The sequence below is a fragment of the Hydra viridissima genome, unplaced genomic scaffold, assembly GCF_058129835.1.
Source record: "Hydra viridissima isolate aposymbiotic clone 2 unplaced genomic scaffold, HvirCarnegie_v1 scaffold_5, whole genome shotgun sequence".
NCBI lineage: Eukaryota > Metazoa > Cnidaria > Hydrozoa > Anthoathecata > Hydridae > Hydra > Hydra viridissima.
Window position 1 is genome coordinate 18,796,496 of NW_028324304.1, and position 144,179 is coordinate 18,940,674.

Below are 144,179 nucleotides of genomic sequence, written 5' to 3' on the forward strand. Positions count from 1 at the left end.
TTATTTTGATATATAACATTATTGATTTACGATTTATGTCAAATTTTATTTAATTTTTACCGTTTTTTGATCGTTCTGAGTCACTGTGCGTCGGTATGAAACTTTAAGTACCCACAAAGTTGTCATCCTTCGCTGTATCTTCTATATATATATATATATATATATATATATATATATATATATATATATATATATATATATATATATATATATATATATATATATATATATATATACATATATAATGAAGAAACAACCACTATGTATGGAATAATATACCTTAAGGTATAAGACCCCTCAAAAATTTTTAAATTAAAATAACTCTTTTAACAAAAAACCAACTATATTCTGAGAAAGAACTAGGTGACAACATTTAAAAAAATAAAAAATAACTTTATTAGCTGTGATGGCTACCAATTAAAATAGTCAACATTCAAAAATGTTTGTGCCACCCCTGCCATACTATCTCAGTAACTGAAAGCATTTAGGGTATGAAATTTTGGCAAAAGGTTGATAACATGTTGATCTACAAACTGAACTAAAACTATTTTAAAAAAATAAATATTTGAGTTACACTGAATTTTTTAAAATGGTGCATTAAAAAAAACAAAATTTTTCAAGTTCAAGCTAGTATAAATAAAGAAGTTTTTAAAATATTGCAAAACTTTTAGTTCCAATTGTAAAACTAGATGCAATAAACATTTGCTGAAAGTTTCATGCAAATTGAACATACCGTTAATGAAATAGGATGGCCGGGAGGTCAAAAATTTACATATTGAGAAAAACGCATTCAAATGTAATATTCATAATTGTACCAAAAATTTTCAATGAAAATGCCAGTTTAAAAACAGTTACTTATAAGAAGATGAACCAGGATCATAAAGTCTACTTTCTTGGTCATTATCTGCATCTTCCTTTTTTTTTTTTTGCATCCACGAATTACTTTTCGTTGCTTTTTTGATGTTGTCCGATTTTGATACTCTGTAAAAATTAGACGCTTTTTGTTCATGATTGAACAACCTTGAAGAGTATATATTCCTGGAATCATATTCAACTTTTCAAATAAAAGAACACTTGCTTTTCTTCCAATATTAAAATTTGAAACAGCGTCGTAAACTCCAAACTCCAACTGTGTTAAAGAAACATACTTTGTTTTGGGTATGCGCTGCCATATCATCCCATTAAAACTTTCATTTTGGTTTTTGGTCTTACCATGAAGGCATTTTTTTAAAAGTTCTTCTTGAGGATAGATCGATATAAATAAGTTTTAAATGGCTGACAACTAAGAGTGGAAGGCCTGTGCCTGGTTTGTAGGTAGAGGTTTTAATCGCTTTGTCCTGTTTATAATGACACCAGCTATTGATACCATCAGGGCAATGATCATGCCAATTATTTTCAGCTGATGAAGATACATGAAACAATGTTGCAAGGATGGCTTTTTTTATACCTTCTATATCATTTACATTTTGCCTAACAGCAATTCCATAGTAATTTTGTAGACGGTTAATTGTAGCATTTGTTAATTTTCCTTCCCACTCCAAGTCCTTAAATAGTTTTTTTCAACTTTCTCAATCTACTACCAACACATTTTTGTACATGTCCAACACACTCCAACTTACACACTGTAATACAAGGATAAGTATTCTTAACGTAAGAATAGCTTTTACAATCACTATCCCCATAATACTCTACATATCTTATTCTATTTTGTGAGGTCAAACAACTAAACATTCTTTGTGTACCAATCACTTCCATACCAGGAGCAGAGCCACAATAATTTAATTTACATACATGTGATGATTTCCATGTTTCAAATGCAGTAGGATTACTTTCTTTTAGTTTAAATTTTAGGCTACATGCTTTGCATGATCAACTCATTGGTTCGCAATCAAGAATTTTACCTGTTTTCATTGATATTGCTGTAATAACTCCATTTAATGAAGAGAATCCACATCGTTGCCAGCTACCATCAACTGATACTGCAGTATCAACAATATTTAAAAAAGACTGAGAGATATCTTAGGCAGCATCAATCATTGTTTCTTTTGCAAAAACTTTAGCACATTTAGAGACACTTTATATTGTTTTGTTGTTATTGTTTTTAGTCATTGGTTTAGGGATGTTCATTAAAGATGTAAATTTTTCTAATCCTGAAAAACCTTGACCACATGCACGCATTGAATAAATTATTCTATTATTTACATCAAAAGTTTTTCTTCCAGAGCATGTCTTTGAAGTATAGAATTCAATTTTTTAATTGCAGTTAGAGCACTAAATGTAAAACATTGACCTCAATCCCTTTTTCTTAGAAAAACATTCTGAAAGATTTAAACCAGATTGTAGACATTTTTTACAACATAATTGATAAATCACACTAGATAAAATTTCCATGTCAACAATACGATAACCAACAGAACTGTTTTAATTTAGCGTGGTGTCTCAATTTTTAAAATTTTTTTTGAAGATACAGATAAATTCAACAAAGTGCTAGAAGAAAGATTGTCTTTTTCAGTACTAATAAAGGAAGCTACTGGCAAAGTTGAATCATTTAGCAAATTTATGGTACATCTATTTCCATGAAATCTTCTTGATTTTTTACTTTTAGTACTTTGTTTTACTCTACATGACTTACCCATTGTTTAGAAAGTTTATTAGATAAAAAGAAATATAATGAAAAAGCTCGCAATTCTCTTTAAAAACTCGATGCTATGCGTGTTGTTATGCAGACCAAATTTACCCAGTCAAAGGAAACATTGGATATCTCGAGAACTAAATCAAATCTTTAAAAATGCTTTTCAAATTAGTGTTCAGCAATAAATTTCGTGCCAAAACTTCATAAAAAAAAACAAACTTTTTTTAAGATTTTTAAGCAATGAAATACCGGGTATTTCACGGCTGATGATTGCCGTTAGGCATGAAACCTTCAAGTACCATACATAGTTGTTGTTTCTTTATTACATATATATATATATATATATATATATATATATATATATATATATATATATATATATATATATATATATATGTAATAAAGATATATATATATATATAAATATATATATAATATATATATATATATAAATATATATATATATATATATATATATATATATATATATATATGTAATAAAGAAACAACAACTATGTATGGTACTTGAAGGTTTCATGCCTAACGGCAATCATCAGCCGTGAAATACCCGGTATTTTATTGCTTAAAAATCTTAAAAAAAGTATATGTATATATATATATATTGCTCTATTTATACAAAATATTGAGCACTCTTATACGAACACGAGATATTATATTTGAAAATAATACAACTGGAAATAGCTATATATATATATATATATATATATATATATATATATATATATATATATATATATATATATATATATATATATATATATATATATATATATACAGCTGCGGACAAAACTACGTGAACGATTGCAAATAGTTTTTTTTAATGAAATTTTCAATGTCTTAAAATAAGTTTATAGTTTAATACTATATATGGTTGGATAGAGCGTTTTTTGCTCTATAAGACTGTGTAAAGTGTATTCTCTAATAATTTGTTTAAAATTAAACATATCTAAATGTTCAAAAAGCATCAAATATTTTGCGCGACAAAACCACGTGAACGATTTATAAAAGCGTCATTTTTGATGCAAATTATATTATATTCACATCGAAATCAGTGCTTTTAAAAATCTTTCATGTGGTTTTGGTATTCTAAGAACTTAAAATCATTTAAATTTCTCAAGATTATTCTGTTTAACATCAAAAAATTAAAAAAATTAAACTATAATGGTTCGTCAAACTGATTCAAAAATTGAAAGCTTGGTTTTGCGTTTGCGCAAAGAAGAAAAATGGTCCATTGGGCAAATTGCAGCTCATGTGAAGATGTCAAAAGGTGGAATACATAAAATTATACACCGAGAAAAGAGCAAAAAGATCGTTAAGAAAGGTGGTCGTCCACGTATTACGGATAAGCGGTAATATTCCTTTAATTTTATTTTTTTTAATATTTAATCTTAATAATATTAATGTTAATGTTAATTTTAATGTTTAACATTTTATTTTTTAGTACTGATCGAAAAATTGTGCGAAAATTTCTTGAGAATCCACATTTGACAGCCCCTGAAATTCGTCTGCAAACAGGCATGGAAAACGTAAGCACACGAACGATTCAAAGGCGTTTAAACGAAGGAGGTCTTTATGGGCGCAGACCTGCAAAGAAACCATTCCTTAAGCCCAGGCACGTCAAAGATCGCCTACAGTTCGCTAAAGATCACTTAAACTGGACGGTTGAAAATTGGAAAACAGTTTTGTGGTCGGATGAAAGTAAATTTAACATTTGCAGCGACGGTCGAGGTTATGTTAGGCGTCCAGTAGGTAAAAGATTTGCAAAAGAGTATACAATAGGAACTGTAAAATTTGGGGGTGGCAATATAATGGTTTGGGGGTGTTTCTCCTGGGCTGAAATTGGTCCGTTGTACCGTGTAAACGGTATAATGGACCAACTACAGTACAGGGAAATATTATCTAATCAAATGTTGCCACACGCTTTAGAAAAAATACCTCACAATTGGGTTTATCAACATGATAATGACCCTAAACATACAGCTTTGACTGTAAAAAATTGGCTCATAAATAATAGCATAACGGTTTTGAAGTGGCCTGCCCAATCTCCCGACTTAAATCCAATCGAAAATTTATGGATTGAAGTTGAGCGACGCTTCGGAGGTCGCAAATTTCAAAAACTGGATGAACTTTTTCGAGCCGTACAGTATGAATGGGAGGCATTACCAAAACAGTTACTAGAAACTCTTGTAGAATCTATGCCAAGACGGTGCAAGGCCGTTATCGATTCTAAAGGCTATGCAACTAAATATTAATGTTTGTTTTTTTTTAAAATCTCTTATTTGTTGATGTTAGTAAAATTATTCTTTTACGTTTGTATAATCGTTCATGTGGTTTTGTCGCGCAAAATATTTGATGCTTTTTGAACATTTAGATATGTTTAATTTTAAACAAATTATTAGAGAATACACTTTACACAGTCTTATAGAGCAAAAAACGCTCTATCCAACCATATATAGTATTAAACTATAAACTTATTTTAAGACATTGAAAATTTCATTAAAAAAAACTATTTGCAATCGTTCACGTAGTTTTGTCCGCAGCTGTATATATATATATATATATAGCACTAGATGCACCTTAAGGTGACAGTATATATTTTACTACTTTAAGGTGACTCTTCGAAAATTTTTAAAATTATGTCAAGTGAACAATCTCTAGAACTTCGCCAGGCATTACACAAGCATTATTTTAAATTGGTTTCGTACTTTTCCTTTTCTCGGAAAATATAATTGAAATATATAATTTTGCCGTCGCCTTAACGTTTTTTGTATATCTTTTAGTTGCCTTAAGGAAAAAATATTCCTGGATCGACCATATGGTGACAATAATTAGTCACCTTAAGTAACATTTCTAGAGCACATGTATTTCAATTCAATTGATTCAAATTACGATTAGGCCGAGTTTTTTAAGGATCTATACTTAATACCTATCACCCATCTGACATCGTTTCAAACAGGTTACTTAAAATTCAAATGAACAAGTAAATATTTCAGATTATTAGTTCACTTAAAAATAAATTTAACTAAAGATAAACACGATAATAAAACACTTAAAAAGTTAAAAAACGGCGAACTGTAGAAAACTTTCGGAAACGTCTTTATAGAAAAGTGAGAAGAATTTTTAATAAATAAAGGTACGAAGGATAGTAAATTATTAAAGTTAAATAAGCTGTTAAATGTACGAAAATAGTAAAAAAAAAAACTGTCTTTATGAACAGTTGTCAATTCCAAGCTCTGAAAATACTTTCTTCTGACTTATCTGTCTCAACCGACGAGTGTTCACGATTCGGGTTCTAACTTGCATGGGCTCCAAATGAAATTTCTCCGCAAATTTCTCCATTTCCTTTCGCCCTAAAATAAATGGGAGAATATTATGGCCCACATTTTCAGCCGATAAAACTAAATACTGGATGTTAAATTTTAGCATTATACTTATCAAAAAAAGGTTAGGAACTATTTAAAAAGGTTACATTTACAAAAGCGTTAAATACTTTGTTATACACTATATACTGTTTTTAGAGCACTAAAGTATATGCTTGCAAAATGCTTTGATTATTTTAACTTTTAGAAATAAATGTAAGGAACTATTTAAATGTTTACTATGTTTAACAAATAAAGTAAAATCAAATCATAAGATAGCAGGAGAAAACAGCCAAAATTAAAATTAGCTCAATTACCTGGGTACCCATGATTCTTTTCAAGGTGTATAGCAAATTCTCTTTCAAATGCAATCTTGCTAGTCTCATCCCATAATTTATATTTACATTTCTTTTCAACCGATTTTTCTAGATAGAATATGCTGTAAGTATTAAGATAAAACGTTTGGAAAATCCAATTTTTCTCACCTATACTGTTCCTGTTTAGAAGTTTGCACTTTGGTTTGAACATTGAACTCTATTTTATAAGATTATCATATATCTAATATCTTAAGAAGATGACACTTGCCTTTATTTCAATGTTTCATTCTGCCTGCGGCCATGCAATAATCAACTCAGTTTCTTGAAACTAATGATTTTTGGGTGAGTCATCTACAATAATCATTTACAATAATAAAAGCTCAAACTATCCAGGATTGAATTGATTGCCCATAGGTAAACCATGTGTTTTTTTTAAACAAATTAAAAAGTTTAGTATAAAGCAACATTTATGGATTTAGTTGTCTGTTAAGTAAGCTTTGACATCTATTTGACTTTTGCAAATCTGAAGCATATTATGGTTTGAAGAAAAGATCTAAAAACCTCCTAAGAAAGTTAGGCTAGTCAATGATGTTTTGAATTTAGAAAAACATACTCATACTGGGTGCACTTAAACCTTCATTTTTGATGGCCTTGCAAATTGAATGTAACAAAGAGGCTCATAAACATGACTTGCATCACTGTCTAACTTACCTTGGACTCAAATAAACACTGACAGTTAATAAATTCTTTCTAGTTTGAGTTAGTTACATTTAATATTTCAAATGCAAGTACAAAATATTAAACCTTTTAATAACAAAGGCAACAGACCTTTGGCTAACTGACATGATTGTTTTTGTGATCCTAATTCACCAGGTTCATCACTGTTCTCAGATATTTGATTATTTTCAACTAATAAATAGAAAACTTAATATATAATAGGAAAACGACAAAAAAAACAAAAAAAAAACAAAAAAACAATTAATACTTTTTTCAGGTTTATATGACTTATCATTAACATCATCCATAGATTCTTCATATTGATTTGCTACAAGATAAAAATAACATCATGTTTTAGAATTACTAAACTGCTTTTAAATTATTTTAAATTAAAAACCCCTTAAGTGCAGCATGTTTTTTCCTAAAATTGGCTTCAAGTGCTTAGATTAGAAAATAAAAATATTTCTGGAAGTATACATAATTTTAAAAAATTCAATAAAGCATAATAAACAACTTACAGTGTTTGTGAAAACTTTCACTATTAGTTTTACATTTTCCTAATAAATAAATTTAAAAAATGCTATTTTCAATGAAACACAACACTTTTTTTAAACTAATTTTAAAACCAAGTAACATAATCATTTTAAAGATGAAACTGTGGGAAGATAAGGTTGACCCTCAAACAAGCTAGGCTCAATGAGCAATAACTTCTTGTTGGCTTGTAAAACCTTCTAAGTATACTTTTAATGAGAAATTTTGAATGTAAATTTATGGACTTTGAATGAAATTTTATGAAAAAATTAAAACATGATGCAAAACTTCTGAAAATTGACTAATCAGAATGCATCTTTTGCATCAAAAAGAAAGTTTTTTTCACTCAAATTAGTTTATTTGCTCTATGAAAAATTTGTGATCTAGACATGGAAGGTTTTCTAAGTAAGTTGATTTTTTATCAAAATCAGAAAAATAGTAAAAAACAGTAAAAGTAGTCATGTTTTCTTACCTTTAAGTGTTCTTTTTGGATACACTTTTCTCTCTGTCACAACTGCTATAAAATAAATGGAAACAAAACTTTTTAAAGGCTGTTTAGAGCAGTTAAAGTAAGGGAGCAAGCAAATACAAACAAATAGCAGGCTGAATTTTCAGGAATTTCTTTTCTTAATGTTAAAACTTTTTCAAGAGAACTGGTGAGATTACTCTTTCTTAACTATGGTAAAAATAATTTCTATGTTTTATGGCAATCATTTTTTTCTCTCTTCATATTGTCTATTATAAAGAAGATTATTCAAGCAAATTAACATCTGAGCTAATTCTGTTACAATCTAAGAAACTGCAATAATCTTTAATTAGATGCACATAATATATATAGTATGCTTTTGATATTGATTACAAACAAAGGAAAATGCTGACCTTTCACTGGTATTAAAAGTTCTTCCACAATACATTTATTCTTTATTTCTCCTAAAGTAGAGGAGCTAGGGCTTGATGATTTAATATGGTCAACTTTGCCTGCTTCATGAATATTCATTAACATTTGGCCTGTTGTTTTTATTTGTAATGAACCAGGAGCAGCCTGGTAAACATTCTGATTAATTCTCTCTGAATGCCCAAAGTGGTTAAAGATTAAGGTTTTTTCCTTTTCAGATAATTCCAATTTTGCCAAAATTGTTGCAATACGATGGCGATTCTGAGTGGCATTGATGGCACCTTTTTTATCTAAGCGTATTAGTATCTCATTAATACAATGCCAGCCACTTGCATGGCTCAAGCTGTTTTGGGTACTTGCAAAAATGTATTGATTTTTATCAGGAATTCCAGCATTTCTTCTTACCTCTTTATTTGTTAGGTAGTGCATTGCTTTGATGCATTCTGGTGGAAAAAGAACAGGAACAAGGTGATCACCACCTTTCCCTGTTTGATATGTAATAAACATTTGCTCTGAATTGAATTCAACTGGTAGGTCTTGTTTATCAACCCATTCTCCTTTCATTGCCTCATTCCACTGATATAACTGGAGTCGAACTGGTTCACCACCACGCCTAGCACTAAATATAGTCAGACATGTGGCAGTAGCTGACCTGATGGTAGTAAATGAATTCAATGGATGTTCATAATCGTCAATTGAATTCATAATTTTATTACATTCCTCAATTAGTAACTGAACATCTCCCTCATTTGGCAGATTTATTGGCTTACGCAGGTTAGTATTTTTACGATAATTCAGATTGTAGTAGGCATCACCAAACAAATCATCTTCATACAACTTTAATACCTTTAAGAAATCAACCACTCTTTGAGATCTCAAATCCTCATTTTTTACCAAAAAATAACCAATTAAAAATTTTGCTGTTAATTTTAGTAAATTTAGTATGCTGATCTTTAAGCCATTTTTTTGTGATTTTTCTGAAAAATGGTCTGAATCTTCATTTGGTTTTTCTGATATAGAATTGATTGCTTCTCCTACTAGTGTGATTACTTCTCTACAATACATATCACCTGCATTATTTAAAATATCAGTTAATTTAACCTCTGTCTGTTTGTTAAAGATACTTCTAAAAGAAATGTATAATCTTGCTGTTAGTCGCATACGTGCACGCACTAATCTTCTGGTCTCTGATACTTTATCTTTCTTCCTTTTAAGTGCACTAAAAGATCTAGCACCAATCATTAAAATTATTTCATCAGATTTAATGTAATTCCCAATATCATCTAGCTGCAATGTACTGAGAAGATTTATGAAATCACTTGGATACTTCTCGATATGTTTGCTTAAAGATATAGAAACCATTGGCAGCATAAGATTTGATGCTTGACACACAAGTTGGTGCCGAGCTTTATATTTTCTTGAATAGAAACCCTTGCAGCCAGAACACATGAGAGGTAGTTCGTTATCTTGAGTGGTTGACTTTCTTTCTCTGATAAAGCATGTTTTACCTGATTTTACAAGTGACATATTATGATTTCTATTAGCCTCTTTTCTGAACAGCTCTATTTTCCAATTCTGATCTTTGACATTCATACTTAGCAGAGGTGTTACAGAAGCTTCAGTAGAATGCTTTGAAAGTATGTGACGCTTCAATCGAGTCTGAGGAACTTTGCAGAACAAGCAAAGCCGTGAAGGCTTTTTGTATTTTTGTTTACTTTCATTAATGACTATATTTTCATGTGACACTGAACCGCCAATTCTAAAATCAACTGATCTAGAAATGTCTATGTCAATTTCATCATCTGTTTCAATGATGTCTAAATGCCTTTCTGTCATAATGCCAGAATCATTAAGTGGAGTAATCAGATTTTCTATTGCGGCATCATTAAAACCATCATCAGACAATTCTTCATTCTGAGGTTTTTGTGGCACAGAAGCTATATTTACTACATATGAAGAATGAGCACCAGTCATGTTTGAATTAATAACTAGAGGATTAGGATTTTCTATTGAGTCAGATCCCAAGCTTCCAATGGTAGGAAAGGACAATTCCATTAAGCCTGGTAAGAAAGCCATATTTTTTGTGTTTGCAATAGGTGATGAGCTTAGATATACATTTTCACCTTCAAGCTTGTCATCTTTTAAACCATCTTTAACATTAGAGGACTTGAGAATGGCATTGACAGTTGAATGATAATAATATTCTATCTCTGAGTCTGAGTCATTGAAGACAGGAGCTTCACATAAAGTTTCTGTACTATTCTTAACTTCTGCACAATTTCTAAACATTTTTTTTATACTTCTGTACTATTTCTTTTATTATACTTCTGTACTATTTCTTTTATTATACTTCTATACTATTTCTAAACAAAAATAAAATTTGATAGAAAAATTTTAAGAAAGCCTGCTAATGCAATCCAGGCAACTCAAGCTATAGTTTTGTGTTTCTTTTGTATATACCATGTAAAACACAACAATTTTCTTAAGAAACTTAAGAGAATTTTGGCCTACCTTTAACAGGTAAGCTAAGAAAACTTATCCTTAACAATATGAATATATAAGTATATGAAAAACACATATTATTGTTTGATAAAGTGCTTTTCTCAATGAACTATTAAATAACTAAACCAAAAAAAAAAAAAAAACTGGAATATTTGTTACTAGATTGCTAAGTGCACTTATTCTGCAAAACTTTAAGTTATATCTTAATTGCATACAGTCTAATTTTCATCAAAAATGACTAAAAATTAGCCAAGAGGAAATGTTGTATTATAGTTCTAAGATAACCCATTTAATAAAGCCATTCAGCAGATTTCTGAACTAACTTACTGTACTGACTTTATAACTTAGTTTTCATTGAGTAGACTTTAAACTTAAACACAAAAAGATAATTCAGGAAACTTTACCAAAAGTTGATGAAGGATGATTTAACATGAAAGATATTACAATTATGGAACTTGTAAAAAGTTAAATAAAAACAAACTATGTTTTGCCAAGGCATTTCTTTTGTTGAATCACCATAGTCATATCTGAAAACACATTTTTTAAATTTATGTCTTTACTAAACTTTTGCTCACTTTTAAATTTAACAAAAAGGAATTAAAACATATACCTGATCTCAGTCTCTATGCTAATAATATTTGTAGCAAAAAGACAAAGGTGGGTTTCATTAGAAACTGTCTTTTCATGTTTCGCATTAGCATGGATAGATGGTGAGTCATTTACTATACACCCCAGATATTTTGTGTGTGGCATCAATTCTAAAAGTCATACACACACAAAAAAGAAAGTATTATCTTTAAGGCCTAGCAAAATTCTTATTTCCATAAACAAGAAACACAAAAACTGTGTAAAAAGATTTTAAAAGTGTAAAATGGTGCACAAATATGAATTTCAGATACATGCATACATTCAATAATACTAAGTTATATCAGTTATAAAGAAGTTATAGAACATGTAAAAAAATAAAACGGTTTTCATTTAATGCCTACCAAATGGATTTGCCATAAATTTTTTTTATCCCATCATAGATAAAACAACCCAATTCATCTTTTTCATACTGTTGGTATCTTAATTCTGCTTCAAAATTAGAAATAGTTTCATCTATTCAACAAAAGGAATATACATTGATGAAATCTTTAACAAAAATAAGTCAAGATTTGTAAATAATGTGATAATTGTGAATAACAATATAACATAGATACAAACAATTAAATCTTTTTTTTGAATTAGATGTGTATAAACCCCTTTAAGCATTATTTTACTAGACTAGCAAAATAGAAATCTAATTACCTCTGTATTCTAAAATAAAGTCACCTTTCTGAAACTCAGCTGATGCAAATATTCCAAATCCTATCCTATTTAAATCCTAAAGAATTTAAAAGAACACATAATTTTAAATAATAAATTTTAAATATAACCTTTTTGTGAGAAAATGTAGTTAGGTGTTTCTCAAACAAACTTTTTTAATGAAAAAATCTCACCTTAAGGAAATCACATTTTATACCCTAAATACTGCATATTAAAAATCCAGGGTTCAGAAATAAGTACCTCTAGGTGACACATTGTTTTGTTTAGAGGTAAAAGGGAATATACTCAAATGTCATTTCAATGATTTACAAAGATATCTAACAATGAATAATAATATTTTATATCTTTTCTATTGCATATTATGACTGTTTGCAAAGAGTATATGTCTTATCATTTTGACTAAAGATATTTCAGGGAACATGTGGGAATATCAGTTTGAAGATTTATGAAAGTATATAATTATAAATATCAATTTTCTCCTTAAGGCAACATCAATTTAGATCTTATCTATTGGATATTATCACAACATAGTAAAAGTTGTAGAAAAAAGTGCCTTATGGGGACACATCATTTTAACTAGATATTCAGAAAACATTGTTGGATATTATTTTAAATTTAAAAACAATATAAAAAATAGTTTTTTTATTCTTGAGGCAACATCATTTATATCTTATCTACTGCATGTTAAGACAACTTGGCTCAAGTTTAAAAAATAAATGCCTTAAGGTGACAAATCGTTGTCACCTTAAAGCACTTGTTTTTTGTAAGTGCCTAGAGATGACAAAATGATTTGTCACCTTAAGGCACTTATAGAATATACACAAATACCATAATTCTTAACTTCTGCACTTAAGGTGACACCTAATTAGACAACATTGGAATTAAATGGTACAAACTTTGACAAGAAACATTTATCTTAAAAAATCATAAGAAATCTTAAGATCTTACTTTGATCATATATATTGATCTTTAATTTTTAAAATCCTTCTTGATCTTTCTTTTAGACAATAAAATGCTTTGCTTGTTCTTTAGGCTGACATCTATTTCATTTTTATGAAATCAAAACAATATTAGTTTTTTTAGGTGACAGAAAGATTTTAAAAAATAAGTTTTTATAAAAGTAGCTGTTTGAATTTTAAATTGAAAAGAATAAAAATAAAATAAAACTCACTTAACATGTTTACTTGCTTTCTTCTTGGTGAGTTGAATTAGATTTTGTATTTATATACGGCGGAACAAGCTTTGCAAAATCTCGCGGTCGCTTAAAGAAATTTGCGTGTTTTTAAATTTGTATATCTTTTTCTAAGACAACCTGCTTTTCAGACTTTGATCAAAAATTATTAGTATAAAACTTTTCCAGAAAATTGAGTACCAAGTGAATTAAAGAAACCATAAAAGGTTAGATATATTCGCAGCAAAACCCTGAAAAGAGCTTCAGAAATAAAATGACTACCTAACGTAGCTTTTATTTGCATCGAAAAAAAATGGAATATATACGTCCTCGTTTTTACTTTTCTCATAACTTGTAAAAAATACAGTGATTTAGCGTGAAACTTTATACAAAGGTTCTCAATATCCATACCTTTAAGAATAGGAAAATGTTTCTGTGTTGTTTAACAAATTAAACTCACAAACTGGTAAAGAAACGTTAAGGCGACTGAAAATTGTCACCTTAAGACAATTGTCGCCGCAAGGTGGACATTTTTAGCATAAAATGTCACCATAAGGTAGATCCAGGAATATATATATATATATATATATATATATATATATATATATATATATATATATATATATATATATATATATATATATATATATATATATATCATGGCCTTCTTTATAGAAGGCCTCGACACCGTGCGCGATTTTTTTTGACTGAAGGCCGGTTTTTAAAAACTTCTTAAAAACGCAAATTTTGTTTGGATAAAGGTGTAAAATATTGATTGCTATTTTTCAGAAATATTTAAAGTTATTCTTCAAGTGAATTTAAATTAAATAATTTAGAATGCCTTTAAAATGCTGTGTTCCAAAATGTTCCTCAAATTATAAGTCTTCAGGTTGTAATGTATCTGTATATAAATTCCCTCGTGAAGAATCTGAAAAAAATAAATGGTTTATTAGTATCCCTCGTTTAAATTGGACCGTTACAAAATTCACTGCTGTTTGTAAATTGCATTGGCCAGATGAAGCGGAGTTTACATTATGTCGTGGTAAATTGAGACCGATTCATGCTCCATCAGTGTTTCCAAATATCTCTAAAAGTTGTCTCTCCTCTCCACCACCAAAAATGAGAAAGACTTTATCTTCTTCTTCAAAAAGAGGTATCAAAAAAGATGAATTAGAAGAATATAAAATAATTGATAATTTAAACTTTGGAGAAATCGAAAAATACTTATCTAATGATAATGATTTGATTACATACAAGCAAAACAATTCAATTTTCATCCAATCTAAAGTATTCAATTGTGGAGTTCCACTATTTTTGCTGATAATTAATCAAAGTTTGTTGTTCGAAGCGTTTCATTTTGGTTCAAAATGTACTATTAAACCTCTGTCAAATAACAAAATCACTTCTCTTTGTACAAAGTCATCTTTAAACGAAGCCCTTAGATATCTGAAAATTAAGGATAAGGATCATAAAATTCAAATAATTCTTGAGCATCTAAATGTAATGGGAGATCATTCTGTGGGTTGTGCTGTCTATTCTGCTGATATAATAACGAGAGCTTTTGAATATTTTGCAACAAGTCGTTCCACCTACCATCGATTATGTTATGATTATCAGTTGCCAAGTATTCGAACTTTGACGCGCATAACTTCAAAAATAAACTCTCAGGATGATTTAACTTTTTTAAGTTCTGTGTTATCGAACTTAGATGAAAAAAAAAGAAATTGTGTTTTATTGATAGATGAAGTTTATGTAAAAACAGCATTATTATATCAAAGTGGAAATATTTTTGGAAATGCTGTTAATGATCCAGAGAAATTAGCTACTACTGTACTTTCATTTATGGTCAAAAGTCTTTATGGTGGACCTGAATTTTTAGCAAGAGTTTTACCAGTTAGTAATCTGACTTCAGATTTCCAACTAGAACAATGCAAATTAATTGTAGACACCATAGAAACCTCTACGTGTAATGGTAAAGTAATTGCAATTATTACAGATGGAAATAAAGTTAACCAAAGCTTCTTTTCTAAATTCAAAACAGTAGAGGGAAAACCTTGGTTATGTCAAAATGGTTCTTATATTTTATATGACTATGTTCATCTTTTGAAGTGCATAAGAAACAATTGGCTAACAGAAAAACTAGGTCAGTTGCAGTTTATTCATAATGAAATAACTCACATTGCAAATTGGAGAGATTTAATTAACTTATATACACTTGAAAAAAACCAGTTAATAAAGTTATCCAAATTGACTGAAACATCAATAAATCCTAAACCAATAGAACGACAAAAAGTAAGCACTTGTTTACAAATATTTAGTGAAGAGACAGTTGCAGCTCTAAAAACTCATCCTAAAATAGAACAAGAAAGTGTCAAGGGTACTGTTATTTTTTTGGAGTTAATTATAGAATTTTGGAAAATAGTGAATGTTAAATGTCCAGGTGCCAATGCTAGATTTAGGGATGAGTCGCGTAATGTAATCAGATCTTCAGATGACATTAATTTAAAAAAGTTGCTCGCTATTGCAACAATGGCTGAAAATATGAAACCAACATCTGGTAAACGTGTTCGCCAGCTTACGAGAGATACAAGCAATGCTCTTTCACATACTTGTCGTGGCCTAGTTGATTTGTCTTGTCATCTTTTATCAAGTGGAAATGAATATGTTATTTTAGGTTGGTTTTCTAGTGATCCAATTGAAAAATGTTTTTGAAAACTAAGGCAAGGCTCTGGTGGTACTTACTTTATAACAGCTAAATCAGTTATTGAAAAAGTACGTATTCAACATGCTAAGCTGGTGCTACAACTGAATATTGATGTAGAAGGAAATGATGGCCATGACTGTCTTTTATGTCTTGAAGATTTAAATGATAGGGAAATTGATATAATTTACAATTTAGCAGATCTAGAAGATACTATAAATATAGACATTTTATATGCTATTGTCTTTATTGCTGGTTATGTTCAAAAGTGTTCTACTGAAGAAAATGATGAAGATACAACTACATATTATGAAAAATATGGAACTTATTTGAATACTTTAAATAGAGGAGGATTAACTATTCCATCAGATACTCTATCTCAGTGGTCCTTATTTTGCTACATATTTTTTACTTTATTAGATAAAAGAGTTTGCAGAACATTTCTTATACGACAGTTTGCATTTATTGCAGAGTTGTACCGTTTTTCTATTGCAAAGAAACAATGCCAAACATTAGCAAACATTTTTTTAAAGAACTTTGCATTACTTCACACTCCCAAAAGTAATAAAGAAACCAAACTAAAAGAAATCAAGCTTATGTAAAAAATTTTTTTCATGTTTAGTAAAAAAATAATTTGGTTTTTTATTGGTGTATTTTTCTCATTACTTATTATTTCTTATATATTATATATATAAAATTTTGATTTAAAATGTTTTTATTCATTTTAATAAATAATTTAAGCTTATAAAAAAGTTGTTAATTTAACGTCAAAAAAATAATTTTATAATAATGCATCAAAAAAATGCAAGTAGAATGTTCACTAATTATATATTTAGTCTTAGCAAAGCTATACAACATTTTTCTATTTTACTAAACCGCGATATTTTTTTTTAAATCGGCCTTCAGTCAAAAAAAATCGCGCACGGTGTCGAGGCCTTCTATAAAGAAGGCCATGATAGCCTTCTATAAAGAAGGCCATATATATATATATATATATATATATATATATATATATATATATATATATATATATATATATATATATATATATCAATGCATTGTAATATATATTTCAACAATTTATAAATCGTTGAACTTTGCGACAAATAATCAACTTATTTCTTACAGAAAGACCTCGTGCAACAACTAAACAATTTTCATAGAATCTTTTAATTCGCGCTTTTTTTTTACAAATAATTTTATGATGTCATATTATTATGTGATGACATTTCCAACCAACATAACGGAAAACATAACGGTTAAACATAACACCTTACATTTATATACAAATATACAAATAACTGTGGCCAACTTAACGCTTTAGACATATTTATTACTTATATAACGGTAAACATAGCGCCAAACTTTTCATTTACCGTTATGTAACCGTCATGTTAGCGTTTTATTTTTTGCTGTGTATTAATGAATTGTTAATGAAATTCAAAGGTCGATTTATTCAATTATTAGCCTCCAAAAGAGCTCGTTTTGGCATAGAACTTTATAAACTTTGCGAATCTACACCAGGTTAGGGGACGTCCATAAAGTACGAACGCAGTAAAACCAATGCTTTTGGACCCCCCTCCCCCTTGTACGCACTTGTACGCTTTTAACACCCCCTCCTCCTCTGCGTACGTACGCGTTATTTATTAAAAAGTATGACCTCCCCCCCCCCCCCCCCCAAAAAAAAAAAAGTTTTCAAATCATTAAATACAAAAAAGATCAATTTAGCTATTTATATTTCCATAAATGGTGACTTAAATAAATTGAAAATGTTATGGAAAACAGGCATGAACTCTGCTTCTAATCTTTCATTAGTAACCTCCTTACTGACTTCTTCACTTTCACTTAAATCACTCTGCATATCAATCTTTATTTTTTGTTTTTTATGTGCTTTCTTGTGCCGTTTAATTGCTGCCTCGCTCGGCCAGTATTTATTGCATTTGTCGCAAATTCCGTTTAAAAGCTTTTTTTCCAATGAAGGACAATACAGATCAAATGGTATAATTTCGTACTTTAAGCCTTCTGTAGGTATATCTTGTAGCAAAAGCCTATGCGTCAGAGGTGCAAAGTTTGAATGGTTTGATATGTTTTTAAAATATCGAGACGGTTCCATCGCTTTGTAACCATTCTCGCAGTACTCCTAGATGGCCGGAAATGGAATGAAACGTTGGGGGATGGTATTCAGCCAATTTGTTTCAAACGATGAACAACATAACTTGTCCTGGCATTTCACAGTTTGTAGACAGTATCGCAATTGCTGGCAATGTTTCTCTGCACAAACAGGATCAGGATTCGGCGGTTTATATGCTTTTCCAACTGGTACTGCCCGGCAGTTAACAAGGTAACCGTCGATGAAGGTTTTCTCCCAAACTTGGGATAAAACGTCAGCCGCTTTTTGGAAATTTTCTACCTCCAGTTCTTGGTTGATTGTCTTCCCAGAAGAATCAAGGTGATCGCCAAAATAATCATGGGGAAGAACTATTCCAGCCAAATCACGAGAAAGAGGTGCCATTCTTCTTTCAATGGGGTTGAAGGCTGAAAGCCCAGCTGCATTCACACCGTGAAGCAAGACATCTAAATCCAGCAAGCGGAAGAGATCAACAGCAGCTGCTAACGTTTTAGGGAAGCGTGGTGCCTCATCTTGAGCTCCATCAGTCTCCATTAACATAATTGGTTTACGTCTAACCATCTTGGTTTCAAAAAGCTCCCTAACATCAAAAGCATGTGTAAAAGCATTCGATGTATCGTGTTTCCCACTTCTTATGCGTATGAAAGTGTCTCCACTGTAGGATACAACTCCATTATTGTTAACTTCGCATATGCCATACACCGATGGGATTAACTTGTGCTGTGGGCCAACGACAAAGTCATGATCCATAAGTTTGACCTTGTATTCCATATGCATCAGCAACAGCACTTGAAGTCTTGCAGCAGTAAGACCCAACGGTACCCTGGCTTTATCATCATTGGACATGAAAAGCACAGCTTTTGGTCCAAACAATTTGCAAACTTCAAACATGTCATCAATAAAAGATTTGGCAAACATTCTACCATCATTTCCTTTTCGCAGTGAATTTTCTGGACTTAGTAGCTTCACAGGAACTGTTTTTACATGCTTTTTTCCTTCATGAGTGTTTTCACGTCGTGGTAAAAGATGAAGGTACAAACCACTTCTACTCAAGTTGAAGCCTATTTTCGTCAGCTCTTTCTGAAGATCATTCAAAGTGGAGACACTACGAAGACATTCTGTTCTTCGACGCTCATCTGCTGCTGATGAATTTTGCACAATTTTTATGATTGTTGATAAAAGTTCTGGTTGATCAATTTCGAGCCGTGGTCGTCCGGGATGGTTTCGCATAAACTGTTTCAAAGCACTTGATACTTCAGGGTTGTTTTGACAAACTGTTTCGATGCCCTTTTTAAGTTTTTGCCTCCGTTTTCTTTGTCGTGCCGATTCACGAATCAATCTGAAAACAAAATATTACATAAATCTTTGATTCCGTTATAAAACCTTCTATACTTAAGGTTTCCTGGATTCTGCAAACTTTGTAAATCCTCAATTAGAAGTTCCTATTGACAATTTGAAAAACAAAATTTTGAAAGTTACTGCCTGCTTAGAAGTTTGGTTTTTATGGCCAAGACGTCTGTCTATACTTCTTAGCTCTATTCGATATATCTCTTAACATTTACCTGTCCAAGTTTGTTTTTTCTTTTCTTATGCTTTCTTTCACATTGTCTAATTGTTTCCTCGTTACAGTAGACAAACCAGAATCGCGTAAGATTATCAAGGATGAAAGCTGTGATTCAAGATCTGAGATTTTCTTCCGACTTTTAACTTGCGCCGGATTTGCTCTTTCCTTCTCGTTTGATGTTAAATCTAAATTAGGAAATACCCAAAAATAAACTATTATAAATTCTTGACAGTTATAGAGATGGGATGTAGAGAAAATGGTCAAGTTGTCCAATTATGATGAATAAAACTATGCAATTGCAATATAGTCGTACAATGTAGTTTAATTACCAATTCGGTTGAATTCAATATATAGAAAATCACGAGAGAAAAAGTTTATAAACTATTACAAAAAATGGCTTACTAAGTTCAATCCTTTCAGGTTCTGCCGTAGTTGCGTTCGGAAAACTTTGTATTTTATTTGACAAAGACGGCACTGGATGGATATCTTTTTTCTTTTTGCTAGGCGGTGATAAAGCATTTCCTCAGAATGACATGATTGATCCTTTTGACTTTTTTGCTTTCACTTTTAATTCGTTTACTTTTTTTTCATACAAAGACTGATCATATTTTACTATTTTCCACAACTCCTGTGCGTGGTGATCCTGCTTTTGTTTTTCAAGTGTTGAATATGCTTTCTTATATAACTCAAGGAGTTGAAGATACTTTTTCTCGTTCCCAACAAATTCGTTCGACATCTTGGGAGTAAGCAGTTTTTTTTTTGTTGCAATGTTTTCAATTATTCGATTAGAAAGATAAAAGTTTTTGTTTATTTGGAAATAAACGATTTCATCATAAGATTCAGTGTCGTTAAAGCGAAGATTGTAAAAAAATAACCTGACTCAAATTAATTGCAGTTACATTTCGCAATGAAAGGTGTTGGTCTCTATTAGCATTAAAATTGTTGTTTTTAAAAATATTTGTTTTTTATAATAAGAAAAAATACATTTAAACTTTAATAATAATTTGAAGTAGTACATTGTTAATAAAAAGTTAATAATAAAATATTAATTTAAAATAATAAAAAATTAACTTGTTGTAACGCTTTAATTGAAAAGATAAAAACCAGGTTGCGTAATTTAAAAAAAAGATTTTTTACATTCGAAAAGTTCGTTGCTTTTTATGCAGATCAAGTTTTAAAAATAATTCCTGAGAAAGATAGTCAAACCGCGTACGTACTCGCTGTCTTGAACACTCCCCCTCCCCTTGTACGCATTTGTACGTTTTTTGGTAACCCCCTCCCCCCATACCTGCGTACGTACTTTATGGATGCCCCCTTATTGCATTTGTTTCAAAATTTATGTTGGCAAGGATAAAATCCAGGAAAGTGTTATACCAGCTACTGAGGGTGTAGTCGTGGAAGTGGCACAGCCTATTTTAAAAAAAGGTTACACGTTGTATAATGATAACTTTCATTCATCACCACATTTATTTCTTACCTTACTAAAAAATGATACGAATGCTGTTGGAGCTGTTCGGAAAAACAGGAAGAATATGCCAAAGGTGTTTTCAATGAAGTTAAAAAAAGGAGAAATCAAAACTTTATCCAGTCACGGTTTATTGGTTTTGAAATGGAGAGATAAAAAAGACATAAAACCGGCATCTGTGCTCGAGTATGATAAAGGCATGGGAGGCGTTGATAAACAAGACCAGTTGCCACCGTGCTTCCCATCTATGAGAAAATATTTTTTTTATCTAATAGATATGACCTTTTATAACGCTCATGTTTTATATTATAAAATCAACTGTACAACCAAGAATGAAGAATTGCTGGAGCAATTGCAATTGCCAAATTATAAACGTCGTAGACATTCTTCAAGTAGCGATACACCATTTCGTTTGGCAGCGAAAAATTGGGCACACTTTCCTGAGAACATTCCGTCAACTAAGTTCAAGCAACACCCTGAAAAAAGGTGCCGTGTTTGTTGTAAGCATAATATTAGGAAAAAGACTACGTTGCAGTACAAATAATGCAAATTAGCACTGCGTTTACCTACTTGCTTTGAAAAAAAATCACACTCTGCATAATTACTAGTAATTGGTTTATTTGTTATAGCTTGAGTTTATTTCATTTAGTTTTATTTTGTAGTTATTAATTTTGTTTTATTTTGTAGTTAGTAATTTACTTTTGTTTTGCAATTCTAATTACTTGAAGACATCTTAATACTATATATGTCATCAACATTTTAAAAATAAAAACATTCTTATGTAAAATGTACTGCTATTAAATACTACCCCAAGCAACAAAAAAATATATCGTTTCAAATATTTTCTCAACTAAAGTCCGTAGCCAAGGGGTTCAGCTCTAAATAGTCAAAACTTTTTCAAAACTTCAATCAGCTCTTGAAAAAAAACGTAGTTGTATTGAATTATATAAAAAAAGTTGTATAGAATTATATACGAAGTTGTTGGAATTAAAAAATTGGATTTGGATTTAATAAATACTTTCTTCTTGCCATCAATAGAAAAAAACAACAAAAGTTTATTATTACAAATACCGAAGCAAATACCTCCACGTAATCAAACATAAATACAGCACTTGAAAAAGCAAGCAACGATCCAGCACAACGCATTGAGATACGAATACCGTCAACAAAAGCTTGCTCCTTTGAACTAACAAATTTGGCCAATGTACTTGTGAGAAAGACATCGGGTATAATACCTGCGCCGGCAAAACACATCATGGAGATAATGCCAAAAAATATAACCAAAGCTTTAGAATGGTTATAGGTTAAAACGATGAAACTTATATTAACGATGCCAAGTCCTAATAATCCAATCAATACCGCTATAAAAAGTTTTTCATCAGATACGGGTTTACACAAATATAATAACAATATAAGAACGCTAGCCGTCCCTGCGCCGAAAACGCAAATGTTTAGCTCTAGTATAGACAAATGTAATGTCTCGATAACCAGTAACGGTAGCCACATATCGAAAACGACCATAAAAAATTCAATGAAAAAGTTGCTAATCAAAATTAAAGAGGAATCCAATGATGTAAACAACAGTTTTAGTATTTTGAAGATACTGATGCGAGTTGATGGTTGATTGACCAAGTTTATTTGAAGCTCATTTTGTTTTGAATAACTAACCAACGGCAACTTTTCATTAGATTCTTCGTAAAACTTGATTTCATCCTTTGAAAATGAAGGTAAATTACCAGAGTGTTTTGCCTCTTTCTCATTTGATGTTTCTCCTTCAGAAACTTCAGCATCATTTTCTTCGTTTTGTTTTAAGTCGAATTCTTTCGATAAATCATAAACCATAGTTAAACTCAATATTTCCATGATGATGCAAACGATGGCCATGAAAACCCCGATAAAATTGACATTCTTTATGTGCCAATGTCCGAGGTAGAAATCTATGTTTGAAAAAAAAAAGTTAATTCCAGGGCCTAATATAAATCCAGAGTTAAATGTTATGGACAAGATTGATAATTGATAAGTTGTTTCACTGGACGGGTAACTTCGAACTAATTCGCCGCACATGACCGATTCTAAACCAGCACAACCTGACAAGAACCTTCCTGCCACCAACAGCCAGGGTGAAAAATACAGACTGTACAATACATTTCCAACAATTAAGAAGCAATTACAAATTAGAAAAGTGACTCTGACCATACGGGTTCGATCAACCAATCTTCCAATAACCGGAGTTATAAAAGTCAAGGAAAGCAAATAAGCTATCGATACAGCTGCGTAAAAGAACTTTGGAGATGTTGTGTTTACCATTTCTTTAATGTATAACCAGAGAGTCAAAAGAGTGAGACTGTATTCTATTCCTAGAATTAGGCTTTGAATAGAAAAGGCAATTGTGGTGTGTTTTCTTCTGAGCAGCCATTTTTGATGCTGGGGAGAAGTTAACATTTTTGGCGCTGGGGAGAAGTTAGCGAAGAACTCTAAAAAACAGTTCCATTAGTTTAAATAAAATATTTTTTCATATAAAAACTTTGCATCTAAGTTTAAACAAATTTTAAACAAAAAACCAATAAGGGCTTTGAGACACCCGCAGTGCAGCTTTTTAAACTTGTATTCGGTTTCACGCCAAAACTTTCTTATATTTTTGCCTTATAACAATCTGCATTTTCATTTAAAAAGTAAATTTATGGCAAAGTATGCAAACGAAACTCAAGGGGTTAATGATATTAATTTAAAACTTAAATTATATGAGCTTTCTGCATTGTAAAGTTTTGTAAAATATCCAATAAAAAAAACTTTAATAAGAGCTATTTCATAACCAACTTCTTTATCAGTTTTTTTAAAATAAATTGAATTTTCTGACAAATTTCATAACCAACTTCTTTTTATCAGCTTTTTTAAAATAAATTGAATTTTCTGACAAATTTGGTAATAAAACTTTTTATGCGTTTAAAACAGCAAACGCATTTATATTCATTAGTAATTTCTTTTTTCTGAGAAAATGAGTTAGACGGTTCCAATTGAATAGCCATTATGCGCAATGTCTCGAATGGTTGAAACAAAATAGTAAAAAGGGGAAGGAATTACAAATTTCTTTCTGGGATCGTATGAATTCATGTCTAAATATAAATTATATATAAATATATATAAATTTTTTGTATATATATAAAACTTAAAATCGATTTTTTTTCAAATGAATGATTAAGAAGTGCTTATTCGTTGGAAACGGAAAAACAAAATTCCAATGCTTACTATCAATCAAAGGAAACGATTGAAAAAGAAACGTTATGTAACCCTTAAAATCAAGTAATTATAAAGGTGAGCTTCCACTCATCCGTTTTAGCTGCGGGAAAGGAAAAGGAATGGGAAACTTAACCACGTGAGCATGCGCAGTGATTAACTTTCAAACTTAATTTACATATTGCACATGCTCACGTGATTAATTTTCCCGTCCCTTTCCCGTGGCCAGTTTGTAATTTTAGTTTGATAACTAATCACTGCGCATGCTCACGTGTTTAATTTTTCTCATCCCTTTCCGTAGTTAAAACGGATGAGTGGAAACTCACCTTAAAATGTTGTTAATTTCAAATAGTCTGTATTACAATGAAATTTCAATCATCTTTATGTTTTCAAAAAAAATGTTTTTTTCTTCAATTTATTTTTATCTACTAATTGAACTAGTTTTAAGATTAAGTTTAAATTATTTTTATTGCTTCATTCTAAAATATCATCCCTTATTTTTAACTAATGACTATTAGAACTGTCCATGTGAAACCAAATAGAACTTTTTAAAGTTAAACACCACTGCCATGTTTAGTTGACTTCTTTAAAAGTAAAGACAAAACAAAAATAGTTAAAATTATTCATAAAAATGGAGAATCAGTTAAAATCAATAGCATAATGAAGAAAAAAAGTTGCGACAGAGTTCCTGAACAAAAAGCACATTTCCATCTGGGCTGCAATTATGTTAATTATGTTAATTAATTCTTTTTTTCGCAGGAAAGTAATCCAAAACATATCTCCAAACAACCCAAAGGTTAATTAGAACGAAAAACAGATGGTTTTGAAGGACATGGTATGACTTTCTCAAATCTTTGTCCTATTGAGCTCCTATAGGACTAAGACGACAGTGTACTACTTCTTACGGCTGGTTTTATAGCTATCAGTTAGTTGTCAGTTACTTAAAAAAATAGTTAGTAGAAACTACCCCACCCACCCACCTATTCCCTTTCCCACAAAAGATTTTTGTGCTGCAGCTTGAGCTTGACTAAAAACCGGATTTTAAATGTTGTTGAAAAAGATCCGAAAGGCAACGTAATTTAATTTTGTTATAAAACCTAAAAATTACAAATATAATAATAGGAGCATTAAAAAAGACACATGGTATGCGTCTCCTTAAATGCTCTTCTCATTGATATAAACTTTTATTTATTTGTAATAAATAATGGTTTTATAAAAATGCGAACTACCCGCATCTAATCTGTACCATTAACTGAAAGCTCAAAACGCAAACATTTTTAAGGAGTCTTGTTAACTAAATTGTTATTGCAAAATGTATATTTCAGAATGAAATCCAATTTGTTTAGAGGAAAATTGCTCGCCGAACTGGCAAGAAGAAAAAACGAAAATCGATTAAAATCTTCTGATTTCTCTGGGGAATAAAATGAACCATTTTCAGGATCAGGTAATGATGATAAGCAATTGGAAAAAAAAGCAACATCTCTTACAACATTATTTATAAACCAAAATGGTTAGAGTAGTGAAAATGAACATTACTCTGAGAGAGCAGAGAACCGTCCTAAACGAGAAGAGAAAATTTCCTAACAAAACCGTGTGCTGAGAAAAACAGTTTTTTAATAAAAAGAAACCTCGTGCAACAGTTAGAAGAAAACAAATCTAACCAAAAAGCTTTAACGCCGTATTTAAAAATTGATGTCCAAAAGAAATGCTGTCAGTTTGTAAGTAGAGAAGTTTGAGATCAACTTTTTACATAATTTTGAACCCTTCGGTCATTTTCTGGCAAATACGCTTTTCACAACGCCAATCAACGTGAAACAATACAAAAAAAAAAACTTATTCAAAGAAAGAACTTTCAAAGCGAAATAAAACAAGAAGGTATGAAAAAGATCGAAAAATTTTTCTAAATTAACTTTTTTAAAACTTTTGAAAGTGATGCACAGAAGAGAAGACATTACTTTAAAAAAGATGAATTTAAAAAGAGATAAATTACAGACAATCAGGAAATAAAAGCGAAGGAAAGAGCAAATGCTTCACAAAGTTCAGAACGTAATTGACCAAATCAACTTTATTCCAAGAAATATTCTGGTATCGCATTATTGTCGAAACCAAACTAAATCCTGAAGCTTGATTTTCAAAAAGTTTGATCTTTTTAAGAAAGATTCAAAAGAAACCAGTTGCCTTGGCTACATACAATCCTAACTTTAATAAAAATTTACACCTCTGAAAAGGTACACTTGTGCAGCGTGCGATGTTTACAAAAAAAAAAAAATAATAATATTGCTTATAGAAGCAAATTATAAAAAGCTAAAAAAATAACGAGTATCAAAAAGTACCTGGTAGAAGCTAGGAATTATTGCTGAGGTGCTTGAAAAATTAAGTAATTCTGAGTAAATTTTTACTAATAGAAATAATTTAAATGAGGGTTCACTTGTTGTTGTAAAAAATTTATCCGATATAAACAAGGGATCGCCGGTTACAGTATACGGTATACTCACTTTACGATATACTAACTTTACAGTATACTAACTTTACGATATACTTTACCGTACACTTGGTATAGTTAAAGTTAGAATACAGATTAGTATATCTGCTTACTTTTATTTGTGAAATATTTTTGGATTGACTTGATCATCTCATAACTATATTATCTTAATGAAAAAAATTAATGGACCTTGTCTTTTATTTGACTTATCATGATAAAGTGTTTATTTTTTTAGTTCAATTTTTTTTTCTTAGATTTACTTAGTAAAAACTATAATTTGTTAAGTTGTTATATTTTTAAACCACGCTGATTGTGCTGCTCTTCACCGTTTTAAGATAGTGTTTGGGATTTTTTTTTTAATTGTTTTTTGTTTATTCTATGAATTTCTCTGATCTGAAATAAATTTATAATAATAGGAATAAAAAAAATCAATAAATAAAAAGTTTTGTTTACATTATACTTTACAGTATACTTTACGGTAAACTGTACGCTAAATTTTTAGTATACCGTATACTAGCAATCCCTAGTATAAACACGCACGTTTGGCGATTACTGTTATTCATCCCGAATTGGAGATATGAAAACCAATAATAAATATTCTATTGTGAAATGTTTCGTTTGATATTTCATTCGATGATTTTTTCGTTCAACGATTATTTCATGCAGTTTAAACTGAGCATCCTTCCTTATTTTTATCTTGCTATAACGATTATGTTCCCCGTTCTTCTTTATTAGGCTTGTCAAAACTTCAGTTCTTTTGAACTGTGTTTTTTACGCTACTTCACTTTGAAAAATGGCTGGTAGACGAAGAGCAAATATCACAATTGTTTATAAGGTTTTTTACCTGAAACAGAAATTCTTTTTGAGAATTTTCTTCAATATCATTTTTATTTGCAGAATTCAATGATAATTACTCTGTTTTGCAATAATGCTGCTAGGCACCGATTAATGGCAAACAATGTAATGCAGACAATTTCAGTCAAGCTCTGCGCTACCATTCATTTTTTGAAAGAAGTCATCTGCCTCTGAAAACTCCTATATAGCTGCAATACATGTGGTGCTTTGATTTTACATAGGTATAAATCATTCGAGAGCTACGCCTCTCCAGAAAAACTTTTATAAACTATTTATAAACTTTTATTGGTGCAATTTTATGAGAGAAACTTGTAAGCAATATTTAGAAAAAAAATTCGCAACTTGGAGGCTTATAAAATTGATGAGTTTGAATGTTTTCACCAGAAACATCATCGTGGTCAATCGTGGCAGGGTCATTGGGTTTTAGGAACCGTATAGCGACATTCGGGACGCTGCTGTCTAGTAGAGATGCCTGATAAACGGCGAGAAACACTGCTACTTATAAATCAACAATGGATTTTACCTAGAATTCGAATAATCTGTGATGGTGGATGAAGTTGATGAAGTTGTTGGACATCTAATGCTGATATTCCTCAAATTTCGAATAGCATCTCGGCATACATGATATAATTGTTCACCAAAGAAACTTTGTCGGCCTCAATGTTGCGTGGTTAACTCGGGATCAGTAGACCGCTTTTTCATAAGAAACGCATAGTCATAAGAAATACATAGTCTGGAAGCACGGGCCGTTCCTATTGTTTTGCCGTTTTAACTTGAACTTTGAAATTCGACCCGTTCACCCTGCACAAGTTTAAAAAATGAGCAGTGAACTTCACACAGAAACACAGCTTGATGATCTGTATATGGCTATTACTGATGGATTTTTCGACGATAACATGGAAATTGAACAAGATCTAGATCTTTTATTATCTGAAGGTTGTTTGGTATCCAATTTTTTGTGCGACTTGTGTTGTAAAGTTTACAAAACGAAATGTGGCCTGAAAAGACATAAAACTTCCAAACACGAACAAATCAACATAATTAGCGAAGAAAAAAACTCCATAAAATATAGTCATCTTGATCTTAAGAAAATTGTTGAAGAATGTGGGCATAAATTGTCAAATGATTTATGCTTGCCTGAAGAAATTCGAGTTAAATTTTCAAAGCAGAGTTTTTGTTTTAGTTCTGAAGATTCTATTTCTCTTTTGGAAAAATTTCAGGTTTTTATTTCAAAATACAATGGTAATGCAGAAAAATTTTATTCTCAATTTTATGGTCTTCTTTATGAAAATTTATTGCCATCAAAGTTTGAAGATGTTTTATTGACCAATACTTTGCTTACTGAAGTTGCCAATCACATACTTAAAGAACTTTCAGGAAGTAAACATAATACTTCATCTATTAGTGAAATATCATTATCCAATATTTTATCTGATAAAGAATTAAGTATAATTCAATATTTGGCAGGTTATGTTGTGCAAAAACTTTATTCAAAGTTCAAATTTTCTAAATCTGATGAGCAGTATAAAAGACAATCCATGGAAATATTATCAGCATGCAAAATTGATTCACATGATACTCAAATATATGTTGATACTAAGAACAGAGGTGGTTTATTTAAAACTAACATGTATGCTCAAAATATCTTTATACAATGTGAAACAATTTTTCGTAAACAAAGCAAATCTTTTGTAACATCTATTAACAACAAAGCTCTGGTTAATGAAATGCTTAAGGACTCAGTGATTATAAGTAGCTTAAACAATATATGTTACAGTACTGAAGTGCAAATTGATAAAGAAATATCTTTCTCTCTTCTTGAAAGTATGCTTTTTTTGTTCACAAGGGTAAGAAGCTTTTCCTATGCTAGAGATATTCATGAGAAACATCAGATCAAAAAGCGACAAGCACGCAAATCTTCTATAAGAACAGAGATAAGAAAAGCAATGTGCAGCAATGTTGTAGATCCATAACTTCAGTCTTCAGTCATCTGCTCCAAAATATACAAAACGGTTATTTTTATAGCCACAAATTCAATAAAAATGTTATGGCTAAAACAACTAAATTCTTTTTAAATAAACATGTTGTTAGTTATATGATGTTAAATAATAAGGAGATTATTAGTTTTGTATTTATGGTATGTTTTATATGTAAATTGTGTGTAGGAAATTTTCATGAAGTGAATGGATCATACTAATATATATATATATATATATATATATATATATATATATATATATATATATCAACCTAAATTGAGATTAGCTTGCCTAATTTAATGTAATACTCACAGGTGCTTAATACAAGGTTGGGATGGGGAAAAAAATCTAAATGTGAGGATTAGTTAAGCACCTGAGAGTATCGTAATTTATTAGGAATTACTTATATCAATGGGGAATGCTTGTCTTGACAAAATAAATATAAATAAGCAATAATTGTTGACACAAGCACTAAAAGTGAATCCCAGCCAATAATGTAATTATTTTATATGTAGCTATGAAAATAGCTGTTTTGACAGGATTATAGTCACTGTCTGGGACTTTAGAAAAGTTAATTTGTTATTTTGTCAGATTTCTTTTTCTCTTTGGCAATGGTGAATCATCTATCTCATTAAATTTATGTCTTTGACATCGAACATTACCAACAATAGATCGTACAGAATACTGTGACTTAATAGTATTGTCATTATAGCCAGCATCTCTGACAGAGGGATTATCACGTCTGTTGCCAATAGCACGCTGCCTTCCAAAGTAGTTTTCTAAATCGTCTTGACAAAATCTTTCTGAAAGAATGTAAGGAACACCATGTTCTAAAAGAAACTTACAAACTTCTTTGAATGAATGAACAGTTATCTGGATACCTTCATATGTTTGCAAAGAAATAAACATATTTGCCTTAGCATTAGCAGTATAACTCCTATCATTTCGATTGTCAATAGACTCTTTCCATTTCTTAAAATATAAAAGAAAACTGTCAAGCCATTCAAAACGTACATCATTAACAGATTCATATGGTTTTAAATTTTCTTTTAAATTTTTAACAGCTTTATTTTTATTTGAAACATTCAAACAGTCAAAAAATTTATCCATCATAAGACAAAATTGAGCAGTTCCTGCACATTCTGGCGGACCAAATTGTTTTAAAACATTGCCAACTGTTTCACTTAACACTTGAGCAGCCAAATGAACACGCATTACTGAATATGGTGTTAAATTGATGTGATCACTTGTGAGTTTATTAACTAATCTTAAGCCACATTCTAAGTCCTCATAATAAAGTTGTGAAATATGACTCCAAAGTATGTGCAAACCATTGTTCCACATATAACGAGTACCTCGTCCAGAACCAGAATTTGCAAGGCAGTTGCGAGCTGTTTTAATCAAGTGTGGAGCATCTGAAAAAAAATATATGTAACGTTTTTCGTTGGAGTAAATATTCTGAGCTCTGTAAACTAAATCATTACACAAATTCATATTTAAGTTCTTATGCATTCTAAAAAATTTTCTATTTGGCGAAGCACCATCAGCTGTTGCAGAAATAACTTTTAAGTTCATACTTTCAAGGTAACACACAGCTTTCCAAAAAATAGGCATCAACTGAAATGATGTAATTCCAGTAGTTGCAAAAGTAGCTAAACTGAATGATAAAGGATTAACAATGCTCTTTACAAGAAACACAAGAATGTGAGTAGCTAATTCTCTAACATTTTTTAAAGTAGAAATATTTACTTCTTTATCGCCTAAATCAACAAAACCAATAAGCTCTCCAGTGTATTTGTCCCAAACTAAATCTTCTTGAATCTTCATTTCATCAAAAACAATAGAAACAAATTTTTCATAAGGAAGAAAATTTTGGGTTTTTTTAGCAAGTTCACTTAAGACAGCTGCATTAAATCCCCTAGTAGGTCGGATATAATTTTTGTAATCTCTTAAAGTTCTTAAGCTTGGAAGAGTTAAAATACCTTCACCTGTCTGTGAATCATATCGCAAATCAGTATAAGCAGATGGTGATTTAGCAGCAAGACTTAGACAATATTTTATTATTGTTGGGTGGTATCTAATAGATGAAAGATTGGAACAACTTAAATACTTCTGCTGCTCTTCCCAAAACAACTTCATAAACGGTGGAATATTTTTTTGATCACTAGCTGAATAAATCGAGATCAAATCTTTACTAAGTTCTGAACAAATTTTCTTACTGCATTTATTAAGAGCAGATTTCTTTAGTTCAATTTCCTCTTTGTATTGCTTGCATTGAAGTCTGCATTGCTGCAAAGCCAGTTTAACTCTACTAGGGGAAGTTACAGAGATAGGTGCATTTAATTTAGCAGGAGTTTTAAGAGTAGATTTTTTAGAGTGTATACTAAAATTTACTTTAGCATTAAGTTCATGACAAAATCTGCAAGGCTGATTTTTTCCAAAGACTAACAATTCACAAGAGTTACTGCAATAAAATTCAATTTGATGCAAGTTAGACTTTAATAAAGAATTTTTATAAGCAAAATAATCAAAAGTTTTAGGAACAACATGCTTCTGAAAATTCAACACTTCAATAGGATCAGGAACTTCTATTCCATTGCAAAATTCTAAAAATTCCATTTCAAAAATAAGTTGCGAAAAAACAACATTTAGAAATGATCTTTTATATTTCAAATATAAATCATGTGTTTCAGGTAACATCCATCCATACACACGAATAGTAAAATATAAGGAGTCTTCTATAAAAATTTCAGATTTTGGAATGACTTCTTCTAATAATTTAAATGAAGCATAACACAAATTATCAAAAAACTCAATCTTCCATAACTTATTTAATGAGGACAAATTTAAAAGACGTTTTTTGAAGCCAGCAAAGTTTTTATAACAGTAAGATTGAGTGAAAGAACTCTCAAGAAGTAATTGAGAATCTTCTCGCTTAGATATCGACAATGAGGATCGAGAAACAACACTTGAAGCTGACGATTCTGAGCTCTTTCTTGGTAAATTTAGTGATGGAAGTTCCCCATCTTTCAACTTTTTTTTTGTTTCATAACACCAAACTTGTTCAGGGGAAAAGTGAAGCTCGCATATCCACAGTTTTTTATGTTCAGAATCGTTTATTTTCTTTCGAAGAATATCATCAACAACTCGATCTTTTAAGATAATGTTAACTAATTCTGAAGCCCATTTTTTTGTAAAGTCATCAGTTTCTTTAGGAACTTTAAAGAAAGCAACTCCAGTATATCTCCTTGAGGCAGAACATCCATAAATTGAACAGTTTTCACCCGGCATTGGCAATATATCTTGAGTTTTTTCAAGAAAAACAGTCAGATTGTCAGAAAAACAAGAGGATTTTTAAAAACTTGTGCAGGGTCGGAGATCTGGTGATAGCAAAAATCGAATACAATAAGTTCAAACAATTAGTCATTGTTTGCTTCCAGACTTTATATTTCTTATGACTATGGCTTTTTCAGTCTTACATAGCTGAATTTTTATGGCGCCAAAGAATTGGCGAGAACGAGTATACCGAAACGATAAACTCTATATCGCATAACGTGTGTTGTAATACTCACTTGTTGAGTTTTTATGATAACTTTACTTTAGATTTAAAAAAAAGTAAATAGCTTTTAATAAAATATTTAAAATAATAATTAAAATAATAATTAAAATAATAATACAAAAAATTATTAACACTCCTCTAGTTTATTATTTTTAGAAAAAAAAAATATTTTAAGTAACTTATTAAGTTAATGGAACAGGGAATTTTTTAACCCTTTGTGGTCCGACGGGACATAAATGTCCCAGTTTACTTAAGGCTCTATGGCGATTCACTTGAAGTTAAGAAAGTCAAATATTTTGATTATGTCATTTCTATAATTGTTTGGCTATATCTCAAACCAACTTTTTGCGGCATATATAGTACTTTTATGGCATAAATACTAGTTTTTAAAAAGGTAAACTGATATGCGCATGTTTTTGATTTTAGTACGAAGAAAAAACTTTATTATTCATTATCAAATTATTACAGAATTCCCAAACTTTTTTGTTGTGTTCTTTAATAGTAATATGATCAATATATATTAAATTTTATAGGTGAAAGTTTGTTCTAGGTTGTTTATTTTCACTACTTTGTTGTGGGACATATATGTCCCTTCAGGTTTTATGGAACTCTGTTTTGGATGTATTTTATTTAATTTGGTATTATTAATTTGATTTTATTTACTTCAAGAGATAATAATAATGAAACATAAAAAGTATTATACTGCTGCCGAAGCTACAAAAATAATCTTAGAAGATATTCCCCTAGGAGACAGCAGTGATTTATCTGACTATTCAGATGATGATGAGAATTTTGAACTAGATAAACTGCAAGCTGAACAACAGTGTAATGATGACTTATCCAATCAAGTTGAAGTAGATGTTTCTGAATATGAGTCATCTGAGTATTCATATGATGGCAATATCTGTGATACTTATAATAGTTTTTCAGGTAAAAATGACTATAATGTAGAGCAAGATAGAAAGTGGAGCAAGATTGAAAAGAATGAATTTGTTTCAAGCTTCAATCAACCGGAAGGTACCTTTCTATTTATTAATTCAAAATGCTTTTTTGTTTTGCTTATTTTTCATCCAGAAAAAGCTCATTGAGAATATATACATATATTCTCTATGAGTTTTTTCTGAATGTGAATGTACACATACATTCACTAATCAAATAACATTTATAATTTGTTTCTTATTATTCTTTGTAATAGTTAAGCACATGATTTCACTTTATTTTACATTAATATTTTAGGACCTGTCAAAGTGCATTTTGCTGACTGCCAAAAACCAGTTGATTACTTTTTAAAATATTTTGATAATGAAATAATGGATTCCATCTTGTTCCAAAGTAATTTGTATATCAATCAGACACAAAAAAGAGTTTCTGCATTGTCAAAAGCTGAATTATTCGCATTTATGGGGATTAACATGGTGATGGGGTATCACGAGTTACCATCATGGAAACATTATTGGAATGGCGAGCAAGATTTGTCTGTACCGTTTATTTCAAATGCATTATCTAGAAATAGATTTTTGCAGATACTATCTAATATCCATGTCAATGACAATAACGCAGTTCCAGATACCAATACTGATAAACTTTATAAAATGCGACCACTAATTGACAGCTTGAATAAAAAGTTTACTGAACTGTACAGTATATTACGTTCCGTTAGTATTGATGAAAGCATGATTCTTTTCAAAGGGCGCAGCTCATTAAAGCAATACAATCCTGTGAAACCAACAAAAAGAGGTTATAAACTTTGGTCCTTAGCAGATATGGATGGCTACCTTTACAAATTTGAGGTTTATCAAGGAAAAGATAATTGTAGAATTGATCCTGCTATGCCTAAATATTTTGGTTTAGGAGAAAAAGTCATTTATGAAATGACAAAATCATTGCAAGGAAAGTTTCATGAAGTTTTTATTGACAATTACTTCACATCTGTTCCGCTCATGGAATACTTACTCTCTAATCAGGTTCTAAGTTGTGGAACTTTGCGTACAAAAAGAAAGTACCTGCCACAAGACTTTATAAAAGATAGGTGCCTAAAGCGAGGCGACTTTGATTATCGAATATCCAAAGATGGAATTGTAGTTTTTAAATGGAAGGATAACAAACCTGTTCATGTCATTTCAAACTATCATGGAACGGATACATCAGAAATAAAGAGAAAGAACAAGGATGGAACCATATCAATGATTTGCGGTCCAAAAGCAGTAAAAGATTATAACGCCTTTATGGGAGGGGTTGATAAAGCTGACATGCTTTGTTCGCTATATGGCACTTCTAGAAAATCCAAAAAGTGGTGGCATCGCATTTTTTTTGGTCTTGTTGAGCGAACAATCTGCAATGCTTATGTTGTTTATAAAAAAATGTCCAATGAAAATATAAATCTTCTTGACTTTCGAAGATCAGTTGCACAATCCATGGTTATGAAAGGGAAGCCACCAAATCTTGGCAGACCAATAACATCATCTCCTTCCAACAGACTTACTACTAACAAAAGAAGAAAGTCAAATTATTCAGTAGTGCCATCAATTCGTAAAGAACATCTTGGAATTCATTGGCCACATCATGATGGAAAACGAGGACGGTGCGAAGTTTGTTCAAAAAAGAAGATTGAAGCAAGGCCATTTTTCAAGTGTAGCACTTGTAAAATTTTCTTATGTATAAATGATAAAAGAAACTGCTTTAAAGAGTTTCATGAATGAACAACTTTATCTGTACATTGTAAATAATATACACTTTTTGTTGGTTTAGATAATGCCTGTCGGGACTTATTTGTCCCATAGTAATTTTTAAGACAGCTAAAATAAAAAAATTAAATCTTTTTTTTTTTTTGTATGTAGATTTATCACAAATTAAAAAAAAAATAAAACAATTTAAAAAAAAAAATCATTGTCACACCTTGGACCACAAAGGGTTAAAATATCTGTTATTTCATTAATAATTTTTTTTTTCCCTTTCTTTTGTTAATTTCGGTTGCTAATGCGTATCTAAGAATGACATTTGTGGTGAAATTGTTACTTTTTTTCTTTCATGATTTCTGACGGTAAAGTTAACACTTTGCGAATAAAGTTGTAATTGTTAATATTCTAAACATATTTTTTAAAAAAAGTTAGATTTTTTTCTTTTATCATAAATTTCAACTTGCGTTCCTATTCATATTTGTACCTTAATCACTGACAAAAAATTTTTTTTAAAAAGTTAATTGCAAAAAAATTAATTTTTTTTAAAAATATTAATTGCATTTACAGATGATTGTAAATGCAATTAACATTTTTCTTATAAAAAATTGAAAAATATTAATAAGATAAAAATCATACCATTCAGTAATTTTTGCCACTTTCCTAAAATACTAATATTACTTAAATAGGTTTACTGTGTTACTAAGTAAAGGAAATTGCTTACGAAAACAGCTTAAAACACAGGTCAATAATGGCTATTACGCATTTACTTAAAGTGTAAATGCGCTGGAGCGTGGTGGTTCCATCGTTCTTATAAATGGATAGGAGCCCGAGAATTTTCTAAAGATTATTCATAAACGAATTAATTTTGCGCTTTTTATAGAAACTTAACCAGTTATTATTTAATAAATTTTTAGTTAAGAAATCTGGACTTTATATCATGGGATTGCTTCATGATCAAAGCATAATTTTGCAGAAGAGCTCACTATTGTAATGCGAGTTTTTTGTTTTTTTTTTAATCTCAACGTAAATCTGTTTTTTTGTCTTTTTGATCATCACGAACTTCTCGGTAAACCTTGAAAATGTTTGTTTAGCTCAACTCAAATTGCGACGTTGATTTATATCGTTTGTTTGTTAAACATTTGTAATTTAAAAAAAGAAAAAAAAATATGAGATGCTATTTTTTTCCGATGTCTTTGTTTAATATTATGACGAAAGTTTTTAACGACCGGATGTTGCACCAAAATTAGTTTCATTTTCCCTCATGATTTAAAATTGAAACTTAAAATTAAACTTTTTACTCATTACGAAAGATTTACGTCACTTTTACAGATCACAGATAAGTTTGTAAGTAGGGACAGTATGGATGATCTTTGCATCTTTGGCGAGATTAAACGTTTGATTATAGCAAATAATCTTTGTAGGAGTTTTTCTTCATTAGTTATGTAATCAAACATCATATACGTATAATAATCATATTTGTGTTGTGAAGTTGTTCTGTAAAGTAATACATTGGATAAGAATCATGCAAAAGATAAAAAATTTCAGCGCAGTTGCTTTAACATTCAAGTAATTGCATCCCCAGAAAGCGCATCAACGTTGAAAAAATGGTTGAGTTTTGGTTAAAATGGAAACGCAAAATCTACGTTAAAATCAAGCGTTAGATAAACGTTGATAACAAAAAAACAGATCAACGTTATATTAAAGTTTATCTAAGTTTGATTCAAAAAACATATGCATAAGTTTTTGAACCATGAAAAAGCAGCTGCTTTTTGCGCCGTGATTCTTCAAACCTGCACAACATTTCTTATCTGATATCGAGAACTTGCAAATGTTCATAATGATTATCTACTGGCACCGGAAGCGATGATCGTACCTGGGTCTTCAATTAATGACGATGAATATAGTTTGGTTAATGAACTACCCAGTGGGCATACATTGTCCGCATAACGTTTTACGGACGTCTTACAGACGTCTTGTGGTCGATGCATACCCATTGGGCAGTGGTGGATCAAGGGGGGGGCTAGGGGCTATAGCCCCGGGCCCCACAATTTTAGGGGCCCCGAAACAAAGTAAATAATTTTTTATTAACTTTGAAAACTAAATCTTTTATTAACTTAAAAGAGCCAAAGTTAAATTTACTAAATTGTCTGAAAACAAAAGCACAAAAATAAAATAACTGTCAACAAAAACGCTGCATTATATATTTTTTCCGGTCTTTGACATCGAAGGAGCGCAACTACTTCTACAAAAAAAAAATTACTAGATTAGTAGCAGCGCCTTATAGCAATAATTGAATATAACATTTGTACAAAGTGCTACAAAAACAATTCCCTACGGAAAATTATTAATGACTTGAATAACTATATTGTTATTGAAAATGCATTAACGATTGCAATTCTTAAGCATGGGAATTTCGGCCTTCGAAATCGACGAAATTAAACGAAATTCGTGTTTCAATTTCGTATCGAAATTTATATTGAATTTCGAAAGACGAAATTTTTAAACATTACAAATTCACGAATTTCGAAATTAAAACTTATGTTTAATTTCGTGTCAATTTCGTTACTTTCAATGACCCGAAATTATACGAAATTTTTTTGCGAAATTAAACAATCCAAAAAATCGAAATTTCGTTCTCAATTTCGATCCGAAATTGAAACACGAATTTCGTTTAATTTCGTCGATTTCGAAGGCCGAAATTCCCATGCTTAGCAATTCTACAATTCTTTTGTACTTCCGCACAAAAGAGTTCTTGTGTGAATGCATTTAATAGCTGAAGCGCTAAATTCGTGAAAGAGAAAAAAAGAACAGTTTAACACTTTTCAGGTTATACAGTTATAATTAAAATGCTAAGAAAATATGAAAGTGGAGCTTCTAAAAGAAGATTGAAGAAAGAGAGAGAGGAAATGGTAGCTAAACTTCCGAAAATGACAAATTTTTTTTCATCAAACCAAACTAATATGCAATTTCCACAAACTGTAGATAATAATAAAAACAATGAAAGAAAAAATGAAAACAATAACACGGAAAATGAGGTAGCCTGCCAAGGTCCTTCAAATGAAATTCAAGAAGTTGAAAGTGTTAAATCTACAATGCATAATAATGAGCTTGACTCAGGTACTCCAATTTTTACTATCTTTAATGACACCTCTAGCATCTGCTAAACAAACAATTTACTTTTTAGGCAGTTAATATTTTTATTCTATAAATTGTCACTTATTATTTTTTTATTAGGCTTATTTATCATGATTTTTTTTCCTAGAAACCACTCTACGCGAAGACCCTGCTTTATGGCCATTACAATTAAAGGAAAATGAACGTATGAAGTATTTAAACAAGGAGTATGCTTTTTTTCAAAATAAAGACTCTAATTTCGAATCTTCGAAGCGGATGTTCAAAAACCAGTACAGATATTATTCAGTTAAATATTTTCAAAAAGTGATGAATAATGGCGAAAAGTGTGACCGAAAAAGGTTAATGTTTTCTGAATCCACTGGATGTGTATTTTGTTATGTTTGCAAGTAGATTTCAACCGATTACGACAACGTATTTGTCAAAAGTGGCTTTTGCAATTGGAAAAAAGCTAAACAAACTATTTTCGGCCATGAAAACAGCAAGGAACATATTCAATGTATGATTAGGTGGATAGAATTCATAAAACAAAATACTCATGTCGATGAATATATGGTAAGCCAGATTAAAAGGGAATTTAATTATTGGTCTGCAATCTTAAATAGAATAGTAGCGGTTATTCGTTTTTTAGCCGGAAGAGGTTTAGCATTTCGAGGCCATAATGAAGTTATAGGATCGTCAAATAACGGAAATTACTTAGGCATGTTAGAACTGTTGACTCAATTTGATCCAGTTTTAAAGCAACACATTGACACTTTTGCAAATAAAGGCAAAGGTAGTGTAAATTATTTGTCTAAAACTATTTGTGAAGAGCTAATTGATATTATGTCTCAAAAGGTTTTAACGCACATTATTACCGAAATAAAAAAAGCAAAATACTGGGGAATTATCGTAGATTTGACTCCTGATATTTCTCACGTGGATCAACTTTCTGTGATATTTCGTTATTATCTAAATGGCCATGTTTATGAACGATTTTTTTGTTTTCTACAAATTAAAAGCCACGACGGTAAATCTTTGATTACTGACATTTTAGATCTACTGGAAAGATATGATATTGATATAACCAATTGTCGGGGACAGGCATACGATAATGCAAGCAATATGTCTGGTAAATATTCTGGATTACAATCACGTTTAAAAGAGCTGAGTGAATTAGCTTTTTATGTCCCCTGCGCTGGACATTCTTTAGATTTAGTAGGGCAGTGCAGTGTCAGTGAGTGCATCAATTCTATCAACTATTTTGGCGTTCTCCAGAGTTTGTATTCATTTTTTGTAGCTTCAACACATAGATGAGATTTATTGAAAGGAAATCATGCTACACTCAAGCGCCTATCAGATACACGATGGTCATGTAGGTCAGATGCTTCAAAAAGTTTAGTAGAAAATTTTGATGGGATTCATGCAGCGCTATGTCATATAGCTGAGGATACAGAAGAAAAATCTGATACTCGTCATGAAGCTTTGTGTTTATTAAATAAGATCACTAAGCTAGAGTTTGCATTCATGGCTGTACTTTGGCATCACATACGAAACGACTTTACAAGATTTGAGAATGAATCAAAAAAACTTAGCTCGTTTATTGAAAAAGACTATTCGGATAAGAACAAAAGAAAGGTAATTAAAAAATTGAGCAACGGAGAAAACCAAGTTGATTCTTTAAGCGTATCCGACAAGTTTCGAGTTAATACATTTTTTGTCATTATTGACAAACTTCTGACACAATTAACTATAAGAAGTGATGGTTACAACCACGTAAATAAGTTATTTGGATTTCTATCGAAGCTGTTAACTATTAGTACCATGGAATTGCAAGTTGGCGCGAAAAAAATTGTAGAAGTGTACTCAAATGATTTAGAAGATAGTTTCATATTTGAAATAGAACAATTTGTAACATTATTAAAGTTGCAGCCTCCGGGTTTTTTTTCGCATAAAAAAGATAAATCCGAGACTGAAAACACATTGATTCCTCTGCATATTTTAAATTGGATTGTTGAAACCGATATTATTGATGTATTTCCAAATGTTTATATAGCATATCGCTTGTTTCTAACTATTCCCATAACAAATTGCGAGGCTGAGAGATCATTCTCTACTCTTAAAAGAGTTAAGAACATGCACCGATCAACAATGGTCCATAGTCGTTTAAGTAATATAGCAAGATTAACTATTGAGTCAAAATTATTAGAAACTTTGGATTTCAGCGATGTGATTCCAGAGTTTGCGGGGAAGAAAAGCAGAAAAAAATCACTCAACTTAATTTAATAAAATAAATATAAAATTTGTATATAAATAAATATCAGTGATAGCGTTTTCAAGAAAGTCTTTGTTTTACTCATTTATGTCGTTGTTAGTGGAACGGGGCCTCCTACTTTTAAATAGCCCCGGGCCCCGAAAAGTTTTAATTCGCCACTGCCATTGGGCAGAGGATAAGTTCATCAAATGCATGAAGATGATCCCGGATCTAAGCAAAACGAAGCGATATGTTGTACATTATAGAAACCTTAAGCTTTATCAAACACTGGGTATGTGTGTTACAAAAATCCATCGAGCGGTCCGTTTCAGGCATACGGCATGGATGACACCATATATTCAGCTTAATACTAATCTAAGTTTTGAAGAGAAGTTTTCCAAGCTCTAATGTTATGATGAACAACTCAGTCTTTTAGTAAACGATGGAAATCTTCGCAAGGATATTAGGGTTGACCGTGCGCGATTGTGAAATAATAGTCCTCGGTGTGAGATAAATAAGATGCGCCACCAGGTTACGATCCCGGCTTAACTGTCGCGCAAGATATTTAATTAAGCAAGCTTAAGTTGAACAGACCAATAGTTGCCCAGAGTATCCTTGTATATCAAAAGTATCCATGATTTATCCAAATGTTTGATGTTAAAATCCCGAGGTCTGGAAAATATTAAAAAAATTTTGGTAAGACTTTGTAAGTAACCGGTTCGAAAGAAGAAGAAAAAGCACGCTGCACTACCAACAGAATTTAAAATAAAAAATAAGGTATGTGGAAAGCAACGCCCCAATAAACTAAATAAAGCGCCAATAAACGAAAAAGTGACACTTTTAACACTTAATGTATGATTTTTGGCAAACCAATCATTAGGCTAGTTTACTATACACCAACAGCTTATTGATAAAGGTTGAGACTGAAGATGCCTATGAGGACAAGCAGGTACACTAAGATGATTTTGATTTCAGCAAGTACACAGTTGAGAATCTGTATCACAGTATAGAAAAAAAGAAGATTGTTGGTAAATTTAAAGGTGAATATGATGATCGCTTTATAGGGAAAATTCCAGGAATATATGAAGTAATATTTTTAGATTAGATATAAGGTATTTCTTTTACTGTCTACCATTTATTCGATTATTGTCAACCTCCTTGTGTATTTTTAAGCACATATAGGGAAAATTTCGATTTAAACTTCAAGTCGTTTGCTAACTATTATTTGATTGGTTGTAAAACCATAATGCTTTTTTGAATAAATTTTCAATTAGTGTGCCAACTGTTTCTCCTTTTTTGCTGTTAACAATTGGATTCATCCCCTGCTGTATTCTATATTAATTGCTATATTTTATACGCCGTTCGGCACAAAACACGAGTATTGAATGAGAACAAGAAAGGACTTTTCAACCTTTACAATGCAGCAATTCCTCTCACATATTTGGCATGAGAAAACTATAGCCATGAAAAATTCTTCCATTTTCATTAATTACATCAGTAAAGAAATTGTTATTCACAAAAAGTTATGTAAAATAAAACATCCACATATTATTGCTGGAATTTTTTTAAATTCTAATTTTTTTTTGGGGTCAAAGCATGCTTTAAGACAACCAAAAGCACATCCTATAGAGTTGTCTGCAGTTTTCAACAATATTGTTAAAAATAACAACTTTGTATTTGTTACCATGTCCATTCTGCCACTGTCTTTCAAATAATGCAACGTTATTGCCAACATTTTTTTATCTGCGGTAATTGGTCATATATTTTTAGTGAAAAAAAATTTTGAGATATATAGAGTTCAAAAAGTCAGACGACTTCAAGATCGGAAGTTTTATCAAATCGAAATTTTTTTCCCAAGTTAATAAGTTTCAATTTCTAAAATGAGGTTTTGCTATTAAAAATCTGTGCGTCCAAAATAAAACCAGCAACTTCTTTTTTCCTATTCTTATTTTTAGCTTATCTCAATCGTAAATATCTTCGCCTGGAACTCAACAAGAATCCCTTTTCTATTTAATTGGCAAATAATCAACTGTTAAACATGAGCTTGAAAATGAATGGCTTGTGCGCTACTCAACTTTCTCTCTAACTAACTAGAAATCTAGTTAAAATAACTAAGTTATTTTCCCCAAATGCTTATTTTATATATTTTATATATTTTGTTTTATTTTTTATTTGTCATTTCTTAAATTAGGACTTTCTTAAAGCATAGGACTTTGTTTGGTCACACCACGGTGTTAATAACTTACATATGGTGTAGAAGCGCTGGCTCAAGCTTTTTGGTCATTAGCTAAGCCTGAGTAAGCTCGAGAGAAATTAAAGAAACTTACGCAGTATTTTAAAATATGTACTTACACGATGTACTTAAAATGGCGAATATTAGGATTTTTAATGGGATTTTTTTAAAACTTTGATTTCGAATTAGAGCACTTTCCATTGATTTTCAAGTCTATGTTTTTATATTTTTCTGAATCAGCATAAAAATCATTATCAATTATCATAAAAAGAGGGGGGTAGGGGTGGCGAAAGTGCAGTAGAGCCATATTTTCATCAATAAAATAAATTTCGAAATTTTTTGACTTAAGTTGTTTGCTTGCGACAACGACAGCATGTTTCATGGCTCGTTTGTCTGTCTGATTACCCTCGAAAGAACTCTCGCGTGTATAATAAATCAAGAATCATTTTTTATGATAGAAACCAGGTTGACAATGGTTTTCGGTTGACTCAAGACGGCGAACATTAGTGATTTGTTGTATAAATTTGTACTATCCACTTTAGATAAGAGCACTTTTATGATTTTATTCCATTGATTTTAAGATCTATGCAGAGCCGTTACCAAGGAGGGGAGGGATGGGGGGCGGTGAAAGAAATTTTTTTTTTCATTTAACACTCGTAAAATATATGGAATGTCTTTATTTTCTTTTGCATTTATTTTTCTGAGATAAACTTGTTAAAATCTGCGAAAACCATGAATCATTTTTTTAATGCTTCATTTAATTATAAAAAATGTTCTTCACATATCAGTATTTATGATATCCTGTAAAAATCAGTCTTGTACCATAGCAGCTTACTTTATCAAAAAATCTCTTTTTCACGTGGTCTGCAAAAATATCTTTAATTTATCTTTAGTAGCACGTGCAGTTTTTTGCAGATCTTGTTTCAATTGTCAATTATTATTATGATATTATTATCAACATTTTATTCGAAGGCATTTATTTTCAATTTTTTTCTTGACAATAACCTCCCCCCCTCCCCTTCTTAGTCAAAGGAAGCCTAACCCCTCCTCCCCATTATCAAAATACGGCTCTGCTGTTTTTATATAAATGCATGCTTGAATAAAATTATATCCTTGTTGCGCTAAATCAAAGATATACACAAGCACCATAAAGTATTTGCACACTATACCGTTTTAAAAAAAAGAATGCAAAGTAGCAAGTAAAAAATGATTAGGGGAGACTTGTACTGAATGGACCACAAAATAAGACTTTTTTATAAATTCGATTAATATTTATTTTGTGAATAACTATGGTGGGTTTTTTAGTTTAGAAGACAAGATTCATATCTTAACTAACTATCCTTGAAAGGTGTAAACCATTGAGCAATTAAAACATTGTTAAAAAATGCGATAAACATGACCTGTACTAAATTGTTTAATGGTCCATTCAGTACAGTTGATTGTACTGAATGGACCAGCAGTAAACTCGTAATAAATAAAATGTTGAATTATGCACAGCAATGAGGGTATATTGATGTTCCAATATTGAATGATAATATTGTTATCCTAGTGAAAATTAACCTATAATGAATCATGATAAACCATGAGCTTTATAGTTTTTTATGCCCAAGATTTTTTTTTTTTTTTAGTATATTTTATTAGTCACACTTTCACAACTTGTTTATATTAAAAAGACACGATTATTTTGTTTTAGTAAGTAACAAACTGAAACGCAATAAATGCTCTAATCGGAAAATAGTCCAGTCCATGCAGTACAATCAATGGTGGTTCATTCAGTACACATATCAATATCCAAATGTTACCCAAACAATTACAACAATCTGTACCCTAGATAACTTTCCTTCTACTTTTATCTGAAGTCCAAAATATATATCTATAATATTATTAATATTAAGAGTTCACTTCTTCTTGAAAAAACTCTGTAAATTGAAAACTCAGAAAAGTTAAAAAATTACATTTGCCTTGAAAAAACAGAAAACTTCCATAACTACTGCTTTTCTTTGAATAAATTTAACTCAGACATACTGAAGAGACATTGTGTAAAGGTTAATTATTTGTGACGACAAAAATACATCTAAATGGTCTCTAAGTTCTTTTTTTTGAAAAGGTCCATTTAGTACAAGGTCCATTCAGTACAAGTCTCCCCTATTATTTATTTATTATATTCTTTTACAAAAATTAATAAAACTATAATTTGAGATACCACAAAAATTTAAACAAACGAGATATATATCAAAATAAATTCAATAAAGTATTGCACATCTATTGAAAAATCTAAAATTAACGATTAATATTTTGTATGCAAACTTTTCACATTTATAATGTCTTGTAATTTCAAAGGTAAGCATCAGAGTCTCGGAAGTCTCGCATGTGCAACACTACCATCAAATTTCGAAGTTGGTACTGGGAAATCCGTCCTACCGAGACCGAATTAGTATTGGTATAGGTATCGTAAGACGGGTACTGCAAAAAATTACCGATCTGGTGACTACAAGATATTTCCGTAACAAGAGTCTGATGCTTACTCTTAGGCATAGAGAGAACAAGTTTTGAAGTTTTTTTTTCAGTAAAATTTTTTCTGATCTTTCTTTTAAATGCTTCTTTAGATCGTTTTTATACGTTACATGGTGTTTTCAAATGTTCAAGTCCAAAATATGCCACAAATCTCAATCGGATTAAAATCCGAACTTTGTGGTGGATAGGGAAGTGTGTTACACTTAATAAAGAAGCCATTCCATCCTTGGAAAATATTTTAGATCATTGTCCTGTTGAAATAAAAGGTGTTTTCCATGTTCATTTTTTGATACCATCAACTAAATTATGTCTTAATATGTTGAAATACATTTTAGCATGCATAGTATTTTATTTTAAATGCAATTTATCCACCCCGAGTAAGACATACATCCCCAAACGAGCACGTTGCCTCCATGCTTTATATTTTTTTCTTCATTTTTTTTTAGTTTACAATTATTAATCGTAATACAACAATATAACAATACATTAACTTGGTATTTGAAAGAAGATCCAAAAGATCTTGTCGTCAAAACCATATAAAATATATCAAACGTGTATATACAATAAAACAAAAATACAGTTGTTTTAATTACTAGTAACAATGTAGAATTAACAAAAACTGAAAATAATTTTACAAATTATTCAGAGTGAAATAATTTTTCATTTCAAAAATATTTATATATTTTGGCAGTAGAAAGAATATAGTTTTCTAATTTAGTTTTAAAAACTGAATATGAAATCGACAAATCAAAATTTGGAACAACAATTTTGTTCCACAAATATGGTGCTCAATAGTTTATGCAAAATTGATTAAACTTTGTTTGACAAAAGGGTTCAATTAATAAATTATTATTTCGTAAAGGATATTTAGTTATATATTTATGGGTAAAAAGATCTTTAAAAAGCGACAATGGTTGTTCATTTTTACAACGAAACAAAAAAACGTAAAATATTATAAACATTAAGTTCGTAGACGTTGAGTGCTTTAACGCTTTTAAATAAAATATTTGAATGAGAGAAACGATTTTCAAAACATATTATATGCATTGCGTGTTTCTGACGACGGTAAAGATTTCTCAACTTACTTTTAGAGGTACTTCCCCAAACAATATTTACATAACATAAATAGCTATGAATAAATGAGTAGTAGAGTTGAATTAAATTTTGTTTACTTAGTATCTGACTTTATATAGAATTCCAATACTTTTTGCCAATTTAGTAGAAATAAAGTCGATATGATACTTCCATGTAATATTTTCATCAATGTAAATGCCTAAAAATCTTGTGACCGACTCTTTTTTTATTTCAATTTTATCAATAAAAAGTTTAGGTAAATTACTTGGTAAAAAATGCTTATTTGCGAGAGAGTGGAAAAGGATCCATTTTGTTTTGTCAATGTTTGAAGTTAACTTGTTGCCTTTAAACCAGTTGGAGATGTGATTGAGTTTTTTATTCATATATGAAAAAAGCTCATAAATGTCACTGTCTGACAGAAATAAATTTGTATCGTCGGCAAACATGATACTCATAAGGTTAGAAGCTTTTTTAAATCATTTATATAGACTAGAAACAAAAGTGGACCAAGAATAGAACCCTGTGGAACACCACATTTTATGTCAATTATTTTTTATTTTGAAAATAATCACCATAGGAAACAAATTTTTTTCTATTTGTCAAGTAACTGTTATACCATTTTATTAATTTGCCATTAATTCCGTAAAATTTGAGTTTTTTAATTAAAATTTTGTGATCGACCGTGTCGATCACTTTTGATAGGTCAATAAAAATATCTAGTGTATATTGTGATCTACCAAATGAATTGGAGATTTCACGAATGAACTGTGTAATGGCTTGTTCAGTTGAACAAAAACCGAATTGATTTTTATATAGAAGTTTATTTAGATTAAGATAATTGTATGTTCTATTGTATATAATTCTTTCTAAAATTTTCGTAACAGTTGAAAGAACTGAGATAGGGCGATAATTGCTCATATTTGATTTTTTTCTCTTCTTTGTAAATTGGAGAAACTTTATTTATTTTTAATTGGTCGGGGAAAACACCTTGCGGTATAGATGCCCTGAAGACTTTATAAAGAATACGTTTTAATTTTTCAAAGCAATCTATGATTATGTTACCATTTATTTCGTCCGCCCCCGTAGCTTTGTTTCTTTTGAGAGATTTGTAAGCTCTTTCAAACTCATCAAAAGATAGGTCAGAATATAAATGATATTTATAAAAATATTATAATATAAGTTATATTTATAAAAGTAATATAAATTATATTTATATTTTTTAAAACTCTATCGGGTTGTTGACGTACTCTTTGGCATATTTTAAACTTTTGAAACATTTTTAAACTAATGACTTCTTTCGCGCGAGCCGTCTCTCACATCCTATAGCTTTTCTAATAGTTTTCGGTTGTATTTCCCTGTTTTTTTTTAGATGAATCATTGTGCAATATCACATTCTTGAGTTTGAGTACTTATTTTCGGATTATTTTGATCTTCTTTTAAAATTGTCCTTTCTTCACATTGGTTCAAAATTTTTGGTCAACCTGCATTTGGTAAATTTTCAATACATTTGGAGTTTTTAAATTTTTTATATATATATTACAGTACATTTAAGGGCTTCTTTATAATTTTCCCGATTTTTTGTATAACTTTTCCTTCTTTACTTAACGTATTTCTTAACTTATTTACATAATGTAGTTTTTTGGAACTTTTCGAATATCGACACTTTTATTTTTTTTGGACTCTTTCAAATAACGACACTTCTGCTTTCCACGGTGCATTGGAGCAGGAATTTGATAAATTTTGATCTAGTTTAAAATAGAACAAATAAAATTATGATTAAAGGAGACCTAGTTCTAGGAAGCAATTAGGGGTCGGGGCGGGGTTGGTTTAGTTCCATATACCCACGGCCTACTATATTACACGGCCGTATTTTAGAGGCCGATTCTAAGAGGCCTATTTGCGCAAAAAAAGTAAATGACACTCCTACTAGTGAAAAAGTGTAAAATTGCAAGTGGAAAAATGTTAAACTTGCATAAGATTATTGGTTTAAAGTGGACAAAAATTGTGCTGTTAAACACAAATAATACAAATCGGTACAACTCGGTATATATATATATATATATATATATATATATATATATATATATATATATATAGCTATTTTATAAAGTTAATAAAAATTAAAAAAGTTGTATCATATCATAGTTAACAAGTGTGTTGCATATGTGTCATATCATGGTTAACAAGTGTGTTGCATAAAAGTTGCTTCTTTTCATTATCCTTTAAAAAATGAAGAGTTACTAAACTATTGGGTTCATTTTGTAAACCGCAGTGATTGGGTGCCTTCACCAAACTCTGTTTTGGGTGAAAAGCATTTTAATGAAAAGTACATTTTCCGTGGTATAAAATGCAGGTTATATTGAAATCTGGATTCTATTCCTGAAACTTTTTCAAGTGAGTGCTTAAAACGTCCTTCCACACTACCATCATCTATTGCTATGAGAAGACCACCAAAAACTCGGATTTATCAAGAAGATAAACTTAGTTCTTTTTCTAAAAATGATAAAACCACTGGCTGGAACATGTTAAATAAAAAACATTCACCAGAAGGCTTTGAATTTAAAAAACATCTCAAATGTGTAATTTATTATAGTTAAGTATTTGATCCAATTACGCATTTTCCATTGATTCTTGAATCAGTAAAAATTGACAATTGTTTGTGTGTAGCTTTACAATATAAAGGAAATAATGTCCCACTTCCTCCATGGTTAACTTAAGCTCATAATGCCAAATTAACTTGTTTGAGTGTGTTAGAGAATCTTGCTTCATACATAAAAATCATTGCTTCTTCTAATAGAAATATGCTTTTTGATGAAATAAATAGTCGAATATACTATAAATCCAAGGGTCAACCACAGTATTCTGCCAATATGATTAGACATGCTTTATTATCAAGATATACATCTAAACAAGCATGTAAAATGTTACTTGATTTTTTTCTGTTACCTTCAATATCTTCAATTAATAAAATAAAACAAGGTGGAGTTGATGCAATAATGGCTGCTAAAACACTGCTTGAGAAAGGTTCAATACATGAAGATATAATGCTAATTTTAGATGAATTTTATCTTCAGAATAAACACAGTATTGTAGTGGTGTTTATGTGGGTGCAGATGACAAGGGTATTCTGTACAAAGGAGTTGTTGCATTTAGATAGTTAGTTTAAAGAAATCTATTTCTTTTATTATAAAAGCAATAGCTGAAGTTACCATAACTGGTAAATGGCTTTTAGATCAAATTTCAGATTCTATTAGTTCTCTTTCTCTGTCTGGTTTTAAAATTCGAGGAATTGTTACTGACAACCATCAAGCAAATGTAACTGCATTTAGTTTGCTTCATTCTAAATTTGGTAACCAATCAAGTTTGTTTATTCATCATCCTGATAGTCCAAATAAAATATACCTATTTTAAGATGGTGTTCATTTTGTTAAAAATATCAGAAATAATTTATTACACTGTAAAGAATTTTTCTCTCCATCGTTCACATACAATTTAAAGGATGATTCTAATAGTTGTCCAGCTGGTTATATTACTTGGGGAGATTTTCATCATCTAGATTCTAAAGATGACTAAATTCAAGGTAATTTAAGAAAAGCTCTAAATATCACATTTCAAAATTTTCACCCTGATAACATGAAACCAAAATATTCTCATGTACTTCCATTTTAGAAGAAACAGCAGTTGCAAGTTTTAAAAATTATTCTCCAGAATGAAAAGACATTTCTGTTTTTCTTACTATTTTTCAAAAATGGTGGACTATTTCAAATTCTAAACAACAATTTAGTCCAAATAAACTTGGTAATTCAATTGTTTGTGATAATGGTGAAACAAATTTTAGGCAACTAGCTAATTGGATTTAACTTTGGCAGAAATCTCCATTTTACACTATTAAAATAAACATCATCTGCTCTCATAACAACTCTGCGTTCCCAAGCGTTACTTACAGATCAGCTTATTGAAGAAGGATATTCGTATGTGCTCACTTCACGACTTCAAAGTGACCCAATAGAGCGTAGATTTTTACAACATAGACAGATGAATGGGGGGGGGGGGGGGGGGAGATTTCTAGTTAGCTTACTAGAAGTTCAACATTCAGAAGTTATTTTAAGCATGTCAGTCTTTAATTAAGGAGAATGTAAATTTTTGGCAAGAAGATCTAAAGAAGGAACATAATAACCCAACTAGTAAAGAATTACTGGAAATATTAGATTTAAACTCAAATGAGATATCTGAATCAACTCTCTTACCTGAAACAGAAGTGGTTGCAACAACAATTGCTGGTTATATAGATAAGAAATTGATAAAAAGAAGCAAATACAATTATTGCAAATCTTTGCTAGCTACAGATACAAGTAATATAGTGATTTTTCCATATCTACAATTACTTTCAAGAGGTGGTCTTACTGTACCTTCAATTTTACTCAAGGATTTTACATGTGGATGTTTTGCAGTCTTGGATCAACTTTCAAATTTAATAACTAAACAAGGGGCTAATGTCAAAGAAGTGTCAACCTTTGTTTTATCAAAATACTTCCCAACAATTAGTTTCACTTGTGATTTATACTTAGAATGGGGTTTTAACTTTGCTTCTAAAATCATAATTAATATCTTTATTAACAATAAGCAGAACCTAATCAATGCCACTGTAACAAAAGATGCTGTTAAAAGTTTTAAAAGTAGACAGAGACAAAAGTAAAGTTAAAAATAAACAAACATTATAAATAGATAAAACATTGAAATGGATAAAAACATAAAAGAACATAAGTCTTAACCTCTGATTTCTTTTGTTTTGATTCCCAATGTTGTTCTCAATTTAAATGTATTGTTAACAAATATAAAAGTATATATTAGATACAAATATATATAATATACATAGATATATATGTTTACAAATACATAAATCGCTAGTATGAAAACACGAAACGCCAGTTTTCTGTGAATACTTTTTATTTGTACTGGTTAATATTAGGTATTGAGTATTTATAGTCTTCCGGCCGATGCCTTGCGGACTTGCCCGAACCTCTCCAGGGAAGACTCAGAAGCACGTCGACCCTGAGTTTGCCTCCCCTTTGAGGAACGGGCGAAAAAAAAGAAAAGTATCAGTTTAATACAAGTACACCGGCCTAGCCAGCTCGCAACCAATCCAAGTGACTACTCTTGATCTTAGCCATTAGGCCGGTTAATATTATGTATACTGGTTAATATTATGTTTAGTTCGCATGAGATATGTTATCTGTAAATCTACATTCAAACGGCCTAAAAAAATTTTAAATTTTTGCTATTTGCGCTCTCGTTCGCGGAGACTGAAAACGTCGTACACTATTAAAAACAAATTAGATAAGTTTCAAAGTGGTTTTTTTACTTACTTTTTTTTTTCAAATTTCGGAACTGTGTACTCTTTATATTACCTTTTTTATTGTTATTATGTTATTTTTATGATATTGTTATTATCTTGTTAATCTATATGCTATGTGTAAAATTGTTTTTGATTAGTTATTCATTATAGTTAAAGAAAATAGGTTAACATAATAATTGTTCATGTCGTGTTTTTAAAAGATGTGCGGCTATGAAAAAAGCCGTTTATTTTAACAATTACAGAGGATACTGACGGGACACGTAAGAAAGAAATGCTGAGAATATAGGGACATCTTTAAACTGTTGACGCCACATAAATTCGTGAAGATGGGAAGTGAACAAACCTTCGTATGTACTGACCTGCTTTAGCAGTTTACGCTTAACCCGTATCCATAGATTTTCAATGTTTTTAATGTGTGTGTCGTTATCTAGAGGGTTGACGATATTGCTTTCGTAGGTGACAACTGCATGGGAATAAATTCCATTACGTCAGTTTTGTATTCCAGCGTAAGATGCCCAGCCATCTGAAACGAAATGAGTTCCAGGCAAAATAAACTGGAATAAAAGGTTTTGAAGAGTTTCTGCAGCTTTATTTGGAACTTCTACCAAAAAACACTTTCGGGACTCCCTCTCAATACCGCCAAACATCCAATGACCTGGGTGCTAGTGTCCACGTTGATATTTTCTGTTAAAAAACTTTGACTCGTCAACTTCAACGACAATTGGTGTCCCGACAGCGTTGGTTCCTCTAATAACTAAAAGATTTCTCTCAAGATCTTGTTCGCAAACCTATCTACAGAAGTTTTCCCAATCTGCTAATGTATTAGGAGCGTCATTCATGCCTGCTTCATGCTGGATTTCACTCTGTGGCATATTTCGACTCCCACAATACATATAACAAGTTTAATGTTTGAAGAGACAACCTACTATTGCTGAAAAAGGATCCATCTCTTACACTTTGCCGTTTATTGCATCCATTGCATTTCCACCGGTACCTATCAATTGCATCTTGATAAATTTGCAATCCAAACTGTGTGTTACAATTTTCACTATACATACTGTTTTTAATCAGTCCGCGTTATGCTAATCACTGTAAAGCAGATATTGGCTGTTAAATGCTTGACCCCAGATCCATTAATCACCAATTCTCTTTCAACACAACGTCGATTGGAAGAATATCTTCAACGATTCTTGTTGGAGCACTTGGTCTCTCACGAGCAGCACTTTGCATTGCCATCTGATTGAGCACATAGTTAACAACGTTTTGTTATGTTTCCTTAACAATTACTTTTTAAAAATTGATTTAAAAATTATTATAACAATTAATTAAACAACAGTAAAGATTGAAAACAAGTTTTACCATATAATTTTGAATGTTATATATAAATATATGATATAGTAATTTAAAATTAAGCGCGCTGCACTATTTTTATTTTATCAACTTCAAAAGTTTACTTGGTTTTTAAAATCACTCATGCGTGCATACTATTAATCTATTTAAATGCATTTCTTTACTTTCCACCGTATTTTTCAAAAGAATAAATTTAAATTTATTTTAGGCCGCTTAACTGTAGATTTACCATGTTTTATCTTTATAATTGCGCAGCCATCTTTTTTATAAACAGGCCTCTTTCAATCGGCCTCTAAAATGTAACATAAATGGCAGTGTAATATAATAGGCCATGTATGTTACGTTTTAGAGGCCAAAAAAAGCTGTTTTTTAAATTTCTTGAATGAGGAAATATTTTCTGATGATAATCAAACACAAATTTTCTGGGGATGTATTACAAGGGCTTAGAGACTCTAAGACCTTGTAACACATGCCCAGAAATGTTTTTTTTGATCACCATCAGAAAACAATCCTATGCACCGTGTTTCTTTGGATTCTTTCAAACACTTCTGCTTACTTTGGACTCATGTTGAAAAGTAAATTACATAAGCTATATTTTTATCATTTTCATGAGTCTAAGATGAGATTAGACAGGTTTACACATGTTTAACGCAATATTTTTCTTGAATTGTAGATTTTAGAGCCATTAAAGCGATTTTTATCAGAGAGTGTGCAAATATTTTATTGTCATTAGTTTTGCAACATTTTCGAACTATTTTTTTCAAGTATTTGGATAAGTTTTAAGTTTGATTATTCAAAATTCAATATTTATTTGAAAAATTGAAAAAAGGTTTATAGAAAAAATAAAAATAAAAAAAAAATAGAGGAAATGCTGAATAAGGAAAACCATTTGTGTTTTATGACTAAGGGTAGACGAAATTCACGGTAAAAAAAAACGAAAAAAAAAAAACAAAACAAAACCCATAAAAAGCACGACAAGCAAATGCCGCACAATAAGTCCAAATTGCGATAAAGTGGCCAAAACTTTTTTCCGATTTTTTTTTAACAGAAAGTGAACTTTGTGCAATCTTTTTTTTTTTTTTTTTTTTTTTTTTTTTTATAAATGTGCAATTTTTTATATATGTGCAATCTTTTTACTTTAAACAGATGTAAACTGTATTTAAACTCAATATAGAGTCGTTTTCTGTAAAGAAAATTTATAGCTTTGTTTTCATAAAATATTAATTGCAAAGAGTGCATCTAGAAGATTATACAGGTGTTTTTTATTTGTTGTTGATTAAATATGAAAAGATTAGAACTTATAAGCGTAATTCAAGAAGTTGGTGTTAATCATGCGAATTTGCAAGCCGTTTTAGAAACTGAAGCAAAAAATAAATTGCTAACCAATGAAGAACTGTCTGATGCAGAACTCTCAGAAAAAATTAGACTTTTTATTTATAAATTTCGGGTTAAATATGCAAAGCATAATCGTAATTTTAAAAGATTAGTTAAACAAGAAGTGGCCTGGTTAGAGGGTGAGTTGTTTCAGAATCAAAATACTAAACTTGATTCAACTTTAAAAACTGGACGACCAGAAAAAGAATGGATAGAGTGTTCATTAAGAACAAAAAGGAGGAAAGTTTCAAGGTAGTTTCTAGTTTAGAATTGCTATTTTTGTTTTTAAAAGTCACTGATTAAATACATAATTTTTAATAAAAATATACACCCACAGTTCCACACTTGTGTGGTTAAGGCAGTTTTCCATAGTATCAATTTTTGAAATTATCATAATGGAAATAGTTTATCAAATAATGATGTTGTTTATTTTTATTTTAGTTTGGCTAAAACTCATACAACTGAAGAATTAGCAGAAGCTGCTGTTGTACGTGCAAAATCAAGTCCTGGAAAATCTGATTTGGGAAAAAATGTTAAAATGTTTTCTAAAGATCTACCAGGCCAAACTTACCAATCTGATAATTATCAGCCAATTATGATGTCTGCTGATCAAGCTTTATCACTTAAAATTCAATGTGATTTGAGTGATTCACAATACCAGATTATTCGAAACTCATCTCTGATGCAAAATGCTGACATTTATCCCCCATTAAAAGCAATCCTAAAATCAAAAGCAGATTGTTATCCAGAGGGTTTGCATATTACAGAAACGTCTGCGAAGTGTAGTTTGCAGAACATGGTTAACCATACCTTGCTTCGAATTTTGAAACTAAATTCTGAGCAGCTTCAAAATTTAGATGAAACAGTTACACATGGAGTATTCAATTTGAAATGTGGCATGGATGGTGCATCTTCACAAAGTATTTATAATCAAAGGTTTGATGATACTGATCTTACTACTGGAGTGCAGAATGAACAGTCAGTATTTCAAACTGCAATAGTTCCTTTGAAATTAAAAATTGGGGGTTCAAACATCTGAAATAATCCTAAACCATCCAGCCCTCATTTTTGTAGACCTCTTGAACTACAATACCTAAAGGAAACAAATGAACTCATTGCAGCAGAAGAAATAAATCTTAGAAAACAAATCGAAAATCTGCAAGACTATATTTTAGATCTAGATCTTCTCAGTAGTAAAAAGCACTGTTCCATAAAAATTAAAATTGTTGTTGACTTGACTATGTTGGATGGCAAGTCAGTAAATGCTATCATGTTTTCGAATTCATCACAATCGTGCAATATTTGTTTTGCAAAACCGAGTGAGATGAACAATCTAGTAAAAATCAGAATGTTTACTCCAAATAAAAAATCTCTTACTATGGGACTATCTACTTTACATTGTTGGATTAGACTTTTTGAGTATGTGCTACACTTAGGATATAAAATGAAAATTAAAAAGTATCAGGCTAGATCAAAAGAACATAAGCTTTCTGTTATTGAGCAAAAAAATGAAATTCAGAATAGGTTTAGAAGCGAGCTCAGCCTTGTTGTCGATATGCCAAAGCATGGCTATGGTTCCTCAAACACAGGTAACACAGCCAGAAGAGCATTTGACAATGCAGATACTTTTGCAGACATTACAGGAGTTGATGTTAAAATAATTGTTAGATTGAGAAATATAATGAAGGCTGTGTGCAGCGGATACCACCTTGATTTGGGGGCCTTCAAAAAATATTGTTTAGCTACTTCTGAAATAATAATTAAAAAATATAACTGGTACATAATGCCACCTACAGTACACAAGCTATTAGAGCATGGTTATCAAATTTCTGATTGCTTTGAACTCCCAATAGGCATTTACTCAGAAGAGGCACAGGAAGCACAAAACAAATACATTCGAAATGCAAGACTAAACCATACATGTAAAATTTCTAGAAAAAATGCAATGGAAAACCAATATCATTATCTGCTGTTACGTAGTGATCCAATAGTATCATCATTCATCTTCAAAAAAACTAAATCTATTAGTGCTGTTAACTTAGATTCTGAAGTTTTAAACCTTTTGCTTGATGAACAATAAATATTTTTTAAAAATAATTTTTACTATATTACTAAATGTTGCAAATATTGGTTTATACATGTGTGTATGTGTGTATATATATTTGAGATCTTTTAAGGTATATATATAAACTTTAAAAGATCTCAAGTTATAAAAATGCTGAAATGAAGTCTTGCATTTGTTGTTCTCACCCCTCCCCCCCGGGCTTTTTCTAATGTCTTTTTTTGAAACAATTGACATAAAACCAAAATGGAGCAAATTCGAGCAGCTAAAAAATTATTTGTTTTATACCCAATACGTTCATAATAATGTGATAGAAATTTAGGAGGAGCGAAAAGTGGACATTTTAAGCTTTATCACTTTTTGTAACCGGGGAAATACATATTTTAAAAATTTTACTCCTTTCTTCAAAAACCCAAAATCTAAAGCTAAAAAATCGAGTTATTACTTCTTTTTTGATTAAAACCATATTAACAATAATATATGAAAATGAAATTTTAAAAAAGTTTACAAATGTTGTATAATAATATAAAAATTGTCTTATTTAAAAAAATACAAAAACTCGTGAATTATTTTGGAAATTTTTATTTTATTTTTTAAGCGCAATAAATCACTCCCAAAACATATAAAGGACGTATTAAAAATTCTGCAAAATATTTTTTTCAGCTATTGGGTAAATATTCTTTCTAAATTATAAAAAATATTTATATATTGGAATACTTTTAAAAAACGACTTTTGGCCACATTTTTGAGATTTGGATTCATAGTGTGCCGTATTCTTATAAAGAACTTTTAATCAAGCATTCATAATAAGCTTTTTGTACTTTGCTGCCGTGCTTTTTGTGGTTTCCTTTTCTTTTTTTTATTAGGGTGATTTCGTCGGTTCCTATTTATGACCTAAAATAATAAATTTACCGCACTCCGCCAAACATTTCATTTCCAATATAAGCTCATTTACAAGCTTTTATCAGTTGTTTCGTCTGTTACACGTGACATTCAATAAAACAGCTCTTGGTAATGGTAAGATTTATATTGAACTTTTCCTTTTTGATATTTCAAGACCAATTTACTATTTTTGCTTAATTCACTACCGCTTAAATTAAAAAGTCCATATGCAAAACTCGAACTTGTTTAGCGAAAAGTTAGTAAAACAAAAAAAGACTCCATGAATTTCTATATTCCCTCAAATGATAACACAGATTCCCTCAAATGATAACCCGACAAATATGAAAGCATTTTAAACTATTTATTTTTGGGAACTGAAATCGTATCTGATATCAGTTTTGTTTCAGCAACAGTTCTGACACAATATGACTTCGATTGCATTTAAATAAACCTCGATTGTATTTAAAAATGGGAAACCTAGGCTAAATAAAAAAATTTAAGTTTAGCATTTTGTTCATTTGTTTAACTACAAATGAACAAAATGCTAAACTTAAATTTTTTATTTCATTTAACGCACAATATTTTAAAATCAAAAACTCACGACACAAATAAAACTGCCAAAAGGTTTCCTGAAAAAAAAAAATGAAATAAAAAAAGCGACAAAGAACAAGATGAGAAAACAAAAAACTGTATTTATGGATTTTCCCAACACTGCAGAGGCAAAACTCCTTTTAAGATTTCACTTTGTTTTAGTTTTTTCTAAAATCCATAGATTTTAAACAAGAAAAGAACTTCTCGCAACCTATTTGTTCAAATGTAAAAGAAATGGTGTATGAAGCCTTTTACGCACAGGTATCCTCCTCATAGATTCGAAGACATTATCATTGCTTAAGATAGTTATCTTCTTGTACTAAAAATCCTTGTCCAATTAAAAGTTTTTTTGACAGCTTTAAATGATGACAGAAGGAAACTCTAAAATATCACGACATTCCTATTTTCATTACTAGGATTGCGTTACTAAAAGTTCTTTTTAAGTCTATTCTTCGATTTCGAATGCTCTATAGAATCAATGTTTTATCTTCTCAATTTTTAATTACAAGAAGTCTTCCAATTCTTTTTCTACTTTTACAGTTAGTTTTCAAATATATTTTTAATTTACACTGCGCAGCTCCCCCTCCCCTTCTCCATGATTCAAATGATTTATGGGAATAGACAACAGCTTTAAAATAAATATATTACAAATATAAATATGATATAATCTATAAATATCTTTTATAAATGTCTTTTTAAGATTAAAAACTTTTTTTTCTCTACATTTCACACTATAGAATGATTAAAATAAAGTTAAATATTTCTGAACCTACTAATAAATCTTCAGAAAATAACGAGAAATAATAATACTAAAAAAATTTCATAAAAGGAAAAGTTGACTTTCCATTTTGAGCGGTAATGGATTCGAAACGTTTGCACGTATTATTTGTGTAGCTTGCTGACCACAAGATGTGAACCGTTTTCTTAAACTGCAACTATAATTAAAGCCTAAAATGAACTTGGGATTTCATAAATAATACTTCATTCAACTAAATGTAGTTAAAGAAAGGTTGTTTTTAAAAGTTTTATTTTAAAAAATAGCGATCAAAATACAAAATTTTTTTTTTTTAAACCTCATTCTGCGCGCTTTTTCGCTTCCATTACTTGATTTCGTATTTTAAAACGAAGCTTAAGAGAAAATTAAAAATCTGAAGTCGTTTGTAACAAAACAATTTTAAAAGAATAATTTCAAAGATGACATTAACGTAAAGTGGTAATTAAGTTATAATTATTCTATTAACTTTTGTCGTCATACTTCGTCAACCGTTAATCATCAGCTTTTCCTTGATGTTTTTTCTGATGTACTGCGGATTCTTATAAGACAAATTATATACGTATTCCCTATCTAATAGAAAAATTCTTAACTTTGTAACCGAAAGTGCTAAAGTAATAAAAATTTGAAAGGAAAGATGCTGGTAGCACGAATGCAGCATTGAAAGCATGTGGAACAATTTTTTTGAATCAAAAGCAACATCGTATTTTACAAAATCACAGAGAAAAATAAATCATCATCATTAAATTAAAAACAAACAAAATTGGAATGTAGACGTATATTCCTTTTTTATAAAATCCTATTTCATCACTTTATAAAATTCTTTTTCGTATTGAAGTACTCTACTAGAACTCTAATCCTGAAGTTTATACCGAAAAAAATGAGCGAAATGCAACTTTTGCTAAAAACTGCATCAATAGGAAAAACCATAACACGTCTGGGTTGAGAAAACATCTTAAAAATGTTCATCCCAAAAAATCAAAGTCTTTGGAGATCATTTTTTATTCAATGTGACTGCACCTAAAAAACATTAAGAGAAATAGTGAAGAAATTAATTGAAATAACTAAATTATTCTATAGGCTCGGCGCTTCTTTTAAAATCTCAATTTATCGTTTATTGACTTTGTTGATTCGGCGGACATGCTAACTCACTTAGGATTCTTCTTTTTATTTTAACTGTGTAAAACTTATAAGCCTAAAAATGGGAGATTATTGATTTAATAATTGGAACGCTTCCATTTAGGATTCTTCGCAAAGTTCTCTCCAAAATCAAAAATGGCTGTTAAAAAGAAAACACACAACTATTGCTTTTTCTATTCAAAGCTTAATTCTAGGAATAGAATACAGTCTCACTCTTTTGACTCTCTGGTTGTACATTAAAGAAATGGTAAACACAAGTTCGCCGAAACTTTTTTACGCAGCTGTATCGATAGCGTATTTGCTATCTTCCGCGTTTGCAACCCCAATTATCGGAAGAGTGGTTGATCAAACCCGTCAGGTTCGACTTACCTTTTTAGTTTGTAACTGCTTTTTAATTGTTGGAAATATTTTATACAGCCTACATTTCTCACCCTGGTTGCTGGTGGTAGGGAGGTTCTTGTCTGGTTGGGATGGATTGAATTCAGTCATGTGTGGTGAATTAATTCGAAGTTACCCATCCAGTGAAACAACTTATCAATTATCGATCTTGTCCATAACATTTAACTCTGGATTTATTTTAGGTCCTGGGATTAACTTTCTATTTTCAAACGTTGATTTATACCTCGGGGGTTGGCATTTAAAGAATGTCAATTTTATCGGGGTTTTCATGGCCATCGTTTGCATCATCATGGAAATATTGTGTTTAACTATGGTTCACAATTTATCGAAAGAATTCGACTTAAAACAACACGAAGAGAATATTTCTAAAGTTTTTGAAACCGAAGAGGAAGAAACAAAATATAAAAAAACTCACATCAGTATCTTCAAGATTCTAAAACTACTGTTTACGTCGTTTGATTCTTCGCTGATTTTGTTTGGCTCGTTTTTCGTCATCTTTTTTCTTGTCACATTCGATATGTGGTTGCCGTTACTTGTAATCGAGACACTGCATTTGACTATATTAGAACTAAACATTTGCGTTTTTGGCACAGGAGCAACCACCGTTCTTATTTTGCTACTTTATTTGTGTAAGCCTGTTTCAAATGAAAAAGTGTTTGTAGCGGTGTTGATCGGGTTGTTAGGGCTTTGCACAGTTGATGTATGTTTTATTGTTCTAACGAATGCTCAATCAAACGCGCTGGTACTATGTTTTGGTGTTATCTACATGATATGTTTTGCTGGAGCGGGTATTATCCCCGACGTCTATCTCACAAACACTTTAGCATCTCTAGTCAATTCAAAGGAACAAGCATTTGTGGATGGCATTCGCAACTGGATGCACTCAGCTGGTGCGTTGCTGGGTTTTTCAACTGCTGCATTTACGTTTAATTACATCAAGGTGTTTGCTTCGTTATATATAGCGTTGGCACTTTTGTTTGTCATCTTACTGATAGTGAGAAGAAAATATTTGTTAAACTCAAAGCCAATCTTTTAATGCTGGCTTTTAACTTTCTTAGCATGGATTCATTTTGATGAGCGCCGTAAAGATAACATTGTTTATTTATCAGGCTTTTGACTTTGAAAGTGGAGAAGAAACTTAAGCTCACAAGTTTTTAAGAAAATAAGATTCTTATTTATTAGATAAATATTTAAAAAAAGTTTATTATTATGTTGTAAAACAGATGAAAGATTTTTTTCATATTTTACCGATTTTAAATTTTATTGTTTTTTAAATAATGAAACAAAACAAAACAAGGAAACAAACGTTTTCAAAACTTTTTATAGTTTCATAGTTGTTGGAATTTATTAATTGACGATTGGTTTCGTTTTGCATTCTCAAAAAAAGGAATATTTTTACCTGTATAAAGTGACATATAGTGTTCGTGTATTGGTACCTGTATGGTATGTGTACTTGTATGTGGTGACATACAGTGTTCAAATATTATTACCCACATCCCACTGTTTAGAAAGGAAAATTGTGAAATCATTCTTTCGTCATTGGAAATGAATTAACTTTGAAACAGCTGTTTTTTTGGGACTGTTAACTTTTATCTTATTTTAACACTTTCTATTTTCTACTTGGCTAGATCATGGTTATCGTCTCTGAAAAAATTTAATAATTCATTTGTTTTTTTAACATCACTTAATAGGCACTTTTTACTTTACCTCTTGCTACCCTTTCACCACAATCTTTATAAGAATATTTTCTTAAACGAGTATGGAATAATTCCTATTAGGAGATAGGTTTATCTCACAACGTAATTATGCGAATATAAACGACTGAAAATGCAGCTTGTCGATAATTAAGTTGAAATTTGATCGTAGAAATTCGAGATTTCTTTTTAACAATTCATCCAAGATGCAGCATAATTAAGCAAGTATTACTGAGCCCTAAATCTAATGACAACATTACTAAGGTCTTGGTTCAAACTATGTGCAAGTACTACAACTCATGCTGTTAAGGTTGTTTACAGAATTGTTTTCTCTAAAAAGGCTTGCTACATTTAAAAGATCTATTTAGAGTCAAAAGTCTGAAATTTATGTACAAATTTTGTGACATGGCTTGAAAAGAAAGCACTGCCCTACAGATATTGATCTTAAAAATCAAAATAGATGAAATGTTTTAGACAAACTGATGGAAATAGAGAGTGTTCAACCGAAAAGTATATGTGGCTCTCGACAATAAAAGTTCATATACTGGTGCAGATGATGTTAATTGTTAATTAACAGTTAAGCTAAAAAAGCTATAAACAGAAAAATAGATTAAAAGGATGACAAATCCACCATGATGATTTACATTTAGATAAGCAATAATTTTTTTTGATGGAGAAATGATACGAAAATATATATGATTAATGTGCAGCTGAAAAATATATAATTTATTTGCCGCTGAAACTGTTTTTTCTGATTTGATTAATGATCAAAACAAATTATATGCACAGGCCAAGGCTCCAAATATTTGCATTGACAAAACCTGTGAACCATGCAAGATGGTTGACACTTGCGTTACGTATTATGCTTAAATATACTAGAGAGGAATATCCGTCTTCAGAGTTGATTATAACTAATTATATAGTTCAAGTATGTTCTCTGTTTTGGTGAGTTTAAAAATGTCAGTTCATCTGAAGATTCAGCAAAAATTCTTTGAGGTGGTTGATTGAGCATAATGATGTAAATGTCTGTTACCAAAGCATCAAAAATAGTTTATGGTCTCATAAAAAGTCACAGTTTTCCTAAAGTTCAGTGTAGAAAATCACAAAAAGGTTTACAAAACTAATTATTTTTATTCCAAAAAAATGAAAATGATATGTATAGTTACGCTATAATATTAATTAATTTATGTAAAATGCTGAATTGTTTTTTGTTTGCCGTGATCTTCGGCCAAGAAAATATTGGGAATGGGGTTGATTTGTTTCGAGTGATGTTTTTCAAGGAGAAAGATATTGCCCTGAAAAAGTTAACTTTTTTAGGGCCATATCTCTTTTCAAACAATACTTGAAAATGGTACCGTGAATCCCAACGCGACCCTTCCAAAAAAATACCTCAAAATAAAACATTTGTTTTGTATATTAATAATAAATAAGTTTCTAAAACTGATGTTTTAACTTTATTTAATCAATGTCTTATGTCACTTAATATTAATACTTTAAACATTCTAATCAGGTTTTGATCTGAGAGGTGGCGTGTTCAGCGCTCTAAGCGTTTTTTTTAAAGGGTGACTGGGAAGAACATTTTAAGTCCCATATATTATATTTATGAGCCAACTTTTGAATCAAGCTACATCAAACTAAAGTTTCAGTATCAATAAAATAATCTTCAAGTTTGTCAGTTTTTTGTTATTGTTAAATGTTAAAGCCTAAACCAGTTTTAAATTTTTTCAATTATCTTTCTTTAAACTTTGATTGGTTTTGCATATAAAATCTGCCCCCCCCCCCTCCCCCATACCAATTTTTATTTTCAAAACATTTCTTATCTGGGTTTACCCTAATGAATAAATAAATGTTGATATAAAGATTTTCCCAATATCATTTTTTTTTCACTTTGAGGAACAGGTTGTAACGGCATGTTCTCTGTGACTAGGGGAGAGAAGGGCAGTTTTAAAAAAATGCATTTTCGAAGCGTTTTTGTATTTAAACTTAATGAAACTAAATATTTAGTGAAGATAATAATAACCCTCGCAGCTGTAACCTGTTTTTACAGCCATTTGGCATAAACTGGACAAAATATTTAATTGATTTGTTTTTGAGGACTTATCGTAAACATTTCGATGCAAAGTTGTAAGGTTTTCCTGACCACGTTTCATACTTGTAAGATGCTTAATGTTATTTACAAGATAGAATAATTCATAACATTTACAATTAAGCAGAAAATGTCAATAATTGAGATAATTTTGTTTGAAAAAATAATCGTTTATTATTTAAAATGCTGTTGAGGCAGTTTTGAATAAAATAAATGGGGTACCTTTGAACCGTTGTTTAAACTTCTCGCACTTTATTGCTTGATTATTAGGGCCTGAATTTTGATTGTCTAATATTAAAAATGATTCGGAATTATGAAAAAAAGAGAGTGACAGAAATCTTAGAGGAAGAATGTTAATAATGCTGATCTCCAAGTTGCAAATGGATTAATGAGCCCGAGCGAAGCTGCTAAAACTTTTGATATAAAACGTAATACTTTACATTACAGAATAAAAAAGTATAACAATTTATTATCTAAGATCAAGCTTGGTTTTACAACTAAGTATACTGTCGCACAAGTATTAAACAAAGATGAGGAAATAATGTTAAGAGACTACCTAATAAAAAGCTCTAAAATGAATTATGGCTTAACATATAAACAAGCAAAAGAATTTCCATTTAATTATGCTATAGAACTTTGCAAATGTCCAAGTAAATGGATAGAAAATAAACAGGCTGTGGTTGAAGGGCTTCATGAAACGTAACCAAGAACTTTCAATTAGAAGACCTAAAAATACAAGTTTGTCTCGTTCCACAAGTTTCAATGCACAATATAAATCAGTTTTTTGATAACTTTGAAAAAGATTTTTTAAAAAAAATTTCACTCCTGATAGAATTTATAATATCGACGAAACCAGCATTATGAAAATAGCAATAGCACCCCATATTATAGCATCACACGGAGCAAAACAAGTTGGACAGTGTGTGTTGGCTGAAAGTTGACAACTAATTACTATGTGTGGTATAGGAAATGGCATAGGAAACTCCATTCCACCTGTCTTCATATTTGCAAGAGCACAGTTTCAAGACACTATGATAAAAGGAGGACCACCTGGTTGTATTGGTTATGCAAACAGTTCTACAAGTTGTTGGATGTCAGGGCCATTGTTTTTAAAGGTTCTAGAACTTATAAAAAAACTAGTCAGATGTTCAAAAGAGGATCCTGTTTTACTCTTAATGGATAATCATCAAAGCCGTTGTACATTACTTGCTATCAATTATTGTTGTGAAAACGGAATTGTAGTTTTATTATTTCCTCGTCACTGCACTCATAGAATGCAACCTTTGGATGTGGCAGTTAATTGTCTCTTCAAGCAAAAACTATCTATCTCTCAGAATGATTGGCTTGTATTCAATCCAGGAAAAACCATAGGAGTACATGATTTAGTTGGCATAGTGATACCAGTATATACTGCAACATACATTGCCAGGGTAATTGCTACAGGTTTTTCCACATCTAGAATATGTCCTTTTTCACGACTTTCTTTCTGCAATGACAACTTTCAAAGTGCTGATTCCAGTTATTCTCCAAGTATTGGAGAATAACTGGAAACAGGAACCATGAGCACTAAAGATACCAAGAAGCAAACAGTGCGCGGAACATGTAATAAAATTGATGCAGGAACTGTATTCAGTCTGCAGAGAAAAAGATAAAATGTAGTCTAGATTTATTTTAGTAATAGGCAGTAATTTACTGATTTATATTAATCATAAATATAGACAATACGAAAAATATGCCATACTCTAGTAACTATAATAGTTAGTGACTCGTCATGTCATAATTATTAAACAATGTACATTTTAATATACAACTCGCAATTTGATATTTTGATTTGAGGGTGAAATTTTTTCAAAAGGCATTGAATTAACAATTAACTTGTTTGGTTTTGAGTTATTATTCATCAAACTGACATAAAGGAACATTAAGGTTGAAAAAATGTTACATCTCTAATATTCATTTCTTATCATAGAGTTGTACGTAAGTATTCATGGTAAAGAGAAAAAAGTAAACATAAAAAACCCCTTGGATCAGAAAAATTTACAAAGAGAGAAAATTAAAAGGGGAACATTATACTTATGTTAGTTTTTTATACATATGATAATGAAATTTTTTCAAACATTTTCAAATGTCTCCTTCAGCTTTTGAAAAACTTTTAAAAATTTTAGCTCCTGATTAATTAAAAATTTTGATTTTAGTCAACAAATACCAGTTTTCAAATGGAAACTCTTGCATCCATCCCAAAAGCATATCCTAGTGTTCCATTTTCTATCCATTTAGAATACAGAACACCTGCTCCCTTAAAAACAACAAATGGTGGAAGATATCTTCCATCTGCAGACACACAGAACAGCACAGAGTACATAGCTTTACCAGAAGAAGCAGCCAGTTCATAAGCATCTTTGTTTTTTGGATGTACAAATACTCTCTTCGTTAAGTGATTTGTGGAGAGCCCAGTCTCGTCATGGTTGTATAAACAATTTGGTACAATGTTATTATTATGAATTACAACAGATAAAATAGTAAAAAATTTCTCTACAACTTCACGTGTTAAACTTTTAGCTCTTGAAAATGTAAGTATTTCAGGTTTGCGTAATCGACGTTTATCAACATGGCGCTTCTTAAAAGAAATTATCCAATCTTTCCCAAGAATTCTATCTTTAAATGGAGTTTTCATCCTCATCGCTGTGCAAAATTGGGCAACTAAATCAAAAATGTCAACAGAATCTAATAGAAGACCATATCTTTAACAATACTGCGCTGCAGCTACAATCATAGCTTCATGCTTATCACTCAGCACCATTTTTCGACCTTCATGCTTGTTTGCATTAATTATAGCTTTATTCTTCGTCTCAATGTTTCTTTAGGAACAGAACATTTAAAAGCATGATGAATAGTCTTTTTTTTCTCACATACTATCGTAATTGCTCTTTCCAAACCATCAGCATTGTACTTGGGTTTTATTTTTTTTACTGTAACGTCTTGGCATTTTTAAAATACTTTTTAAAGTAATATTTATGAAAAATCTGTTAAATTCTTAGTGAAATATTTGCATAAATAATAACATATCACAAAAAAAAAATTTTAACACCAAATAGGTCTTATATAATATTTTATTTGACCTTATTTCACGTAGGAGAATGCATTTTTTCATGCAAATAAATACATGTTTCTTAACATAAACTTCAAAGATATAAACATCAAACATAAGAGTTTAATAGTACTAAAGAACTATTAACACTAAAATAGTTAGGTCTGATGAAACTAATAGATTTATAATGTTACTAACAACAACTTCGATAATATAATAATATATCATAATATTATAAATACATAGACCCACTTTACCCCACCTGATTATATTTCAAATTTTAAACAAACCATGTGCGTTAGAGTCTTAAAGTTATACTATCCTTAAAATAAAGTAACTTAACTTTCAAAATAACCATTTTTCATACGCTTATGACTTATTTGAATATACTTTCTCTATAGTTTAAAAACGGAGGAAAAAAGATAGACCTTGTTGATGAATCTAGCATTTTAGCCAAAAAAGTGCCATTTCTAACAGCATAGCTAGGTTATATTTTAAAATTAATAAGCCTATTATGTTATAACAAAGTGGTAAAAATTACAACTTTATACCTAAAGCCATTATCAATATAACTTATAAATATGAAATAGAACCAGATTGCCCCGTAGACCCACAATACCCAACCCTACCCTATTTTAACTATAAAAAGACCCAATCTTATATTGATGGAAATCTGTGATGCTAAAGATTGGTTTATTTTGGTAGATATTGGTTACAACAATGGTTTTTTAAGATTTGACATAACATGATAAAAATTTGAAAATAACATGATAAAAATTCTAAAAAATTCCAGAGCAGGTTATAATTGCAATAAAATTTTGCCCTATCTTTCTATTGTAGATGATGCAATCAAGTTAAAAAAACACCTGATGAAGCCCTATCCTTTTAAAAATCTTTCAACTGATAAACTTGTATTTATCTATAGTCTTAGTAGAGTACGAAGAGTTATTGAAAATATGTTTGGTATATTGCTTCAAGAAGATTTCATTTTTTTCAAAAATCAATAATAGCGAATGTTGAAAATGTCGTCACAGTCGCAAAAGCTGTCGTTGCTTTACATAATTCTTAAAGACAAAAAATTTAAAGAACAATAACAATTACTGCCCTTTAAGTTATGTTTATAAGGATGGACTAACTGGAATACAGCTTGGTGATTGGAAAAAGAAAGTGCCAAATGTAAATGGTTTTAGATGTTATAAATAATTTATAAGATATTGCAAAAAATCTAAGAGACTCTTTTAAAGACTGCTTCAATCTATAAAGTGCTGTTCATTGGAAATTAGAAAAGTTGGTAAAACGAGTAAAATATAGCTAAACATGTAATTTCTTTTGTGGTTCTGCAACTAATTTTCGCTTCTTATTAACAAGAATATCTTGAACAAGCATTTCACTTGAGTTAGCAATAGTGGTGGAAGAAAGAGAAATTACAGATTTGTAGAACTAAGCTATATATATGTGTGTGTGTGTTTCTGTGTGTGTGAAGAGATAGATATAAATAAACAAAAAAATGTTTTATACTATCCATATTTCTATCTTTGTAGCGTTTATTGTTTTTATCCTTTTGACATCGAATTTTGCGAACAATCTCAATAAATCTTTCTTTAAGGAATTCGCCTTCAACTCAAACTTCGTATTCGTTATTTTCATTATCTTCTATAAATTGAATGTCAGAAGTGTCCATATTTTTAACTTTTCTATTAACTATTTTTATAAATTTAAAGCGAATATGATTGGTTCATTTTTAAGCGATAAAATATCGGTAAGCAAAATGTTACTTTTTTTTTAACAATTTGCGCATCAAAATTTTTCTGCTTCAATATTGCGTCTTGGTTGTTGTGCAGCAGATCAATCTCTGGTACACTCTACTTGACAACTGCAAAGTGCAGTATATTTTAAGCTGTACGAACACATTTACAGTTGGGTGTTGTACAACCTGTCTTACATCCGCACTAAATAAACTCAGGACAGCATGCATCATCTTCAGGAAGTGTAATCCATATAGGAAGAGACAAAAACATTGCATCATAATCGCAATCATATTGACAGGCTTTAAGAAGTGCTCGACCAATGTCACAGTTAAAAACAAGTTAAACATCTCGACCTTCCTGTTGTGCATGCATGTCAGGAAAATGGGCTTGTAGTCCGTGGTACAGACGCTGTTCATTGAGTCTTTTGACTCACTGGTATCACAAATAAAACAAACCGGTTGTGTGGAAACCATATTTGATTTTCTCATATCACTTGACATTGATCACCTGAATGAACTGTGCTCAATATTAAGTACCTGGGCTTCATTTAAAAAAGATTCACCCTCTGCAGCTAGGGATTCGCAACGAAGACGTTTAGCTGCTCGATTGAGTTCAGTGGAGTAGTAAAACATTCTGCAGGGTTAATGCCATTTAGCTTTGTTCGCAATCAAAGTACTTTCAAAGCCACTGCCATCATCTAATCTCTGAATATAAAATCCAGGCGGTAGCAAATATGCCTGCACAAATTGTGGTAAGATTTAGGTCAGTGATTTGAAACTTGTCAAACAATCCGAAAGCTTAGATTTAGCGGGGCATATCAACTTGTTTGCAGAGGTACTTTGGCAGAAATTTCCCTTTACCCAGTAAATCGGATTACGTCTGTCGAAAACCTCATTCTCCGTATAAATAGGATGTGCAAAAATATATCGCTTGGCCATATTATATAAATGTATAGAGGCCTAGGAATAATATATACACATACATACATAATTACGTATATATATATACCTAGGAACAATATATATACATACATACGTATATAGATATATATATATATATATATATATATATATATATATATATATATATATATATATATATATATATATATATATATATATATATATATATATATATATATATATATATATCGTTTGATGTAGTGTTGTATTAAAATAATACAAAGCTCTTGTTCGTTGAAAAGTGCTCGATGTTTAGGAAATTTATTTTGATTATATATAAATTTCAAAACAGAGCGATTTATAATTATAATTAAAAACGATAAAGAAAAAACTTTTATTATAGAACTTTAAGTTTCATGCCTAACGGCAATCATCAGCCATATATTACAAAATTAAACGTTAAAATTACAAATATAATTACGGTGGCGTGAGTTCTAATGACTCCATGGAAACAAAATCTTAAAAGTATAATGTGACGTAAACGTAAAGTGAACCAGGATCAATCTTCGGTATCAAATGAGGAAATAAGGAACTTATTCTTGTGCCTGCACTTCGAGACCATTTCACTCCTTGTATTAAGTAGGTTATCTCCTTTGTACATCAAAACTTGAAACTTCTCGTTCAAACAAAGGCTACAAATTCTTGATGCTGGGTTGTATGGTTTGCATTTTTTAATAGTTTTCCATCTGATAAAAGGTGCGAAGTTTTTTTCTTTTAATTTCCATACCTCCTTTGATAGCTCTGTATCGTTCTTGTACCTAACTGCATTAAAGGATTTTAAGTGGTTAGCATACCGAGCTTTGAAAGATGTTTCGCTAAGTCCTATATACACTTTTTCTTTATATTCCGGATTGTTCGAATCCACTTATGTTAGGCCCCCATGTTTGCGCGGAGATTTGCGAATGAGTGGGAACTTTTATTTTGCATCAAATCTCGCAGTTTTATGAAAAAAGCACTTCCGGTATATATCGAGATGATGGATTAGCTATGTTTAGGAACAAAAGTTGTCAGGAAATGGAGAGAATAAAGAACCATTTTGTACAAATTTTTAAAAATAATAATCTCTTAAATGCAATTTGAAAATAGTCAACTATCTCGATCTAACACTAAATCTTAACGATGGTTCTTTTCAACCATATCGCAAACCAGATGGTATACTGAATTATATAAGTACTAGTTCTAATCATCCACCGAGTGTAATAAAAAGTATTCCTAAAACTATTGAATTAAGATTATCAGCAACATCGTCAAGTGAAGCGATTTTTAAAGAAAGTATTCCTCCTTATCAAGAAGCCTTGAAAAAATCGGGTTACAATTGCGAACTTGCGTACCATCCAAGTATAAAACCAACAAACGGCAACCATAAACGTAAGATAATTTGGTATAATCCTCCTTTCAGTGCAAATGTTGTTACAAAAATAGGTAAATGTTTTTTGAACCTCATCGACCTCCACTTCCCAGTTAACCACAGGCTTCGTAAAATATTTAATAGAAACACAATCAAAATTAGTTATTCTTGCATGCCAAATATAAAATCCATTATTAACTCTCACAACAAAAACATTTTGCAAAATGAAACAAAAACTAATGAAATGAAATGCAACTGTACTGACAAATCGAAATGTCCAATGAACAACCGTTGCCTTTCCAACAACATCGTTTATCAGGCCACCGTATATTCGAACAATCCGGAATATAAAGAAAAAGTGTATATAGGACTTAGCGAAACATCTTTCAAAGCTCGGTATGCTAACCACTTAAAATCCTTTAATGCAGTTAGGTACAAGAACGATACAGAGCTATCAAAGGAGGTATGGAAATTAAAAGAAAAAAACTTCGCACCTTTTATCAGATGGAAAACTATTAAAAAATGCAAACCATACAACCCAGCATCAAGAATTTGTAGCCTTTGTTTGAACGAGAAGTTTCAAGTTTTGATGTACAAAGGAGATAACCTACTTAATACAAGGAGTGAAATGGTCTCGAAGTGCAGGCACAAGAATAAGTTCCTTATTTCCTCATTTGATACCGAAGATTGATCCTGGTTCACTTTACGTTTACGTCACATTATACTTTTAAGATTTTGTTTCCATGGAGTCATTAGAACTCACGCCACCGTAATTATATTTGTAATTTTAACGTTTAATTTTGTAATATATGGCTGATGATTGCCGTTAGGCATGAAACTTAAAGTTCCATAATAAAAGTTTTTTCTTTATCGTTTTTAATTATATATATATATATATATATATATATATATATATATATATATATATATATATATATATATATATATATATATATATATATATATATATATATATATATATATATATATATAGCAGAAAATCATTGCATACTTATTTTCTACATTAAAAAAGTTTCATGCTTTTATTCACTCTTGCTCAATTGTTATGCTAATCTGCTGCACTATCAGTTAATTTAAACTTAATAACTCTTTAATTATAAGAGAATCCTGAAAATGTTTGGAACACCAGAAGCAGAAAAATGTGCAGAAAATCAGTTTCACAAGAAGTTAAATGGTAAATTACCTTACATTGTTTTGTTTCAACTATTAGAGGCTTCGCACTGATTTTTTATTCAATTAAAGTTATCTTTCAAAAAAAAAAAAAAAATTACGTTTAACATAAATTTGTCACACTATCAATTTTTTCTGTTTTATACCGAGTTCTATTTTAATAAACTTTCGATAATTCAATTTACCGTAAAAGTCCCAGTGGACATGCATCGTCCACACGACGTCCATATGACGTCCTTAAGTCCGTAAGACGTCCGTAAAACATCCGTAAAACGTTGTGCGGACAATTCATGCTCACTGGGGTCTGGTACTAGAGTTTGAACTTTATTCTTAATTAGTTGTTGTTAATGAAAACGCCGAACACCGATCTTTAAGTAAAACAATGACATAACCAATTTATGAACGAGTTTTAAAAATCCCATCGGTTTTTAGAAATTATTTTAGGATTTAAATGTTAGTTTAAAACCTTAAAAACGATTTATTACGAATATTTCTTATTGACTTCTTGCTCTGACACTCTTCTGAGTGTTGTATAGCTTGACTAAATGATTGCACTTCGAAAACTTCTGTTTATTAAGGTTTGCCAAAAATGAGTTCCATTTTCATTCGAGTTCATCCGAGTTGTGGTGATACTTCCAAAAGGCGAAGTATGTCGGGTGAGCGATATTTGAAGCTGCTTTAAATGAGTAGAGGAAACAACAACGAAGAGATGATGTCACAGCGGAAAAATGTTGTGCAAAGCATCGCTAACCGGAAATAGGATTTTGTGCATAATTTTTAGTGATTTTTCATATTTAAACTTTTTAAGTTTTTGCATTCAGTTTTAAATTCTCAAAAAAAAATTATTTTTGGTTTTTTTACATTTTTAATAGATTCTTTACATTTTTGATAGATTTGAAGGGCTTTTTCAAGTTTTAAAAAAGCTTATATTTTTTGTTGAAATTCTTTTAAAGTGAAAGATAAAAATATTAAATTTTTACCTTCTACATCACCTTTAAGCGAAGTAAAAGTAGTTATATATTTAATTTAATGTAATACTAGAAATAGAAGGAAAAGGTTTTTGTATGGTATTTTTTTGTTGCTGTTTTGAATTCTTAAACATTTATTGATTTGAGCATATAGTCATAGAGGTCGCCTCATTTCGCCATGCAAAAATACTATGTTGATCTCTGTGATCACCTGCTTTAAAATCTTTTTTACTTCTGGGAGTTGTATTCAAAAACCGGCTGAGGTCTGTGTAGTAAATGAAATCTCCGTAGTTCAATAAAATATGTTATACGAAAATTCGGTTTCAGGACTCTCTGTTTTAAGTTTTCATTTGATTATGTTTTACCTTTCGATGGGCTTACATCAAATTATCAAAACTGTAAAATTCCAACCTTCGTCAACGTGAAAAAAAGGTTACTTCAATATGATGAACAATTCTCTAGTTATCAGGCTTCTTTTCCTTTTTTATTATCAGAGCGAAGCATAGTGAAATGTCCGGAGCGACGCATAAGATACTATTGCTTTGATGCAAGATGAATTAGATGCTTATATTTCTGATGACAATATTAAAGATGAATAGCAGAAAAATGATCATGATGACCAAAGATTTTTAGATCAAAATATGATTTACAAAATGGTTAGGAAATATGGAGTGCTTTTCCAGTGACAGGTGTTGCTTACCCGCGTGCCCACAATATTATTCGAGTACCTACTGGCCCAACACGGGTTGCAGCTCAAACTTGTGGCATAAATGCGGATGCTGCCTTTAAACTTTTCATAACGCAAAAAATGATTGATTTGTTATTAACTGCACTAATTCTAAAGCTCGTAGAATTAGACTAGAGCAATGGGTCAACACAACAGTTAATAAAGTTTATAAGCACATTGGCTCGCTTCTAACAGCTGGTTACATATATTAGTCTGTTCAACTTAAGTTTACTTTTTTTTTGTTATGATTGCTGCAAAGCCTGTTAAATATCTTGCGCAAAAGGTTAGCCGGGATTGTAATAAGGCGATGCATCCCATTTATCTTACAACCTTAGTCAATTCTATAATGCTAGTAGAGATTTTTTCATCGTTTTCCCGAAGACTGAGTTGGTCATCAAAACGTTCAAAAAACTCCTCTTCTATTAGTTTTGTGCTGGTCACTCTTGAATTAGACTTCCGCTGAATGTATGGTGTCATGCATACTATCTGCTGAATAAACTGCTCGATGGATTTTTGCGACATCCATACTCAGCGTTTGGTAAAACCTAAGGTTTCTGTAATGTAATTCTATAGATTTGGGACCGACTTCATACATTTGACGAATTTATCTCCTAGCTCATTTATTAAATAACCTTAACAGTCACTAATCGAAAACCAAGGTACAATCCTTACTTCAAGACACAGTGGATAATCGTTATGAGCGTTGTCCAAGTTCTCGATGTGTAATCTTGATTTGAGTTATCAGAAGTACCTAACACTTTATAAATAATTTTCTTAGAACTAGCCCTCAGAAGTACATCCACTGATAGGAATTGATTCACAGCCCACATATATTGGTTATTTTCACCGAGTTAAATGGTCCAATTATTAGGCCTTGATTTGTCTTATTTGGAGGGACAGTGCAATTGCACTCTCTAAATCTCTTTTTCGATGGCGATATTTCTTCGGAATTTACAGACTATGCATAGATTGTTCAACATTAGATACAATATCTACATAGAATTCACAAATAAAAAAGCTGGTCTTTGCTGAAAATTTTTTCAATTCGCTCACTGCTAAACGCTCTGTTTTTCTGTTCAGTAGTTCTGCAGCATTATCTAATATATAAAGCCCAAAGTTTGTATATTTGTATGTGGGTGCTTTCTTTATAAAGTTCCACAGTTTTAATTCAACCTTCACAAATTTTTGCTCACGGATCTAATTTTTCCCAGGTAAGGTTTTAGGCCAGGTTTGGACCACCCCGAACTCCATTTTTAGGGTGCTTATCAGTGGCGTTGCGTGAGAAAATTCCAGGGGGGGGGGGGAGAGACCTTATTTTTCCCAACTGCTTAACATAGTTTTCACAACTGTTTTTTATAATTTAAGAATTCAAAAAATCAATTTTTGTCCTATTTACAAAATCTACTGATTGTTATACTACATTGCACTCACTTTCATGAATTGTCAATTATCAGTATTTATTGACTTCTTTTAACAAAACATAGCTTCCTTTACATTTATACAAAATATTCAATTCAAAAAACGTCTAAAGGTTTTACCCATTCATAGTGAAACTGTATCAGTCCAAAAAAATGTTACAATTTACAAATCCAATAAACTTTAAAAACCATTTTGGCAGCATATATAGCAGTTTAAAATTTTACGGAAATGAATTAGTACAAAGGAATATGGAAAATATTATTTTATTTCAAAACTTATACGCACAATATTTTATCATCACTATCATTTTTTGTCTACTGTTTGATTTTAATATGACGTTTCTTCAATTGAACCCATCGTTTAACAAGATGTTCGGGGTTAACTCCTTTACAAAGTTCTTTTTCGCACTTTAGTAGCATGAGGCTATCCAATCTCTCGTCACTCATTGTTGTTCTCAGATGTGATTTTACAATCTTGAGTTGACTGAATGAACGCTCATTTGATGCTACACCATAAGCAGCTGTGATTACAAAAATGCATAATTTATGGGCTTGTTTCAGTATATCCTTTAACTTCACAACATGGTACAAAATGTCTTGCAGCGTCTTAGCTGGTGTTCTTGATGACTTAAAATCTTCATGACCTTCTTCTAAACAGATATCTATCAAAATTTCCATCTGACTTTTCAGCACATGAACGTCTGGAATATGATCCTTGTATCCAGGAGGAAAAAGTTTGTTTGCTTTTGTTAAGTTTTCAATACTCAAATTATCCTTATTTAAAGGAAAACTAAAAATTTTGGTGATAGGGGCAAATATTTCCTTTAATGCTGCCGAGTTTTCTGTTAAACCCATGGCTAGAGAGTCTATGACCTCTTTGAATTCTTTCCGGTAAAAAGCTTTCATCTCCATTGCTATTAATCTATGGTGTCGTTCGTAATCATTTTCTGCATCAATGTGTAATTTCCTAGAAAATATTACTGCACTTTTAATCAAATTATTCATAGCATCTGTATCGTTACTGATATTTTGCATGTTCTTGGCAGTACTTTCAATTACATTTATACTGTTGATAACATTGAAGTTTGGACTTTCTAAGATTTCTGTTAATATTTTTATTTTCTCAACGATATTCTTCATGAAGAAAAGAGTAATAATGAAATCAAAAGTTGTTACTTTTTTCAGAAGTCCCATTGCCTTAGTTCTTGTGTTAGTATCAAAAATCTTATTATTTGAGATGCTCTGAAGAAGATCAACAACCTTCTCTAAACACTAATTTAAAGCCTTAACAGATTTTGCTCGTGCGGTCCATCTTGTTCTAGACAGGTTTACAAGCTGTAGTGCACTGTCAATGTCTTCCAGCTTTTCTTTTAAATGACTAAATCTTTTTGTGCTTGATGTGAAGAAAACATGCAACTGTTCGAGGACATTAAACAATTCTCGTATTAAAGTATTATTATTGCATGCATGTTCAAGAGCAGTGTTTGTTCTGTGGTCTTGACAAGGTATGTAGGGTACATTATGGCCAACTTCTTCTGTTATATACTTTTGTACTCCTTTAAATTGTCCAGACATTGAACTCGCGTAATCATACGACTGAAAAGCCATCTTTGATGTGTCAATGCCTTCTTTATGTAAAGAAGATAAAATTAGCTCAGCCATCCCTTTTCCAGTCTTATCAGTGCATTCAACGGATTTTAAAAGCCTTTCCCGAATCTCACCGTTTTCACTGGCTGTTCTCACAACTATACTCATTATGTCCTCATGTGACATATCGGAAGTAGTGTCGGCCATCACGGAAAAAAAATTGGAGCTATTAATTTCTTCTATGATCTTTCCCTTTAATTCAGTTGCAATTAAACTAATCATTTCATTTTGAGACGATGGACTTGTGTATGTAACTCTATATGGACGAAGGGCTCTATCTTCAATCCAGGCTTTTAGTGTGGGATTGTGGCGAGAGATAAGATTCACTACTGCAACAAAGTTACCTTGATTAGCACTGTCCGATTCCCTAAACGCTAGCCCTTGGCTTCCTAAAGTCTTGCATGTATCAATAAGAATTTCAACAGTTTTTCTATTCTGTACCTCTATTTTTTGCTCTTCTATAAGAGCAAGTCTATTGGATTTATCAATAAGGTGATCTATATGACCTTTTTTCATAAGAAAGTGACAATATTCACTTAATGCAACTTTATGTGCTTGAGAGGTAAAGTGTGCCTGAAGCTTTCCAAGTTTTTCTTTCCCATAGCTTTTCATCTTGGACCAAGATCTTACCCCAACATTTATCCAAGCATCTTCAGTTTTTCCCTTCTTTCCAAATACCTTAGGGAAAAGCCGGCAGACAAAACAAAATGTGGCATCCTTCTGGGTACTGTATTCTAAATGTTCAAACTCTTTGTACCACTGGGGATTAAATCTATTTTTACCGTCACTTGGGAAACTAGCAAGTTTTGGTTGGTGTGGTCCTAACTGGATTAAATACGATTTTTGATTATCTGTAATTGTATGTGGACGTAATCCTGGGTCATGGCTTATCAATGCTGATGAATCTGATTTGTCAATTATAATACTTTGAGCTTTGATATCGAGTTTTCTTAAAAAAGCATTTCCCATTTTCAAAACATTTTTTGACATTTCCACCACAGAACTTGTTGCATTTACAATTTCAATCGCAGCGAATTTTTCATTTACTAATTCTTCTGTACAGTATTTTTTATAAATGTCATTACAATCTTTAAGATTATCTATTAAAACACCCAAATTCCCCATGAGCAAAGTCCAACTTGTTGTTTCACTGCTTACTTCAGAAGTATCCAAGTTAATAATATTCATGTCATCCTTTTCATCTCGGTCAGGAAACTGGTTTAAATGATCTGATTTAGAATTTAGTTCTGTAAGTTTCTCTGCTTGTTCCTGGACTACAACATAACCCAAGTTTTCCCCTTTTGCATCATTATCTTGAATTTTTGAACTTGCATCCTCTTCAAATTTTTTATCAGAAGATGTTGATTCTTCTTCTATGGATATACTACATGTTGAAGTCGATGTTTCAATTATTATCAAGTCTAACTTTGCATGTTCACTACTTTGTATTTCATCATCCACTTCGACATCATCACCAGCATTCTGAGGTACCATTTTTCGTTTTTTTGAAGCTAAGGAGGCTAGAAAAGGATTCTCTGGGGCTCCCACTGTTTGTATATGAACCTTTCTACCACCATGAACGGATCTTTCATGACTGGTTTTATAGTCGTTGTTAAATACTGCTTTGCATACGCAACATTGTAATTTATATCTTTTGCTTTTCATAGTTAGTGCTGGAAAACAAATGCAGATACTATAATTTACCGTAATTTTTAACTGATTTAATGTTTATAAGTTATCACTCTTAATAAGTGTGATAACTTTTATAAACATTAAATAAGACAAATGTTGAAATCAATTCATGGAAATAAATATTCACGTTTCAAAGTAGAAAGTATGAAAAAAAAAAGAATAACTGCTTTTAGTCAAACATACAGCATAAACTTTCAGCTGCCATTTTTATTGTTGATAACAAAAAAAAAGTAGCGCGAAAAAAACAACAACGTGGAAATCAAAAGGGCTCTTCTTTATGACTCCACAATTTATTTCGTCTTGTGGAAAACAGCCATAAGTCGTTTAATAAACGTAAAGCTTATTTGTCCAAGTCAAAAAAGAATTAGATCTTTGATGGATTTTTGCAAACATTTTAATTTTATTTAACTAGAAAGTATTTTTTGATTTTATCACCTATTTCCCAACTGTCCCAACTCTCGGCAAGGAAATTCCCAACTTTTCTCTTTTTTAGATTCTGGGAGGGGGAGACTCCCCCCCTACCCCCTCCAAGGCGACGCCCCTGGTGCTTATTCCTAGAAACAAATTTCAGCCCCCTCCAACTTCTACTTGCCCCCGGTGGGGATTGGTCAAATGTGGTGATATTTTGCACCTATGGGTAATTTCACTTGCTAAATTCAACGGTGACATCCCTTCACTGACTATAGACATTCCTAAGTCACTGGAGCAGTCCTGTAAAACAAAAATACTTTGAACAGAAAGGAAAAATTTAAACAAAAAAGATATATTTCATTAAATAAACCCCCGTAAAATTTCCCATTTTACTTTACATGAAATTATATTTTTATAACTTATCAACTTTTTTAAAAGTTGAAAGTTTTTTAATTACCCGCCTTAACCATCGAATTTTCCTCTAATACCGTTGAATTTACCGTCAAAACACTCGATTCTATTATAAATTGATGATATTCATGATCTTCGAAATATTAGGAAACAGAGCAACTCCAACTTATTTTAAACAAACAACACTCTGAAATACAATACTCAATTAAAAGCCAAAATGAAGCTGAACTTTTTCGAAGTGACGATAATGAATTACACTAGAGGTATTTACAAGTTTAAAGTTTACAGGAAAGAAAGCATTACAAATATTCAAATTAAACCTCACAAAGAGAAACTTCTGCAACATTTTTTCTTTTTCAATATTTTTAAAATATTACAGATGTATGAGTTTTTTTCAATACTGCAAAATGTTTTATTATATCTAGCTAAGCACCTCTTGCAATATACGCACTGAACTCTCTTTTCAATTAAATTAGATTTTCTATTGGAATTTTTTCTTCACCTTACATGTTTTTTATAAAATTAAAAAAAAAAAAAAAATTTTGAAATTTTTTTTTGATTCTGAAAGGTTTTGACGCTGCGGAAAGTTATTTTTGAAATTCATATTATCTATCTTTCCTGCCTTAGTGGAATTTTTCATCTGCTTATCTCCACAACCCATAAAAATACAATATTCAGCATATTTCCTGATTTTATAGCAGTATTCCAGAAAAATGTCGTATTTTTTTCACACTAAAAAAAAAAAAAACTTGCATAATAAATAGACAAACAAAATCAAAAGTCTATAAAAAAAAGTGAAGTTGAATTCGCTTTCCAGACTTGCGAGTGTACCGTAAATTGCTTTCTTGCAGAAGCCCCCAAATGTTGTCCCACGTCTTGTTTTTGTTATATTGTCATTGGTAAAGCCGTATAATATCCATCATATCTTTAAAAAAGTCAAGTTGATTGTCAAGGATATGGACTTTAAAAGACTATTTGCACCCTGTTGTAGAGTATCTTTTTATGATAATTTGAACCAACTGGAGCTTGGCGAACTCATCAAATTCTATGATTATCTTGATCTGCAGCCCGACGTAAATATCATTTTTGACTCGAACAGCTAAGGAAAAAGATCTCAGAGGCAAAGGAAAAAAACAAAGTTTAAGAAACCGCTATAGATCCCATCAGAAATGACACTATTTTGGAGTCTTTTGGAGAATTTTTCGATGACCTTACTCAGCAGTATTAAAAACCGGAGAGTTTAACCTGTGCTTTTATACCTGCATAACTATCACTTGACAGTCGTAGAACATTCTTAAAAGTTAAAACAATGTTGTGCAAGTTTTAGGTAATTCTGGAAAATATTTGAAATTTCTTACCAACTCTACGCATCAAAAATATTTCAGAAGACTACTCAATATTATTGTGAATCGAGAATCTTCTTCAAAACAAACTAATTTCAAAATATCTCTATCTTGATCACAGAGCAATCTTTTTGTGTAAAAATTGCAATGTTCAATAAAAAAAAAACAATGTCCTGTTGTTTTAGGTAAAAAACTTGTTAAAAAATACACTTTGTACTTAGGAACAAAAAGCAAGTGCGAATTTGTTGCTATATGCTAATTTAAGCTTAGAAAGTTAAATTAACTGTTCTGTAGCAAATTTTTCTAATTTTTTCTAAATATTTCTGATTTCTTTTACAAAGTCAAGTTTATTACTCTATCATTAAAGTAGAAGTTTCTAAAAATGGTTTAAACTTTTAAGTTATAATTTCAGTTCCAAAACTTAAACAAAAATAACTTAGGAATACAACCTTAATTTCAAATAAAAATTCGGCGCTTGGCGAAGTGGAATTATGAATATATCATTGAGACCCAAGAGTAAAAAAAAAAAAAGAAAGAAAAAGGCGGTTGCAAATACGCAATTTATAAAATCCGTTTTTAAAACAGTATTCAGATTTTTAAAAAGAGATATTTTATAAAGCTAAAGTATTTAAAATAATGACTAAAAAAATAGTTCATACTGTACTTAGAACTCAATTTTTTTTTAAACCTATATACTAAACTTTTTTCAATTCTCTTTTATCCCATGAATGAAAATCATTTTTTGTTAAAAATTTATTACTTAAAAAAAGTTATTTTTAACTCCAGTCAAAATCCTGATAAACAATAATAACTTTAAATTAATGCATCTATTGATCTTGTCTGATTAACTGCCTGTGAACAACGTTGTAAAATTACTTCAAAAGATGGGCATTGGGTTTAATAAATGTTTTCTTCGCACCATCAGCAACACAAAAAACAAAAAAGTTAACGCTATAAAAAACGAAGCAAACACCTCGATGTAATTAAACGTTAATGCAGCACTCGAAAAAGCCAGCAAAGCTCCGGCAGAGTGCATCCAACTTCGAACGCCGTCTACAAAAGCCTGCTCATTTGAATTTACTAGAGATGCTAAAGTGTTTGTGAGATAGACATCGGGGATAACACCTGCTCCAGCAAAACATATCATGTAGATAACACCAAAACATAGTACCAGCGCATTAGATGAAATATTCGATAGAACAATAAAACTTATATCAATTGTGCAAAGCCCTAACAACCCGATCAACACCGCTACAAACACTATTTCATTTGAAACAGGCTTACACAAATAAAGTAGCAAAATAAGAACACTGGTTGCTCCTGTGCCAAAAACGCTAATGTTTAGTTCTAATATAGTCAAATGCAGTGTCTCGATAACAAGTAACGGCAACCACATATCGAATGTGACAAGAAGAAACATGACGAAAAACGAGCAAAACAAAATCAAAGAGGAATCGAACGACGTAAACAGTAGTTTTAAAATCACGAAGATACTGATGTGAGTTGATGATGAGTTTGCATTTTCCTTTAGGTATTCTATTTCTTCCGAACCGACTAACGGCAACATTTCGTTATATTCTTCGTAAAGGTTCGAGTCCATATAATTTAGTAGTGATTCAAGTTTCGGTTCTTCTATTTTATCTGACGCTTGGATTTTAGAAGCTTTAGCTTTATTCTCTTCGTTTCGTTTTAGGTCGAATTCTTTCGATAAATCGTGAATCATAGTGAAACACAATATTTCCATGATGATGCAAACGATGGCCATGAAAACCCCGATAAAATTGACATTTTTTATATGCCAGTGTCCGAGATAAAAATCAATCTTGTAAAACATAAAGTTAATTCCTGGTCCTAAGATAAATCCAGAGTTAAATGTTAAGGACAAGATCGACAATTGATAAGTTGTTTCACTGGACGGGTAACTTCGAATTATTTCACCGCACATGACTGAATCTAAACCAGCACAACCAGAGAAGAACCTACCTGCCATCAAAAGCCAAGGTGAAAAATGTAGACTGTATAATATATTTCCAACAATTAAGAAGCAATTACAAATTAGAAAAGTAACTCTAACCATACGGGTTTGATCAACCATTCTTCCGATAATCGGAGTTGCAAACGCCAAGGAAAACAAATACGCAATCGATACAGCAGCGTAATAAAATTTTGGTGAGCTTGTCTTTACCATTTCTTTAATGTACAACCAGAGAGTCAAAAGAGTAAGACTGTATTCTATTCCTAGAATTAAGCTTTGAATAGTAAATGCAATTGTGGTGTGTTTTCTTTTTAGCAGCCATTTTTGATGCTGAGGAGAATTTTGTAAGAAATGCTAAAAAAAATGATTTAATAAATGGCAAACATCAATATGAAAGCAAGTTAATTGTGAGTAAAAAACTGATATAGCAATAAAAACGGTTTTCATCAAGCTAAGTTCAAGTCTTTTCCAGTATGGTTTGATAAGGTTAAAAAGTTTTAATGTTCTAGTATATTTCACTATGTCTAAGCTATGGTTCTGTTCGGGTATTTTTTTATGTGGGTTCTGTTCAAGTGCTTTAACTATTTTTAACTTATAAATCAAAATTTTGTAAATTGAAACTTTTGAAAATAACTGTTTAATTTCATGATATAAAAAATGAAAGTGTAATCGAACCAAATGTAGTAGGGCGCAACTTTTTGTGCGTAGAGATTGCACAGAGACCATGAAACCTTTCAAAAGAATAATCAAGAAATCAGTGAAAAATTTGTTAGGTAAAAATTTAAAAATGCAGAAGCTCAATTAACGCATTATTAACTACTTTTTCATCCTTCAATGCTGAGCTGTAAATTTTTTATAAGCTAAAATGGAAATGTAATCAAATTTTACAGTTTAAATTCGAGGTTTGGTTTCACACTTTTCTATTTTTAGCTTTTACAGCTCTAATACAGTTTGGTTTTGTTCATTCTTTCAAAATTAATGCTTTAAAGATATCTCTATATATAAAAGTATATAACGAAATTTTTTAAAACAACTAAATTTAAGACTAAGTCACACCCTTAATCTCAACTATTTAAGGTTCCGAATGATTTAAATACTATTGAGATGGAAACTTGATTTACAGTAGTCGAGATGGTTTTTTGGATCCTGCTGTTACCTTTTATAAATTTAAAGCATAAATTTGAAAAACAAAACATTAAGTTACGATACGATTATTTACTAGACTAAAATGCAATTACTTATAGGTTTTTTTGGTATCTTTTTTCTCTCCGTTAATTAGTTATAATTTATAGATATTGATGGTACCATTTATTTGTTGAACTTATTTCTCTGCAATGTTTTTAGTTTAATAAGTAACTACTCTACTCTAATAAGTATAACTAGTCTACACGCGTTTGTATTTTATATTTTGCTTGAACATCTTAAATCTCGGAATCGTTTTCTTTAGATGAACTGGGACAAGATAACGACTTGAGAAATGTCCCGGAAAAGAATAATGAGACAAAAAAAGTTATAAATTGGGACAATATGCTTGTCACGGAATTTATGAAAATGTGTTCCGGATATTTTACGTTACGAGATAGATTGATATAAAACGAGACGTGCCACAACGATCAGTCGTGACATTACGATACTAAACATTCTTTTACGTTACGTCATAAAATGAGACAATTTCATTACAACACGAGACAAACGAGACACTCCGAACGCGCGGATTAAGGATTAACAAGTCAAACTTTTGATTATTAATGAGCAGTGGCCAAGACAACATGGGAGTAACATTAATGAGCAGACTTGGCGATGTATGGCTTAGAAAATAATTTTGCTGTTTTCGGGAAATGGTTAGTGCTGGTAATGAAGAGTTCGCACGCTAACATATAGCTCCTGGTTTTTAATTTATTTTTTAAATATTTAGTGAGTTTTTTTATACCCAGCACTGTATGAATATAGTCAAAGTCAAGTTGTAAACCAGTCTGCAAGATGACGCAAAGCGAAAGTGATATCTGGAAATTTTTTGAAGAGAAAAAAACAGACAAAACCCATGATGACCGTGGTGTAAGCAAGATAAGTGGTCGGTGCAAATTTTGTAGCAAAATTTACAAGGTCGATTAAGGCAACACATCTGGTATGCGTAAGTATCTATATCTTGCCCATCGTGTTGAGTTCAAAGAGCTGGAGAAATATAAAGCTGTCCACAAAGAGACTCTGATCTAGCTTTGGACTAACTTGAATACATCTTTAATGAAGATGAGGCGAATGAGCAACAAAGAATGAGTTAAAAGTGTAAAATGATGTTGTTTGTAATAACTTTATTTCCAAAAAGAAGTTAGAATGATTTATAAGTCTTTATTAAAATAAGCGTTTTTTGTGTATTATCTTTTTTATGCCTAAAGAAAAAATCCCTTTTTATGACTTCTTTTAACAAGTTAATATTCAATTCATACCCCAAACTAAGAAATTAGCATCTAATCTTGAATAAACTATTTTTTGTACCTCAACATAATGAGACACAACAAGACACAACAAACTAAGCTATTTTGATACTTTTTCAGGTAAAAATCTCTTCAGGTTCTCAACTGCTACATTTTGAAAAGTCGACTTTCCATGCCAGATTGTCTTATTGAGCTCAAGTCAAGCCAGGCAAGACTGAATCAGTTTCCAAAGTACATATACCAATTATTGTCTATTCATTACTTTGACAAAGAGTGAATCCTGAACAAGTTTGTCGTTTCTGTCAGTCCGCTCTGTGAGAGGCACACTGCAGACAAAATTGCTAAAAAGCTCATCAATTAAGTTGAATTATAAAATGCACTTTTTTACATTAAGTTAGTTGTGTTTAACAATTAAAGTGATATGCTTTATCTCGCAATTATGCACGTTTATAATTAATGCAAAAAAAAGTTAGTTATTTTATTGTGTTTATGAGATATACCTTACCATACTATGGCATTACAAGACATTTTAGTTTGCTGAAATATTTAATTACTTTTTTAGGATATTGTCTATTAAGAACTTTTCCAGTTTTCTTCACTCATGACAACGCTGCCAGTTTCAAAGCTACAATTCCAAAGCGCACCTTCATTGACGAGTTTTTGCTTTGTGTGGACCATACCTCAAACTTGGCCGTCGCGGGCTCTGTTGATACCACCGTTAAAGTAGATTATCCCATCACTTGTGGTCAAAGACTAGCAGAAAGGACGCACCATAGTCATTTGGCAAATGAAAGGATCAGGGCCGAAATTACAGCAATGAAGAGAGACCTTTGTCTTGCCATGAAGACCGAATCAGACGGAAATTTTACAGAGCTGGTCTACAAAAAAATCATCACTGCCAACAACACTCGCTGGAAATCTGCATGTATGTTTATACAGAGTGTCTTTAACATGAAAGAACCCCTTTTGGCAATCAAAGCAAGGCCAGATATTCACCCAGAAGATGTTGCATCTCATGTGCCCTTTGAATTGGAGTTTAAAATCTTTGAGAAACTTTTGCCTACTATCAAACTGTTGCAGAAACATCTGAGAGAACTAGTGCAGACAAATAGTCAACTCTTCACATTGTTGCTGTTGATATCCATAATTTGCAGCATCACATCAACAGGGTTGAATTGAACTTTTTCAACCAATTTTGATAAAAAGTTTCCTGATGTTGGCGCTCGTACCCTACTTCTTGCTGTTGGTAATCTCCTTAATCATTACTATAAGGGTGTGGCATGCAAAAGGTTTTTAACCTATGATGGTGCTTGCAAGTACTTAGTTGAAAACGACACCAATTATCGTGAATAGCTAAACAAAATTATGCGATCAACCAACGGCCACTGCAAACTTGTAGGAGGAAACAGATTCTTTGGCTCAGGACGTGATTTTGATTTCTCTCTCAACACACAGCAATTACGGACAAGTCCAACAATATCAAATAATGGTATGTCTACAAGGCTACGCATCCCTGGCCAAGGAAAGAAGCACATGAATATTTCTTGTATTTTGAAAAAAACATGAAGTGACATTACCTCTTTTAGCTGAAGCAATACGGCGTTACTTGGCAGTTCCAGCATCTTCGACCATTTCTGAGAAGGCATTCTCTGCAGGAGGAAACATAGTCACACACAAAAGGACCAAGCTTCAGCCAGAAAGTGTTGAAAAGTTGCTCTATATTCAACAGAACTATTGCTGTGTTCAAATCAAGTCTTGGAAATTGACCTCAAAATATGACAAAGATCTTGGTAGGGCATTCACAAAAATTCTAGATAGATCTTAACTTTAACTTTGCCTTTAGTAAAGTCTTCAATTTTGCTACTAACAATATCTCAAGTACAAGATGTTCCACCACCCATCACCAGATACCTAACTGCAACAGGAAGCAAATCTAGTTCAAGGTTCTACTCCAGCTCCTGTTGCTGGACTATCCACTGCTCCAACTGATACACCTTCAACTAGTGACACAAAGTTCATTTAGTGACACAACTAAATGAACTGTTTTTTTTTAGCACCCCAGCAGAATACTAAATGGATAAATCTTCAGTTATTAAACCGGTAAGCCTAAGCCAAAGTTTACACCCAAGCAGAGAGCATTGAAGAAGGTATGTTATCCAAACACCAGCTGTAGCCTACCGCAGATGAGAGTCATTAGTCTCTGCCAAAAAGTAGTCTGCTGGGGCGCGAACACACAATCTTCTGCTTTCTGAGCTTGTTCATTTGACCGCTCGGCCATTTAATCGTAAACCGAAAAAAAAAAAAAAATTGCTTAAAAGAAGAAAAGCTTGTCCAACGAACGATATCCACTACCCGGCAACTTTTTGGAGAAAAGGAGGCTCTCAAGTACTTCATCTACAGAGTAAACTGTACGTTTAACTCGAAACAGCTTTGAAGATTTAGACGATGTGGTTTTTTTTGATGAGGCAGATGTTGAACGGATGACGAGATCATCAGAGTCAAAACAACCACACAGAAGAAACAATATACCTCCTCCTGGGCGAGAGCGAGAGAACTCTAGCATGCTGACTTGAGCACGAGACTGCTCGACCAATAAAACAGTTCAAAAATTGCTTGAAAAAATTCTTTTTATAAATTTCACATTAAAGATTAACTGGTATATTTCATTATGTGCTGTTAAAAAGACATAAATTCCGGGAAATTGTACAGCTGCTTTTTTGTCCAGGACGTCTCATCTCGTGTCAGAATAGTCCCGGATTTCCACTGAAAGTTAAAAATTCTCTCAATTTTTATCGATAACTGGGACAAAGCTTTTAGGATTGTCTCGTCTTGTCTCGAATAAAAAAGATAACGAGAAGCAGATGTTTGATTTTGCAGATGTTTGATTAGACTTGAAGAAACTTTTTAAAGTACAACACTAGCTTTCAAAACTAATTATCATAATATAAAGTTATTTCTAATTTTATTTATAATAATACCCATTTGTATTACTACTTGTAAAACATGTCAACTTTTATAATTACCAGTTATGTACCAAGTTAATTTAGTTACAAATCAAAAGAGTGCAAAAGTTTGTACTGAAAACCAGTAAAAACAACAAGTTACAATACAACTTGCTACTAGTTACTACTCATAACAATTAATAATTAATATTTAAGTTTATAATAATTAATGGTTTTAATTTCTAGTACTTGTAATAACTACCAAATATAATACTCATTAGTTATATAGAGTATTAATCTTTATAGTTACTAGTTTTTGTACATGATTATTATTACAAGTACTAATTGTTATAATTGATAGTTAAATTATGTAAAGCTGCAAGACCAAATACTTTTAATAGTTAATAGTTTTAATAATTACTCTTTAAAAAAACTACTAGCCAATATATATAGAAGTTGCAATAATTACCAGTTATGATCGTAGCCGCCGAGAGAAACTTCGGGCCCTAGGGAAGTTTTCTTAACGGGCCCTCATTATGATCAATCGTATACCCAGGACCGCTAGAAGCGTGCTCTGGCCATTAAAAATTAAAAATTAAGTTAATTAAATCCTTTAAAAACCAAAAGTATTCAAATCTTTTGAAAGTTAAAGTTAGGAAAAAAGTATACAAAAAAAAAAGTTAAGCACTGTTTCATAATAGAGCTCTGTGAGATTTTCGACTCGCAAACAAACTAATAACTTCTTCAAAACTAATTTTCATAACCATTTTGGCATGAAAAGATAAAAGTCCTGAGCCATTTAAACGGTTTTGTGTCATTGTTGATCTTAATACGTTTTTTATTCTTTTCAACATACTAAAAGATGTTTCTGCTTGGGCAACTGTCACTAAAGTTGTGCAAAATAGTCTTATTGCAATTATGATGTTTGAAAACAGCACATCCAGTTTGTTTTTTTTTTTAATTTCATTTAATAGTTCAACGGGCTGAAGAAAAATATTTTGTATACTGGCATCATAAATTGATTTTAAATGTAGTATTTCATAGAAAACTGAAAGTAGTTTGTTCTATATGCGCAGAATCGAGTGTCGCGTCTACAATAAGGGATTAGCATTTCACAGTTTCTCTTTCCTTTGAAATACAAGTTCTCAAGTAATCGGCACAGCATAATATGAATTCATTTTGAATGTCTGCCGATAAGTAATGTACTTGCAATATCTGATTGTCCTTTTGTGTCTGTTTTACGTTTTTTAAATGTTCTTTTAAAAGCGGATCCTTATGACTTAAATGATTATTCTAATAATCTTAGAAAATTTACATTGCTTGAATCTCCAATCAAATGAGTCACACCCCTAAAGGCCAATCCACGCTCAGCAAAAAGCGAAACTGCATCTAACAATTGTTTTAATAAATATTTCCATTTCTGTGTCTCATTTTGTATTTGTTTTACTATAAGGCAATCTTAGTATGTTTGTTAATATTTTTTTCTAAATTTCGCCACTGGATATAACAAGATTTATGATTGCTAGACTTTCTTGGTCAGCTGTTCCATCATAATTTTTTGTACCCTCTATTAGCCTACCAACTATATTCTGTAGCAAAAGTTGATCTTTGCTCACGAAATTTATAAAATAGACGACAAGGAACACAAAATAGAGTTTTTTTAGATTTGCTCCATACAAACCAATCAAGAGGAACTACTTCTATATTTTTTAAACGAAAGCTTAATAAATACGTGGGGAATTGACTACCGAGAGTATCTACAAGAAATGTTGTTAGGGGAGCATTTGGACCTCTTAGAATGGCATCATCTACGTCTTTTGGTATAACATTTAATTTAACCACTCCAATATTGAATTTGGACATTCAAAAATATGCCCAACATTGGTATTGAAATACTAATATTTGAATAATAATATTTTGTATTTTACGAAATTGTAATAGGATAAGGTTGCGAATATTGTACCGATGCCTATATTGTACTTTTAACAAAACTCGTTATTTTTAAAATCCACAATAAATTTTTTAACTTATTTTTTATCTTAGCTGAATGAAATTAAGGAGTCAACTGTTTTTTTTTTGTCATCAAACTGCATCCAACTTATTGGTTTGTTATTGGAGATTTCTTATTTTAGGGATTTATGGCTAAGCGTATTTCACTAAAAAAAGTTGAAGATATGATTTGTTCAGTGTATTTATGTTAAAGCATAATTCATCTAAATTCGAAATAACTACCTATAATTTAAATTAACTTTTTATTAGTTGTCAAATTTTTTAATTAACTGAATATCAGATTAGTTGCGTAAATTGTACCTCAAGGCAGAACCTAAATTGAACCGATGCAACCATTTTGACCGCTAAAAAACGTGCAAAGTTTAACAAATTCCAATTGAGATTCCAATTGAAGGGCTGCCAGCAAAAAGTTCACTAGTCCATTTTTGGAAAAAATAAGATAACTCTTTCAGTTTGTAAAGGGACTTATAATCTATCATATCCAACTATTATTTTCATCAGAAGAAGATCGTAAGTCCCATTAAAATGATACTTTCAGTATCAAAGATCTGGGTTTCTAAGCTGAAAACATGCTTTAAAATGCTTATATCTCAGAATGAAAAAAAGTTGACTTATGAACTTTTTGCCGGCAGCCCTTCAATTAAAGAAATACCCATACTTACAATACGAAATTCACCACTTCAATAAAAAAAGAAAAATTCTAGTATTAAACTCGTATTGACAAGTAGTCCTTAAAAAGATGCACTCTCTAGTTCAGTTTTACCAATAAACACTAAAAAGATAGAACACGGCAAGGATGGTGGAAAAAGGTTCAAGCATGCAAATACATCTCTTCATTGTGAAAAATTTTTTTTTACCTTTGTGAAGAAAATATAGAAAAGAATATGATAAAATCTCGCTTGTCAAGGCTAGTGTCATGTTGACTGTGCAAGTGTAAATCAAAAACAGAAATAATATATCTGCAACTTTTGCCAAAAATAAAGTTTTTATGTATTTTATTTTACATTATTTAGTATAATTGTTTTTAAAACAGATATAATGTATATCGTTTTACATTATTAACATAGCTATCTTTAATACCTGCCTTCCTCTTCTATTCTAATCCTAGCTAACCCATTAGTAACCCATTAGATACAATTTGAATAAAAATTGTCCCATACGTGGTGATACCTGTTATGGGCATTTTCCGGAAGAAAAAAAAATTCAATTCGAATATTGTTTATTAAATAAAAAGCCTCATTTCATTTTATTTTGGGCAGCTAGGTGTTATCTTATGCTTTATCAGAATATTTCTAATTGCAGATTTTACACAAACCATTCGTTTTAATCAGTTCTTTTAATCCCTTAAATCTAAAATCATAAAATATTTGCGAAGTTATAAATTATTTGAAATCAAGAAAGTGGTACAATATTGGATTACAATTGTACAACTAAGGATCTATTTTCCTTAATTGTACTCTTAGCGCTATTTCTTTAATTTAATTCTTCGCGACTTAACGCTTTTTAAATTTTGAGTATTTTAATATTTTTACAACAAACGGTCTCTAAATTATGAAATACAACTAAAAATCCATGTTACACTCAGTAGATAGCCTACATTTTTTTATTTGGTCTTAGGGAGTACAGTATCGGAAACCTACCCTATTTATTAAAAGTTATCATTTAACACTTATTTGTTATTTACAAATTTAGTCTAAAACGAAAATTTTAAAACGCAGCATTAATAAGAAATGAAGTCATGCAATCTTTACAACTGTTTATGTTTTAAAAAGAAAGTTAAAAAAAGAAAAGTTATTGACTTTTATGGAAAAAATTTTAATTTTTATTTTGATTGAAATTCGATCGAAAAATTTTTATTTTAATTTTACAAAGAAAAATAAAAAGATTAAAAGAAGCATATTTTGTTAAAAACTCATATATTTTTTGTCTTTGAGATTTTTTGGAAGCGATAAATTGAATTTAATTAGTAATAAATAAATAAGACTTCATGAAAAAAAATTATTTGTACAAACACGAGGCCCCAGGAATCTTCCCCGTTATCCCCCCCTCCCCATCTCTTGGCGGCCATGGTTATGATATTTAAAACATACCTAATTTTAATTAAAAAGATAATTGTCATAACCAATAACTAATTACTAGTTTCAACAATTATTTTTCTAAGTAAGTTTAAGTAAAGATAAATAAAATTATTAGTTACATTATTAACTATTTCATCATTATTAATCTTTGGTTAGATAATTACTAATTATATTTACTAAGCTCAGGCGTCTCGAAACGTTTCGAGAATTTTCAATCAAGATTTTTATTTCGAGATGATACGAGATGATACGAGAAGTTACGAAATTGGGTTTGAAAATTCACCAAAATTTCTCAAAAATTTCGAAATTTTTTTTGAGTTGTTTCGAGAGTAACGAGATTCTCTTCGAGATTAGCTACGATAATCTCTTTATAGCTTCATTTCGAGATAGAGCGAGAATTTCGAAATATTACGAGATATTACGAGTTTCTCGTAATGACTCATTAAAAAAAAAGGGATAAACTAGTTAATCCGTACAAAGTACGCATTTTTGGGACAATTGACGCGCGCGACAGCTGAATTGTTATTGTTTTTTTTTTTTTGCAATGTAAACAGAGCTAAAAGTTAAAAAACTTTAAAAGTTTAATGAAATTAGTTCAAATTATATTGAATATATAATATTTTTTTGTTACTCAACAATATTATCATCTTTTTTACAAAGAACCAGCTGAGAAAACAATTTATTACAATATACTTTTATTTTTTATTATTTTTTTTTTTTGTTGTGTCTTTTTGTTGTGTCTTTTTGTTGTGTCTTTTTACTTTAGTTCATTACTTAAAATTTTTTTTTAGTTTTTTAACAAGATGACAAAGTTAAAAGTTAAAAGTGAATGATGTCAGTAAAATAAACAGTTATTATTAAATTATTGTAAAGGAGCACCTCCTTTTTATTATATGAATCGTTGTATACAAAAACGTTCTAAGTCATTAAAAATTTTATCGGGGAACGAGAAAAACTTATTAAATTCAAAATTATTACTGTAGTAAATTCAAAAAAAATCTGGGTACTTTTTGGCATCTTTAAATATTAGATTTGTTAAAATATATATCAAAGTTTGTGATATATATTTTAACAAATCTAATTTATTTAAAGATATATATATATATATATATATATATATATATATATATATATATATATATATATATATATATATATATATATATATATATATATATATATATATGTATGTATGTGTGTGTGTGTGTGTGTGTGTGTGTGTGTGTGTGTGTGTGTGTGTGTGTGTGTGTGTTATACATAGTTAAAGTTGTATGACTTAGAAACTTTTTGTTTACATGTGTTAAGGATAATAACAAAAAGCTTGTCTTTTATATATTTATCCACTTTTTGTACAAAAAGGTCAAACTATTACACATATTAAACCACACAATGTATGAAAGGACCGATCACAAAGCCTTTGTCAGACATCTCACTAGATATCGTGTTCCTCTTCCCCGTCATTCGCCTGGTCAGTTGTTGGCCAGCTCATGAGTTCATCATAAAAACAACTGAACTCATCCGGAACATATTGCATTAGCTTCCTAATATCATGCAGTTTCACTCTTTTTATCGGTACATTAACCAATGGGTAGCACACATTTTGCGGAAACTCGACGATGCGGTCGACAACTTGACACATCTTGTAAGACAATTACACCTGGAGAAGTCTCTTAAGTGAAGTGCATTAGAGAACTTACTCCAAAACCTATCTTATCCTTAGCAGGAACTTTCTTTTCCCGTATTTCTTTCGAAATGCAAGATTTTTTGTAGAATGTTGGCCACCACTTTTGAAAATCAACAATATCTTCTGTTGCGACTTCTTCAACAGTAAACTTACAAGTAGTACTAGAAGTAATGATAAGTTCAGTTATCTAGTCAACAGTGCACACCCTGTCATACCTTTTCAGTTTTCTCTTTATTACTGCGAAGTCCTGGTCTCATGGTAGGTACGAGTGACTTCTTAACAGGTAGTACTGCTCGATTAGATCAAATCGGCCAGTATCAGTGAGAGCCAAAAAGACTCAATTTAGTTATTCTGCATGTAGTCAAATGCGATATTCTGCATGCAGTCAAATGAGATATTCTGCATGTAATCAAATGCGATCGCTAAGACATGCGGTTCATTTTGTTTTGTTTCCGGGTTGCTTTTATTTTGGAGCTTGTTGTAAAACTTTTTCGATCGACGTTTGTGCAGCATCAGGTCAGCAGCATTTCTCTTTGCTGCATTACTGAGATGAGGGCTTTGTAATTTTAAATTAAGCTCCTCACAGGTGCAACAAGAGTCTATATGGGGACGGCCAAATCTTAACGTAAAGTTGTCCTTAAAGTAGCCTAGAAAATATATTTGTAGCTAAATTTTGCTTCAGGATGTTTTTCTTTAAACATTGAGTACTAAATTTTAACATTTAGTTTAGCATCTAGATAATTGATAGTTTTACCAGCATATTTTCTCTGTTTCACCGGATAACTTTCGATATGTTCTCTTATCAGAAGTCTTACTTTCCCCCAGATTGCATTCGTTCCTAATTTTTTCCCTCAAAGGAAAATTTGGTGATTTTCCTAAAACCAACAAGGAGCGCAATTGTCAAATACGACTAATTTTAATACCATAAAGGCTTTTAAAGGCATCCACGCATACCTTTTCTTTGGTATCCCCCACCAAAACCTCGTATGTAAATGAAAAGTCATGAGCTGCTCTTCTTTCGGCACCTTCCTTTCTGGGTCGGTGAGTTTTTACCTTCATGCTTGTAATTAACGATTGTAGAAACACATCTTGCTCGTTCTTTGTCTCTAACGATCTCATGCGTGCAAAGACCTCGTCGTTTTTTATACGTTCCGTACATTTCTTCGAGCATCTGAAAGCAAAATATCTCATTAGATTATGCTGATATAAATGTTAGAGGTAGGCCTAAATGCCATTGCCAAACTCTAAAAAATGATGTTTGAGTAATTCGGCTAGAACGTTTGGCTACTCTTTAAGGTTAAAATGAAACGATATGGAACGTGTTGGATTAGTTTTGTCTAAGACGTTTTTATGAAAACATGTTGCATGATATGCTATGATAGGCCTAAACAAATTGGTAAAAGGCTTATTGAGTATCAAAATTGCAATACAAATCTCACCTGCAATCAGTTGCAACAGTAGTAGCAGGTACAGTTCTTCCTTTGTAGTCAATTTACTCTTTACCTTTCACTCTAGCTTCTTTATTAACATTCCTTTTCTACATGGACTCATTTTTAACCTTTCTTCCACTGCTAGTATTAGGTTCTTTATCCATTTTAAGTCTTTTTCATTAAAACAACGAGAAGAATAATAAAAAAGGCCCAAATAACCTCAAACTTGTAACCAAAGTAAAACAAAAATTGGATTAAAATTATCTGACAGCTATCAGCCGAACACAGCTGGTTTTCTCAGTGCTGCCAACAAAAACCTTCTAAGTCACTGACATAGAACCTTTTAGTTTACAGACAATATTTCAGTTTTCTATTCAGGTTTGACTTAGAATGTTTTACTATACAATGGTAGAACTGTCTTCAAAGAGCAAATTTTCATCAAAAAGTTAAATATTAAAAAGAAATGACTTAGAACGTTTTTGTATACATTGATTCATATATTCTGTTGGTGGAGCAGCATAGACACTCTTGTATTTGTATTAGTTTAAATACATAGTCTCTCCAAAGGATCAGTTTTCAATCCTCCAGATTTTACAGTTATATTTACACTTACAAGTTTGAATTGATACGTAGATGAAATTTTTTATTGAAGCAATTGGCTAAGTGCAGTACAAATTTTGGTAATCATTTTCCGGGAAAGTGCAAGTTTTCTTTTGTAGCTCCTGGAACTTTTTAACGATCGGACGTATTTAATTATTGTCCTGGAAAATTTTTTGTTTAAATTTTTTTTCAATTTTGATAGCGATATTTGATTTCATACTTTTAGTCTGACAATATGGTTCGTCCAAGGACAGAAATATGGAAGCAATTTGCAGAGGAAAGAGTCACCGAGAGAACTGTGGTCTTTATTAAACTATTTTTATTGAATACTAACTATTTCATTGTTGATTTAGGATTTTTGAATCATTGTTCTTTTGTTTACTTATGAATCAAAAACCTTTTTAGTTTTTACAAAAAAAGGTACTTATTTTTTTAATTTTTAGTTATACGACGAAGATGAGCGATACGAGCAAGAGCAAGGAGGCATTACACCTAAAGTCTTGGATAGAGGCATTAAAAAGATGAAGTTGGGAGAACCATCAACACCTGAGAAAGCCAAAAACATTAATGCATACATTAAGTATAAGCCGCAGGACAAAGAGCAGATACAAGGAGACATAGATATTGCCAAGTTCTGGGCCTGATGAAATCTTCTGTTCAATCTGGTAGAAACTGAAAAAAGAGTCGGAATTTTCACGATGAGGACTGCCATGGCTGCTTAGGTAGCCATTTAAATTTTTTTTTTTTTTTAATTTTAATCAAAACTTAGGTACAAAAATGAACAGAAAAACCTCTTGTTCCAATAATTTTCTATATATTTGAAAAATTAGAAATTTGTCTCGTAATATTTCGAAAAGCATCAAAAAATATTTTAAATCTCGTTAATTTCTCGTTATTCTCATAATATTGTCAGGTTTCGAGAAGGGAAATTATGTGGCCAATTCTCAATCGAGAATGTCTTTACTTCTCGTAACCTCTCAAAACAAATTCTCAAAACTTGTGAAAACCATGATCTTGATCGAAACTATTCTCGAATCTCAGTGTCATTTCGAGATCTCGTATCGTAATGTCTCGTAACAAAAATAGTTTCGTGACGCCCGAGCTTAATATTTACTAAAAGTCACAATGCTAGTTATAATTATTATTAGTTGTAAAAACTACTAGTTATAATAATTGCAAGTTTTAAAAACTTTCAATTAAACTATATATTGGTCATAATAATTTTTATTTATGATAAATAAAAATTATATTTATTACTAGTCAAAAACATAACTATTAAAAAATTTGCTAGTCATAAAAGTTGCTTATAATAAATAGTCGTTAAATATACTAGTAGTTGTAATTTAACTTTGCAAGCGCTGTTTTTCACAAAAGCACCATCTACTAAATGACACTTTGCAAGTATTGCATAGCACATAAGCCGGAAGCTAAGATAGGACGTATACAAACTAAGCTTCATATTGCGTAAGGTGTTTACTACATTTCCTTTCCAAATAATTTTTAAGCTTCAACCATTGACTTGTGATTTGACTTGAAGTTCAGGTAAAGTCACGAGTCATTGAGATCTAAGTCAAAAACGAGTTTTAAAAACTTATTTCATTTTGAAAAGTCGAGCCTAAGAATATTAAGTTTGTGACTCAAATCTGTTTCGATTCCAAGTCTTAAGTCCACAAATTTGCTAATTACTAGTTGCAATTATTAACAGTTATGATATTTACTTTTTAAAATAACTATCTGTTGTTGCGATTCCAACTTATAATATTAAATAACTATCTGTTGTTGCGATTCCAAATTATAATAATAGTTACCAATTAAAACTGTTACTCGTTAAAACAGTTACCGACTAAAATAAGCATAATCTGGAATACATAATTGTAAAAATAATTACCATTTGCAATAATAACAACATGCATATAATAATAACTATCATAACTAAACTAGTTGCTAGTTAAAACAATAACTTATTATAATAATTACTAATCGCTATAATTACTAACTATTATAGTGACTCTGTTATTTAAAAACATGTTAGAAGTTGAATGAAATCTGCAATTAAACAAAAGAACAAATATTGAACTTTTTATAATTGTGTTATTATTGTATTTGTTATAATTGTAAGCTTGTTTTTCCCATTTTTAAATGCAATCGAGGCCTTATTGTGAGAGAACTGGCGTCAGACACGGTTTCAGCACCTGAAATATTTATAATTCAACTGTATTTGTTTAAAAGGTATTCATACACTGTTTTGTTGGCTTTTATCATTTTTTCGATAGAAAAAATTCATGGCGTTTATTGCATTATGCTATTTTTTGCAAAGAATATTTAATTTATCGTTCTGGACTTTTCATCAAGAGCAGTAGTGGTTAAAATTTAGTAAATACTTTTCTAAAAAATCATTAAAGAAAGTTTTAAATGACACTTACCATTAGCGAGCGCTGTTTTATCGAAAGTTAAGTGAACCGATGAAAAATAAATTAATTTTGCAAATGTTTTTAAGCATATTGCATAACAAAGTATGTGCGGAGAAGTGTGACAATTTAAATAGCGTAATAAGTCGGTGAAAAAAACAGATCACCGCACAAAATAACAATACTTTTAACTTCTTTGTAAGCTATAAAGTTTTAAAATTTTAAGGAAATTTCTTCAAAGGAGTAAAAACAACTTAAAAAATACACTAGAGAAACAGTTCTTCCACAAATCAATATTATATCTCCCTCGGTATGGTTCTGCAATGCTAGAAGAAGCAGTGGTCTTTTCACCTCTTGCAAATTAATTGCAAATCTTTCTGTTACAAATTAATCAAAAAAGAGCAGAAAAACATTTTTGTGTCCTTTGAGCTATCTTAAAAATTCATGAAAGTTTTTTTAAAACAAAATCTTTTTAACAAATATTGCTTTATTTTGTTAAAGCTCATTACTCATGAAAAGGTTTTTTTCCACTTCAGTCATAATCCTGATAAGGAGTTGGTTTTTTTACTATTTATCTAAACGTTGCACAGTTGCTCAAAACAACAAAAAAATGGTAATAAACCACTCACAACCTTTCTATAAATTTAAGTGCCCTTTTTTTTAAATAATATTAAATTGCAATAATTTTTTATTTCAAAAGTATAAATAACTGTTTTATAAAATTTTTATTTTGTATTTTGTAGTTAAAAGAAGTAAAAAAATTTGATATTATTTTCAAAGAAATTTGAAAAATGTGAGATTTTTATTTAACTAAAATAGAGTATTTTTATTTTAAATAAAAGTGTATATTTATTTTGAAGATAATGTTTTGGCTTTATATATTTCAAGTTTACTAAAAAGAAAAAAAAAAAGTCTGATTTTTCTGTTTAAATTTAAAGACTTTTCTAAAAAAAAAGGTAGCAAGTAATTGTATTTTTTTGGTTTATATATCAGCTAAAAAAATGTTCCACCGAGTTCCAAAAATATATACATTTTTAAAAGTTAATGAAGATTTCTACTTTTAAATTATAAAGGGATTACTGCGGTCTCCTACGGTATTGGAAGTTATTAAAGAAATACAAAAGTTGATAAACAGTTATAAACCTTGTTTTCCGCCATTTTTGAAAGTATTTACGATTTGATAAGTACAACTTGTTTGATAAAAGTTAACTGAACAACTTTAGTATTTTCTGTAATATAAAGTTAGCTTCTTACTATAGTTTCATTACAGGATGTAACAATGTGGCAATTGTTAAAGCCATTACAAAATAAAATTTAAACAGTCTAAAGTATAAAAAAATATATTATCCAATTTAAAATGTTTCTTATATATTTGTTTTATTGCATTGTTGGTTCTTAAAAACAATAACAATGAAAAGATTAGATCTTATCCCAAATATACGTGAACCTTCCATAATCTTAATTTATCCACTCCAGTAGGAGTGGATAAATTAAGATTATGGAAGGATTTACTTAATGAAATAAAAAATACTGAAGAAATTCGCAAAGAAAACTTATATAAAGTAAAGGTTGCTTTACTAATATTTATTTCAAAGGTGAAGAAAAAACTAAAAAACAATGTGGACTAGATTTTGATACATTTATACAAAAAGAAAATCGTTGGCTTCAAAGAAGTCTTATGAACAATAAAAAATAGTAATTTCGGTTATGGAAGGCCCTTTAAGCAATCGAGTGTTCTTGGAGAGCAAAGCAAAAGAAAAAAAATAAAAGAACTAGCCACTGAACATCATGAAGCTCTATTTTTAGCTTCTGCAAAAAGAGCAAATGCTGCTGGAGAAAAAAAAAGCTTCTATTTTAAAAAACAATGTCTAATGTTTTAGAGATAGAAAAAGTTGATAAAACTTTGGATAAAACCTTTCCCATTAATATAAGCGTAGAGGAAGCTCTTGCATTAAAAATGAACACTGATCTAAGCGATAAACAATATCAAATGATCAGAAACTCAGCTCTTGTTCACAATGTACATATTTATCATACCTTTCACGATATTTTTGTGAAAAAATTGAAATGCTATCCTGATAATATACATTTTTCTGAACTTTCTGCAAGTTGTACTCTTTAAAGCATGTTAGATTACACTGTGAGTAGAATAACTGAAATAATTGATTTGCCTAATTGTGGTCAAGGTAACAAAATATTTGGAGTTTTATATGGGAAGATTGGTTTTGATGGAGCATCCAGCAAAAGTATTTATAAAGAGAAATACGAGAAAAGCAATATAAGTATAGAACTTAAGAGTAAAGAAAATCTTTTCAGTACAGTTTTTGTGCCTTTATTGCTCAAAGTTGAATATGGCGATATTGGGAAAAATGGAAATCCTTCAAATTGTCACTTTTGTTGACCTCTTCATCTACAATATAAAAACAAGAGTCCAATTTTTATCCAGAGCAGAAGAATCAGATCTAAAATATCAAATAAAAAGCTTAAATACGTGTTGCAAAGTTTTTGATATTGCAGGAGGAAAGGTGACCTTTAATATCAGCTATAGAGTTGATCTTACAATTTTTGATAATAAAGTAGTTAATGCATTTACAGAGACAAGATCCACTCAAGCCCAACGAAGAGAACAATATTGATTTATTAAAAGCAAAAATTGAGAATGAGTTAGCCTTGGGACTTGGAATTTTTGCTTAGCATTGCTGGATAAAATGCTTGAAATTTATTCTTTATTTGAGTTATAAAATTGAAATTAAAAAGTATAAGCCAAGAACAATTGAGGAAAAATTATCTGTGGGTTAAAAAAAAAGAGAGATTCAGGTACTCTTCAGAGAACGGTTAAGCTTATATGTTGACATGCCTAAAACTGGGTCTGGAAACACCAATGACGGCAATACTGCCAGTAGAGCATTTAAAAGTAGTAAAGTTATTCTGAAACTACTAAAGTTGATTGTGATATAATTGAAAGGTTGCATAATATTTATTGCGGTAATCAATTCGTGATAAAACAATTAATGTGGAATATGTATAAGTGCCGCGGTAATCTAATCGTTATAAAAAATAGTGCCCCCCTGGTTAATATGTATAAATAGCGTGATCTTCGAAATCTCGCTCTCTTGAAGTAACAACAACGTACTCGGGCAACTTTTCTACCACTAGCTGTGATATACAAGCTCTTCTTTGTATTTATCGCCTATTTGTATAACAATGTTCTTATAATATAATAATAAATTGAACTCGTTTTACAATACGACTCTTCTGTAAAACAACAATATTCTCATAACCATATCTTGTGGATATCCTATTAAAATCAATGAATTAGATTTATACTGCACTGAGTTTGTACGACTGGTATGTTATGCCTCCTACTGCACATAAACTGCTGCATAGTTCTTCTATATCACACAAATTACCGTAGCCAATCTGGGTATATTCGGAAGATGCGCTGGAGAGTTTAAATAAACAGATAAGAAATTCTAAACTTAAGCACACGGCAAAAATATCAAGGTTAAACACAATGATGAATCGGATGAACTACCTTCTAGTAAGATCAGATCCAAAAGTATCAAGTATACCTTTTAGAAAACATAAGAGCTATCGAAGAAAACCGTTACTAGATGAAGTTATTAAATTAATTGTAATGTAAAAAGTAAATAAATGTAATAAAATACAGCTTTTTTTTCTCTATATATCAACATCCTTAAAAAACCATTTTTATAGAAATATCAAGTAGAGTTAAATATAAAGATAATGTGTTTGTCTTAAAGGTTCTAAAACGCGCGTATTCGCGCGTTTAAGGTACAGTCACCTTAAACGCGTGAATACGCGCGTAAGCGCGCATTAAACGCGTCGAAGCTGCGCATAAAAAAAAATAAAATTATTGACAAATTTGAAATCTTTGACCCAAAAATTATTATTTTGATATATAACATTATTTATTTACAATTTATGTCACGTTTTTTTTTAATTTTTATTGTTTTTTAATCGTCCTGAGTCACTGTGCGTCGCTACGTTCAGATAAGCATCTGATTACGACGCGTCGTAATCAGGTGCCTATGAATAAAGTTTCAAAATCGCGTTTAAAAATCGGCTTAAAGTTTAACAAATGCGTCAAATCTCGACGCCAGCAAGGTAATAAAAAACGTCCATGCCGTATATAACAAAGCAAGTACATTTGCGCAAACGTAAAAACGTAAAAACGCAGCGTTAGACCAACTCAGTAGTGTTGCAGGAAAGTGTATCCAACTGCAAATACCATCAACAAAAGTTTTTTTCTTTGAATGAATTTGTGATACAAAAAAGTTTGTGAGAAAGAAGTCGAGCATAATGTCTGCTCCAACAAAACATACCAAAAAATTATACCAAAAAATAGAACCTAGGCATTAAAAAGAATATCCGTTAAAACAAACTTAATATTTTATATAATAATCAACTTTTAGTAATATTTCATATTAATTTCTTGTTTTGACACTATTTGTGAGTTTTTTTTAGGTAGCCATAAAACAATAACTGCACTTCTAAAGTTTCTATATATTAAGTTCATCAAAAAATGTCTGCTTTTTTTATAAAAATGGTGTTTTTAGTTTAAAAATGTTTTTTTTAGTTTTGCGCGTTTTTTTGGTTGGCTGAGAGCGAAATAATATTAAAATAATTTTTATAAAGCAATTTTTATGAACAAACGAAACGCCAACAAACTGAGGAAATGCGTTCCAATTTCAATTCATCTTAATTATGGCGATTCTCCACTAGGCAAAAAATGTCGCGGCGGGCGATATTTAAAGCTGCTTCAGATGCGCAGCATAGGAGCCTGTGAATCTTTAAAATTCGAATCGGAGTGAGCATGTAAGCCGTGTATGTCTAGTTATAGTGCTATTAGTGCTGTAACCCCTTTGTGCGACTTGACACGGAGATTTCAAGAGATTTAATAAAATAATAGATTTCTATAAGCACTAAAGTGGATTAAAAAAAGACTTTCTAAGATAAAGAAAGCCTTTTTTAATAATAAGTTACCCAAGTATTAAAATGTTTACATTTATATTTTGAATTATTAAACTTTTTTAATAATTAACTAAAATATCTAAGCGAGAAAATATCACCGAAGAAAACTTAAATAGAAATAAAAAAAGCCTTTCTTAGAAGAAAGTCTTTTTTAATATTTAGTTATCAGTTTGTATTATTATTATTTTTTTAATTATATAATAAGATATTTTTGGAGGGAATTTTATTTTTTAATTCGTTTTTTTTAACTTTGTTGTATTGTAATACATTTGTTCTGTACAATAAGTTTCACAAACTGTCTTTAATTCCACACACTGTTTGAGTAAATAATTATGTTCTGGAATATAATACTAATTTTTTTAATGTAGTTTTTATTTATTTAGTTGTGTAAAACAATTAATTAAGTAAAAATATATAAAATAAGATTGTTGTAGGTAAAAGTTTGTTGCAAGTTTTGATCATTGTATTTTATTTTTATTAAAACCTTTATTTTTAAAATAGTTGTATACAAGCTTTGAGTGTTCAAAAATACAGCCAAATTTTATTTAATAAACCGGGGCTGATGTTGGTTGTTATTGTGATCTTACTTTGTTATTAGTTGCTATTATATAGAGATGTGCTCTGCTCATTTTTAAAGGTTTTAAGTTGACGTTATTTTTACTTGAACTTTTTTTAACCACTATTTCCAGCAGTTTGACATGAAATAGACACCGTTGAAAACAAGTTTTTGAACATTTTTCTGAATATTTAAAACCTTCAAAAAATGACGGGGGTCCTTATCTTTATATGGCCTTATCATGAGGAAAAACTCTTCCTGTTAAAGTATACAGAGACCGATCACCTACAAGGCGAACATAAGATGTGAGACAATCATGAACTTGAAGATAAACCATGATCTTCCAAATTGTGCAGTGTTAGGAATAGTGAAAGAGATAAGAAAAGATGTTTGACAATCTGGAATACAGGAGAACACCTATGCTGAAGTTACGAACAGGACACGCTACTTGAATAGGTTTTACGATGTGATAAAATGTCAGCTCAGAAGTACTTTTACTGATAGCAATTAGGGTGTTTCAAAAAAAAATCATGTCTGAAAAAAAAAAGAGATTTGCTTATCATCTACCCAGACTATGATTTAGTATTTCGGATTTTTTATTTTTTTATTTTTGAAATTCCTTAGGGTGCCTCCAAAGGGTAAAAGGGGCAATTTTTGTAACGTTTTGTACCATTTTTAAATCAGTTTGAAGGAAGTCTTAAAATTAAAATTTTTTTTATTTTTTTTTATATTTCTGTTTGTTAAGACCTATTTAATCGTAATAAAACGGGCTCTATTCTTAAAAAAAAAAACTTCTAAAAATTGTTTTAAAAATCCTAAATTTAGGGTTTTTTGGATTTTATAAAACCCAATAATTAAACAATATTTTTTTGAAATTCATATTAATAGGGTTATTTTCGATTAAGTTTTTAATGCAGCACTATATTAAATTCACTTTTATATCAAATCTTTTCATATGCCAGTAATAAATAGTATTAATAAACATTTTGAATCATTTTAATCAATAACAAGCTTTCTAATCTCTCAATAAAATACAAAAAGACCATATACCTGTGCTGGTGCTAAAGAACTTAACTCTGCTTTTAGACACCACTCTGTATAGAAAAGAGAAATGAATAAAACCATACCAGTTATTTCTTCTTTTTCTTTATAATCAGGTTTGGGATTTCATTCATTAAAAGATAGAACTTTAAATAGCATAAACCTTTTACCATGAATCTTGAATGGTGAACTGGTCCTGGTAAATGGAATTTAAACTTATTTGACGATAGAACCATTAGTAAGTTCAACAAGTAAGCTCAGCTAGCTCAGGATATTCTTTCATAACATTTTCATCCTAATAAATTTTTAACATATTTTTAATTTGTTACAATTCCTTCTTTTAAGTATTTAGAATAAATAGACATAAACAAAATCAAAATTATAACTTGCACCTTTTTAAAGATCATTAAATTGATCACATTAGTACAAAACTGAATAGCAGCTACTTTTTGATTATATATGTTCCAGGTGATGTTATTAGTCTTTTCAGCTCCTTAGTTTCAGTAGTTCCAAATTTTTTTAAGAAATTCAAAAAGTTTGTTTTCTGGACCAGAAGTTTTGCTGGTAGGGTAAATCTTCCAGAAATGAGTTATGTGTCACTCAATTGCATGATGTCTACATGCAATCAGCAACAATGGGCGTTGAATCTGTTGAACTAATCTCATGCAAGTACCTCGCCATCTTCCTATATTTGCAGAAGTTGTGTATTTGCTGAAGTTGTGTCGAAGCAGAGACATTTAACTTTATCTCATAATCCATTAATTCAAAAATAGCTTGCTTTTGTTAACCCCTGAACTAGACTCTATTGGAGGAATGCCAAGTAGTTCTGTTTTCCCATCAATCCTTGCCAAGACTACAATTCTATCTTTTTTTAATTGCTTTCCTTCCGTCAATTCATTTACTATTTTTCCATCAAAGTGTATGGTCATTAGTGAAACTGTTGATACTACACTGCTTTTTATATACAGTAGCGCCCAAAAGTAAATGGACAAACACCTTTTTGGTTATATTTTTTCATCGAGTTAACATTTTTAAATGAAATTTTGTATAAGCATGTCAAATTATACTTTAATTATGAAAAAGAAAACAAATTTCCTAAATTGGGAGTATTTACTCAAAATTTTAATGAAAGAATGGAAATGATTGGCTCAAAAGTAATTGGACAAACTAAATTCGTCCTTTAAAAAAAAAACTTTCTCTACAAAAGATAAATTTTTAGCATTTTTTATGAAGATTTCTGTTAAATAATATATATAATGTTACATAGTGTTATACTCTATAACATAATGTATATAATCTGTGCAAAATTCTTGTACTTCGTTTGAAAACCTTTTGCCGCAACGATAGCATTATATCTACGTGGCATTGAATCAACCAAATTAATTAAAACATCAATTGGTATTTCCTCCCAAGTGCGCTTAATCAAATCAAACAAATCATGCTGTTTAGATGGTTTCCGAACACTAATTTTTTCTCAATATGTTCCCAAAGATGTTCAACTGGGTTGAGGTCTGAAATTAAGACGGCCATTCCAAGATACGAACAATCTTTTGAGCTAAAAATTCTGTGACTAGCTAGGAGTTTTATTCTGGATCGTTTTCGTGTTGGAAAGTCAAATCACGCAACATTTTGTTTAATGCATTTGGCAGCATTATATCTTTGAATATTCCTTTATACATGTTCTGGTCCATAATGCCTTAAACTCGATAGATTGGACCTACTCAATCACGGCTGAAACATGACCAAACCATTACTAAACCAAAACCATGCTTTACTGTGGGAACTTGGAACTTAAAATCATTTCGAAGACCTATAAGACGTCGATCATATTTAATACCATCAGAACCAAACATTAAACTTTGACTCATCACTCCATTGTATTTTCGACCATTGGTTTGCTGTCCAATTTTGATGTTCTTTAGCGAATTTTTGCTCTATAATTTTTTACAAAAACAAAAGATTTTTTAACAGGACGACGACCATAAAGATTGTTTTGTCTTAAGCGAAGCTTTACTGTTGCATAAGAGCAAGAAATTTGATGTGACTGCATAAATTCTCAATGAATTTCTTTAGCACTCTAGCGCTGATCTGCCTTTGACGATCTTACTACAACACATTATCTTGGCAAAAAGTTGTTGATTTCGGGCGTCCTGACTTTGTTAAAACCTGGAAGTAACTCCGTTGTTGAAAAACTTTTAATGTATAACAATAGATATGTTCATATCCATTGAAATTTGTCGCACAGTCTTACCGTTATTAGATGCTTGTACAATCAACTTTTTCACTGCCTCGCTTAAATATTTATTATGTCCTATTGCAAATTATTGATCATTGAATGTTTTTATAAAAATCTGCTTTTAGAAAAAGAAGTTAAAATAGTCCAAGTTATATCAACATTGTTAGAGTTTAGTTTGTCCAATTACTTTTGAACCAATCATTTCCATTCTTGTAGCAAAATTTTGAGTAATTAATCCAAAAAGGAATTTTCGTTTTGTTTTTCATAATTGCAGTATAATTTGGCACACTTACGCGAAGTTTCATTTAAAAATGTTACCTTAATGAGAAAATATAACAAAAAAGGCGTTTGTCCAATTACTTTTGGACGCTACTGTATTCCCTTATTTCTGTTGCTCCGGCAGATATTATGTTCTCTGCAGCTCTATAAGATGTTGATTTAGAGCACTTAAAGTTTGCTACAGAACCACCAGCCATGACATTAACATTGCTAATCAAAGCTGTATGTTGGTGGGGTGTTATACCCTCTCCCACTGCTGTATGAGCGGTAGACTGAAGTATATTTTTAGAAAGAAGAATAAAATTTAAAATTATTTTTATCCAAAGATCTATTAGCTTAGATATTATGCAGCAGTCAGACTAATCAACTAGGCAGTAAGGTATGAAAGAGGAACTATTGTTAGTACAACTTACTAAGCACTTCAACTTTGCTTCACATTTTTAATTTTCTTAGAGAGAGATAATATTAATTTACCTCTTTAGCAGTTGCAAATTTCTTTGCTGGAAGTTTTATGAAAAATTTTTTAACTAAAAATATTTCATCTAATTTAGTACTTCTAACTTTTTTATCGGTGGGATTTAATAATTTTTTAAATTTTTAATCTGAAAAACAAATTTTTATATAGTGCTTATTCCTAGAAACAAATTTCAGTCCCCTCCAACTACTACTTGCCCCCGGTGGGGATGGGTCAAATGTGGTGATATTTTGCACCTATGGGTATATTCACTTCCTAAAATAATTGGTGACATCCCTTCACTAACTCTAGGCTTTCCTAAGTCAGTGGACCAGTCCTGTAAGACAAAAGTACTTTGAACAGAAAGGAAACATTTAAACAAAAAAGATATATTTCATTAAATAAACCCCCATAAAAAATCCCATTTTTTATACATAAAATTACATTTTCATAGATTTAGCAACTTTTTTAAAAACTTAAAAAGTTTTTTTATTTACCCGCCAATACCATTAAATTTCCCTCCAAAACCGTTGAATTTACAGTCAAAACACTCAATTCTATCATAAATTGCCCGACGCAAATATCAACTTTGACTCAATCAGCTAAGGAAAAAGATCTCAGAGGCAAAGGAAAAAAACAAAGTTTAAGAAACCACTTTAGATCCCATCAGAAATGACACTATTTTGGGGTCTCCAGTGATCTTACTCACAATATCGAAAACCGGAGTTTGGTTTAACTAACCTGTGCTTTTATACCTGCATAACTATCACTTGACAGTCGTTGAACATTCTTGAAAGTTAAAACAATGTCGTGCAAGTTTTAGGTAATTCTGGAAAACATTTGAAATTTCTAACCAACTCTACGCATCAAGAATATTTCAGAAGACTACTCAATATTATTGTGAATCGAAAATCTTCTTCAAAACAAACGAATTTCAAAATATCTCTATCCTGATCACAGAGCAATCTTTTTGTATAAAAATTGCTATGTTCTGTTGTTTTAGGTATAACCTAGATAACACATGGACGTGGGGAATCTGGGAACTTGTTAAAAAAATACACTTTGTATTTGGGAACAAAAAACAAGTTTGAGTTTGTTGCGTGATACACTAATTTAGGCTTAAAAAGTTAAATTAACTGTTTTGTAGCAACGTTTTCAGTTTTTTCTAAATATTTCCGATTTCATTTAACAAAGTCAAGTTTTATTACTGTAAAAGTAGAAGTCTCTAAGGATAATTCAAACTTTTGAGTTAAAGTTTCAGTTTCAAAAATCAAACAAAAATTTTTATGGAATACAACCTAAATTTCCAATGAAAATTGGGCCTTAGACATTGTCGCGCTTGGCGAAGTCAAACTATGTTTGAATTGTTGAGACGCAAAAGTAAAAAAAAGGAGAATTGAAAAAAAAAGGCGGTTGCAAACACGCAACTTTTAAAATCCGTTTTTAAAACGGCATTCACATTTTTAAAAAGAGATATTTTATAAATAGTGCTGCAGATTAGCATAAAAAATGACTGAAATTGTGTACAAGTGAATATAAGCATGAAATATTTACCAAAAACTCATAAAATTATGTTTATCATTTTAAGATATGGTGGCAAAGCATAGCATGACCAGAACTGTCTTGAATCCATAATGACAGTTAACGTCATCTTGGATTTTTAAAAACCTTAATAAATTTTAATCCATTTAACTAGTCTTGGCCAAAATTTAAGGGATGGCAGATCATTTGAAGTATACATTGATCGCATATGCGCCAATGAGGGGGAAAGGGGCTTGGGAACGGCCCTCTTGCCCAAGAAAAACCCCCTTCCCCCGTCCTCCCCCTGCTTTTTTTTTAAAAAAAAATTTTTAATTTTTTTTATTAAATACACGTGTACTTCTAAAAAACTTGTTACTCAATAAAAAGTTTAAAGCAGCTTAGAAGCCAAAACAACTTTTAATAAGCATATTAGTTAATATTAATCCATATATTGTTACATTTCAATTTCTGGTACACTCTCCTTGACAACTGAAAAGTGGGGTACATTTTAAGATGTTACGAACACATTTTTAGCAGCGTGTGTTGTACAACTTGTCTTACATCCGCACTGAATTAACTCAGGAAAGCATTTATCAGCTTCCGGAAGCGTCATCCATATTGGATGCCAATCACTTCCTTCTAACTTCCAACCACATTCACTTGGACTTTATAAAGTTGGCGATTCTATCACTGCTTGACTCCAAATATACCTCTGATACGCTGCACGTTCTTTTGAGTAAAGATAATAACAGGGATCTGTTCAGAATGAGGATAGAATTTTTTATTACATCCATTGAGTTTCGGATCATGGCAACACTATTGGAAGAGTCTTGAAATAGTGGCAACAATGAAACTATTGATAAATTTATATCTGGATTGATAATGTTATTGGCATGGTATGCCAACCATGAAAGCCATTCCACTGGTTGCAAAATGTTATTTGATCCATCGGCATCATGAACCTGTCTAACAGTTTCAAGCTACAAATGTTCTTTATTGAGTTCATTTTCCCACACAGCACCACTACCTGTAAATGGACTACTGCAGATAAGTATAGCTGGTTGATCATTTTTAAGCCTAACTGGGGTAACATCTTAGTATGATTCCATTAGAGCTTTCATTTTCTTACTACCACGTGAGTTAAGAAGCAACATAACATTACGTGGAACTCCAGTACTGTAATTATCAGGTTGCTGAGCTAATGAAATAGCTGTGCGATGGAATGCTCTACGAGCTGTTGTTGCTGTGGGTTGTGGTCAATATAATCAACAGCTGCATTAGTAAAGAGTTGTTTTCTCAGTTTTAGAGGACACTCAACTTGATCACTGTTAAACTGATCACACAATTTATTTTCTATTTCAATTGTCAGTGCAAGTTCTCGATCATATAATACACTTAAACCAAGATGAAATAACTCATCAGTAAGTGATCGTTTTCTTGTAGTTCCATGCACAAGCAAACTAACATACAGAGGTAATGGAGTTTCTTGAGATTGAAATCGTCTACTTATAATGACAGAAGAGTTAGATTTCTCTGATCGCTCATACTTTACACAATTAAAAGTAAGTAGCTGGCTTATAGTAAGTGCAGCAGGATTAATAATGGGCTTGGTTTGTATGTCAATGCTTGGACCTTCTAGTATCATATTAAGGAGTGCAAGGAGGCTTTTTGATACAGAACTTTCCTGGCTGAAATGTACCTATAAAAGGGCCAGCGGTGTCAAATATAGTTTGGCGTATAATCTGCGCAGCTCTTGACAAACACACTGCATCACGACCAATATCACAATTAAAAACAAGTAAAACATCTCGACCTTCCTGTTGTGCATGCATGTTAGGAAAATGGGCTTGTAGTTTTTCTTTCAAACGTGTGCTATGCATACGCTGAGTTGGTGTATGTAATCTATTTTCAGTTAGTTGGGACAAGCGATCAGCATACAATCTAGTTAGATCAACTAGTTTGAAGATGGGTGTGATACCATTCTCTGACCTTGTTTCTTCAATGTAAGCTATCAACTAAGCAAAAAAAATACCATGTACACGTTTCAGCACGCATACGTCTATCAAAAGCACGTTTTTTGTTGTACAGGTCATTGAGACACTTAGTGTGATACTTAGCCTCTTGAGCAAATAAATCTGTCGCTCAACTTGGTCAATAATGTAGAATCACCCAAGGTAATAGCACACTCGCGGACTTTAATATCCAGATCCGGGGTACAGACGCTGTGCATTGAGTCTTTTGACTCACTGGTACCACAAATAAACAAACCGGTTGCGTGTAAACCATGTTTCATTTTCTCATATCACTTGACATTGATCGCCTGAATGAATTGTGCTCAACATTAAGTGCCTGGGCTTCGTTTAATAAAGATTCACCCTCTAAAGCTAGGGATTCGCAACGAAGACGTTTAGCTGCTCGATAGAGTTAAGTGAAATTGTAAAACATTCTGCAGGGTTTATGCCTTTTAGCTTTATTCGCAATCAAAGTACTTTCAAAACCACTGCCATCATCTATAATCGCTGAATATAAAATCCAGGCGGTAGCAAATATGCCTGCACAACTTGTAGTAAGAATTTGGCAAGTGATTTGTAACTTGTCAAACAATCCGAACGCTTAGAATTAGCGGGGCATATCAACTTGTTTTCAGAGGTACTTTGGCAGAAAATACACTTTGCCCAGTCAATCGGATTAGGGCTGTTCGAAAACCTCATTCTCCGTAGAAATAGGATGTTCAACAATATATCGCTTGGCCATAATTTATATGTATAGAATAATATGTATGTATAGAACATACATATATATATATATATATATATATATATATATATATATATATATATATATATATATATATATATATATATATATATATATACATATATATATATATATATATATATATATATATATATATATATATATATATATATATATATATATATATATATATATATAATATACAGTGGCGGCGTTAGGGTAGGGCCTGGTCGGGAGATGGCCCAGGGCGCCGAATATAAAGGGGCGAAATTTAGCCTTTTTTTGTATGGGGTTCAATTGAGCTAGGGGCGCCGTAGAAATCTCGCCCAGGGCGCTAGTAGTGCTAAAACTGGCACTGTATATATATATATATATATATATTTAAATTTCAACTCATTATAAAAAATAACTATAAACTTACATTTATTCGATAAATATTGGTTATCTATTATTCAGAGCTTTTATATTTTATTTGTTATTATGCAGTTTTTAAACACAACTTTTACAAAAGAAGCCACTTTTATTAATTAAAACGTTTTTATAATTTTGTAATTGCTAATTTCTCATTTTTATAAATCGATTTAAAATAGTTTTCTAGTATGTTAAAATAAGGTTGACAAGACAACGCTTTTTAGCGGAGGTTAGACGGGATAGCTTGAAACAACTTCGCTCCAAAAATGAAAGAAACAGTGTTCACTAAAACGCTGCGCCCACATAAATTATGACAAGTAGTCTCGAATCATCTCACGGTTGGTAGGTCCCATTATTGCTTTAATTTTCGCTTTTGCTCGACGCCACATCGCTTCAATATGATTTGTTAATACACCTGTTTGAGGGTCAACAAAATTTACACTGTGGTTAACTGTGCCATGTAGGTATGCGGGCGCTGGTAAGTTTTTATATGCAGTCCACATGCCACTCCGTACTATTGAACCTGGAGGGATCCATTGGTGTGTAATTGGCATTAAAGTTGCTGCGTCACAACTTGCTACGGGAATTAAAAAACCTTCCTTTGTTCCCGGCTCATAACCACCGAATATCGATTGCTGTGGTACTAAGCGCCCGACTTCATATTTTCTTTTTAAGAACAGAGATTCATCAATCTCAACAACACGTCCTGGTCCTCCTATTGGCTCTGAATGGTTAATAAAATAGGAAACACAGACGTCTCGGCAAAATTGGTTCCAATCAACAGCCGAATGTTGACTGCCAATGTTCAATTCATTTTTAATATCCTCATATGATAATCCGCGGCTCGACCTGGCGCTTCTACACCATATGTACGTTATGCCAATAATTTGCCATAATTCCTAATGAGATTTTTCCAAAAAACTGCCTTTTCTAAAACTGAAACTCCTTTTGCAGCGTTTAACCGTACATATCAAAATAACAAGGTGCACAACCCGTGAGTAATTTTGCTGTATGCAAGGTTTGGCACATAAAGGACAACGCATTGGTTCTGCAATCAAACCAAACTCTCCACACCAACGAATGGTAGCGTCCAAATTGTTTGCAAATCTTAATCCAATTTGGACCAAAGAAATAAAACTCAATCTTTGAGGGGAATCGAAGAGCCATGAAGTTAGAAAAGCTAATGTTAATTAAAGTACTTTATAGCGATTTTTTACGGATTTTATTTTGGTTATATTTTGAAAGATCTTATATGCAAGATTTTAGGAAGAAATTAATCTTAAGCTATCAATGCTGTTTGGAATTTTATATTAAAGGATTTCCAATATTCGCAACTATATTGCTAAGAGTTCGTTATCGTCACTTTCAAAATCCTATTTTAAAATTAAGCGCTGCAACCGTGAAAACCATGTCGTTTTCAATATTAACATTGGTTGAAGTAACAAAAGATAATGGGGTTAAAAAAATGGCAAATATTAGCGTTTTGGTAGGGATTTTTTTTTTCTTCAAGTCAAAGTTAGAGTACTTTGGGTTGGTGAAAAAACAAAATGAATACCAATTTTCTTCATTTTAAACAACGATCTTTCATAACCAGCAATAAAAAAAAAGGGTGGGGGGAGGCGAAAGTGCACTAGCGCCCTCAACGTCTTTCTCACAAGGAAAAAACTTTTGGAATTGGTATTTCCAGTTGGATGTACTCTGCCGTAGTAATACTGAGTTAGTCAAGCATTGCGTTTTTGTTAAATTAAGTAGATGTATTTGCTTCGTTATATATAGCATTGACAATTTTTCTTTCTTACCTTGTTGATGGCGAGAATAAAGTATTTATTAAACTATAAGCTGATTTTTAAATGCAATTTTGTATTTTAATTCCCGGGCAATTATTCTGATTACGACGTTTAGATAAGTAATAAAAACGATTAAAATCTACTTGTTGATCAGGATTATGACTGAAGTAGAAAACAAACGTGTCGTCAGTTATGAGCTTTTAAAAAAATAATGAAATATTTATTAAAAAGATTTTGTTCAAAGAAATCTGCATCACTTTTAAAGGTTAAAGGACTCAAAAATGTTCGCTTTGCTCTTTTTTGATTAATTTGTAACAGAATAGAGTAAGAGGTGAAAAGACCCTTGCTTCTGTATGTATGCAAAATCATATTTAAGGGAGATATAACTTGCATTTGTGGAGGAACTATTTCTCTAGTGAATTATATAAGTTTTATCCACTACTTTGAAAAAATTTCCTTAAAAGGTTAAAACTAAATGAATAGCTTTTCTCTCCATTCGACTTCCAATTTAAAATATGAAAAAAACAAACAAACAAACAAAAAAACAATTAAACAAACAGAATTGCAAAAATATGTCGTGAAGTTAAAATTCATATTGGATTTTCATAAATATATTCAAAATGCTTATACTTATGGACTAAAATACATGCTCTACCTCCAGCTAGATACTTTCCTTCAATCAAAATTATACGTGTATTGAGAACAAATGTGTAGCTTTCTATTTTACTCCTAATTTGAACATAATTAAGTTCATGGGACATCAAGTTTCAAGTTTTTTTACTGCAAATTTCTCTAAATATTTGTTCTGATTTTAACAAAGAATTGAACGTTCACTAAGATAAAAAGTTTCTAAGACTTTCAACCAAAATTCCATATCTGGTTTCAATAATAAAACAGACTATGGATTATTTTCCATAAACATATTTAAACCAGATTATGGATTATTTTCCATAAACATATTGTTTAAAGCTAAACATACATCGATATTATTATTATTATTATTATGATGATGATGATGATGATGATTATGATGATTATGATGATGATGATGATGATGATGATGATGATGATGATGATGATGATGATGATGATGATGATGATGATGATTATAAATTTTTCAAAAATTTATTCTTTTTAGATTTATAAAAAGTGATGGTAAAAAAGTATTTAAACTGTAATATTGAAACAGTCCGGATTAGAAAGCGGAACATCATAATCTGCGCATTGAGAAAAAACTTTACATTCTCTTGCATCATATCATGTTAAATTTCAACGGCGCTTTAAATTGTCACCGGTCCTGAAGGGCTTAACTGAGCTCATTTCTGTAAGAAATAATAAATGTTTACAGTCACAAGCGCGGTGATCTATTTTGTAACCAACGATAAGGCTTATAAAATTACCACACTCCTCCGCATATGTTCGTTATGCAGCATCAGCTTTTTTTTTGAAGCATTAACAATTAATTGATGCTTGATCCATTCACGTAACATTCGATAAAATAGCGCTCGCAACTGGTAAGAATAATTTAAAACTTTCCTTTTTGATATTCTGAGAACAATTTTTACTAAATTTTAACCAAATCCACTAACGCTCGTAATGAAAAGTCCTGAACGAAACTTTTATATTCTTTGCAAAAAATGGCCTAATGCGATAAAATTCATGAACATTTTTTTTCGAGAATTAATATAGGCAAACGAAAAAGTATACGAAAATTTTTTAAACAAATGCAGCTAAATTATAAATGAAGGGTGCAAGGGAAAAACAGGGAATGTCAATTTTTCGAAAATTTGAGATAGCCCTGCCACCCCATTGTGCTTTTCGATAGCTAGCTCCTGTCAAAGTACTGAAGTGAAAAAACAAGTATAGTCAGGTAAAAATAGCCCATTAAAAATACCCCTGCTACAGAAAAACAGGGAATGTCAGTCCTCTGCAACATAAAAACAAGGATAGTCAAATTGCCGCTTCACTAGAAACCTATGTGTTTGCCGTATTTTTGTCACGTGACGGCAATTCAAGATGGCGGATGTAAACACACATCCTGAGGTCACTAAAAAACCAAAAAAACGGCCAATAAATGGAAGAAAAAAAGAAAATGCAAAAAAAAATGAAGTTGTCAAGCCACTTAATGGGAGGAGCTTGCAACTGTGCAAGGTTACAATGCTTTGAAAACATCAGTCTACAAGCAAGGCAGACAATTTTGTACAGGTTTAATGGGCTGGGTGCAAAAGACGAACAGGACGCCATGATAGCTGCAGCTCATCCAGGGGAAGCATGTTCAAGAGAAAGTTACAGGTATCTGATTTCTATGTAGTACTGCTAGTTAAAAAAAAAACTTTCCTCTTCTGGCTTTTTATATAATTTAACTTAAGATTATTATTTTTCAAAAATTTGTTAGAATTTTTTTTTAAAAAAAAATTCTAACAAATTTTGGAAAAATAATAATCTTAAGTTAAATGCCTCAGTTATGACCTTGCCTCAGTTATGACCTTTTTGTGTTTAGTGGGTGTAAAACTCTTAACTTAACAAATAAAATAAACAACAAAGTTAATAATGTATTTTTTCTGTTACAAACAGGCGCATCTTTGTTGATAAATTCAACATTGGATTTGGGTATCCACGCAAGGATACTTGCTCGACTTGCGACCATTTTAAAATAGAAGTTGCCAAAGATCACTCGGAAGAGGAGTTGAGGCGACTGACAACAGAAAATGAGCTACATTTGAGGAAGGGTGAAGTTTTTTATGATCGAAAAACTACTGCATTGCGGAAAGCCCAGATACTTCCAGATTTTGCTGCAGTTGCGTTTGATTTCTGGAAATATCTACCAACGCCTAATATAACAATGAACGATGTTTACTACATGCGACAATTATCAACGTATACTTTTAATGTACACAATTTAGGGAGTGGTGATGTCAACCTTTTCTCCTATGATGAAACTGTGGGGAGAAAAGGCTCTAATGATGTGGCTTCTATGCTACCTGCTAAAGTTACAAAGCTGGAACTGTTCTGTGATTCGTGCCCTGGTCAAAACAAAAACTGGACCATCATACGATTCCTGCATTTCATGGTTCACCATAAAAGACGTTTCACCAATGTGAAACTAACCTTTCCTATTCGTGGATATTCCTTCATGGAGTGCGACAGGGACATGGCTGTCATCAATCAAAAACTACCAGTGAACACACCAGAGGAATGGTACCAGCATTTCAGGGAAACAAGAAAAAACCCATCCCCTTTCAAGGTTGTCACAGTAACCAACACTATGCTACTGAATGTGGAAAATCACATTTCCAACTTTTATTTAGCATCTTGTCCAGTCAAGGCACAACCTCTGCGTGAATTGATCTTCTCACAAGACCACCCTCGTCTGATGCAGTTTCGTGAAAGCTGGAATGGATTATTTACCACAGCTGTCATGTCAAAGCCTTTGGTAAAAGAAGAACTTTACAGGCAGCCCTTCAACCATCCAACAGGTTACCTCTGCTTATTTCAGCCGCTAAGTTCAAAGACCTGCAAAAATTAAAGCATTTTTGCCCACAGAAAGCACAAGATTTCTATAGCAGTCTTCCACATCATGGACAATCAACTGCCAACAATGATAAGATTGATGCCTCTGACATTGACGATGAAGAGGAAGATTAATTATTAATAGCTGCTGCCCTCTTTCCTTATCCTTGCTGCCCTTTTTCCTTGTATTTTTTCTTTTATAATTGTAGCTTTTAAATGTAGCATACTTGTTATTTCTGACAATGTTGCATGTTTGGTTAAGTCTCTTTGTCATTTATGAGTGTCCATACTAGATGCTTTAGTCTTATTAGAGAAGAAAATTTTGTGCAACGCAAAAACAGGGAATGTCATTTTTGGACATGGGTGAGATAACGCTCTCTAAAATCCAAACAATACATTAAAAACTTTTCATATAAACTTATTTCAAACCTTGTCTGGATACTGATTACGGACAAACAAAAAAAAACTACTGTACGCTTCACTGACAGGTAGCAGAAGTCTTAAAAACTGATTTTTAGTTTTCTCAGTTTGCGAAAAATTGACATTCCCTGTTTTTCCCTTGCACCCTTCAAATATTTTCGGGTGCTGAGACCGTTTCTGACGTCAGCTCTCTCACTATATGGCCTCGGTTGCATTTAAAAATGGTAAAAGCAGGCTTCATGGAAAAATTTAAAACGTTCAGTATTTGTTCCTTTATTTAATTACAAACTTTATTTTTCTTTTAATATGTATTTTTAATAAAAGACTCACTCTAATTACTAGTGATTATACTGATTAGAATTATTTTTATTAATAATTAATCATAACTAGAAGTTATTATAGATATGATAACTAGTTACTATTATAACTATTATTACAACTGGTAATTATGTAACTGCTTTATATTACAGCTGATGCCATTTTAAACTGGTCATTATTTTAAATTGTAGCCATTAAAAGTATATATTTTTTGTTATATTAATTGTCTATATATTTTGTTTATTATTATTTATTATTGAATCAGACTCAAGTCTCAACTTTAGACTCCACTTGACAGAATAAAATAAGCTTGAAACTCGACTTTGACTTTGATGCCAATAACTTTTGATTCGACTTAATCTTAAAGCCAAATTTTTAAGTCAATTATTCAAGCTCAAAAGTTATTTTTAGAAGAAATGCAGTAAGCATCTCACGGAATATGAACCTTTGTTTGTTTACGTCCTATTTTCCTTTCCGGTACACAGTGAGTCAAAATCCATAAAAAATAGCAAAATCCCCCTCCCCCTCCCTAAAAAAATGATTGCTAGGATTTTATAGATTGATTTATAATAAAAATAATGCCACCAGAAGACAAGAGTTAATTACTTTTTTGTTAATTTTTAAGGATTCATAAATTTTTACACCTTTTCCTGAAACATTATTACATTATTTATTTTTATAATCTATTTACATAATATTTTTATAATCTATTTGTTAAATACAAACAATATTTTTGCTGCTGCATTGTCATTCCTAAGAGCTTGAAAAAAGTGCCTAAAACTAGTTTTTCTTTAAATTTTTTTAATCATGAGCTCGATTAAAAAACTAAGAGATTCCACTAGATTCCATGGTAAACTTACCATTTTTACATTGACAGGTATATTTAAAAGCAGAAAAAAATTAGTACCCAGAACTTCCCCCAATTAAATATACAGTCTTTAAAAAAGTAAAATGTAAAATTTCAAATTAATTAATTCCTTTTCAGATTATGTTTAACCATACTCTGACAAACAATACTAACTTACTGAATGCCAAGGCTCTATGAGAATATGTTGATAAAAATATTAGCCTGGTCCATGTTAACGAGAAAAGTCTTTTTCAAACAGCTTTTATTCCACTTAAGTTAAAGATCATGAAGAAAAACAATATGGTTGAATAAGAACCCCTCTAGAACTCCTTATTACAGAGCCCTCATTTCCAATATCAAAAGGAAACGAAAGAGTTGATCAGAATTGAAAATGAACATCTTAAAGCTGAAATGAATGGACTGGTTAAGTTTGAGGAAAAGTTAAAAGTAGCAGAAGGCAAACCTGATGCAACCATCACTTTTAAGTTTAAAATAGATTAAACAGTCTTTGATGGTTAAGTGGTAAATTAAACAGTCTTTGATGGAGTATAATCTTATTAATACTCTGTTCTCCTAATCATGATAAAAAAAATAGAAAGAAGTTTTTGCTAATAAAGGTTTTTTCTATTTTTGTTTTGCTCATAAAAAACTAAGATAAGATAATTTTGTATTTTGTTTTTTTTAAATTTAATTTCTTAATTTTAACTTGTATATGTGCGCATTTGTGTTTAAGAAACACAAATTTTTTTATTTAAGTTAATCTTTGTCCGTGTAAAAGACTCTTACATACTTATGCTTGCGTTGTACGCGCCTTTGGTACACGTATAGTTTATTTAAAAAATACGCGTTGTATTCTATTACAGAGGATTAAAAATTGAGGAATTTAAACTTTTTATTTAAACATTATTTACGCGCGTAAAGAACACCGACAAGCGTACGCGCGCATAACGTGTCTTAGGTACTGCTTATTTCTGCGTAATGCTTATTTCTGATAACAAATTTCAATTTTCTTACCTAAAAGCGCTATTATAGTAGCATATGCTTATATTGGAATGTCATACTATTTTTACCGTTTTTCACCTTTTTGACTCGCCCTTTTTTTGATTACACGGCATATGTGCTATGCAAGGCTAAAAAAATGCTCTCCAATGTTTGTCGAGATCTTCGATTATTTTCAACAAATAAAGTTTAGTGTAAACATCGTACTTGCTTGTGTCAAGTTATTTGATTGAGATAATGATCATACTTAAAATTAAATCGATTTATCTGTTAAGACTTCAATGAGATTAAGATGATACCAAAAATTCTTTTTTAAAGGTGGAAAGATTAGAGTGTAAGCAAAAAAGGATTGCATCACACAAAATATGAGTAAATAACAATATAGAAGGAGACTCAACAACCTCCTACTTTATATAACCCTTGAAGCTTTGCAAAAAGCGTTAAGTTAGCTAGCTATTAAATTTAGGTAGATGTAATGCCACGGTAAAATGTCAGGGAGCTCTTTATAATTTTTGACAGTAGTTTAATAAACATACATTTTACAGATATAAATAATACCATGAAAACATTTTCATCTAAAATGAACCGCAACTTGCCTCTTTTATTGTAAAAAACAAGTGTTTCTGTTTTCTGTAATAGAAACTTAATGTTTATGGCAGTTGACAGCAAGTACAGCCCCATGTGTCGCAAAACATTGTCATCAAAATTAAATGTTCCTGCTATGGAAAGACATTTACAACTAAAAACTCGATTAATCAATATAGATCACGTTTTAGTTACAAAAGACATTTAGATCAATCAAAAAATGTCTAGTAATTTATAGTAATACTTTACAAGTAGTTATTTTAACAAGCATTTACTAAAAGTGTTGTAACTATAAAGTTGGTAATTATTAAAAGTACTAGAAATTATAACCATCAATATTTAAAACAAGTAAGTATTAAAATTAGTAATGCTGAAATTTGAAATTACAACTTGTTTTTTTTGTAACTTATTGTTTTGAAACTGGTATTTATCATAACTCATGGCAACTATATATTGCAACTATTTATTGCAACTATTTATTACAACTATTTATTGCAACTATTTATTGTAACTATTTATTGTAACTATTTATGTAACAATTTTAAATTGTAGAATTTGTAATTACTTTAATCGATGCTAGAATAACTGGCAATTATAATAATTATAATAATTGATCAGTTAAATGAATTTTAATAGAAATGGTTTTAATTAGAAGCACAGTTTGTAGATTTAACTAATGATAATTAATTTTAAAAACTAACTGTACTTAAAACAATTTTTTCAAGTCATGTTAATATAGCAGCAAAAAAAGTAAAAAACCAACATTGTTTTGCAGAAACTAATGTTAAGCATCCTAAAATTCCTTAAACTTTTCTGGAATGACGTAACGTAAACGATAATTTTTTTAAACTTAACTTTATGTCTTTCAAAAGTATGGGAAAAAATTTTAAAAAATGTAATCAGGTTATCAACTCTGCATCAAGTGACAGAAGCTGTTATAACACCAACAGAACACCTAGTATTAGAAACTTATCATCATCCAGTAGTTTTCAAACTGTACGTATCTTACTTGAGTAACTTATTTGCTAAAATACCCTAATTGATAGGAAAAGCTGCAGTTATTGCAAGGTAGGTGTAGTCCAGATGTGGCTACTTATTAAATTCAACACATTTCAGAGAAATAATTTCAACAAGAAATGGTGCCATCATATAGTTTTAAAGTTTAACTAATTAACGGAGAAAAAAATACCAAAAAAACCTACAAATAATTGCACATAGGTCTTGTTCAAAATCGTATTGCAACTTAATCTTTAGTGTTTCAAATTTATCTTTTAAATTTGCTAAAGGCAACAGCTTCAATTTAATTGGGCATGCAAATAATTGCGACCATTGAAACTACGCAAACTTGTCCTACAAAAAGACTTTTGTGACTTGGGAAACCAGCATCAATAGGATACTTTTGTCATTTTATAAGTAAAATATTTTCATTAACAGAGCTAAAGCTAACAATGACGTATATTTGCTGCTAATGCTTTGACTGTTCCATGATAATCATAATTTTGTTGGTCCATTTTCAGACCTTTTTTTATAGCGGTTATCTTTGTTCGTGCATAGGGCCAGTGGAGGTTTTACTTTCCATATAACTTGATTTTCTATGCTGCGAAAAACTAGTTTCTTGGAAGTCAAACGCTCCGATGCCTTAACACGTCTTAACTGAAATATTTCTTACAAGTGATTTTATCACGCAAAACGAGATCACTTTCAATTGATTTTTATGTCAATCAAAATAATCTTATAGTTTCCGTTTAGGATCCCAAAAACACAACTAGATTGATTGTGCTGCAAACAAGATGATATTTAAGTCTCTGTTGCATCTATATCATTTGGAATTTTAAATGGTTGAGGTATGGCAAGTAGCTTAATCATAAATTTAGTTATTTTATAAAATTTCGTCACACCTGCAATTTAATCATAACATAAATGTTATATTCATTTTTAACTTTAATAAGAAGTGAAAAATAATATAACAGCAAAGAAAATATTTATATACTATTCCTTCCATAGCTCAGGGGCCCAATTTTAGCCGAATGAAAGCGCGAGAGGCAGACTAGGTTTTAGTTTGATCTACTTCTGAAAAGACCTGCATTTTTTACGGCTAAGTTAACTTATTCAGTCACAGTTAACTTGTTGTCACTTGGTAATTGCCAATCCTTTTAAGTTTCTATATTTTGTTTTACATTCGGTGAAGTTTTATTTCTTAGGATTTCTCACAAGGCTCTCCTCAGCATCAAAAATGGCTGCTAAAAAGAAAACACACCATAATTGCCTTTGCTATTCAAAGCCTAATTCTAGGAATAGAATACAGTCTTACTCTTTTGACTCTCTGGTTGTACATTAAAGAAATGGTAAACACAAGCTCACCGAAATTTTTTTACGCTGCTGTATCGATTGCGTATTTGTTTTTTTCGGCGTTTGCAACTCCGATTATCGGAAGAGTGGTTGATGAAACCCGTATGGTTAGAGCCACTTTTCTAATTTGTAATTGCTTCTTAATTGTTGGAAATATATTATACAGTCTACATTTTTCACCTTGGTTGTTGGTGGCAGGAAGGTTCTTGTCTGGTTGTGCTGGTTTAGATTCAGTCATGTGCAGTGAATTAATTCGAAGTTTCCCGTCCAGTGAAACAACTTATCAATTGTCGATCTTGTCCTTAACATTTAACTCTGGATTTATCTTAGGACCAGGAATTAACTTTATGTTTTACAAGATTGATTTTTATCTCCGACAAGCGTACGCGCGCATAACGTGTCTTAGGTACTGCTTATTTCTGCGTAATGCTTATTTCTGATAACAAATTTCAATTTTCTTACCTAAAAGCGCTATTATAGTAGCATATGCTTATATTGGAATGTCATACTATTTTTACCGTTTTTCACCTTTTTGACTCGCCCTTTTTTTGATTACACGGCATATGTGCTATGCAAGGCTAAAAAAATGCTCTCCAATGTTTGTCGAGATCTTCGATTATTTTCAACAAATAAAGTTTAGTGTAAACATCGTACTTGCTTGTGTCAAGTTATTTGATTGAGATAATGATCATACTTAAAATTAAATCGATTTATCTGTTAAGACTTCAATGAGATTAAGATGATACCAAAAATTCTTTTTTAAAGGTGGAAAGATTAGAGTGTAAGCAAAAAAGGATTGCATCACACAAAATATGAGTAAATAACAATATAGAAGGAGACTCAACAACCTCCTACTTTATATAACCCTTGAAGCTTTGCAAAAAGCGTTAAGTTAGCTAGCTATTAAATTTAGGTAGATGTAATGCCACGGTAAAATGTCAGGGAGCTCTTTATAATTTTTGACAGTAGTTTAATAAACATACATTTTACAGATATAAATAATACCATGAAAACATTTTCATCTAAAATGAACCGCAACTTGCCTCTTTTATTGTAAAAAACAAGTGTTTCTGTTTTCTGTAATAGAAACTTAATGTTTATGGCAGTTGACAGCAAGTACAGCCCCATGTGTCGCAAAACATTGTCATCAAAATTAAATGTTCCTGCTATGGAAAGACATTTACAACTAAAAACTCGATTAATCAATATAGATCACGTTTTAGTTACAAAAGACATTTAGATCAATCAAAAAATGTCTAGTAATTTATAGTAATACTTTACAAGTAGTTATTTTAACAAGCATTTACTAAAAGTGTTGTAACTATAAAGTTGGTAATTATTAAAAGTACTAGAAATTATAACCATCAATATTTAAAACAAGTAAGTATTAAAATTAGTAATGCTGAAATTTGAAATTACAACTTGTTTTTTTTGTAACTTATTGTTTTGAAACTGGTATTTATCATAACTCATGGCAACTATATATTGCAACTATTTATTGCAACTATTTATTACAACTATTTATTGCAACTATTTATTGTAACTATTTATTGTAACTATTTATGTAACAATTTTAAATTGTAGAATTTGTAATTACTTTAATCGATGCTAGAATAACTGGCAATTATAATAATTATAATAATTGATCAGTTAAATGAATTTTAATAGAAATGGTTTTAATTAGAAGCACAGTTTGTAGATTTAACTAATGATAATTAATTTTAAAAACTAACTGTACTTAAAACAATTTTTTCAAGTCATGTTAATATAGCAGCAAAAAAAGTAAAAAACCAACATTGTTTTGCAGAAACTAATGTTAAGCATCCTAAAATTCCTTAAACTTTTCTGGAATGACGTAACGTAAACGATAATTTTTTTAAACTTAACTTTATGTCTTTCAAAAGTATGGGAAAAAATTTTAAAAAATGTAATCAGGTTATCAACTCTGCATCAAGTGACAGAAGCTGTTATAACACCAACAGAACACCTAGTATTAGAAACTTATCATCATCCAGTAGTTTTCAAACTGTACGTATCTTACTTGAGTAACTTATTTGCTAAAATACCCTAATTGATAGGAAAAGCTGCAGTTATTGCAAGGTAGGTGTAGTCCAGATGTGGCTACTTATTAAATTCAACACATTTCAGAGAAATAATTTCAACAAGAAATGGTGCCATCATATAGTTTTAAAGTTTAACTAATTAACGGAGAAAAAAATACCAAAAAAACCTACAAATAATTGCACATAGGTCTTGTTCAAAATCGTATTGCAACTTAATCTTTAGTGTTTCAAATTTATCTTTTAAATTTGTTAAAGGCAACAGCTTCAATTTAATTGGGCATGCAAATAATTGCGACCATTGAAACTACGCAAACTTGTCCTACAAAAAGACTTTTGTGACTTGGGAAACCAGCATCAATAGGATACTTTTGTCATTTTATAAGTAAAATATTTTCATTAACAGAGCTAAAGCTAACAATGACGTATATTTGCTGCTAATGCTTTGACTGTTCCATGATAATCATAATTTTGTTGGTCCATTTTCAGACCTTTTTTTATAGCGGTTATCTTTGTTCGTGCATAGGGCCAGTGGAGGTTTTACTTTCCATATAACTTGATTTTCTATGCTGCGAAAAACTAGTTTCTTGGAAGTCAAACGCTCCGATGCCTTAACACGTCTTAACTGAAATATTTCTTACAAGTGATTTTATCACGCAAAACGAGATCACTTTCAATTGATTTTTATGTCAATCAAAATAATCTTATAGTTTCCGTTTAGGATCCCAAAAACACAACTAGATTGATTGTGCTGCAAACAAGATGATATTTAAGTCTCTGTTGCATCTATATCATTTGGAATTTTAAATGGTTGAGGTATGGCAAGTAGCTTAATCATAAATTTAGTTATTTTATAAAATTTCGTCACACCTGCAATTTAATCATAACATAAATGTTATATTCATTTTTAACTTTAATAAGAAGTGAAAAATAATATAACAGCAAAGAAAATATTTATATACTATTCCTTCCATAGCTCAGGGGCCCAATTTTAGCCGAATGAAAGCGCGAGAGGCAGACTAGGTTTTAGTTTGATCTACTTCTGAAAAGACCTGCATTTTTTACGGCTAAGTTAACTTATTCAGTCACAGTTAACTTGTTGTCACTTGGTAATTGCCAATCCTTTTAAGTTTCTATATTTTGTTTTACATTCGGTGAAGTTTTATTTCTTAGGATTTCTCACAAGGCTCTCCTCAGCATCAAAAATGGCTGCTAAAAAGAAAACACACCATAATTGCCTTTGCTATTCAAAGCCTAATTCTAGGAATAGAATACAGTCTTACTCTTTTGACTCTCTGGTTGTACATTAAAGAAATGGTAAACACAAGCTCACCGAAATTTTTTTACGCTGCTGTATCGATTGCGTATTTGTTTTTTTCGGCGTTTGCAACTCCGATTATCGGAAGAGTGGTTGATGAAACCCGTATGGTTAGAGCCACTTTTCTAATTTGTAATTGCTTCTTAATTGTTGGAAATATATTATACAGTCTACATTTTTCACCTTGGTTGTTGGTGGCAGGAAGGTTCTTGTCTGGTTGTGCTGGTTTAGATTCAGTCATGTGCAGTGAATTAATTCGAAGTTTCCCGTCCAGTGAAACAACTTATCAATTGTCGATCTTGTCCTTAACATTTAACTCTGGATTTATCTTAGGACCAGGAATTAACTTTATGTTTTACAAGATTGATTTTTATCTCGGACACTGGCATGTAAAAAATGTCAATTTCATTGGGGTATTCATGGCCATCGTTTGCATCATCATGGAAATATTGTGTTTCACTATGATTCACGATTTATCAAAAGAATTCGACTTAAAACGAAACGAAGAGAATAAAGCTAAAGTTTCTAAAATCCAAGCGTCAGATAAAATAGAAGAACCGAAACTTGAATCATTACTAAATTATATGGACTCGAACCTTTACGAAGAATATAACGAAATGTTGCCGTTAGTCGGTTCGGAAGAAATAGAATGCCTAAAGGAAAATGCAAACTCATCATCAACTCACATCAGTATCTTCGTGATTCTTAAACTACTGTTTACGTCGTTCGATTCTTCTTTGATTTTGTTTTGCTCGTTTTTCGTCATGTTTCTTCTTGTCACATTTGATATGTGGTTGCCGTTACTTGTGATCGAGACACTACATTTGACTATATTAGAGCTAAACATTTGCGTTTTTGGCGCAGGAGCAATAGGCGCTCTTATTTTGCTACTATATTTGTGTAAGCCTGTTTCTAATGAAGTAGTGTTTGTAGCTGTTTTGATTGTGTTGTTAGGGCTTTGCACAATTGATATAGGTTTTATTGTTCTATCGAATGTTCAATCCAATGCGCTGGTACTATGTTTTGGTGTTATCTACATGATATGTTTTGCTGGAACAGGTATTATTACCGACGTCTATCTCACAAACACTTTAGCATCTTTAGTAAATTCAAATGAACAGGCTTTTGTAGACGGCGTTCGAAGTTGGATGCACTCCGCCGGAGCATTGCTTGGTTTTTCAATTGCTGCATTTACGTTTAGTTACATCAAGGTGTTTGCTTCGTTATTTTTAGCATTAACGCTTTTTTTTTTTATGTTGCTGATAGTAAGAAGAAAACATTTACTAAATTCAAAACCGATCTTTTGATGCAATCTTACAACGTTATTCATTGGCAGTTATTCAGATAAGATTAACAGAAGCATTAAATAAAAGTTATTGTTGTTTATCAGGATTTTAACTGGAGTAGAAAGTAACTTTGTCATATGTAATAAATCTTTAACAAAATAAGATTTCAATCAATAGGATAAACAAAAATTGAAAAAAGAAAATCAAATTGCTATAAAAAAAAAAGAGCTCCGTGTTTTGCAAGACCTATTTTTTGAAATCAATATTTTTAGTATTTTAAAAAAAATACGTTTTTTTTTTAAAAAAAACGTAAACGGAAATGTTAACAAACTAATGAAACTGCTAAAACTGATGCAAAATGGTACAATAATATTTTATCTTAAATGTTGTAATTCTTTATTTTGTTGAAGCAGTCACAGATACAAATATTCCTGTTTTTAGTGCGAAAAGAAAGTACTTTTTTACTCTCTTTTCGCACTATAGACTTTATTATTTCCTTCTATACTTCCACTAACACTTGTGGAAATAAAGAAGGTGGAGAAAAAATAACTTTAGACTAAATTGATATTAAGTTCAACAAATTTGTTGCAGATTACGAAAGAATTTAAAATCTCAATGAAAGTTTATAATTAATAGTGGAACAACAATTGTCATTCCCCTAGGTTTGCAGAATTTCATTGGTATTGTTTCTATTTTTCCAAAAGTATCACTCAATGTTCAGATTTTGAGCAAGTTAAACTATATTATGTTTAGAGTTTATAATGGAATAGGTCTGGATGACAGCATTTCAAGGAAACCTTTTGGTAAATTAGATAACCTAGAAGTTGACCTACTGCATGCAGTGTATAAATACTCGAATATGAAAATACTGCGTTCAGCCTATAAATAATCAAATATGATGTCTCTGTGACCTTTGATAAGCTGTATTAGAATTTTTTCATCCTTTAAAAACAAAGTGTTTGGAATGAAAATAGGAGAATTCAACAATGAATAAGTTTTTTGCTTTTAAAAAAGCATTTGAAAATTTACCTAAGAAATTTTAATTAAGTAAATTTAAATAAATAAATCATATTCAAATAAATGTAAATGCTTTTTTTAACATTGGTAAAATAGAAAATACATCAGAATCACGTAAATTTAATAATGGGAAAACTCGGCTCAACAAAAAGGCTCAAAAATGGGGCGGCTCTGAACAATACAGGTTGCTCTCGTTATTTTCCAATAAACGTATTTATATATGTTTATTGAATGATAACAAAAGTAATGGGTGTGAATAATTTTATATATATATATATATATATATATATGTGTGTGTGTGTGTGTGTGTGTGTGTGTGTGTGTGTGTGTGTGTGTGTGTGTGTGTGTGTGTGTGTGTGTGTGTGTGTGTGTGTACGTGTGTGTGAGGTAGAGGATGGTGGTTTTATTTTTCTAAACCTGAAATTGAAAAACTTTAAAACTATTTATTTTTATAATATTAGCATTTTCATGTACAGTTAGCCGCTATAGAGCGTAACTACTGTATAAATCATAGGGTTCGTCCTTTTTTAGTTGTTCTGTAAATCAGTTTAGAAAAATCGTACATTTGTTTGCACAATATCATCACATCATCAGTAGGGAGTAACTTGTAAATCAAATTCTATAAGTTTTAAACAGCACGATTGATAAACCACAACAAAATATTTCACCAGTTTAAACATACATGGCTTCACTTATTTTGTTAAATAATAAACTTTTCGTCAAAACTAATAGCTAATCGCAAAGATTAAGTTAGTTAAAATAACCGTTTTTATACTAGTAAACTTTTTTTTCTTCATTTTAATCCTTAATTCATCATTTTCCTTTAGAATTGGTTTATCTTTTCTTAAAATTTCAAGACACAAACAAGCAAAACGTAATTTGATATCAAGAACCAGATTAACTGATCGCGCTTATTTTTATCAAAAACATTTTAATCAAATCGAAAAATCAGCCATTTGGTAAATAATATGGTTGCGTCATCTCTACGTAATTTTCATTTCACCTGGCTCCGTCTTCTCGCCAACTATTCTCCAATACAGTTTCTTTTTTTATTATATAAACCGGGTCATTTCAAGAAAATGTTAAACTTTTTTGACTTTCATTATTGATTTTTTTTCATCATAAAATCAAATCCCAAACAAAATTTTACGTACTAAATGCGTATTCAAGCAAAATAATACGTAAGATACGTAAATTTACGAATAGAGTACGTATTTAATAGTACGTATTTCTTAATCCGTATCTATACGTTTTATTACGTATTTAAACTTACAAAATATATTTCAAGGTTAAAATACGTATTTTTAGGTATTTTTAAATACTTAGGTTTTTATTTTTTTTATCGGTTACCGTTAGTTAAATATAGCCAACACGCTTTGCTTTTTTTTATATAAACGAGCAGATTCAGAAAGTTTAGAATTTATTATTTATATTGTCAGTACATCACTATTATAAGTTTTTATAAATTGTTATTATAAAAAAATGGGAATCAAAATTATAGATTTAAGCAATTTTTGGTGAATTAAAAGCAATTTTTTTATGTCATAAATTATGATATTATTCTGTCTTTCTAATACAAAATTTGCATTTAAAAAGTGTTAAATACTGACCTTGTTATAATGTCAGTATATACAATTATTGTATATATGCTGGATGTAAGTTTAACTTCTAAATTTATTTTTTTTTTATCTCTTGATATTCTATATTTATTTAGTATTTTATATTTAAGTTTTTTATTAAAGAATGTTCAATATATAAAAGTTTTATATTTTGAAATATAAATACTAAGTAAACTATATAATGGACCATAAAGAGTTAACTTTCGATATATATATAAATATATATATATATATATATATATATATATATATATAAATATATATATATATATATGTGTGTGTGTGTGTGTGTGTGTGTGTGTGTATGTGTGTGTGTGTGTGTGTGTGTGTGTGTGTGTGTGTGTGTGTGTGTGTGTGTGTGTGTGTGTGTGTGTGTGTGTGTGTGTGTGTGTGTGTGTGTGTGTGTGTGTGTGTGTGTGTGTGTGTGTGTGTGTGTGTGTGTGTGTGTGTGTGTGTGTGTGTGTGTGTGTGTGTGTGTGTGTGTGTGTGTGTGTGTGTGTGTGTGTGTGTGTGTGTGTGTGTGTGTGTGTGTGTGTGTGTGTGTGTGTGTGTGTGTGTGTGTGTGTGTGTGTGTGTGTGTGTGTGTGTGTGTGTGTGTGTGTGTGTGTGTGTGTGTGTGTGTGTGTGTGTGTGTGTGTGTGTGTGTGTGTGTGTGTGTGTGTGTGTGTGTGTGTGTGTGTGTGTGTGTGTGTGTGTGTGTGTGTGTGTGTGTGTGTGTGTGTGTGTGTGTGTGTGTGTGTGTGTGTGTGTGTGTGTGTGTGTGTGTGTGTGTGTGTGTGTGTGTGTGTGTGTGTGTGTGTGTGTGTGTGTGTGTGTGTGTGTGTGTGTGTGTGTGTGTGTGTGTGTGTGTGTGTGTGTGTGTGTGTGTGTGTGTGTGTGTGTGTGTGTGTGTGTGTGTGTGTGTGTGTGTGTGTGTGTGTGTGTGTGTGTGTGTGTGTGTGTGTGTGTGTGTGTGTGTGTGTGTGTGTGTGTGTGTGTGTGTGTGTGTGTGTGTGTGTGTGTGTGTGTGTGTGTGTGTGTGTGTGTGTGTGTGTGTGTGTGTGTGTGTGTGTGTGTGTGTGTGTGTGTGTGTGTGTGTGTGTGTGTGTGTGTGTGTGTGTGTGTGTGTGTGTGTGTGTGTGTGTGTGTGTGTGTGTGTGTGTGTGTGTGTGTGTGTGTGTGTGTGTGTGGTGTGTGTGTGTGTGTGTGTGTGTGTGTGTGTGTGTGTGTGTGTGTGTGTGTGTGTGTGTGTGTGTGTGTGTGTGTGTGTGTGTGTGTGTGTGTGTGTGTGTGTGTGTGTGTGTGTGGGTGTGTGTGTGTGTGTGTGTGTGTGTGTGTGTGTGTGTGATTACTTTTAATAATAATAAATTATTTAAACTTCCTTATCATTGTTACATTAGCATTTATGTTAGAATAATTTAATCAAGTAACAAATATTAAGAAAAAAAAACATGTCTTCTTCAAGAAATATTCGTAGAAAAGTTGCCATTGCAGTCAGTAGCTGTTTGAATATAACAGATGGTTTGTTTTATTAATAGTTTCAAATGCTTTGATATAAAATCTTTTTTTTTTTAATCAGTGTTATTACTTATATTATTAGTTATTTGAATTTTATTTAAAGTATTATGTTGTTATATTATTATTTGTGTTACTTTTTTAACTGTGTTTACCATTAATTTTAGGATATCAATATGAAGATTCATATTTGGAGAAGTCTGATAATCTAATTTTTGATTCCAATTCTTCAATTTCAGAATCTATTTCCAATTTTGAGCCTTCATTATGTTTTTCAAGTGATGAAGTTTCTACCAGCAGTGATTCTGGAAAAAAAAATCCAAGTGAATTTGAGTTGCTAATTAAGTTACGGGATTGTGCAATTGAAAACAATATACCTTTTTCAACAATGGACAAACTGTTATTGATTTTAAAACCTTATCATCCTCAATTGCCAAATTGTTTCAAAACCTTATTGAACTCAAAACCTGCAACAATTAGAAATGTATCTAATGGAGAATTTTTGTATCTTGGTGTTGAACCATTTCTTCAAACACTTAGTGTTTCTAGCCCATCAATTATATCTTTGCAATTTAATATTGATGGTCTTCCACTTTATAACAATTCTGAAATATCATTTTGGCCTATTCTAGTTAAAAAAGTTAGTGATTCAATGTCGCCAAAAGTTGTTGCCATTTTTTGTGGAAAAGGAAAACCCAGTTTACATGATTTTTTTTCCCAATTTGTGACAGAAATAAATTATATTAAAACCAATGGTGTTACAATCAACTCACACTTATGCAGTATTCATATAACTAATTTTGTATGTGATGCCCCTGCACGTGCATTTATTAAGTGCATAAAGTACCATTCAGGCTATTCCAGCTGTGATAAGTGTACTGTAGAGGGTGAGTGGCATAGCAAGGTTGTATTTTTAGAAACAGATGCACCCCTCAGAACATTAGAAAGTTTCATTTTGAAAGAAGATGATAGTCATCATAATGGGGACACACCTTTATTGGGAATTCCTATTCATCCGATTAATAGCTTTCCAAATGACTATATGCATTCTGTATGTTTGGGGGTTGTTCGAAGACTTCTGAATTTTTTTTCTTCTGGACCATTCAGTGTCAAGTTATCTTCACAATCACTAAAAACTATATCAGATCGCCTAATCCATATTTCGTCATTCTTTCCTTCTGATTTTAACAGATGGCCTCGTTCATTAGAGAGTATGAAGAAGTGGAAAGCTACAGAATTCCGATCATTTCTCCTTTATTCAGGACCTATTGTTTTGTGTGATATTCTCAGTCAACCAGTTTATGAGCATTTTCTTATTTTACATAGTTCAATATTTTTATTATGCAGATCTCAAGAACACAAAGTTATTAATTTTTGTGGTGAGCTGTTAAAAATATTTGTTACAAAGGCTATTACCTTGTATGGAAAATCATTTATGACATATAATGTGCATTCCCTTATACATCTCCACAACGACTGTTTGCAATATGGATCCCTTGGCAATTTTTGTGCTTTTCCCTTTGAAAATGCACTAAGACACTTAAAAAGAAGAATTCGAAGTGGGTATTTGCCTCTTCAGCAAATTGCTTCCAGTCTTGCTAATTACAAAGCTGAACATACACAAAAAATGCATACTGATGGAGTTTTCCTTCAACATTGTGGTGGACCATTACCAAATCATGGTAATTTTTTACAATATAAAGTCTGCCATTACAAAAATAAAAGGTTTTCAAGTGGTTTGCGTGATAGCTCGGTAATGATTGAACACAAATGTTATCAAATTGTTAACATCTTAGTAGAAGATTTAAGAAATCCATTACTCTTAGCCAGACATTTTACAGTGCAAACAGATTTTTATGACGTGCCACTTGCTAGTTCAAAACTCTCTATTTTCAAAGTTAGTTGTCTCAGTGAAACCTTGCATACAGTTCCATTCTCTGATGATGTTATTAAATGTTGTTGCCTCCCATATTCTTCCTCCTATGTTGTTTTCCCATTATCAGACATTTGAATTCCTATTATATTTTAAATTTCTATACTTCTTGACAATATGAACTAAAAAATAAATTTTTATTATATTATAATTGTTTTTAATATATATCATATACAACATGTTTATTATTCTTTTTTGGTTTATTTTGCTTACAAGTGCTATAATTTATTTGTGCAGATTTAGCAGTTTGTTATGTAAAATTGTTAACTGCAAATTCATTATTTCTTTATTGTAAAGTTTAAATTTACAGAAAAGGCCGCTCTTGATCATATAACTTGAGTTACATTTACTTAATTATGTATTACTCAATTTCTTGAGTATATATCAGAGTTAGACATTACAATTGTAATGTCTAACTCTGATATATAGACAAGAAATTGAGTAATATATAATTAAGTAAATGTTTGCTTTAAATTTTTTTTTTTAGTATTTAAAATTTTTATTCATTAAATATGTCTTATGCAGTTGTTGTTTTTACTAATGACAATGAAGTGGCAACAGTGTCCAGCAAGTGGTTTAAAGCTCCTGGGTGTGTTTTGTGGCCCAATTGTAGAGTAGGAAAAAAACTCCAAAACATGTTGTTAAATCATAAGGAACCAGAAGCTAATTGGATTTCCTACGAAGTACGAGTGTTGTCCAGCAACATATGTATGCTTTTTACTGTCAATGTTATTGTAAAAATTTCATTTTACCAAATGAGAATGTTTGACAGTCTAATTTATTATCTTTGTTATTTTATTTTTCTAGTATCTCTCAAATCAGCAAAAGAAAAGGAGCGATTTGCTGAGGAAAACTCTGATCTAAGTTCAGCTGAAGATGGCAGTCGAGTTTTACATGCCCCTAGCAGATTTAATAGTCAAGATTTTCCCAACCACCGGCCAAAATCAGAAAAATTATTTCAAATTCACATACTACTCCCTCACCCTATCTTAACTATCCCTTGTTTCCAGTTACACCATCAATAGCTTCTTGTCCACCCTTAATTCAAACTTTAACGTCACTTCCTGGTAAGCTGGTTGTTTTGTTTTATTAAAATGAACATGTTTTGTTTATTGATTTGTTAATATACAATCTCTCTAAAATATGCATTTTTACTTATCGTTTTTTAAGCTACTTCTAACTGCCAAACTACTTCACTTCTTAATTATCCCTTTCTTCCGGATAAATCAACACCAGTTTCTGAACATTTGTTTTCAAATTCCATTCAAACTCAAGCATCACTTCATTGTGAGTTTAAAAGTTGTTTTTGATTGTTGATTGAACATGTTATTTTATTGTGACATGTTCTAATAAAGTGTTTTTTATAAATGTTTAAAAAATTTAATTATTTATCTTAATTTATTCTGTATTAATCACAAATATTTAAAAAATTTTCCTGCATTTACGGGTGGAGAAATAGTTTTATAATTTTCTCTGCAGCTGATGTTTGGCATTTATGTTATCAGGAAAATTTATACTTATTTTTTATTAGGCAATCTTCCTTGTGAACATCATTGTACCCATGTTGTTGCATGGTTTGAAAAATTGTTTCGAGAAATCCAGCAAATGCGCATAGAACAAGAAGCTATAAATCGACGCTTTCAGCAACATTCACAATGTCAAATTGAAATTCAACATCTAGATAGCAATTTTTTGAATTGTCTTCCTCTGGACAGTGATCTTGATTTTGATCGGTTTGGCATGGAAATAGATGCTGACAAATGAAAAAGAACTGCTCTGGTAAGAAAACTTTTATGATATTTTGTTTAGTCTTTCTATAGAAATTTTTTTTTATAGGTACCTCTCTTTTTGTGGAAAAATGTGTTTATGTAATCATAACAATATAAATTAATAGTACAAATTTTTCTTGTTGTTTCAGATAAGTTATTTGCGAAAAAGGTCTGACGCAAGTGTGAACAAGACCATAATTAATATATTGAGGATTTTGTTGAAAGACAATGTTCTTGGATGTTATTCAAGGGATGGGAAACGTGGGAAAAAAAGTTTTGCTTTAGCAAAAGGAAATTTTGTTTCAATAATACAAGGTAACATTTATCTAATTAATAGTAATTAAAAATTAATTATTATTAGTACGTATATATAATGTATATAATGATATTATTTTATATAATGATATTATAATGTATATAAAATTAATAATATTTATTTGTATGTATATATAATGTATATAATATCATGTATATAAAATTAATGATATTTATTATTATGTATATATATATAATGTTTATAATATCATGTATTTATAACAATAAATGTATGTAAGCATATATTGTTAGATCAGCGCACACACATACCAGTGGGGGATTAAGAACTTTTTGGGATCTAAGGCTATTTTAATTCAGGGTTCCCAGTTTCTAATAGTAGTTAGCGTTACTTTGATTATGATAAGTGTATTTATTTTTCGATCTGTTAAATTTAGATGTTATTTCAAAAGTTCATAAAGGCGTATCGATTGTCGAAATAAATGTTGCTATTTCGGAGCAATTAAAAAGACTAAATCAAAGGAATCGAAGTGCTCTACTTAAATCAGCCGAGGGAACAGCACCCGAAATGGCAGAAATAGTTTAATAACTAATTATTGGATTAATGTTAAACTAAAATTTAAAAATACAGAACGTCATGTTTTTTGTTATTAAGGCTTACAAGTTGTAAATATCCCTATTACGTCCAAAAGTTACTTATTATATTATAAATAAATACGATTAATATTTGTCTGTAAAGACGTTCTAAATATACATATTTAACATAAAAAGGTACTGTAAAAATACGACAAAAAAAGTTCGCTAACGAAGTTACCTATATAATACGGAAAAAAGAAAGCAAAAAATACGTATTATTACGTTAAAAAGATACGTATTAATACGAAAAAAAGATACGTATTTATTACACCCTACCAGCGGCCAAAAGTACCGTAATTAATACGAAAAAAAAATACGAATACATACGTATTAAATACGTAAAATTTTGTTTGGGATATTGATATTGAAAAAATCAACGTTTATTGCTGAAGTTCTTTCTTAAGGACTTGTTTTAGTAATTATGATCTAATTTGATGATTGAATTTGAAAATTTACGCACATACATCTTTACATACAGATATAATTTACTACAGATATACTATATGCACATGCAATTAACACCCAAGTACTGTAAAATATCTTATGACTTCAAATAAAAACGCTTTAAAACTCAAAAAATTTTAACTTAATTATCCCTATGTGCACATCACTGGTGACTAAGTACTGCTTAGTGGTGATTGAGTTACGATCATCAGTCATTGCAACTCAATCACCACTCGATTGCCGCGAATAAATGACAAATTTAACTTAAAGTTTAAACATTTAGATGAGATTTTGCCAGAAACGATTTAATTCAAACAATAAGGTGATAGTTTCGTGTGACAAATAACACGAAGTTTGAGTTCAACATGAAAGAAAAAAAGCGCAAGAATTATATAAAAAATTAGACTGAACAATTATGCAAATTGCTTTGGAAAACCATCAGAGTTTACTCTTACTATAAATGTTGATGACAATCAAATATATAATTGTAAAAAAAAGGAAATTTGGCCTCTATTATATAATGTAAACCAACAAGTTCTAAATACAATCGCCATATGGTGAAGGAAAACCTACAATTCTTGGAGATTACCTTAAAGAATTTGTTGCTGAACTAAAAGTCCTTTATTTGGATGGATATGAAGACTTTTATGTGATGCACCAGCAAGAGCATCTTTAAAATGTATAAAATCTTATACTGGGTATGACAGCTGTAAAAAATGTGAAGAACATATTGAATATTATAATAGATTAGATTATTAAGAACTAACTCTTTAATTGAAGATAATAAAAAATTGAAGGCAGAATGCTATTCAGAGCACCAGATTGGTAAATCACCATTATCCGAACTTGGAATCCCAATGGTGAATTGATTTATTCTTGATTATATGTATTTAGTTTGCCTTGGTGTTACAAAAAAGCTTTCGAAGAATTTTATTAGCACTTTAGGTTCTACTGTACAGAGCAAATTTTCTTCAGAGCCACAAAAATGTATGCCATCAGACTTTCATGATTGGCCAAGAAGTTTGGTAGAATTTTTAGATTTTAAAGCAACTCAATTTCGTTTTTTTTTATTATTATATGCAGGAATTGTTGTCATGAAAGGCAAAATGCAACATGATAAATATAAAATTTTATTGGATTTATCAGTTGCTATTCACATTCTTTTTTCTGAGGCAATTTTTAAGGATTACTCAATGGTTTGTTATTCTAAGGATTTGTTAAGATGGGTTTAAGAGTATTTCAAGTATTTGTTTGAAATCACTTTTACACACACACACACACACACACACACACACACACACATACACACACACACACACACACACACACACACACACACACACACACACACACACACACACACACACACACACACACACCATTCCTATTAATATTATTTATTTACTATAGCTTTTGTACTGCTGCAAGTGTGACAGGTAGTATATGATGCATTTATGTGTTACACTCAATGTTGACTGTTGAGTTGGCAGAGTATTCAACCAAATATTGAAAAGTAAATGCTGTTCTCTGTGATGGATCCAGGATTTTTCAGTGGGGTTAGGGGATGATCCTAGGAAACATGGAAATCTTAATTCCTAAAAAAAACTAGTTAAACTTTCTTTTAACTTCTCAAGACGTCAAATTCTCATCTGCGTAGCTGCTTTACTTGGTATATTCAAGTTATAAGTATATTTTATATATTATATAATTATAAGCAAGAAATTATCATTACAGGTGGCAGCTTCTGCTCATGCTTGTGGCAATCACTCCAAAAAAAAGTATATACGAGGCAATGAATTAACTAATTACAAAAGATGTCGCCTCAAAATATAACAAAGGCACTTCTCGTAAGAAAAATTTTTGTATGGAGTTCAAAAATATTTATTCAGTCGTTATAGGTATGAACAAAGTAAATATTTTAATAAAACATTTTAAGAAATGTGACCGACTCATGTTTCAAATAAAAGAATGGTATTTCAAATCCACCTTTTTGAGGTTCAGTGTCTTCTTTAGAGGCAATCAAGAGTCAGCATCCCGACTCGAAAGATATTCTACTCCACATTTTTATCGGAGAATGGCTACGACAAGCTAGTCTGTTAAGTATCCGCGCTGAGAAAAAAAGAACTAAAAATCATAATAAAACGTTACAAAAACTTTGTTCTTACCAGTTTGTCTTTTACTATTTTTTTGTAACCACATTAATAAAGAAATGTAGGGTTGTAATTTTGTAAAAAGAGTTACAACACCCTTGGTATTGCTTTCTATTTTAAATTTAAAAATTGACTTCCAACAACAGTTTATTGGTGTATGATGCATTTAAAACAAATCCGTTTGGCCCCTAGACATTTTTTATCAGTGATTGACAGTGGCAGTAAAGTTTATAACTCTTTTAATGATAACTTATCTGTGAATTATTAGAAATTTAGAATGCCATAAAAATCATTAATGAGCATAAGGTTTACAGATAACCATTGAATAATTGCTCAATCACAACTAAATCAATAGTGAATTGGTGTTAAATCAATGGTGATTATCACTGTTTATCGACTACTGATAAGTCGCTACGCAAACACTGGTGATCAAAAATTTACACATACACCAGTGAATAAGCACATAATCACAACTAACAATATGTGTTGAATCACTACTAAATTACCAGTGACGTGCGCATAGGGTAAAATTTGTAATAGTCACTTAAAGGGTTTTGTGAAATTCAAATCTAAAACCTTAAACTCAAATAAATGCAGTATAATTATTATTAGTATTACTAGTATTAGTACAATCATTATTGTTATAATTATTATTATTGTTATTTTTATTATAATTAATATTATTATTATTTTTATTATTTGTCATCATTAATTTAATTATAATGACACTAATAATAATGGTTATCATTATTATCATTATTATTTTTGTTGTTGTTGTTCTTATTATTATCATCATTATTATTAATATTGATATTATTATTATTGTTATTATTATTATTATTATTATTATTATTATTATTATTATTATTATTATTATTATTATTATTATTATTATTATTATTATTATTGTTATTATTATTATTGTTATTACTATTATTATTATTATTATTATTGTTATTATTATTATTGTTATTACTATTATTATTATTATTATTATTATTATTACTATTATTTTTATTATTATTATTATTATTATTATTATTATTATTATTATTATTATTATTATTATTATTATTATTATTATTATTATTATTATTATTATTATTATTATTATTATTATTATTATTGTTATTATTATTATTATTATTATTATTAGTATTATTATTGTTTTTAGTATTATTATTATTATCTTTTATTATATTTTAACTTAAAATGATGAGAGTCACTTGCAGTACAATGTTTTTTTGAGAAAATATTAAAAAAATAACTTTGCAAAACTTTTTTAATGAGAATGTAATAAATGCACTAAAGATTAACAGAGAGAAAATGGTTAAAAGGAAAAGTTGAGAAAAGAAACCAAAAAATCTGCAATGTACTTAAAATAAATATTTCTTAAGTTTAATTCTGCGTATAGAATACAGCCTCACATTCTTTACTCTATGGTTGTACATTAAAGAAATGATAAATACAAATAAACCAAAGTTTTATTATGCACTGGTATCTTTATCCTATTTACTTTCTTCGACAATTAGCACGCCGTTAATTGGGAGATCCTTCATTTTTCTCCTTGGTTTTTAGTTCTGGAGAGATTCTTATCTGGCTCTGCCGGCCTAAGACCTGTTATGTGGGGAGAAATAGTTCGACGTTATTATTCGAGCGAAATCATTTTTCAATTATCGTTGTCATCAATTACAAATAACGCTGGATTTATTTAAGGGCCCGGCGTTACCTTTATGCTCTCCAACGTAAACTTTAATCCAGGGTATTGGCACTTAAAGACTGTCAACTTTATTGGAGTTTTTATGGCCTTTTTATGCATCATATTGGAAAATTTAACTTAAACATGGTTCGCGATTTGTCAAAAGAATTTGACTTAAAGCGAAACGAAGAAAGTGAATTAGAACCATCTAACTATGAGGGAGCTAATCACACCACATTTTACCAGCAATCTGATGAAAAGTTACCTTTAGTTGGTTTTAATAAACAAAAGGAACTTCAAATTAATGTCACTTCATCGTCAACTCATTTCAGCATCTTGAATATTTTAAAAGTTTTGTTTACGTCAATCGACGCTGAATTGATGCTGTTTTGCACGTTTTTTGTTATATTTTTCCTTGTCACTTTTGACATGTGATTGCCGTTGCTTGCTGTTGAGACACTGCATTTGTCTATTTTAGAACTGAATGTTTGTGTTTTCGGCACAGGAGCGACCAGCTTAGTTATTTTGCTGCTGTACATGTGTAAGCCCCTGTCAGACACAAAGTTTTTTGCAGCAGTTTTAGTTGGTTTCATTGTTTTGAAGTATACCAGAGCGAAAGTCTTGAATATATTACTAGGAGTAACGTATATGATATGTTTCGCAGGAGCAGGAATTATTCCGGATGTTACCTCACAAATACTTAAGCCAAACTTGTCAATTCAAAGGTGCAAACATTCGTTGACGGTATTCGTAATTCGATGTATTCTGCCGGTGCCCTATTGGTACTGCCCAGCGCTGCGTTTACTTTTGATTATTCGGAAGTTTTTGCTGCGGTGTATACGGCGTTGACTTTACTCTGTGTTTATTTGCTTATTATAAGAAGAGAGCATTTGTTAAATCCGAAGTTAATAATTTTACGTGAATGTTGTAATTTACAGTAATAACTTCTACCCAGCAAAAACAGTAAAAACTACTACCCAGCAAACGGTTTCTTTAATTTGTACTTTCATTTCTGTAATTTTTACTTTAATTTCTAATAAAGCCATCGCAATACTGTTTATGGATTGTTCTCCGATAAAAGAGTTCTTTTAAAAACAGTTAAAGCTATATTTACAATAAAAATTAGTCTATTAGCTATTCTAAAGAAAAATTAGAAAACTAAGCTTACGCAAAAAAAAAAAAAAAACCTTAACAATTTAGGAAAATCAAAGGCTTTAAAGCAAGATTTTTCAAAAATGACAACTGATACTCATTTCAAAAACTGATATGCAATTTTAAAATGATTACTAATTTAATTTGTCGAACAATTTTCCTAAGTCTCACAGTTTCAGAATATATTGACTTGTAAACTAAGTTATCAGTTTCTTAAAAACCACAGTTGATAAAACAAATCTTAATCATCTCAAAAAAGGCAATAAAAACTTATGCTTAATGAATAATACAAGCATGATGAACATATTCTGAAAGTTTCAGCTGGGAGTCTTTCGGTCAACATTCAACTGGTGCTATCATGCTTTAAACCTTTCTTTAAAAAAATTTAAAATCTCAAACCTAGAAAAAATCATAACTAAAATTATGAATCAAAGTTTTCGTTAACACTAGGGTGGAACGATTTTTTTTTTTTTTCAAAATCAAAAACCCTGCAGCGCTGAAAAGATGCCTTCTGAGGAATCAAAAACGGAAATAAAATTTGAAACAGTTTTAACAAAAAAAATAACTTAATCTTTAGGTTCCTATGTCCCCTTTTTGATCTTGTCATTATTGAAAATTGTAATTTTAATCTTCAGAAATAGTTTAAGATCGTGTCAAACCACGTTAGCACATGCCAAAAAACATGCAAGAAATCATATTGTGAATTGCTAGGTGTATCGAAGGAATTTGAAGACAATATTTTTCGACAAACTCTTATGTTA

General features: G+C 30.8%; 13 protein-coding genes, 1 long non-coding RNA gene and 8 pseudogenes across 27 annotated transcripts; 11 read left to right on the forward strand and 11 right to left on the reverse strand.

Annotated features, from left to right (window-relative positions):
* Positions 1–5,640: 5,640 nt before the first annotated feature.
* On the reverse strand, positions 5,641–11,449 carry LOC149889155 (uncharacterized). 3 transcript variants are annotated; one of them, XM_090086733.1, is made up of 7 exons: positions 8,457–11,449; positions 8,050–8,094; positions 7,565–7,603; positions 7,315–7,374; positions 7,158–7,238; positions 6,330–6,437; positions 5,641–6,003 (listed from the first exon to the last, which is right to left on the reverse strand). In XM_090086733.1, the coding sequence occupies exons 1-7, from the start codon at positions 10,759–10,761 to the stop codon at positions 5,861–5,863; spliced, it is 2,781 nt and encodes a 926-aa protein (XP_089942859.1). In that variant the 5' UTR covers positions 10,762–11,449; the 3' UTR covers positions 5,641–5,860. The 3 variants fall into 3 exon arrangements, with proteins under 3 accessions (XP_089942859.1, XP_089942860.1, XP_089942861.1); XM_090086734.1 differs by lacking the exon at positions 7,565–7,603; XM_090086735.1 differs by lacking the exons at positions 5,641–6,003; positions 6,330–6,437 and adding an exon at positions 6,598–6,680.
* A 6-nt stretch (positions 11,450–11,455) lies between these two features.
* Positions 11,456–14,018, reverse strand: LOC149889156 (uncharacterized). 3 transcript variants are annotated; one of them, XM_090086736.1, is made up of 6 exons: positions 13,454–13,731; positions 13,231–13,322; positions 12,265–12,340; positions 11,964–12,075; positions 11,585–11,732; positions 11,456–11,501 (listed from the first exon to the last, which is right to left on the reverse strand). In XM_090086736.1, coding segments are annotated over exons 2-5 (198 nt in total). In that variant the 5' UTR covers positions 13,240–13,322; positions 13,454–13,731; the 3' UTR covers positions 11,456–11,501; positions 11,585–11,731. The 3 variants fall into 3 exon arrangements, with proteins under 3 accessions (XP_089942862.1, XP_089942864.1, XP_089942863.1); XM_090086738.1 differs by lacking the exon at positions 11,456–11,501 and having other exon boundaries at positions 11,594–11,732; positions 11,964–12,048; positions 13,454–14,018; XM_090086737.1 differs by lacking the exon at positions 11,456–11,501 and having other exon boundaries at positions 11,594–11,732; positions 11,964–12,051; positions 13,454–14,016.
* Positions 14,019–14,132: 114 nt separating this feature from the next.
* LOC149889157 (uncharacterized) lies at positions 14,133–16,798 on the forward strand (annotated as a pseudogene).
* A 1,088-nt stretch (positions 16,799–17,886) lies between these two features.
* On the reverse strand, positions 17,887–20,668 carry LOC149889158 (uncharacterized; annotated as a pseudogene).
* A 1,393-nt stretch (positions 20,669–22,061) lies between these two features.
* Positions 22,062–36,865, reverse strand: LOC149889159 (uncharacterized). Of its 2 annotated transcripts, XM_090087795.1 has the most exons (3): positions 36,735–36,794; positions 36,316–36,503; positions 22,062–23,785 (listed from the first exon to the last, which is right to left on the reverse strand). In XM_090087795.1, the coding sequence occupies exon 3, from the start codon at positions 23,751–23,753 to the stop codon at positions 22,299–22,301; it is 1,455 nt and encodes a 484-aa protein (XP_089943921.1). In that variant the 5' UTR covers positions 23,754–23,785; positions 36,316–36,503; positions 36,735–36,794; the 3' UTR covers positions 22,062–22,298. The 2 variants fall into 2 exon arrangements, with proteins under 2 accessions (XP_089943921.1, XP_089943920.1); XM_090087794.1 differs by lacking the exon at positions 36,316–36,503 and having other exon boundaries at positions 36,735–36,865.
* On the forward strand, positions 26,885–29,855 carry LOC149889160 (uncharacterized). Its single transcript, XM_090089196.1, has one exon. It carries the CDS (start codon positions 28,701–28,703, stop codon positions 29,853–29,855), a length of 1,155 nt encoding a protein of 384 aa, XP_089945322.1. The 5' UTR covers positions 26,885–28,700.
* On the reverse strand, positions 30,282–33,651 carry LOC149889161 (uncharacterized). Its single transcript, XM_090087793.1, has one exon. It carries the CDS (start codon positions 33,150–33,152, stop codon positions 30,441–30,443), a length of 2,712 nt encoding a protein of 903 aa, XP_089943919.1. The 5' UTR covers positions 33,153–33,651; the 3' UTR covers positions 30,282–30,440.
* A 2,017-nt stretch (positions 36,866–38,882) lies between the features above and the next one.
* LOC145202180 (zinc finger MYM-type protein 1-like) lies at positions 38,883–40,526 on the forward strand (annotated as a pseudogene).
* Positions 40,527–51,335: 10,809 nt separating this feature from the next.
* On the reverse strand, positions 51,336–52,177 carry LOC149889162 (uncharacterized). The gene is made up of 3 exons (XR_016452319.1): positions 52,057–52,177; positions 51,532–51,873; positions 51,336–51,440 (listed from the first exon to the last, which is right to left on the reverse strand). It is a non-coding gene; the product is annotated as an uncharacterized LOC149889162 (long non-coding RNA).
* Positions 52,178–52,800: 623 nt separating this feature from the next.
* LOC149889163 (uncharacterized) lies at positions 52,801–53,876 on the reverse strand (annotated as a pseudogene).
* Positions 53,877–55,062: 1,186 nt separating this feature from the next.
* Positions 55,063–57,900, forward strand: LOC149889164 (uncharacterized). The gene is made up of 2 exons (XM_090089274.1): positions 55,063–55,616; positions 55,806–57,900. Exons 1-2 carry the CDS (start codon positions 55,273–55,275, stop codon positions 56,401–56,403), a joined length of 942 nt encoding a protein of 313 aa, XP_089945400.1. The 5' UTR covers positions 55,063–55,272; the 3' UTR covers positions 56,404–57,900.
* LOC149889165 (uncharacterized) lies at positions 56,605–57,444 on the forward strand. The gene has a single exon (XM_090089275.1). It carries the CDS (start codon positions 56,605–56,607, stop codon positions 57,442–57,444), a length of 840 nt encoding a protein of 279 aa, XP_089945401.1.
* Positions 57,901–60,899: 2,999 nt separating the features above from the next.
* Positions 60,900–62,346, forward strand: LOC149889166 (uncharacterized). Its single transcript, XM_090089277.1, has one exon. The coding sequence runs from the start codon at positions 61,056–61,058 to the stop codon at positions 62,244–62,246; it is 1,191 nt and encodes a 396-aa protein (XP_089945403.1). The 5' UTR covers positions 60,900–61,055; the 3' UTR covers positions 62,247–62,346.
* Positions 62,347–67,162: 4,816 nt separating this feature from the next.
* LOC149889167 (uncharacterized) lies at positions 67,163–68,639 on the reverse strand (annotated as a pseudogene).
* An 8,049-nt stretch (positions 68,640–76,688) lies between these two features.
* On the reverse strand, positions 76,689–80,024 carry LOC149889168 (zinc finger MYM-type protein 1-like). The gene is made up of 2 exons (XM_090088537.1): positions 79,963–80,024; positions 76,689–79,760 (listed from the first exon to the last, which is right to left on the reverse strand). The coding sequence occupies exons 1-2, from the start codon at positions 79,982–79,984 to the stop codon at positions 77,713–77,715; spliced, it is 2,070 nt and encodes a 689-aa protein (XP_089944663.1). The 5' UTR covers positions 79,985–80,024; the 3' UTR covers positions 76,689–77,712.
* Positions 76,756–77,634, reverse strand: LOC149889169 (uncharacterized). The gene has a single exon (XM_090089197.1). It carries the CDS (start codon positions 77,632–77,634, stop codon positions 76,756–76,758), a length of 879 nt encoding a protein of 292 aa, XP_089945323.1.
* A 2,591-nt stretch (positions 80,025–82,615) lies between the features above and the next one.
* LOC145188705 (uncharacterized) lies at positions 82,616–100,795 on the reverse strand. 5 transcript variants are annotated; one of them, XM_090086741.1, is made up of 3 exons: positions 99,519–99,541; positions 89,763–89,867; positions 82,616–84,273 (listed from the first exon to the last, which is right to left on the reverse strand). In XM_090086741.1, exon 3 carries the CDS (start codon positions 84,130–84,132, stop codon positions 82,822–82,824), a length of 1,311 nt encoding a protein of 436 aa, XP_089942867.1. In that variant the 5' UTR covers positions 84,133–84,273; positions 89,763–89,867; positions 99,519–99,541; the 3' UTR covers positions 82,616–82,821. The 5 variants fall into 5 exon arrangements, with proteins under 5 accessions (XP_089942867.1, XP_089942868.1, XP_089942869.1 ...); XM_090086744.1 differs by lacking the exons at positions 89,763–89,867; positions 99,519–99,541 and adding an exon at positions 100,647–100,795 and having other exon boundaries at positions 83,618–83,927; positions 84,019–84,273; XM_090086742.1 differs by lacking the exon at positions 89,763–89,867 and having other exon boundaries at positions 99,519–99,578.
* A 16,120-nt stretch (positions 100,796–116,915) lies between these two features.
* Positions 116,916–129,599, forward strand: LOC149889170 (uncharacterized). 3 transcript variants are annotated; one of them, XM_090087820.1, is made up of 5 exons: positions 116,916–117,054; positions 123,969–124,063; positions 124,408–125,948; positions 127,350–127,444; positions 127,802–129,599. In XM_090087820.1, the coding sequence occupies exons 4-5, from the start codon at positions 127,436–127,438 to the stop codon at positions 129,251–129,253; spliced, it is 1,461 nt and encodes a 486-aa protein (XP_089943946.1). In that variant the 5' UTR covers positions 116,916–117,054; positions 123,969–124,063; positions 124,408–125,948; positions 127,350–127,435; the 3' UTR covers positions 129,254–129,599. The 3 variants fall into 3 exon arrangements, 2 of the variants coding, with proteins under 2 accessions (XP_089943946.1, XP_089943947.1); XM_090087821.1 differs by lacking the exon at positions 124,408–125,948; XR_016452586.1 differs by lacking the exons at positions 127,350–127,444; positions 127,802–129,599 and having other exon boundaries at positions 116,918–117,054; positions 124,421–125,320.
* Positions 117,071–123,449, forward strand: LOC149889171 (uncharacterized; annotated as a pseudogene). The gene is made up of 2 exons (XR_016452587.1): positions 117,071–117,832; positions 118,115–123,449. The product of XR_016452587.1 is annotated as an uncharacterized LOC149889171 (transcript).
* Positions 129,600–133,167: 3,568 nt separating the features above from the next.
* Positions 133,168–135,533, forward strand: LOC145192025 (uncharacterized). Its single transcript, XM_090088584.1, has 2 exons — positions 133,168–133,368; positions 133,530–135,533. The coding sequence occupies exons 1-2, from the start codon at positions 133,299–133,301 to the stop codon at positions 135,371–135,373; spliced, it is 1,914 nt and encodes a 637-aa protein (XP_089944710.1). The 5' UTR covers positions 133,168–133,298; the 3' UTR covers positions 135,374–135,533.
* Positions 135,534–135,716: 183 nt separating this feature from the next.
* LOC145181092 (uncharacterized) lies at positions 135,717–137,970 on the forward strand (annotated as a pseudogene). The gene is made up of 5 exons (XR_016452859.1): positions 135,717–136,003; positions 136,103–136,582; positions 136,827–137,074; positions 137,214–137,379; positions 137,775–137,970. The product of XR_016452859.1 is annotated as an uncharacterized LOC145181092 (transcript).
* Positions 137,971–139,301: 1,331 nt separating this feature from the next.
* Positions 139,302–143,314, forward strand: LOC149889172 (uncharacterized; annotated as a pseudogene).
* The last annotated feature ends 865 nt before the right edge of the window (positions 143,315–144,179 follow it).

Coding starts and splice junctions, on each gene's coding strand:
- LOC149889160 (XM_090089196.1), top strand. CDS start 28,701: ATGAGCAGTGAACTTCACACAGAAACACAGCTTGATGATCTGTATATG.
- LOC145192025 (XM_090088584.1), top strand. CDS start 133,299: ATGTCTTCTTCAAGAAATATTCGTAGAAAAGTTGCCATTGCAGTCAGT. Junction 133,369..133,529: donor CTGTTTGAATATAACAGATG/GTTTGTTTTATT, acceptor CATTAATTTTAG/GATATCAATATGAAGATTCA.
- LOC149889164 (XM_090089274.1), top strand. CDS start 55,273: ATGAAAAGATTAGAACTTATAAGCGTAATTCAAGAAGTTGGTGTTAAT. Junction 55,617..55,805: donor AAAAGGAGGAAAGTTTCAAG/GTAGTTTCTAGT, acceptor TTTTTATTTTAG/TTTGGCTAAAACTCATACAA.
- LOC149889155 (XM_090086733.1), bottom strand. CDS start 10,761: ATGTTTAGAAATTGTGCAGAAGTTAAGAATAGTACAGAAACTTTATGT. Junction 7,239..7,314: donor GTCATATAAACCTGAAAAAA/GTATTAATTGTT, acceptor TCTATTTATTAG/TTGAAAATAATCAAATATCT. Junction 6,004..6,329: donor AAAGAATCATGGGTACCCAG/GTAATTGAGCTA, acceptor CATTTATTTTAG/GGCGAAAGGAAATGGAGAAA.
- LOC149889161 (XM_090087793.1), bottom strand. CDS start 33,152: ATGCCGGGTGAAAACTGTTCAATTTATGGATGTTCTGCCTCAAGGAGA.
- LOC149889166 (XM_090089277.1), top strand. CDS start 61,056: ATGGTAAACACAAGTTCGCCGAAACTTTTTTACGCAGCTGTATCGATA.
- LOC149889159 (XM_090087794.1), bottom strand. CDS start 23,753: ATGTTAACTTCTCCCCAGCATCAAAAATGGCTGCTCAGAAGAAAACAC.
- LOC149889169 (XM_090089197.1), bottom strand. CDS start 77,634: ATGGGACTTCTGAAAAAAGTAACAACTTTTGATTTCATTATTACTCTT.
- LOC149889156 (XM_090086736.1), bottom strand. Junction 12,076..12,264: donor CTTTATTTTAGAATACAGAG/GTAATTAGATTT, acceptor TTTGTTGAATAG/ATGAAACTATTTCTAATTTT.
- LOC149889168 (XM_090088537.1), bottom strand. CDS start 79,984: ATGGCAGCTGAAAGTTTATGCT. Junction 79,761..79,962: donor GGCAGCTGAAAGTTTATGCT/GTATGTTTGACT, acceptor TTTGTTTTCCAG/CACTAACTATGAAAAGCAAA.
- LOC149889165 (XM_090089275.1), top strand. CDS start 56,605: ATGTTGGATGGCAAGTCAGTAAATGCTATCATGTTTTCGAATTCATCA.